At 45.7% G+C, this 144,179-nt stretch overlaps 1 protein-coding gene across 1 annotated transcript; it reads right to left on the bottom strand.

Moving 5' to 3' along the window:
* Nucleotides 1-44,952: 44,952 nt before the first annotated feature.
* On the bottom strand, nucleotides 44,953-94,628 carry HS6ST1 (heparan sulfate 6-O-sulfotransferase 1). The gene is made up of 2 exons (XM_090278852.1): nucleotides 93,751-94,628; nucleotides 44,953-48,100 (listed from the first exon to the last, which is right to left on the bottom strand). Exons 1-2 carry the CDS (start codon nucleotides 94,278-94,280, stop codon nucleotides 47,392-47,394), a joined length of 1,239 nt encoding a protein of 412 aa, XP_090134978.1. The 5' UTR covers nucleotides 94,281-94,628; the 3' UTR covers nucleotides 44,953-47,391.
* Between the last annotated feature and the right edge of the window lie 49,551 nt (nucleotides 94,629-144,179).

Genomic DNA, 144,179 nt, shown 5'->3' with positions numbered 1-144,179 from the left:
ACAAGAACCAGGAAGAAATGAAGAATAGAATCTCTGAACTGAAAAACACAGTAGAACCAATCAATAGCAGGCTAAATGAAGCAAAAGATCGGATCAGTGAGTTAGAGGACAATGTAGAAAAAATTCTGAGACAATACAACAAAATGAAAAAAGGTTGAACAAGTACGCAGAAGAAGTAAGGGAGTTACAGGATAGCATAAGGAAAAACAATATCAGAAGCATTGGAATTAAAGAGGGATCAGAAAAACAAGGAATAGAAAAACTGATAGGAGAAATAGTGACAGAAAATTTTCCGAACCTGATGAGAGAAAAAGTTATGCAAATTCAGGAAGCATAGAGAGTTCCAATGAAGAGGAACCCAAAAAAAACCCATTCCGAGGCACATCATAGTTAAAATGGCAACATTCAAAGACAAAGAGAGAATCCTAAAAGCAGCAAGAGAAAAACAACAAATAACATAAAAGGGAGCTCCGATAAGGCTTTCAACCGATTTCTCAACAGAAACACTACAAGCCAGAAGGGAATGGTCCAAAATACTTCAAGCAATGAAAAACAGAGGCCTACAACCAAGAATACTCTACCCAGCAGGGCTCTCATTCAAAATGGAGGGTGAAATAAGGAGTTTCTCAGACAAAGGAAGACTAAAAGAATACATCTCCACCAAACCAGCATTGCAAGAGATGCTAAAGGGAATATTCTAAGAAAAAGGAAGAGAAAAAACAAAAAAAGAGTAGAGGAACAGAGATACAAAGGGAAATGAATAAATACATGTCTATAATAACCTTAAATGTAGATGGATTAAATGCTCCAATTAAAAGACATAGGGTAACGGAATGGATAAGAAAACAGGACCCACATATTTGCTGTCTACAAGAAACACACCTCAAAACAAAAGATTTACATAGACTGAAAGTAAAGGGATATAAAAAAATATTCCAAGCAAACGGGCCTGAAAAAAGAGCTGGGGTAGCAGTCCTCATATCAGACAAAACGGATGTTAAAGCAAGGGCAATAAAAAGAGACAAAGGAGGACATTTCATAATACTTAAAGGAACAATCCATCAAGAAGATATAACACTGATAAACATATATGCACCCAATATAGGAGCACCCAAATACATAAAAGAAATACTAGAAGACCACAAGAAGGATATCAACAACAACACACTCATAGTAGGGGACTTCAACACTTCATTATCAACAATAGACAGATCATCGAAGCAAAGAAACACCAAGGATATATAGGAGTTGAACAACACACTAAACCACATGGACTTAACTGATATATATAGAACTTTTCACCCCAAAGAAGCAAAATATACATTCTTTTCAAAGGCACATGGGACATTTTCAAAGATAGACCATATGATAGGACACAAAACAAGCCTCAACAAAAGGAAGAAAATTGAAATCATATCAAGCATCTTTTCAGACCACAGTGCCTTGAAAATAAAAATCAACCTCAGAGAAAAAAATCAAAGACACCCAAACTCATGGAGAATGAATAACACGCTATTAAATAATGAATGGGTTAACAATGACATCAAAGAAGAAATCAAGAAATTTCTAGAAACTAATGACAATGAACACACAACAGCCCAAAACCTATGGGACACAGCAAAAGCAGTCCAAAGAGGGAAGTTCATAGCAATACAGGCATATCTGAAAAGACTAGAAGAATCTCAAATAAAAAATCTAACCCTAAAGCTACAAGTACTAGAACAACAGCAACAAAGCCTAGGGCAAGAAGAAGGAAGGAAATCATTAAGATCAAAGCAGAATTAAATGACATAGAGACTAAACAAACAATCCAAAAGATCAATGAAACTAGGAGCTCGTTCTTCAAAGAAATAAAATTGACAAGCCTCTACCTGGCTCATCAAGAAAAAAAGAGAGAAGACCCAAATAAACAAAATCAGAAATGAAAGAGGAGAATTCACGACTGATACCACAGAAATTACTACAAACAACTGTATGGCAAGAAATTTGACAACCCAGAAGAAATGGACAAATTTCTAGAAACATATAATTTTCCAAAACTGAATCAAGAAGAAGTAGAAAGTCTCAACAGACCAATAACAAAGAAGGAAATTGAAACAGTAATCAAAAATCTCCCTGCACACAAAAGCCCTGGACAGGATGGCTTCACAGGCGAATTTTACAAAACATTTAGGGAAGAACTAACTCCAACCCTCCTCAAACTATTCCAAAAAAATCCAAGAAGAGGGAAAAATCCCAAACTCTTTCTGTGAAGCCAGTATTGCCCTAATCCCAAAACCAGGTCAAGACACAACAGAGAAAGAACACTACAGGCCAATATCACTGATGAACATACATGCTAAAATCCTCAATAAAATATTGGCAGACAGGATCCAGCAATACATCAAAAAGATCATACACCACGATCAAGTGGGATTCATCCCAGGGATGCAAGGATGGTTTAATATTCGCAAATCAATAAATATAGTACATCACCTAAACAAAATGAAAGACAAAAATCACAGGATCACATCAATAGATGAAGAAAAAGCATTTGATAAAGTACAACACCCATTTATAATGAAAACACTCAGCAAAATGAGAATAGAGGGAGCATACCTTAACATAATTATGGCTATATATGAGAAGCCTGAAGCCAACATCATACTGAAAGCATTCCCCCTGAAATGAGGAACAAGGCAAGGCTGTTCACTCTCTCCACTCCTATTCAACATAGTGTTGGAAGTCCTAGCCACAGCAATCAGACAAGAAAAAGAAATAAAAGGCATCCAAATTGGGAAGGAAGAAGTAAAACTATCATTATATACAGATGACATGATAGTATACATAGAAAACCCGATATACTCCACTAAAAGATTACTCAATATAATAAGTGAATTTGACAAAATAGCAGGGTACAAAATAAATATACAGAAATCTAAGGCATTCCTGTACACCAACAATAAAATATGAGAGACAGAGACAAAAAAGTAAATACCATTTACTATAGCAACAAGAAAAATAAAGTGCCTAGGAGTAAACTTAACCAAAGAGATGAAAGACCTGTACTCTGAAAATTACGTAACATTGAAGAAAGAAATTAAGGAAGATACAAATAAATAGAAGCAAATACCATGTTCTTGGATGGGAAGAATCAACATCATCAAAATTGCCATGCTACCCAAAGCAATTTACAGATTCAATGCAATCCCTATTAAAATACCAATGACATATTTCACAGACCTAGAACAAATTCTCCAAAAATTCATATGGAACCAAAAAAGACTCTGAATAGCAAAAGCAATCTTGAAACAGAAGAACACAGCAGGAGGAATCATGATACCAGATATAAAACAATACCGTAAAGCCACTGTGATCAAAACAGTCTGGTACTGGCATAAGAACAGACATATAGATCAGTGGAACAGAATAGAGAACCCAGAAATAAACCCAGGCCTCTATGGTCAACTAATATTTGATAAAGGAGGAAGGAACATAAAATGGAGTGAGAAGAGCCTCTTTAACAAATGGTGCTGGTAAAACTGGACAGGGACTTTTAAAAAATGAAACTAGACCACCAACTTCCAACACATACAAGAATAAACTCAAGATGGATCAAAGACTTAAATGTAAGCCATGACACCATAAAAGTCCTAGAGGAAAACATAGGCAGGAAAATTTCAGATATCCCACATAACAATATCTTCACAGATACATCTCCTAAGGCAAGAGAAATAAAGGAAAAAATAAACAAATGGGACTACATCAAACTAAAGAGTTTCTGCTCAGCAAAAGTAAACATCAGCAAGATGAAAAGAAAACCAATCATATGGGAAAATATATTTGCCAATGATACCTCAGACAGGGGACTGATCTCCAATATATATAAAGAGCTTATACGACTCAACATCAAGAAAATAAACAACCCAATTTAAAAATGGGCAAAGGACCTGAACAAACACTTCTCCGAAGAGGACGTACAGAAGGTCCATAGGCACATGAAAAAATGCTCAACATCATTAGCCATCAGGGAGATGCAAATAAAAACCACAGTGAGATACCACTTTACACCTGTCAGAATGGCCATCATCAACAAATCAACAAACAACAAGTGCTGGCGAGGATGTGGAGAAAATGGAACCCTACTGCACTGTTGGTGCGAATGCAGACTGGTGCAGTCACTATGGAAAACAGTATGGAATTATCTCAAAAAACTAAAATGGAACTGCCTTTTGAACCAGCGACTCCACTACTTGGATTATACCTGAATAATCCTAAAACCCTAATTCAAAAGAACTTATGCAACCCTATGTTCATAGCAGTACTGTTTACAATAGCTAAGTGCTGGAAATAGCCTAGGTGCCCATTGTAGGTGAGTGGATCAAAAAACTGTGGTACATTTACACAATGGAATACTATGCAGCAGAAAGAAAGAAGGAACTCCTGCCATTTGCAACAACATGGATGGAACTAGAGAGAATTATGCTTAGTGAAATAAGCCAGGCAAAGAAAGCAAAATACCATATGATATCACCTAATACAGGAAACTGAAGAACGACACAAACAAACGAACTAAATAGGACAAAGAGCAGAATAGCAGTCAATAGGGGGGAGGGGGGAGGGAGAGAAGGGGGATAAGAAAGGGAAGGGTTTAGTCAAGGAACATGTATAAATGACTCATGGACATGGACAATGGGAAGGGATATGATTTTGGGAGAAGTGGTGGGCTGGGTGGGGGAGAGCAATGGGGGGAAAATGGAACAACTGTAATTTAAAATTCAAAAAATAAAAATAAATTAAAATTTTAAATGGAGTTAATTTAAATAAAAGGGTTCCTGGCACATCAAAAAAAAAGTCTCACCACCCCTCCAGCTGTTCCTTTCTGGATGGTAAAAACAAACTAACAAACAAGCAAACAAAAAGAAACACATTGCTTTATGCCTCTTAGAGCCAGACCCCTCCAGCGTTACTCTCAGCTCTGCCAGTGGGCCCATCCTGAGTTTCAGTCCCCAGACCTCTCAGGGAAAACCTTCTGGGCACTCTAAAATCTCTCTGTGCTCAGAGCTGTGGTCCGCATGCGCCAAGTCAGCAAGGCGTCTTTTCCGCTGGTTTTGAATTTTATAAATGTCTTTTTCTGCATTTTTTATGATCATGTACATTTTATTTCCTGGCTAATTAATATTGTGGATTATACTGATTGGTTTTAAAATATTGAAGCAGTCTTTCACCATTAAAATAAATCCTACTTGATTACAGTCACAATTACTTATAAATATTGCTCAATTCATTTTACCAATATTTTGTTGAGGAACTTTGGATCTAAGTTTATGAGAGATGTTAGTCTCGTTTTCTTTATTTTGTATGGTCTTGCCTAGTTTTGGTTTCAGGCATCTCATGTAGTGAGTTGGGAAGTGTTCCCTCTGTTTCACTTTTTTGGGAGAAGATTGTATAGAATTGGTATTAATTTTTTAAGTGTTCAATGAACTTCTCCAGAGAAACTATTAAGGCATGAAGATTTCTTTTTTGGAAACTTTTAAATTTCTTTATAGATATATGATTTATTCAGGTTATCTATTTCCTTTTGGGTGTATTTTCAGTTTCTGAATCTTGCGGAATTGGTGCATTTCATCTAAGTTGTTGATTTTATGTGCATAATGTTTTCATAACACTATATGCCCTTTGTATCTTTTTAATGGCTGCAGTATCTGTGCTGAGAGCCACTCTTTCATTTCTAATATTGGAAACATGTCTTTTCTCATTTTATTTTATTTTATTTTTATTGATTTTCTATAGTTATCCTGTTTCTTCCCCCATTGCTCTTCTCTACTCTGCCCACCTCCTTACTCTCCCACATCAACCCCACCCTGTTGTCCGTGTCCATGGATCATTCATACTAGTTCCTTGACTCAACCCTTCCCTCTTTTCCTCCCTTTTCCTCCCCCCTTCTCCCCCTGGTCACTGTCAGTTTGTTCCCTCTTTACATGCCTCTGGTTCTGTTTTGCTCATTGGTTTGTTTTGTTCATTAGTTCCCTGCATTAGGTGAGATAATATGGTATTTGTCTTTTGCTGCCTGGCTTATTTCACTGAGCATAATGTTCTCTAGTTCCATCCATGTTGTCACAAAAGGAGTTTCTTCTTTCTTCTGCTGCATAGTATTCCATTGTGTAAATGTACCACAGTTTTTTGATCCACTCATCTACTGATGGGCACTTAGGCTGTTTCCAGCACTTGGCTATTGTAATTAGCACTGCTATGAACATAAAGATGCATAGGTTCTTTTGAATTGGTGTTTCAGGATTCTTCGGGTATAAACCTAGTAATTGAATCGCTGGTTCAAAAGGCAGTTCCATTTTTAATCTTTTGAGGTAATTCCATACTGTTTTCCATAGTGGCTGCACCAGTCTGCATTCGCACCAACAGTGCACTAGGGTTCCATTTTCTCCACATCCTCACCAGCACTTGTTGTCTGTTGATTTGTTGATGGTGGATATTCTGACCAGTGTGAGATGGTACCTCACTGTGGTTTTAATTTGCATTTCTCTGATGGTTAGTGACGTTGAGCATCCTTTCATATGTCTATGGGACCTCTGTATGTTCTCCTGAGAGAAGTGTTTGTTTAGGTCCTTTGCCCATTTTTTTAATTGTCTGTCTCTCTTCTTGGCATTGAGTCATATAAGTTCTTTGTACATTTTGGAAATCAAACCCATGTCTGAGGTATCATTGGCAAATATGTCTTCCCACATGGTTGGTTCCCTTTTCACCTTGCTGATGTTTTCTCTTAATGAACAGAAATTCTTTAGTTTGATGTACAGTAGCCCCATTTATTTATTTTCTCCTTTATTTTGCTCTCCATAGTAGATATATCAGGAAAAATATTGCTACATGAGATATTTGAGATTTTACAGCCTATGTTTTTGTCTATGACTTTTATGGTGTCATGGCTTACATTTAAGTCTTTTATCCAACTTGAGTTTATTCTGGTGTATGGTGTAAGTTGGTATTCTAGTTTCATATTTTACATGACCTTGTCCAGATCTTCCAACATCATTTGTTGAAGAGGCTATTTTCAATCATTTTATGCCACTTCCTCTTTTGTCAAATATTAACTTATTACAGAGACCTGGGTTTATTTCTGGACTCTCTATCTGTTTCATTGATCTATGTCTGTTCTTATGCCAGTACCAGACTCTTTTGATTAGGGTGGCCTTATAGTATACTTTGATATTAGGTATTGTGAGTCCTCCTACTTTGTTCTTCTTTCTCAATATTGCTGAGGCTATTCAGGGTTGTTTTGTATTCCGTATAAATTTTTGAAGCATTTGTTCTTGGTCTGTGAAATATGCCATTGGTACTTTAGTAGGGATTGAGTTGAATCTAAAAATTGCTTTGGGTAGTATGGACATTTTAATGATGATTCTTTCCATCCATGATCATGGTATATGCTTTCATTTATTTATATCTCCCTTAATTTCTTCTTAAGAGTTATGTAGTTTTCCAAGTACAGGTCTTTTACCTCCTTGGTTAAGTTTATTCCTAAGTACTTTATTTTTCTTGTTACTATAGTAAATGGGATTTTCTTCTAGTTTCTATCTCTGATATTTTATTGTTGGTGTATATAAATGCCTTTGATTTCTGAATATTAATTTGTACCCTGATATTTTGCCAAATTCATTTATTAGGTTGAATAGTTTTTTCGGTGCTGTCTATAGGATTTTCTACATACATTGTCATGTCATCTGCAAATAATGACAGTTTTACTTCCTCTTTTCCTGTTTAGATACATTTTGGTTCTTTTTTCTGTCTGATTGCTGTGGCTAAAACTTCCAAAACTATGTTGAATAGGAGTGCAGAGAGTGGACATCATTGTCTTGTTCCTGATCTTAGGGGGAAAACTTTCAGTTTTTGCCCATTGAGAATGATGTTGGCTGCAGGTTTTTCTTATATGGCCTTTATTATGTTGAGTTATGCTTCTTCTTTTCCCACTTTGTTGAGTGTTTTCATCATAAATGGGTGTTGTACTTTATTAAATGTTTTTTCAGCATCTATTGACATGATCATGTGGTTTTTTCTTTGATTTTGTTTATGTGATGTATTACATTTATTGATTTGTAAATATTAAACCATGCTTGCATTGCTGGGATGGATCTCATTTGATTGTGGTGTATGATCTTTTTAATGTATTGCTGGATCTGGTCTGCCAATATTTTGTTGAGGATTTTAGCATCTATTTTCATCAGCAATATTGGCCTATAGTGTTCTTTCTTTGTTGTGTCTTGAACTTGTTTTGGAATTAGGGTAATACTGGCCTCAGAAAGAGTTTGGGAGTCTTCCCTCTTCTTGGAATTTTTGGAATAGTTTGAGAAGTGTAGGCATTAGTTCTTCCTAAATGTTTTGTAAAATACCCCTGGGACACCATCTGGTCTAGGGCTTTTGTATGCCGGGAGCTTTTTTTTTTTTTTATTACTGCTTCACTTTCACTCTTTGTTATTGGTCTATTGAGGGTTTCTGCTGCTTCTTGATTCAGTTTTGGAAGATTATAAGTTTCTAGAAATTTGCCCATTTCATCTAGGTTGTCAAGTTTCTTGCCACACAGTTATTTGTAGTAATTTCTGACAATCCTTTGTGTTTCTGTGATATGGATTGTGATTTCTCCTCTTTCATTTCTGATTTTGTTTATTTGGGTCATCTCTCTTTTTTTCTTGATAAGCTTAGCTAAAGGCTTGTCAATTTTGTTTATCTTTTCAAAAAACCAGCTTCTAGTTTTATTGATCTTTTGAATTGTTTGTTTAGTCTCTATGTTATTTCATTCTGCTCTGATTTTGATATTTTCATTTCTTCTACTCGCTCGGGGCTTTGTTTGTTGTTGTTGTTCTAGTCTTGTAGCTGTAGGGTTAGATTTTTTTATTTGAGATTCTTCTATCCTTTTTAGGTAGGCCTGTATTGCTATGAACTTTCCTCTCAGGGCTGCTTTTGCTGTGTCCCATGGGTTTGGGGCTGTTGTGTGTTCATTATCATTTGTTTCCAGAAACTTCTTGATTTCCTCCTTGATGTCATTGTTAATGCATTCATTATTTAATAGCATGTTTTTCATTCTCCATGAGTTTGAATGTCTTTGAGTTTTTTTCTTGAGGTTGATTTCCAGTTTCAAGCCATTGTAATCTGAGAAGGTGCTTGATATAATTCCAATTTCTTGAATTTGTCGAGGCTTGTTTTGTGTTCTATCATGTGATCTATCTTTGAAAATGTGCACTTGAAAAGTATGTATATTTTGCTTCTTTGGGGTGAGAAGTTCTATATATATATCAACTAAGTTCTATATATATCAACTAACCTAGAGTGTTGTTCAATGCCTCAATATCCTTGGTGTTTCTTTGCTTGAAAGATTAGTCCATTGTCAACAGTGGGGTGTTAGAGTCCCCCACTATGTGTGTGTTGCTGTTGATATCCTTCTTGAAGTCATTGAAGATTTTCCTATATACTTGGGTGCTCCTATGTTAGGTGCATATTGTTTACCAGGGTTATATTTTCTTGATTGATTGTTCCCTTAAGTATTATGAAATGTCATTCTTTGTCTCTTTTTATGACCTTTGTTTGTAAAATCTATTATGTCTGATATAAGTATTCCTACCCCAGCTTTTTTTTCATGTTTGTTTGCTGAAAATACTTTTTTTCCATTCCTTCACTTTCATTCTGTTTAGATGTTTTGTTCTGAGGTGTAGTAGTAGAGAGCATATACATTGGTCATGTTTTCTTACCCATTCAGCTACCTATGTCTTTTGAATGGAGCATTTAACCCATTTACATTTGAGGTTATTATTGATAGGTACTTATTCATTGTGATCTTTTCCCTTTGTACCTGTGTTCCTCTCTCTCTCTCTCTCTCTCTCTCTCTCTCTCTCTCTCTCTCTCTCTCTCTCTCTGTTTTTCTTCTTATTCTTAATGTGGTCCCTTTAGCATCTTTTGCAATGCTGCCTTGGTGGAGATGTATTCTTTAGCCTTCCTTTGTCCGGGAAACTCCTTATTTCACCTTGCATTTTGAAAGAGATTGTTGTTGGGTAGAATATTCTTGGTTGTAGGCCTTTGTTTTTCATTGTTTGAAATATTTTTTTTTCCATTCCCTTCTCGCTTGTAGTGTTTCTGTTGAGGAAATAGCTGATAGCCTTATCAGAGCTTCCTTGTATGTTATTTTCTGTTTCTCTCCTGCTGCCTTTAGTGTTCGCTCTTTGTCTTTAAATGTTGTCAATCTATGGGAAGATGGGGTGCTTGGTTGTGGCAAATGTAGCTCAGCCCTTTGCTACCTTGGCTATTTTTCTGGTTGCCTGAATCAAGACTGAACCTGCACTGTCTAGAATGGTTCCACAATTGGTGTCGGCAGGATTCACAGCAACCCAGTATGGAGCTCGCATCTGTGGGAGGTGTGGAGGGGTGGCCTGCTACCAGTGCATAGCACTAGGTGGTAGGTCTCCTTGCAGCTTGGGCTTCCCCATAGGACTGGCCCAAGGTCAGTAGCACTCCAGAAATGGTGGAGAAAGCCCTACGGGCAGTGGAAGAAGCCCTAGGAAAGCTGAGCGCAAGGGCAATGGTGGCCACTGTGGGCTCAGTTTTCCTTGAAGCCCTGCAAGCCAGAGTCGGGACCTGAACCTGGACCAGGATGGAGACAGAGAGCCATTCCAAAGGAAGCTATGTTCTGGGAGTTCCGGGAGAGAGGCGAAGCTTTGGGTGCTCAAATTCGAGCACTTGAAGATGACATTGCTTAAGCAACGACTCGGCAATTCACCTCGCTGATCATGGTGGTCGATTTGGTGAAGGAGGAGCCAATTCCTCTGTGCACAACACCCTGTTGTGATGCAGAAAATGAAGTCGCAGCAACCTATGGCACCAGGAGGGGGTCTGGGAGGCCCTTCCCAGATGGTGGAACACACTACGTATCACCTTTATACCCAGGCTGAGCTAGTCGATCTGGGGAAGCAGTTTTGCCAGGAGGCCGGAGAACTGCTGGCAGCATAGCTTCTCCGCTTATGGGATGAAGGAGTAGATAGCATAATGTGTGCAGACAATGAGATGGAGGAACTGGCGTCTATCACGACACACCCTTCCCTATACCAGCGGCTGCAGAATTGCTGCCAGCAGGGACTGGTATAGGGATCCCATTCTCTTTTAGACTGGGTGATGACCGCAGTCCAGACAGTTTGGGCTGATGCAGGAGATGAGCTGGACACTGTAAGTAGCTGGCAGTCCTATGCAGACCTGGTACAAATCTTGCAGGAGTTGGGCATGCACCAGGCCATGTTCAACATGAACACTCACAGCCGGGACAATGAACGGTTCACTGCAGGGATAAGGGATACTCTGTTTCAGCACGCCCCATCAGCCTCCTTTGGGTTACTCATAGCTATTTTATCCCCATATGTTGGGTGCCACATTAATGAAATCACCGTGATGGTGGTGAGCCTGGGCGAGGTGAAGAGCTGGTGCACCCAGAAGGGGTTAGAGCTCTGTTGCAGGCTCCCTCCCCTCAGGCAAAAGGCAAGCCAGTCTGGGTGACCCGAACACAAATGTAGGCAGATCTCTTAGGAGCTGGAGTTGACAGGGCAAGATTGACAGGTGAAGGCCCATCTCTTGGAGCTGTGGAAGCAACTGTGGGCCAATCAGCATTTCCAGTGATTCCAGAAGAAGAAAGCGAATTAGTCCGAGGCTGTCTCCAAGGAGGTTTGCTCCAAACATCTTGAAGACCACTTGGCAGCACCAGCTGCCTCCTAAGAAGAGAGCAATATCCTTTGGAAATTCAAATAGGGGAGAGGCTGAGGGACTCGTCCACAGGGGATGGATGAGGACTGGAAGCCATATGTGAAACTGGTAATCCACTGGTCCCCCACAAATGTCCAGAGGATCCTAGCCCTAGTAGATACGGGAGCGAAATGGGCCCTCCTGCATAGGAACCCTGAGAAGTTCCCAGGGCCTGAGGCCCATTATGGGGGTGCAGCATGAAAGTGAAGGCTGTGCAACTTTCACTAGGCATTGGGCACCTGCCCCCACCTGAGTATACTGTTTATATGTCTCCCATCCCTGAGTACATTTTGGGCATAGGTGTACTCCAGGGGAAGCAGACCAAGACCACTGTAGGAGTTTCACTTGCATGTGTGAGTGGTAAAAACAGTAGTAAAGGGACATGCTAAGCACCCCCCAGTGAAGCTGCCGGCCTCAAGATGGGTGACAGCTACCAAGCGGTACTAATTGCCTGGAGGGCATGAGGAAATCACAGCCACTATAGGGGAGCTGGAGAAGGTGGGAATTGTCAGAGTGGCTCACAGCCCCTTTAATTACCCTGTATGGCTGGTGTGCGAGCCTGATGGCACATGGACAATGACCGGATTATCTGGAGCTGAGTAAGATTATTTCCCCCAATACATGCAGTGGTCCCCTCAGTGATGGACTTGATGGACCAGTTAACCAATGAGTTAAGAACTTATCATTTTGTAACTGACTTGGAAAAAAATTTTTTTCTCTATTGATATTGCTCCAGAGAGCCAAGATCAGTTTGCTTTTACATGGGAAGGCCGGCAATGGACTTTTGTAGTGCTTCCATGTGGGAGATAGGCAGGCATGGTTCAAAAGACTTTGATGACCACTGTGTGGAGCCTGGTCCAAAAACAGAAACCTGGGTCTTAACCAGCTGATTTTTGTCTTTCATGCTTGCTATGAATCCCACCTTCTGGGGGGTTTTAAAGGTAGAATAGAAATGCAAAGTGGCTTATAAGGAAAAGGGAACCTGATCTGTTTTTCTCTGAATAGCCCCAAATTCTTGTCAGTAGAATATGAAAAACAGAACGATTAAGTAAGAGGAAATGTTTTTGAGCTTGTGTAAAATACCTGGGCGTTTCAACCCTGTATTGATTTGCATTTCCTTTTGTTATTACTCCCAACCATTTGATGAAGGGCTGCATCTTTTTCTTATGTATCTCCCCATGTAGAAAGTAGATAAAAACCCTGGCTAATAAAGAAACGGGGGCAATTTTCCTCAGAAAAAAAACCCTCCCTTCCTTCCTCAGATGATGAGTGTCTGAGTAGTTTCTTCATCCATTCCAACGGACCGAGTCTTTCTCACTTCCACAAGGGTATCTGCATAGCCCAACAATTTGTCATGGGCTTGTGTCAGAGGACCTGGCCAAATGGTCACGGCCTACTGAAGTGCACTTCTTTCACTATATTGATGACATTCTGTTAACCAATAATTCTCTTGCAAAACTAGAGAAAGCAGTACCACAAGTTCTGTCGCATCTGAAGAAATGTGGCTGGGCAATCAACGAAGCCAAGCTACAAGGGCCCGAATTATGTCAAATTCTTGGGGGTTTGTCTGGTCAAGTAAGACAAAATTTTTCCCTGACGCGGTGGTAGATAAAATTTAGATGTACCCTGCCCCCACCACAGTGAAGCAACTCCAAGTATTTCCAGGTTTGCTTGGGTACTGAAGAGTCTTTGTACCACACCTAGCTCAGGCAATTTGTTCCCTCTGTGCACTAGTAAGGAAAGGGGCAAAGTGGGACTGGACCCCAACTGTAGAACAAGTGTTCCAGGGAGCAAAGCACATTATAAAGTATGCTCAAGCTTTGCGTACTCTAGACCCTAATAGGCCCTGTGAACTGAATGTGCATGTGACACAGAAGGGCTTTGGATGGGGCCTCTGGCAGCATTCTGAATGGCTGCGGCAACCCTTAGGGTTTTGGTCCCAGTTGTGGAAAGGAGCTCAAGTCTGGTACTTCTTAACGGAGAAGCAACTGGCAGCAGTGTATGCTGCTCTGATAGCCACTGAGGCTATAACTGGAACTTCCCCTGTAACAGTGAAGACCACCTATCCTATCATGGGATGGGTTTGAGATTAGATGGATAAGCTATGCAGTGAGACAGCTCAGACTCCAACACCCACTCTTGCCAAGTGGGGGACTAATCTGCAGCAAAGGAGCATTCTCTCCACTAGCCCTTCATGGGCTGAGTTGAAGGAAGTAATAGGCCCTGTTACTTTTATAGCTAGAAGGGCTACTGCTCCTGTCACAGTGGAAGAAGTGGAACCCAGTCTTTTCCATAAAGGAAAGGCACCCATCCCTGCAGATGCTTGGTACATGGATGGGTCTAGCAGAGGCCAGCCCACTGTGTGGACTTCTGCGGCAATCCAGCTAGAGACAGACAATATCTGGTTTGACACTAGAGTTGGCCAGATTAGCCAATGAGCAGAACTAAGAGCCATGTGGCTCATGGCTGCTAATGAGGCACCGCCTCTGACTGTTTGTACAGATAGTTGGGGAGTGTATCAAGACCTGCCTCTGTGGATCTCCACATGGCATGCTAACAAATGCATAGTTATGCACAGGCCTTTGTGGGGACAGGCCTTGTGGCAAGACCTATGGGAACTAGGTTACCAGAAACATGTCACTGTGTACCATGTGACTGGGCATGTACCGCTAGCTTCCCCCAGAAATGATGAAGCTGATACTCTAGCCAAAGTATGGTGGCTGGAGACAGTGCCTCGTGGCCTGTCAGGGAGGGAAGTTGCCCAATGGTTGCATCAATACCTTTTGCATGCTAAGCAAAAGACTATGTGGTCAACTGTGAAATCATGGGGACCTCCTGTGACCTTAGTAGAGGTGCAGGAAGCTTGTGGGACTTGTGTTGTCTGTTCCCAAGAGCAGCCCCAGGGACCTGCAGGAACTCTAGCCAGGTGGTATGAAGACAAGTGCCACTGACTTCATGGCAAATTGATGTGATTGGACCCTTGCCCAGCTCAGAAGGGTATAAGTATGCAATCACATGTGTGGACATGGCCACCAGACTGCTGGCTGCATACCCAGCACACCACCCAGAAAACAGTACTTGCTGTGCTTGAACACTTTGCTGCTTATGGGCAGCCCCTGATTATTGAAAGTGATCAGGGAATGAATTTCACTGGGACCCAGGTACAACAGTGGGCTCGTGACATACAGATAGCCTGGAAATTTCATGTGGTCTATCACCCCCAGGCTGTGGGGATAATTAAATGGTATAATGGCTTGTTAAAACAAGGCCTACAAATCACAGCTGCCTCTCCCACTTTGAGGGACTGGACAAAATGCCTGTGGACTGTTCTTTGGACTCTGAACTAGAAGAGCCAGAGGGGAGGGCCAACTCTGATGGAAGCACTGCTTCACTGGACCGCTGTTCCTATCCAGATGCAAGCGCAGACCAAGGACACCCTTCTGAAGCCGGGCATAGGAAGACAAGAGAACATTTTGTTGCTTGTACCGGAGGCCCTGGAGCAAGGTCAGATGGCTACTTGGACCTGGCCTTGGGAGATAAAGGCTCCTCACATGTGTTGGCTGGCACTTGCTGCTCCTTGGAGATAGAGAATAGAAAAAGACTTGAAAATAGTGCCATGGGTAATCGGGCTATGGCCTCCAGTGTTATGAGTAATTTATCCAGGGCCAGCTGGGCATGAGACATTCCTCCGTGGTTCCTTTGTAATTTCCCTGTGGCCTATTATGAGTTCCCCCCTCTAACTGCAAGTAGGTGGAGAGCTGCTGGTTGAAGCAAGAAAGGTGTGGTAGTAGTGCCCCGGGAGGCCCCCTCTGCCTGCCACTATGTTGTCAGCAGATCAGAAAATTACATGTATATTGCCTGAAGGGAGGAATTGGCCAATGTTGGTTCCAGTAATTGCTTTGTCTTTTCTCCCCTAGGGTAGAATCTAACAGCCTAGTTGAATGGGTGCATATTTATGCTGCAGTAGCCAACTAGTCACCCTGTTGGATTAGCACTGAGATTCCTCTAAGCCTGTATGCTGGTCTCCCCTGGAGCATATCTCCTGCTTCCACAGTAAACTGGACTTGGTTGCAAGACCAAAGGAACAGTGTACACTCCTTGTGGAATGTGACTTGGGCTAACATTTATGCTGGGGCTGAGTGGCGTTATAACCAGTCCTGACCAAGAATTGGATATACTATGTGGGATGAGTCAGTATAGCTTACGGCTGAAGCCATGGAGTTGGTTGGACCAGCTCCCCTCTGTATTGAGAATCCTATGGGGAGAGCCTATGTAGGCTGGACTCCTGTAGGTTTGTGTCAAAACCACACCACTGAGCATTATTGGAAACCAAGGTATAATGCATGGGCCGCAGTGCCCACTGGAGCCCTTTGGGTATGTGGCTCAAGCAGGTGGCCTTACTTGCCTGGAAATTGGACCAGCCGCTGTACATGGGACTGGCCCTACCTGTCTGCCTGAGTCCAGAAGACTTGTAACTCAGCCAACCAGTTGGGAAGCATTCAAGGCACAGCACTAGGTGAAGCGCACCTCCTAGTGGTATTACCCATTTTTTCCCCTCAAGCTGCATCCATAGTAATGGAAGCTGAGGTGATAGTACTGGCATTGCACACTGCTCAGGCGCTGAATGCAACACATGATGCCTTGAACCTCTTGAATTAAGACATGTACCAGTTATAGAAAGTAGCTTCACAGAATAGCATGGCTCTAGGTATGCTTACTGCCTCCCAGGGTAGGGTGTATGCCCTGGTAGGAGCTGAATATTGTATGTATGTCCCTGATGTTCACCACAATGTTAGCCAAGCCTTGCAGGCTTTGGCCTCTGAAGTGCACACCATTAAACACCTGACTGGTGATCCATTGCAGGAATAGTAGGCCTCCCTGACCTCCAGATGGCGTAAGCTTCTTATAATAGGGGCATTGCTTGTTTCTTATTTGCTTGTTATTGTAGACTTTATTGCTGTTGTGGTTTATGGGTGCAGGGCTCTGCGCTCCTCGCCAAGGTAACTTCACGGAAGATGAATCTCACGTAGATTGTAAGGTGAGGAAGCCTAAAGTGGTGGAGTGTGAGGACAATAGAGTCTGTCAGGCTCCCTCGCCTTGGATGCTTGGGCGTGGGCTGCTTAGAGATAATAATTAGATTGCATGTGCAGTGCACTCACAGTTATATAAGCATTGATGTCATATTTTGGCTAGTAGCCAACTTTGTCTATGCATAGTATATAAGGGGTGGAATCCCCTTGGAAATGTGGTCTGTGTGCAGGCCATTCAGTGCATGCACGCAGCGGGGAGCAAGTATGAATGCTGTAATATCTGCAATAAAGTAACATAAAAAATCCCTTCCCTACCTCATTTATTTTTCCAGTTGCCCGAATCAAGACTGAACCTGCACTGTCTAGAACGGTTCCACAACAAGTGTCTTTGGTATGCTTTCCATATTGATGCATGGAGATTTTCACACCCTCCAAGTGTCTTCACCATCCCCTCAGCCCTGATAACAATGGCTCTGTGAGGTTGGACCACTGGCTTCATTGTGTGGGTGAAACAGATGGGGGGCAGCCCACTTGCAGCTCAAGTGAGGGGAGGGACGGGTCATGGCCATTAAGCTCAATCACTGCCCGCGAGAGCCAGTGGGAAGGAGCAGGCGGCAGGCAGCAGGTAGCAGGTGGCAGGTGGCGGTGGGCACGTGGTGTGTGGTGTCCATGCCCCTTGCTCTGGCGCGGTGTGCCAGGCCTGTGCCTCCAACCCAGTGTTCTGCACCTGCTTTTAACTGTGCTGTCTTGGATTCTGCCTCCCCTGGTCCTGTCTGCAACCTGCCAGCAGGACTTATGTGATGATGATGGATTATCAAGGTCAAGGTGAGAGTAAGGAGGGGATGCTGGCCCTAGAGGAGTGGTTCTCCACAGTTCACAGCACTCTCTTGCCCGGAGCCAGCTCACTTTCACTTACTGTACTCGGCAGGCACCTGGCAGCATTTGCGGTTGAGATCGATGCTCTTTTCAGGTCTGAGTTCTATTAGATGGAGAGCTGTGCCAGGCTTCAGGATTCTACCACTGCTTTTAGTTCTGGTGATTACCTAAATAGTCTAGAATCTGAAAGGTGCAAGAAAATGAGAAAACTAACCTATGCTATCACTTCAGAAATAAGTACCGTGTATATTGTTTATGTAATTTATATCCTTCCTGTGATCTACTGTCCCCAGCCATGTTCCAGTAGGGGCTCGGGCCTGGAGGGCTCTGGACAGGGTTGCCTGCTATCCCTGGCCTATTAAGATATGCTGAGGCAGTGGCCCAGGACAGTAAAGTTCAAGAATATGGCCAGCCATCCCGGGACCCTTCCTCCGGACGCTGATGCCTGGCTCTCCTTTGGTATGCCAGCAGAATCAGCATTGGAGAACATTGCCATGCACACATGGGGTCCTGGGGTAGGAATCCCCCACTGCAGTGGGGTCAACTTCAGGGCCCGGCTCCTGCCCCGGTAGCAGAACCACCAGTTTGGGCTGTATCTGCTCAAAGACCTTTCTAGATTCTTACAGACTCTGGGATTGGGTGACAGGGCCTGCAGGGCAGCAGTAGCAGAAGGAGGAGCTGCTGGACGCTTGTTGCCAAGTTCCCAGGGGATACAGAGCCCTCTGCTGGACATGGTGGTCATAATGGTCTCTGTGCCAGAAAACATAACAGTACTTGGTGACTCTACCTTCCAAAGGTGGGTTTTAGTACCACGCGGAAATCTCTCTGGGTCAGGCGGCGTCCAGCCTGTGAGATTTGAGAAGATGGGTGGTGCCCAACAAGCCCACATATCCCATTAGTAATAATGGCAGTTATTTAAGAATGAAATACAAATAGTTCTCTTTCAATTTATGTAAATTGCTTTAGAATGTCTACTGATTATTAGCATATACATACTTATTAAATGGTTTGGACCTAACTGCTTAACAAATAGACCCATTACATATTTCTGAGACATGAGAGAATTTAGGAATTTCTGGTTTAGATGACTCCACTTCTAAAATTAACATCTGTGGGAATGGACACAGGTGTGTGTGGTTTGGTAGTTCCTTTAGGACAAGGAGGAGACCAAAGGGTCCTGGATATTAGGGAGAAAGGGCAAGTGGAGGCCCAAATTCCCCTTGTCCCCTGGACCAATGACAGGCATGTTTCTTCTGTGAAAGCAAAACTCTATAGGGGACTTCAGGTGTGAGTTTTATTTACATATGTGCTGCTGATCAGCTGATAAAGTTTAGCTGGGCCTGAGTAAAGTGAGAAATGGTGAGTCATGAACTAGTGAGTGATTCATGTAGAGCTTTGTGGAGCACGTGGAGAGCCTAAGCATCCTAGTTCCTGTGCTGCCAGTGACAGCTCTGAACACTCGGGGCCCTGTGTTCACAGCAAGAAAAATTATAGGTCTTCCCAGGGTTGGACATCAGGCTACCTGGAAAGCAATTGGGCAACATCTGGTAAAATGAAAAATCCATTTGTTTCCTGGCACAGCAGCCTGAGTCATCATTATAGAAATGAAGTGCAGTGCCTGGAGCTGTGTGCACAAGGGGAGGTAGCACTGCCCTGAAGTGGGAGCAAAGTGACTGCTCACCCCTAAGGATGGTGGAGTAGATCACAGCCATCCACATATGGAACAGTAGGCAGACAAAAAAAGAAAAGAAAAGACTCAGGGAACACTTCAATAGAAAGTTTCATGGGGATTGCTATGAGATATCATTGGATGAGAAAATCAAGATGCAGAAAAGTGTGAAATAGGATCCCACTTTGTAAAGCAAATGAGCCAAACCTGCTACCCACACATATATATAGATGTACATAAGTATTAATATGCATATGTGTGCTGAATTATTATTATATGTGAGTATGGAAGAAAAATATGAAGAATCTATGGAATACAAATTAGATTATTAATATAGAGTGTGTGGGAGACAAGATGTAGATGAGAAAGGAGTGGATGTGAAACCAAGCTAAGAAGGAAAAGAAAGAGGAATAAAATAAATTAAAACAACCCCATTCTTATGCATTTTATATAGTGTTACATGCATATATACATTTATATACACATATGCATACAGATGTTTTTAGATAACTAAAGGTGTATTTACTATATGAACAAGGCAGAATGGGATTACAAGAAGTTCTGTTGTAAACATAGTGGCAGAAAACAAGCATATGTTTATGCTCACAGACTGTGAGGCACTTTCAGAAAAGCTCCATTGGGCATTGGGTGTCAACTATCGGTTGGGCCACAGCCATCGGAAAGCTCAGAGCTGGAAGACCTCCATTCTAACATAGTGCACTCATGGCTGGCAGTATAGTGCTGGCTCTCCCTGGAGTTACTTGAATACCTTCATGGCAACATCTAGGATAGCCGCACATGAACTGCTGTAGCAGAAAATCAGCCCTAAATGGTAGTGAACAGATATGTGTGGCTATTTTCCAATAAACCATATTTATAAAAATACACTGTGGGCCAGATATTGCCTGTGGCCTGTAATTTGCTGACCCCTGACATTCATGCTTAATACTTTGACTTTTCCTCTGAGAGACATAAAGAGCCACTAGAGGATCCTGAGCAGAGAAATAATTGTTCAGGGTTTTGTTTGTTTTTGTTTTTAATTTATTTTTCCTGTTTTTCTATTACAGTTGTCCCACTTTTCCCCCATTGCTTCCCCCCTATCCACCCCACCCCTTCTCCCACAGTCAACTGCCACCCCATTGTCCATGTCCCTGGGTTATTTATACTAGTTCCTTTACTAAAACCTTCTCCAACTTACGCCCTTCTCTCCCTTCCCCCGAACCCCTGATAACTGTTATTCTGTTCCTTGTTTACATGTCTCTGGTTCAATTTTGTTCATTTGCTCGTGTTGTTCATTAGTCTTCTGTATCAGGTGATATTATACGGTATTTTTCTTTCATTGCCTGTCTTATTTCGCTAAGCATAATTCTCTCTAGTTCCATCCATGTTATCGCAAATAGCAGGAGTTCCTTCTTTCCTTCTGCTGTGTAGTATTCCACTGTGTAAATGTACCACAGTTTTCTAATCCACTCATTTACAGATGGCTACTTGGGTTGTTTCCAGCACTTGGCTATTGTGAACAGTGTTGCTATGAACATAAATAGGAGTGCAGAAGTCTTTTGGATTTGGGCTTTCAGGATTCTTTGGGTATAATCCTAGCAGTGGAATTGCTGGTTCAAAAGGTAGTTCCATTTTTAGATTTTTGGGGAAATTCCATACCGTTTTCCATAGTGGTTGCACCAGTCTGCATTCCCACCAACAGTGCACTGGGTTCCTGTTTCTCCACATCCTCGCCAGCACTTGTTATTTGTTGATTTGTTGATGATGGCCATTCTGACAGGTGTAAAGTGGTATCTCACTGTGGTTTTTATTTGCATCTCTCTGATGGCTAGTGATGTTGAGCATTCTTTCATGTGTCTATGAACCTTCTGTATGTCCTCTTTGGAGAAGTGTTTGTTCAGGTCCTTTGCCCATTTTTTAATTGGGTTGTTTTCTTGATGTTGAGTCGTATAAGCTCTTCATATATTTTGGAGATCAGTCCCCTGTCTGTGATATCATTGGCAAATATGTTTTCCCATATGGTTGGTTTCCTTTTCAGCTTGCTGTTTTCTTTTGCTGAGCAGAAACTTTTTAGTTTGACGTAGTCCCATTTGTTTATTTTTTCCTTTATTTCTCTTGCCTTAGGAGATGTATCCGTGAAGAAATTGTTACGTGGGATATCTGAAATTTTCCTGCCTATGTTTTCCTCTAGGACTTTTATGGTGTCACAGCTTACATTTAAGTCTTTAATCCATCTCGAGTTTATTCTTGTGTGTGGTGTAAGTTGGTGATCTAGTTTCATTTTTTTGCACGTCCCTGTCCAGTTCTCCCGGCACCATTTGTTAAAGAGGCTCTTCTCACTCCATTTTATGTTCCTTCCTCCTTTATCAAAGATTAGTTGACCACAGAGGCCTGGGTTTATTTCTGGACTCTCTATTCTGTTCCACTGATCTATATGTCTGTTCTTATGCCACTACCAGACTGTTTTGATCACAGTGGCTTTGTGGTATTGTTTGATGTCTGGTATCGTGATTCCTCCTGCTGTGTTCTTCTGTTTCAAGATTGCTTTTGCTATTCAGAGTCTTTTTTGGTTCCATATGGATTTTTGGAATATTTGTTCTAGGTCTGTGAAATATGTCATTGGTATTTTAATAGGGATTGCATTGAATCTGTAAATTGTTTGGGTAGTATGGCCATTTTGATGATGTTGATTCTTCCCATCCAAGAACATGGCATTTGCTTCTATTTATTTGTATCTTCCTTAATTTCTTTCTTCAATGTTGCATAATTTTCAGAGTACAGGTCTTTTATCTCTTTGGTTAAGTTTATTCCTAGGTACTTTATTTTTCTTGTTGCTATAGTAAGTGGTATTTACTTTTTTGCCTCTGTCTCTGATATTTTATTGTTGGTGTACAGAAATGCCTTAGATTTCTGTATATTTATTTTGTTCCCTGCTATTTTGCCAAATTCACTCATTATATCGAGTAGTCTTTTAGTGGAGTTTATAGGGTTTTCTAGGTATACTATCATGTCGTCTGCAAATAGTGATAGTTTTACTTCTTCTTTCCCAATTTGGATGCCTTTTATTTCTTTGTCTTGTCTGATTGCTGTGGCTAGGACTTCCAACACTATGTTGAATAGAAGTGGGGAGAGTGCACAACCTTGTCTAGTTCCTGATTTCAGGGGAAATGCTTTCAGTTTTTATCCATTGAGTATGATGTTGGCTTCGGGCTTCTCATATATAGCCTTAATTATGTTAATGTATGCTCCCTTTATTTCCATTTTGCTGAGTGTTTTCATCATAAATGGGTGTTGTACTTTACCAAATGCTTTTTCTGCATCTATAGATATGATCATGTGATTTTTGTCTTTCATTTTGTTTAGGTGATGTATTATATTTATTGATTTGTGAATATTAAACCATCCTTGCATCCCTGGGATGAATCCCACTTGATCATGGTGTATGATCTTTTTGATGTATTGCTGGATCCCGTTCGCCAAAATTTTATTGAGGATTTTAGCATCTATGTTCATCAGTGATATTAGCCTGTAGTTTTCTTTTTTTGCTGTGTCTTGACCTGGTTTTGGAATTAGGGTAATACTGGCTTCATAGAAAGACTTTGGGACCTTTCTCTCTTCTTGGATTTTTTGGAATAGTTTGAGGAGGATAGGAGTTAGTTCTTCCCTGAATGTTTTGTAGAATTCACCTGTGAAGCCATCCTGTCCAGGGCTTTTGTGTGCCGGGAGATTTTGGATTACTGTTTCAATTTCCTTCTTTGTTATTGGTCTGTTGAGACTTTCTACTTCTTCTTGATTCAGTTTTGGAAGGTTATATGTTTCTAGAAATCTGTCCATTTCTTCTAGGTTGTCAAATTTCTTGCCATATAGTTGTTTGTAGTAATTTCTTATAATTGTTTGTATTTCTGAGGTATCAGTCGTGATTTCTCCTCTTTCATTTCTGATTTTGTTTATTTGGGTCTTCTCTCTTCTTTTGTTGATGAGCCTGGCTAGAGGCCTGTCGATTTTGTTTATTTTTTCAAAGAACCAGCTCCTAGTTTTGTTCATTTTTTGGATTGTTCGTTTAGTTTGTATGTCGTTTAATTCTGCTTTGATCTTGATGATTTCCTTTCTTCTTCTTGCCCTAGGTTTTGTTTGTTGTTGTTGTTCTAGTTCTTGTAGCTTTAGGATTAGATTTTTTATTTGAGATTCTTCTAGCCTTTTCAGATATGCCTGTATTGCTATGAACTTCCCTCTTAGGACTGCTTTTGCTGTGTCCCATAGGTTTTGGGCTGTTGTGTGTTCATTGTCGTTAGTTTCTAGAAATTTCTTGATTTCCTCTTTGATGTCATTGTTAACCCATTCATTATTTAAGAGCGTGTTATTCATTCTCCATGAGTTTGGGTGTTTTTGATTTTTTTCCCTGAGGTTGATTTTTAGTTTCAAGGCATTGTGGTCTGAAAAGATGCTTGATATGATTTCAATTTTCTTGAATTTTTTGAGACTTGTTTTGTGTCCTATTATGTGGTCTAGGTTTGAAAATGTCCCATGTGCCTTTGAAAAGAATGTATATTTTGCTTCTTTGGGGTGAAAAGTTCTATATATATCAGTTAAGTCCATGTGGTTTAGTGTGTTGTTCAACTCCTATATATCCTTGGTGTTTCTTTGCTTCGATGATCTGTCTATTGTTGATAATGGAGTGTTGAAGTCCCCTACTATGAGTGTATTGTTGTTAATATCCTTCTTGTGGTCTTCTAGTATTTGCTTTATGTATTTGGGTGCTCCTATGTTGGGTGCGTATATGTTTATCAGTGTTATATCTTCTTGATGGATTGTTCCTTTAAGTATTATGAAATGTCCTCCTTTGTCTCTTTTTATTGCCCTTGCTTTGAAATCCATTTTGTCTGATATGAGGACTGCTACCCCAGCTTTTTATTCAGGTCCATTTTGCTTGGAATATTTTTTTATATCCCTTTACTTTCAGTCTATGTAAATCTTTTGTTTTGAGGTGTGTTTCTTGTAGACAGCAAATATGTGGGTCCTGTTTTCTTATCCATTCCGTTACCCTATGTCTTTTAATGGGAGCATTTAATCCATTTACATTTAAGGTTATTATAGACATGTATTTATTCATTTCCCTTTGTATCTCTGTTCCTCTACTCTTTTTTTGTTTTTTCTCTTCCTTTTTCTTAGAATATTCCCTTTAGCATCTCTTGCAATGCTGGTTTGGTGGAGATGTATTCTTTTAGTCTTCCTTTGTCTGAGAAACTCCTTATTTCGCCTTCCATTTTGAATGAGAGCCTTGCTGGGTAGAGTATTCTTGGTTGTAGGCCTCTGTTGTTCATTGCTTGAAATATTTTTGACCATTCCCTTCTGGCTTGTAGTGTTTCTGTTGAGAAATCGGTTGATAGCCTTATCGGAGCTCCCTTTTATGTTATTTGATGTTTTTCTCTTGCTGCTTTTAGGATTCTCTCTTTGTCTTTGAATGTTGCCATTTTAACTATGATGTGCCTTGGAGTGGGTTTTGGGGGGTTCCTCTTTATTGGAACTCTCTGTGCTTCCTGGACTTGCATAACTTTTTCTCTTATCAGGTTGGGAAATTTTTCTGTCACTATTTCTCCTATCAGTTTTTCAATTCCATGCTCCTTTTCTTCTCCCTCCCTTATTCCGATGATCCTGATATTATTTCTTCTCATGCTATCCTGTAATTCCCTTACATCTTGTTCATATTTTTTCAGACTTTTTTCATTTTGCTGTATCATTTGAGAATTATTTCCTACATTATCCTCTAATTCACTAATACAATACTCTGCTTCGTTTAGTCTGATTTTGACTGACTCTACTGTGTTTTTCAGTTCAGAGATTGCATTGTTCATTTCTTCCTGGTTCTTGTTGATAGTTTCTATGTCTTTTTTATGCTGGTGTAGTTCTCTGCAAGTTCCCTGTAATTTTCTTGGAGCTGTTGGTAACTTCCTTGGAGGTTGTCATAGTTGTTTTTGAGGTTTTCGAGCATATTGAGCTTCTTCACGACCATTGTTTTGAATTCCATGTCTGACATTTGGGCTATGTCCATTCCATCTACCTCTCTTTCTGGGGATTCCTCTTTTCTTTTCATTGAGAGGTTGTTTCTGCGTCTTACCATGTTGGATTCTTCTTGTTTGTTTTTGTTATTTGGATTTGTCTGCTTTGCCTTCGCACCTTTGTGGTATGAGATTCTTTATGGTAGATCTGGGGGTTTCAGTGGTGCAGTCTCTTTGATCTCCTGAGCCTGATGTTCTTGGGGTACCTTTTATGTCATTTGTTTATGCTTTCTGGTGATATTTCAGATGCTTTTTGTTAGGATCTTCCTTCTAGCTAGTTGATTGAGAGTCACTCTATCCACTTTATCTTGAATTCTTTTGTGGAGATGTCGGTTCAGCCTTTGTGTGTTGTCTTGTTTTTCTGTATCCACAGTTGGTCTAATGAGGTGGGTCAGAGGTTCCTGTTCCTTGCAGCAGTGGGCCCTGCACTGCGCGTTCCTTAGGTGTCTGTTGGAGCTAGCCAAGGTGTCTTTGCAGGCACGCCTGTGAGCCAGAAAGGTGGCCCGAGAGCCCGCCTCAGGCCTGTCGCTTAGCGCTCCAGGAGTTTCCCAAGCTGGCCAGGGAGCTAGCCTCAGGCCTGCCCTGCAGCGCTCTGGGAGTTGGTCTCTTGCCTGCCAGTGCTTGGCCCCAGACACTCGTGTACAGTGGAAGTGAGCAATTGGTGCCTATTGATGTCGGCGAGGTATTTTTGTACTCGCGTGCCCCTGCTCGCCCAAGGCAGCCGGGGAGCTAGCCTCTGCGCAGCACTCCGGGTGAGTGTCTGTGAGTCGCTGCTGACTGCTGTTCCCAAGCCGCAGCCGCCCACTGTTCCCGCACCCGCCTGGGCAGCACAAGCAGAGCCTGAGCGAATGCTTTGCGCTCCGGCCTGGCACTCCGGCCTGGCACTTGGGCCTAGCGCCCACTGGAGCTAGCCAGGGGTGACAGCGCACAGTCTTCTGTGTATCCAGAGGTCCCTCCCTGCACCCGTTTGGGCACTGATCTTATGTTTGTTGGGGTGTGTCCGAGGGGCCCCTGGACTCTCGGCCCTGCGCACCTGGGCCAGTGAATGAGGGCACTTCCCTATGCGCGCCCGCGACCCAAGGGGAGGGTTGGGGGGTGAGTGCGTGCACTTCTGCGCCTGCGCTCCTCAAGAATGTACTTTCACCCCCAAACTTTCCCCGCCTCTCCGCAGTTCACAAGAGAAAAATACAAAGAAAAAATTACGATTTCACTTGCTCAGCAGCACGCTGTCTCCTGTCTTCCAGCACCTATGCCACCTGGTTGAGTCCTGTCCCTGCCAGCCAGTAGAGATCCGCTTTCCTCCTGACTTCCCTCTGGGGAAGCCTGTGGTCGCCAAAAAGTCTTTGTGTCCTTTCAGCCGCAGCTCGGGCAGCCACCCCAGTCAGGAATCCCATTTCATCCCTTCTTCCTCCGCTATCCTCACTAAACAGGTTGTTCCCAGATGGTTTTTCTCTAATTCAGCTGTGCCAAGGCTCGACTCCTGCCAGTGTCCAGCTGCTCACTGAGATGTTCTGTCTGCAATTAGTCCAAACTACAGATGGGTCTCGGGAGCCTGAGAGTGCAGCCTCCCCTCACTCCTCCACCATCTTCCTTCTCCCTCTAGGACTTCTATTGTGTCACAGTTTACATTTAAGTTTTTGGTCCATCTTGAGTTTATTCTGGTGTGTGGTGTAAATTGGTGATCTAGTTTCATCTTTTGGCACATCCTTGCCCAGTTCTCCCAACATCATTTGTTGAAGAGGCTCTTCTCACTCAATTTTATGCTCCTACTCCCTTTTTCAAATATTAGTTGACCATACAGAACTGTGTTTATTTCTGGGCTTTCTATTCTGTTCCATTAATGTATATGTCTGTTCTTATGCCAGTACCAGGTTGTTTGGATTACAGTGGCTTTGTTGTATAGTTTGATGTCAGGTATTTTGATTCCTCCTACTGCGTTCTTCTGGCTCAAGATTGCTGTGGCTATTCGGGGTCCTTTTTGGTTCCATATAAATTTTTGAAGTATTTGTTCTAGGTATGTGAAATATGTCACTGGTATTTTAATAGGGATTGCGTTGAATCTATAAATTGCTTTGGGTAGTTTAAACATTTTAATGATATTGATTCTTTTCATCCATGAACATGGTATATGCTTCCATTTATTTGTATCTTCCTTAATTTCTTTCTTCAATGTTATGTAGTTTTTCAAGTACAGGTCTTTTATGTCTTTGTTTAAGTTTATTCCTAAGTAATTTATTTTTCTTGTTGCTATACTAAATTTTTTTTTTCTAGTTTCTATCTCTGATATTTTATTGTTGGTGTACAGAAATGCCTTTGACTTCTGAATATTGAATTTTTACCCTGCTATTTTACTAGATTCACTTATTATGTCGAGTAGTTTTTAGTGGAATCTATAGGGTTTTCTATGTACACTATCATGTCATCTACAAATAATGACAGTTTTACTTCCTCTTTTACAATTCAGATGCATTTTATTTCTTTTTCTTGTCTGATTGCTGTGGCTAGAATTTACAACACTATGTTGAATAGGAGTGGAGAGAGTGAACATCTTTGTCTTGTTTCTAATCTCAGGGGAAATGCTTTCCGTTTTTATCCATAGAGTATGTTGTTGGCTTCATATATGGCCTTATAATGTTGAGGTATTCTCCCTTTATTCCCTTTTTGCTGAGTGTTTTCATCATAAATGAGCATTGTACTTTATCAAATGCTTTTTTAGCATCTATTGATATCATGAGATTTTGTCTTTCATTTTCATTATGTGGTGTATTACATTTATTGATTTGCGAATATTAAACCATCCTTGCATCCCTGGGATGAATCCCACTTGATTGTGGTGTATGATCTTTTAAAGGAGTTGCTTGATCTAGTGTGTCAATATTTTGTTGAGGATTTTAGCATCTATGTTCATCAGTGATATTGCGCTGTAGTTTTCTTTTTTTGTTGTGTCTTGACCTGGTTTTGGAAGTAGGGTCATACTGGCTTCATTGAAAGAGTTTGGGAGTCTTCCCTCTTCTTGGATTCTTTTGAATAGTGTGAGAAGAGTAGGCATCAGTTCTTCCCTAAATGTTTTGTAAAATTCAGCTGTGAAGCCATTCGGTCCAGGGCTTTTGTGTGCCAGGAATCTTTTGATTACTGCTTCAATTTCACTCTTTGTTATCAGTCTGTTCAGGCTTTCTTCTTCTTCTCAATTCAGTTTTGGAAGATTATATGTTTCTAGGAATTTGTCCATTTCATCTAAGTTGTCAGTTTCTTCCCATACAGTTGTTTGTAGTACTTTCTTACTATCCTTTGTATTTCTGTGATATTGGTCATAATTTCTCCTCCCTCATTTTTGATTTTGTTTATTTCAGTCCTCTCTGTTTTTTTCTTTATGAGCCTGACTAAAGGCTTGTCAGTTTTGTTTATTTTTTCAAAGAACCAGCTCTTACTTTTGTTGAACTTTTTTGAATTGTTTCTTTAGTCTCTATGTCATTTAATTCTGCTCTTGATGATTTTCTTCCTTCTACTCGCTCTGTGCTTTGTTTGTTGTTGTTGTTCTAGTTCTTGTAGCTGTAGGGTTAGATTTTTTATTTGAGATTTTTCTGTTCTTTTTTAGGTAGGCCTCTATTGCTATAAACTTTCCTCTCGGGACTGCTTTTGTTGTGTCCCACAGGTTTTGGGCTGTTGTGCATTCATTATCATTTGTTTCCAGTAATTTCTTGATTTCTTCCTAGATGCCGTTCTTAACACACTCATTATTTATAGCATGTCATTCGTTCTCCATGAGTTTGAATGTCTTTGAGTTTTTTCCTTGAGGTTGATTTCCAGTTTCAAGACATAGTGATCTGAGAAGATGCTTGATATAATTTCAATTTCTTGAATTTGTTGAGGCTTGTTTGGTGGCATACCATGTGGTCTATCTTTGAAAATGTTCCATGTGCATTTGAAAAGAATGCATATTTTGCTTCTTTGGGGTGAAAAGTTCTATATATATCAACTAAGTCCATTTGATTTAGAGTGGTTGTTCAATGCCTCAATATCTTTGATGTTTCTTTGCTTTGAAAAATCTGTCCATTGTTGACAGTGGGGTGTTAAAGTCCTCTACTATGAGTGTGTTGCTGTTGATATCCTTCTTGTATTCTTCCAAGATTTTCTTTATATATTTGGGTGCTTCTATGTTGGGTGAATATATGTTTACGAGGGTTATATCGTTTTTATTTTTAAGTACATTTTATAGATTATGTTGTTACAGTTTTTTCAATTTCTTTCCCCTTAGCTCCCCTCTGCCCAGTACCCCCCTTCCCTCCAGCAATCCAACTCCCCTTATTTCATGTCTATGGGTCATGCATATAAGTTCTTTGGCTTCACCCTTTCCTATATTTTTCTTAATTTCCCCCTGTTTATTTTGTACCAACCATTTATGCTTCTTAATCCCTGCACCCATATCTCCATTTATCCCCCTCCCCCCTCCTGGCTGATAACCCTCCAAATGATCCCCATACCTATTATTCTGTTCCTATCCTCATTTGCTTAGTTGGAATTTGTTTTTCTTTTTTTTGTTTAGATTCAGTTGTTGATAGTTGTGAGTTTGTTGTCATTTTAATGTTCATAGTCTTGATCTTCTTTTTCTAAGTAAGTCCCTTTGACATTTCATGTAATAATGGCTTGGTGATGATGAACTCTTTTAGCTTTACCTTGTCTGGAAAGCACTTTATCTGCCCTTCCATTCTAAATGATAGTTTGCTGGACAGAGTAATCTTGGTTGTTTAAGTCCTTGCTTTTCACCACATTGAATACTACTTGTCAGTACCATCTTGCCTGCAAAGTTTCTTTTGAGAAATCAGCTGATAGTCTTAAAGGCACCCCTTTGTAGGCAACACTCTGCTTCTCTCTTGTTGCCTTAGGATTCTCTCTTTATCTTTCAGCTTTGGCATTTAATCATGATGTGTCTTGGTGTGGTCCTCTCTGGGTCCAGCTCATCTAGGACTCTCTGTGCTTCCTGGACTTGTATGTCTATTTCCTTCGCAAAGTTGGTAAGATTTCCTCCATTATTTTTTCACATAGTGTTCAATTTCTTGCTCTTCCTCTTCTTCTTCTGGCACCCCCATGATTCGAATGTTGACACATTTAAAGTTGTTTTAGAGGTTCCCAAGCCTCTCCTCATTATTTTAAATTTGTGTTTCCTCATTATGTCCTTGGTTGACTCTTTTTTTCTTCCTTGTGTTCCAAATCATTGATTTGAACCTTGGTTTTCTTCTTTTAGCCATCGGATTTTTGTGGATTTTCCTTTGTTTCCCTTAGCATATCCTTCACTTCTCTTGTGTGTTTGCCATACTCAAGCATATCTGTTAACCCTTGAGCATCTTTATCACCAGTGTTTGGAATTCTCTGTCTGTTAGGTTGGCCATCTCCTCATGTTAGGTTGGCTATCTCCTCATTACTTAGTTCTCCCACTGGAACCTTGATCCGTTCCCTCTTTTGGGCCATACTTCTCTGTCTCCTCATTCTGACAGGCTCCTGTGTTTGTTTGTCTCTGTGTCTTAGGTAGAGCTGTTGCTCCTTTTACATTATAAGGGGCAGAACCTTAGGGAATTGTCAGTACAGGGCGACCCATTTCACCACGTTGTTGCGCTGTATGTGGGGAAGCGGTCTAAAAGGGAATAATGCCACTTGCCCAGCACTCGCCCCTTTTCCAGGCACTTTTCCCAGTTCCATATGGGACTGGCGCCCCTCTAGCTTTTGCCCTGGCCATCGTTCCCAGAGAGGGTGGGTCTGTGGATGTTCTAGGATGGTGGAGCCCTTTAAACAATTGGACTCTGCTGAGAGACCGGCGGTTTCTGCCTCCACCCCAACCCCCACTGGTATGCACAGTCAGTAGTAATGAGGCTTGATTTTCCCCAATGCTGAGACAGTGAGCTGCACGGTCTGGTGAGGAATTGCAAACACTCCTCAGGTGTCCCTCCTAACTTTTTAAAACGTTTAACTGTGCTTTCTGCCGTCCTGCCACCGCTGCCACTGCCACCACCACCACACTGCGTCCTCTCCACCCTGGCTCTGCCCCTCCTACCTGTCTGGATGAGTATTTCTCCTTTATATCTTTGTTTGTCGGATTTTCATGCAGTTTGATTTTCTAGAACTTCTGGTTGTTTCTAGTTTTGAGGTAGTTGTATTCCTTCTTAGTTGTGGAGGGAGATGCAGTGTGTCTGTCTATACTTCCTTCTTGGCCGGAAGTCGGATTATAACTTCTTGTTGAATCGTTCCCTTATGTATTATGAAATGTCCTCTTTGTCTCTTTTTTATGGCCTTTGTTGTGAATTCTGTATTCTCTGATATAAGTATTCCTACTCCAGCTATTTTTCATGTCCATTTACTTGGAACACTTTCCATCCCTTCACTTTCAGTCTGTGTAAATCTTTTGTTTTGAGGCATGTCTCTTGTAGACAGCAAATATGTGGGTCATGTTTTTGTATCCATTCTGCTACCCGATGTCTTTTTATTGGAGCATTTAATGCATTTACATTTAAGGTTATTATTGACAGGTGTTTATTAATTTCCCTTTGGACCTGTGTTCCTCTCCCTCTCTCCTTTTCTTCTTTTTCTTAAAGAATTCCCTTTAGCTTCTCTTACAATGCTGGTTTGGTGTAGATGTATTCTTTTAGTCTTCCTTTGTCTGTGAAACTCATTTCACCTTCCATTTTGAAAGGGAGCCTTGTTGGGTAGAGTAGTCTTTGTTGTAGGCCTTTGTTCTTCACTGCTTTCAATATTTTTTACCATTCCCTTCTGGCTTGTAGTGTTTCTGTTGAGGAATCAGTTGATAGTCTTATTTGAGTTCCCTTGTATGTTATTTGTTGTTTTTCTCTTGGTGCCTTTAAGATTCTCTCTTTGTCTTTGAATGTTGCCATTTAATTATGATGTGCCTTGGAGTGGGCCTTTTTGGGTTCATCTTCATTGGGACCCTCTGTACTTCCTGGACTTGCATGATTTTTTCTCTTATCAAGGGAAGAAAGTTTCCTGTCATTACTTTTTCAACCAGGTTGTCTATCCCATGCTCCTCTTCTTCTCTTTCTTGTATCCCTATGATATGGATATTGTTTTGTTTTATCTTGTCTTGCAGTTCTCTTAAGCTCTCTTCATTCTTTTTCAGTACTTTTTCATTTTGTTGCGTTGTCTGGAAATTTTTTTCTATGTTGTCCTCTAACTCACTGATCTGATCCTCTGCTTCATTTAGCCTGCTTTTGATGGCTTCTACTGTGTTCTTCAGTTCAGAAATTGTATTCTTCATTTCTTCCCGGTTCTTATTGATAGTTTATATGTATTTTTTTTATGCTGGTGTAGTTCTCTGTAACTTCCTTGTAGCTTCCCTGGAGTTCTTTGTAGTTCCCCTGGAGTTCTTTGTAGTTTTCTTTGAGTTCGTTGAGTTCATTGAGCTTTGTCATTACTATTGTTTTGAATTACATGTCTGATAGTTTGCTTGCCTCTATTTCATCTATCCCTCCTTCTGGAAATTTCTCCTTTCCTTTTGGTGGGGTATTGTTCCTGTTTGGTGGGGTGTTATTCCACCTCGCCATTTTGGGTGGCTGGTCTTGTTTGATTCTGCTTCTTAGGTTGATCTGCTCTTATTTTCTGCCTTTGTGGTGTGACCTTCATGTATATAGTTGTTGAGCTTCTGCCTCCAGGTGATGCTGCTCAGAGGGAAGTAGTTTGCTTAAGTCAGTGGTTCTCAACCTTCCTCATGCCGCGACCCTTTAATAAGTTCCTCATGTTGTGGTGATCCCCAACCATAACTAAAGCATAGTGATTAATCACAAAAACAATATGTAATTATATATGTGTTTTCTGATGGTCTTAGGCGACCCCTGTGAAAGGGTCATTTGACTCCCAAAGGGGTCATGACCCACAGGTTGAGAACTGCTGGCTTAAGTGATTTCTCCTGTAGCACTGGAGATGATTCTGTACTGGGATCTAGTCTGCTGCTCTCCCAGCTCTTTCTCCAGAGCCAGCGCCCAAAAGTTTTTACAAAGTTTCTCTAGTTCACTTCACCCTCCTTTGGCCTCAGTCTTAATAAAATGGAAATCACATATCACTTTTTTCTTTAAGTTGACTGATGATGCTTCTAATGAATGATGCTTCTAATAACTTCCTGTGTATTGGGGAATTAATCTGCGACTGTCTTGGGCATGCTTGCACAGCGTTCGTCTTCAACCCTAAAGGGCTCAGTTGACTATCCAGAAGAAGATGGCTACCACGCTCACTGTATGTCATACAGTTTTTCACCCAGACTGGGACCTAATGGCTCAGTTTTACAAGGCCTCTCTGGCTGCTGTGAGGAGGACATTTAAATGGTTCAGAGGGAGGCCAGACCCAGAGAAGAGGCTCTTGCCATGATTTAGGGAACAAGGGTACCTGGTGATAAGGGTGAGGAGGAATTAGTTGTGTCTTGAAGCTAGATATAGATTGGTTGATAGATTAATTCACTGAGAAATAAAAATGCAGACATCTTTTAAGTTCTTAGCCCGCGTAGCTATCCTAAGCTCAGGGCAAGTGTTGTGTTGGTCACTCTTGACTGTGACATGGTTGCTGTGCCAGGAGATGGAGTGAGTACTTCCTGAAAGAGTGAAGGCCAGGTTTACCCTGGAGGGAGGCTGAGTGGCTGTGTGGGAAGGGGCCTGGGGCCTGGAATCCTGAGCACAGGGACTGGCCTCCCGGGAAGCTGCCTGTGGCTTTCAGTTGCATGTGTGGAAATATGTCAGGTCTAAGAGGCAGGATGGTTACTCCTGCAGGGCTGAAGGGACCCTGTTATGCCAGACTAGTGGGCAGAAAGGACAGCCCAGCTGAGTGATGAGGCTGAACTCTGTGGACACTTCCCTCACCTGGCTCCCAGCCACACCCTAGCTGTGCAGAGGGAACCTCAGGCTACACAGGTAGTGTCTCACTCTGCTCAGACTGCCATAACAAAATGCCACAGACTGGGTGGCTTAAACGACAGAGATTTATTTCTCACAGTTCCAGAGGTGGAAAGTTGAAGGCCCTATGTCCAAATATGGTCACATTGGGGGTGTTAGGGTTTCAATATATGGATTTTGGAGGGACATCATTCTGTCTGTAACAGGCATCAAAGGTGGACAGCTGCCTCCTGTTAAAGGTGAGGATCCCAGACACAGGCCCCAAGGCCTCCATGAGTGGTCCCAGTTCAGAGGACTTATCACTTACTGGTTTATTCTCTGCCACACTCTAGTTAACAGGCTGTCACACTGCTTGGATTGACTGCTATCTGTGGTCCTGAATGGAGATGACACACTATGGAACAGACATGCCCACTTTAAGTTCATGGTGGGCTTCCTGGAGGCAGTGAACCCTGAGGTTGTGTGCATATTTTGTGTCTGTGCCTTCTCTTTATCCAGGGAGATCAATTGCTTTCACTTGATTCCCTGAGGCATCCAAATCCAAAAGACAATATAGATGGCTGCTACAGGGTTGGGGTAACCTGGGCCTTGCTCTGGTGGCTCAATGCAAATCTCTGAAGGTGGCAAGGCTGTACCCATGGCCCTTCAGAACTCTGCACAGTTGAACGGAATCTTTTAATACCTGTGTCACAGAGATATTGGAAACTTGCCGGCAAGACCCTTCAAAATCCATTATCTTATTTGTTCCTCAGTAATCCAGGGCAAGGCAGGTGCAATTTATAATAGACTCATATTTCAGAGGAGGAATGAAGCTCACAGAGGTTACAGCCCAGGATCATTCTTCCTGGACCTGAGACCTAGCTCCTGAGCCCAGGGGCTGCACATCTTTTACTGCACATACATCTAAAAAACTACTTAGTTTGCTTTTCTGGCTAGCAGGTTTGGCTTATATTTCAAGGCATGAGTTAGAATTCACGAGTTTAATTCTATTTGTATCTCACAAGTCTATTTCTGTTGGTCCATTCTCACCAGAGGGCAGAGCTCAGCCACCTAGTCATTATGCCTACAATTTCAGGCAAAGAATAAAATATTGATTTGAAGCACAAGTTTTCAACCTTGGCAGCTCATGGAGCATTCCCTGGGGAGACTGCATCCTATCTATAAAATGGACTTCCTGGGCCTCCCACTCAGGCCCAACCTAAATCATGGGTATTCCCACTTTCATAAAATAAGCTTACTAGTGACTCTGATGAATAATGAGAATTAAGACCTGCTGACTTAGAGAAATTTTGAAAGTGAAGTGAAAACAGCAGGGTAATTAGTGAGTTTGCTAACTGATCTTTCTTTGTGTATCAGCTGTGATTAGGTTCAGCTACGAGGAACATAGCTGAAAAAATAGAGGCTTATATAAGATAAATGTTTATTTCTGTCTGATATAAAAGAAGTCTGAAACTAGACAGTTTTAGGGCCAGTATGGTGTCCTCATTATGTCTCAGACTTTTTAAATTTTGTGGTTTCCATTTCCAAGATCACCTCATTGTCTGAAGTGGGTTTTGTGCTCTAGACAGCAGGACAGAGAAAAGTAAAGGGCATGGTCTATCCTTGTCAGGAGGCTTCCTGGAAGTCTTATGTAACTGTTATGGTTTCATTTATTTGTCCAAAACACATAAAAACTATCCACAAAACAAACGTAGATTTATAATTTAGACTTTAACAAAAGAGTTCATCAACTGAGTTAAGCCAAAGACTGGTAGGTAGTATTCAAAACACATGCATCTGACAAAGAGTTCCTATCAAGACTATATAAAGAATTCCTACAAATTAATAAGAGAAAGACAACCCAATTTTTAAAAAATTAAGCAAAGACACATTTCACAAAAGAAGATATCCAAATACCCATAAGCATACAAAAGGGTACTTTTAACATCATTACTTATCTGGGTAATAAAAATTTTAAACCACATGAGATACAGAAAGACGTCACTTAAGGTTGTTGATAGATTCTTGGAAACTGTGACTTTTAGCTAAACAAAGTCTAGCAAAGTCAATTTTACCACAGGCTAATTAATATAAATAAGCATTACATTTCTACAGCATATTTCTGATCACAGAAACCAAGCTTCTAAATAATGACCCAAGGCACCACTAATATTAAACCTCAAAATAAATATGTGCTATACATACATGTAAGACAAATTAATAAAAGCAAGAATGATTTTCCAGTTCAGGATCCCAGGTGGCTAGAGGCTGTCCTGGCAGCTCAGGCCACAAGGCACATATGTGTTCACACATTCTTACATACACATACACACTTGCTCACACACATTCACCTTATACACATACCCATACATATTCACACACATTTACAGACACTCCCAAACACAAATGCTCACATATATACACATGTGCATGTACACATGCCCACACATATGTGCTCACAACACGCATGCACTCACACACACTTATGAACACATATGCACATACATGCAATACACACTCACAGATATACACATACACAATCATACACACATAACACACACTCACATACATAAACACACACACATACACATAACTCACAGACATACAAACACACACACATACACACTTACACTCACACATAAACACTCACTCATCTGGGACAATGCAGACCCACCATTCCACTTCATATGCATGCCTTCGGGATGTGGGAGGAAACCAGAGTCCTTGGAGTAAATTAATACAGACATGGGGAAAACACGCATACTCTACACAGACAGTGGTCCTGGCCAAGAATCTATTTTCTCCTCATCAGTATTATAATAAATGAAATGATGTTATTCGATGAACTACTGTACTTCTATTCAACTATTGGAATGACTGAAATTGGTTGGCAAGGATGTGGAGCAATGGAAATGGTCATCTACTGCCTGTGGGGGTAGATTAGTTCAAATACTTTGAAAAAGTGCAAGTTTGTCATAAAGTTAAAAATAATTATGTATGGACCAGAAATTCTACTCTTTGGTACTTGCTCAAGAGAAATAAAAATACATGTCCACAAAATAATTTAATAGCAACTCTATTTATAAAAACTAAAAATTTGAAACAACTCAATGTCCAACAATGGAAGAATGGATAAAGAAATTATGGTACATTAATATGGCACAGATATAAAAAAGTACAAAGGTCCCTCACTGCAGGCCATGTACTCTTCGGGGCCAGCTAGCAGCACAGTCTGCCCTCCTAAAAGGCTCTGAGCCTGGCCTGGGATCTTGTAGCAGCACCCAGTTGAGAGTAAAGCGCGCTTAGAGCTGGAGAGGGCGCCTCCTCCTGGTAGACTCAACGGACCAGTGTCTGTAAGGAGCTGTAGGTAACACACATGGTGTATTTCATGTATAGAGAACATGCACAACATGTAACAGTGCAAATTATGCACATGTAATAGCCTATATACACATAGCATGTGTGTATAATATGAAACATAGTGTATAACATGCACGTGTATAGCACATAGCATAATTAACATTCACAGGATATGCATAGCATGTAACACATAATCTATATAGTTTAACACACATAGTACATGCTATAGGTACACACGGTGTGTAACATGCACAGCCTGTAACATACACATTAGCCACACATCTAATGACATATAACATATACGGCATCTAATGTGTATGGCATGTAACAGCACATAATGTGCATTGCATATGATATAAAGCATGAAACATGTAAATATATAGCATGTGCACATAATGCGAGGGCATGGCTGTTGTCTGGCCTTCCACAAGGCACATTTTCTTTGGATAGGCTGGCCTAAGGGAGAAATAGCTCTTTCTAGTGGGTATAACTGAGCTTGTTTTGCCTCACCCTTCACCCTCTACGTTTATTTTCCTCTTGAGGCCTGGCCTGAATAAGCTAGGTTACAGAAGGAGGGGCTTTTGTCATGTGGCTATGAGCTGAGAGAACAGAGAAGGCTCTTTTCTGTAGTAGCCCCTGGAGCCACTGTTGGCTGGTCATACTGACAGTGCCAGACCCCTGGCTGCCTTGCAGGCCTGACCCCCAAGCTGAGTGTATGAGGAAAGCTGCCTTCCCTCATACAGTCCTGCTGTGGTTCCATCAAGGGAGAAGCATCGTGGAAAGGAGACTTGCTGGTGGCTGCCCTGGAATCAGGGTCTCTAGGTTTGTGATCCCCCAGAAACAGATACAGAGCAAGGATTCAGGAAAGGATCTGGAAGATCCAGTATGTACATGAGGATACGAAGAAGGCCAAGGAAGGGCGGCTTATCTAGCAGGTCCCACTAGGCAACTGGGAGTCAACACCCCTGAGACCTCAGGAGACTTATCCTCTTCCATCCTGGAGACAGCTTCTGCAGCCACAGTCCCCATCTCATAGGGCAGCCCAGACAGTTACAACCTACCTGCATCTCAAGTCTCATCTAAACCCTCCTTCAGAGTAGAAACACACACTCAGGGAGAGTAAGCATTTTTGCCCCAAAGCTTGCCCGTGGAGGAACTGAAGGTAGAACATCACACCAGTTCCTAGGCCAGTAGGTTCAGGACCGGAGTGACGGTCAAGGGTAGTGTGAAAGATTATATGAGGAATGGCCTGAGGGCTATGGGGGCACCCCAGGAACCTCTTCTTTCCTGATCCATTAGAATGTGAGCAGTCAGGCCTGAGGCAGGAGCCTAGAGGACCCCACTTCCTGGCTCAGTGCCCTGCCCCCATCTTTGACTCCATCTGACAAGGGCCTGCAGTGGGCCCAGCTCTAAAGGAAAAACAAGCCCCATGCAGGAAAAGCCAGCCAAATACAGCTCATAATTGCCTTCAAGGAGTGAATACCCTAAACGAGCTAAAAGGGTCTGGCTTTTCACTTGGATCCTCAAACATATGCCACTGGGTCAGGGGTGTCTGTTTTCCCTCTTGCTGGGGAAACTCAGAAATATTCAGTCTCTGGAGGGTGCAGTCTATGCTGAGGTTTGTTGGCAGAAGGTGGGGGCATCAGGGACTTGTCCTCACATCAATTTTCTCAAGACACTGCCTGAGGTCCTTCAGCATGGAGCCTCCCTTAAGTTGATCAAAGGAAATGTTGGTGTCCTGCCTGGGTTAAGAATAATCATGTCCAAAAGCATCTTGGTTAAAATAAAATTCTTCTAGAGAGGTAACTTCTGCTTCTGGGAATGTGAAGTAGACATACTTTTCCCTATTCCTCCTGCTAACTACTACAAAAAAAATCTGGATATTTTATAGAGATAGAAATATAGATAGACAGATAGATAGAATATTCACTTATCTATAATATATGTAACATATATTATCTATCTATCTTCTATATGATAAGAGAAGATAGACGAGTGAGGGACCATGAAACCCAAAAAATGATATGATGTGAGTTCCTGGGTTTTCCTTTTGCCTCATATGTCCCAGAATTGGGGCAGAAGCAGCCAGCAACCTAGAAGTGCCAATGGGAATAAACAAAAAGCCCCAAGAAAGCCTGCTCTCTTAGCCAAAAGACCAAATAGAAAGCTCCTAGGCAATGACTGCTCTACTCCAGGCAGATACCACAGCTCCTGCCTCCCACTGGCAAAGGTCAAGTTTGGATCCTAGACTTCACAGACCCCAATGTCCTTGCTGAGTGGTGTCAGAAAAGGCTGCATAGGGAGGTAGAACTTTTATCCCCACTGCTTGGAATAAGCCTGGGACAACTGCCAGTCATGAGGTGCCCCTACTTCAGGTGGCAAGAGGGGCCAAATGAGGAATCTGTTGTTTCCGCCTACTCTTGGGGCTCTGGTGAAGGAGACAAGCAGATGTGTGGGGAGGCTGGGCTCACTCTGGGGGATGCAGGACTACTCTATGAGTCATCCAGCAAAATGACCAGAAACAACAAATGCTCAAAGCTTTTCCCTCAGCTCCACATCTCAGCCTGGGATTTCCTGGTCCTGTCTGGCTGGGTCCCTCTGTTTCAGTAGCCTGAAGCCTGAGTTGCAGATTGTGCTTCTGCACTGCCTCATGTGCAGTCTCTTTAGTAATAATTTTGAGAAACATAAAACCATAAAGAAATGTATAAATAACATGACAAACCACCATGGACCCACTACTAGAAAGTGACAGTTACTATTCTTTTATTTGTTTTCTAACTATAACATATAAAATGTTACAGATAAAGTTGAAGTTCCCTTATTTCTCCATCCCGAGTCCCACCCTCCCCCCATTCTTCAAATTCTGACAAATTCATTGTCATAAATTTAGCATTTATTTTCTATTTTGCTTTGTTTATTTTTAGCCATCTCTGTTTTGAATAGGTAATTCATTCACACGTTTCAAAACTCAAAATGTACAAAAGGGTATACATTCTGTATTGTAGAACACCCATGTGTATGGAGCCCGGAGCAACAGTTGGGCAATCTTGAAGCAGAACATCCCTAGCAGGATGAGAGAATAAAGGGCCCACTGCTCCTTGTTCAGGATTGTTTTCCAAAACTGCAGTTGTTACCTACTCTTGCACACTATTGGCTGGAGTTTAGTGGTGTAGCCACATCTCACTGTGAGGAGCTGGGAAGTGTATGGAGTCTTAATTGACTTTGGCTAGTTATGTTCCCATTGATAGGTGAAGGAAGGAGGGGAAACAAATACCAAGGGACAACCAGTAGGCCCTGCTGTGATGCCGAGTTTTAAATCTCTTGAAGTAAAAAATTACTTCCTCCGTGGAGGGAGTGCCAGCTGAGAATGAGCACTCTGTCATGCCCCATGCAGCATGTCTCAACATGTTCTGGGAGCACAAAGCAAAACAAGGTGTCATTTAAGCTGGAAGCGAATCATGCCAGAGCACAGGGACCCTTAGAGCAAGCACCCCCCATGTGGCTGTCATGTAACAGGTCTGTACCCCAAGATGGCTCTGTGCAAGCACTAAGCTCATAAGCTCAGGGGGCCCTGGATCCAGGCTCGAGGCTTCTGAGTAAGGGCAGCACCATCCAAAGCAAAGCAGCAATGCCAGCCAGCCAAGCCTGGATGAGCCGGGCTGGCTCTTCCACGAGTCCTGGAGAGTCCTCGTCATGAATGCTTGTTTTTTTAAATGTTTCCCACATTACTTAGGCTTCCTTTCACAGAGAAATCCCAGGGTTCTGATGAGCCTCAGAGCAGGGCAGGAGGATGGGATCAGTGAAAATGGGCCCATCAGAGAGGATGGTAGAAAGCTGGGGTTGAGAGGGGGAGTGCAGAGTCTCACTGCTGCATGTCCTTGGCCTTTGCCAGAGTCAGGCCTGAGACTGTGGATGGTCTAAGGGAAGAACAATGCCTGGCCCGGTCGCAGTGGCATGGAAGTAACTGTGTGGCAAATTAAACAGAGCCAGCCTCCAATGGCTAGTGGGCGGGGGACCTGTCTGGGGTAAGGTTAAGAACCCCATGCCTGAGGGGTAGAAGAGAGGGACCTGTGCAAGGGGCTGGAGAGAAGGGTATCAGGGCCAAGATAGCTGAAGTAGGGGCTCATCAGAGGGAACAGCCTGACCCCCAGAGGGCTATCTGTGCCTCACCGAAGCTGAAAGGGTGATACTGAGCTCTGACTATCCTGAATACTGCAGTGGAGTCAGTGAGAACAAAGGCTGATGGCCTTCTTGACAAGGTGGAAGATGAAGGGGGCCATGTGTGAGCACTCTGCCAGTCACCACTGTTGAAGAGTGTCTCCTGACGCCACCCATAGAATATAGGGGGACCCCTAACATTCTGGTTGTAACCAGAAGACTTAAATTGAATAGACAAATAAAGGAAAATCAATCACACTTCAGAGGGATTGGGAACAAAGGATATAAGCAGTTTCTTTAGAAGGGTCCTTTGTACAATATTTGTTTGATGGGAGAAAAGGCAGGGTGAGTAACCCACACTAACAAGATGGCACTAACCAGGTGGGGATGGATAGGGACTTTTGAAGGTTGCCATGGTCCTTTGAGGGGAAAAAATAAGAAGCTAGGGACTCAAAAGAAAGGCAAACTAAATAGGCAATGAGATTGGAAAAAGAACTATAGGTATGGGGAACATATTGGGGGGAGGTCAGCAGGGAGGGGGAAAGGGGAAAGGGAGGGAGATGGTACAGGAATTAAGAAGCATAGTAGGAGGGAGTAGAGTAGACAGGAAGAGGTTGAGAAGAACTATATGCAATGGACATGGACTAAATGGGGGGACAACTGGAGGGGGGGCACTGGGTGAAGGGGAGCAGAGGGAAAAGAAATTGGGACAACTGTAACAGCATAATCAATAAAACATATTTAAAAAAAAAGGAAAAAGAGTATAGCCCTTAGATGTGCTCATAGGAGAGGCTGGGCCCACATGGCCTCCCTATACCAGTGGGCAGTGAAATGGATGTGACTCAGTTGGTCTTGGGCAGGGTCAGGACTCTGCCTTTTTATTTTAAAATTTTTTTAGCATGACTTCTTTTAAGTTGTTTTTTTTTTTAAGATTTTATTTCTTTTTTAGAGAGGGGAAGAGAGGGAGGAACATCGATCATTTGCCTTTTGTACTTCCCCATCTGGAGACCTGGCCTGCAACCCAAGCATGTGCCCTGACTGGAAATTGAACCAGCAGCCTTTTGGTTCGCAGGCCGTCATTGAATTCACTGAGCCATACCAGCCAGGTCAGGACTCTGCTTTCAACAAGTCTCCTTGCTGCAGCCTGTCTTGTGTTCGGGGTGAGAGACCGAGATGAAGGCAGTATGAGGTATTCCATGCCAAGGCCTGTTCCTTCTCCAGATGAATCCTTACAGTCACCTTCCCATTTCACAGAGTGGGGCCAAAATCAGGTCAGTGGTCCAGTTGGAATCTAAACCCTGATCTGACAAAAAAAGCTGTACTCCTTGAAGATTTCTCTGTGCTGTGGTACAGAGGAGAGCCAAGGCCAGGCTCCCAACAGCAGGGTCTCCATGGAACATAAAGTAGACCTCCAAGCCAGGCCTTGTCAAAGGGGCTAGCTGCCTACCTTGGTTCACTAGGGGAGGATCATGTGAAGAAGGCAGTTGGTCAGCGAGAAAGGGTGCTGGGCAAAAGGTCCCCACAACATTGATGCATCCAGTGCCCTACAGGGGCGACGTAGTCTTGGAGGTCCCCGAGCCCAGGTGCATTTCCTGGAGGGGACTGCAAGCTTCTCTCCCTCAAGGTTGGCCAGGTGCCCTGAGTACTTTGAGCTGGGAGCATGAGGACGAGAGGATTGACTCTTTGTGCCACTGCAATGTGGACCGTGCCCAGGCAGGTCAGGTCAGTGTTACTTGCCCTAGGAAGAAAGAAGTAAAGCAGGCACAGAGCATCATGTGAGGACAAGCGTTTGCCTGAAGGTTTTTGGATGTAAGGATCCAGGGAAGCATGTAGGTAGTAGGACCACCCCAGGGAGTGGCAAATGCTGGTCATAGCTGAAATACTGGATGTGGAGAGGGACAGTAATGGAAGCAGGGATGGGGGGTGGGTGGGGCTGGGTGGCAGCTGAACACAAGATGAGGGAGAACTGTCCAAACTCAAGAGACCCAAGGAGCAAACAGGCTTGCCCAACAGTGCAAGAGGGCAGAGGGACACGGGTGCGTGGGCCGTGCCAACAGGATGGGCTGGCACAGGTGAGTGCAGGGATGGCGTGAGGGGCCAGGCAGGGACCTGGAGTTTCTTGGGTCTCAGAATCAGGCTTAATAGTAGTCTTACATTTTACTACAGGTAGGAGAATGAAATCCCCGCCTTGGGGGTAGGTGTTCTCAGGACTGATTTCACCTGTCTGACGACACACTGGACCCACAGAACTGAATGGAGCCTCCCTCCCCCAAGAGTAGATGGCAGTTCCATCATGGGTTCTTGGGGGAGGAGCAGGCTGAGTGCCACAATGAAGTGTCCCCAGAGGGGTCTCTATGCAGGTTCTCCATGCTGTGCTTTTCCCCTTGCAAGACTCTGTTTATTAAACAGGGATACTCCCTTAGGGACCAGATGGTCAAGAGCACTGTCTGTATTTGGATCTGAGGATGGGATTTAAGGGGCCGCCTTATCTGCCTCCCTCTGCCTCTCCCATGTACGAGAGTTCCAGTGACCAGGAAGTGGGACTCCATGTGTATCAGTTGTGACCAGGTCCTGGTTTCTGATCTGCTCTTTGTTCCCTTGGTGGGCCTGACCATTCCCGTCTGTAGATGGCATGGCCACCTGGCCCCTCCCTCCAATTCTTTCTCCCATGTGCATTCCAGACAGATTCCAGATAAGATTCTGTGAAGGGGAAGAGAAGGTGAACCCTTCAGGCCTTGAGGTATGAACCACTTAAAAGCACATGGTTGTCTGCATTTCTCTAACCCTAACACTCAGCGGGGTGCATCTTTTCAAGTACTGTGGTTAATGATCAATAACTTATTCTTTATGGCCATGATAATCACGCCTTTTACTTTCACAAAGCACTACTCAGTGAAACAGTGAAATAGTATTTAATTCCTCTCCCTAGGCCACCTGCACCTAAGGGAAGTCCTTCTGTTCCTTCATCAAGTCCTGTGCTCACAGACATGCATTCTGAAAATCATAATTGAAGATCCCTGCTACGCCACACTGGGTACTGCTGTCACCACTGACCACAGCATACCCAAGGCTACTTTTCAGGGTTTATTTCATCGGCTAACATTCACTCTTGCCCTAGAAAAAAAAATTAGATGATTATATCAACTCGTTTTTTGTATGAACAACCAAAACATCTCTTCTCAACACTTTTTTCTTTTTAATAAGAAGCTATTAATAAATAAAGCTTTAAATGCTCCTGGGTTCAAGTCAAACACTTCCAGTTCCCAAAAAGTTCACAGACCTGGACAATCCCGTCACCCCTGTTTCTTCCCCTGGGAAAGGACATTGTAGGATCATGTGGGGAGTGAGTGGTTCAAGCGTGAGTTTGCTTCTGTGCACTGAACTCTCTTAAGAGGCCCTGGGTGGGGCCACCCTGTGCCATCTGTAGAGCCCAGCCTGTGGCATTGGAGATGCTATAGGCACAAGGAACCTTCCCCCCAAAGCATGTGGCCTTCATGGGAAGTGCCAGGCTAGAGATCGAAGAGTCAGAGGGTAACTGCCAATTGACACGTCTCTGGGCATCTCAGCCTGGGTGCTGGCCAGAGACAGGACTGCTTTCCAGATGCAGCAAAGAGACTGAGGAGAAACCTATGTTTCCATGCAAACAGCAACAACAGGCTGTAAGTTAAACCATTCCAATACACACAGAACAGATCCTACGCTCAGACTCACACACCCAGAAAACCCACTGCAAGGCCTCAGGCAGACTCATACCCTGGAGTTGGCCACCTCTTGAGCTCTCGGGAACATGTCCTGCCTGGAGCATGCCTGCCCCAAATGCTGAGCAGCACAGAAGACACATACCCTCCCCCTCACCCCACCTTTAAAAGACCTATTAAATCATCTGGGAGCTTGCCTCTTCAGCATGACACACCTACTCCTAAGGATGGTCCTGAGTTGGACTGGCACAATACTCATCCTGACCTGCTGACTGCTCTGCCTTTGGACTACAAGATGAAGTGGTCAGTGTAGGAAGCTGAAAGCTACACAAGCAAAGACTAAAGCCACTTTCTCCTGAGCAGCCATCTCATTTGACATCAACTTAGCTTTTCCTGTGTTAGAGAAGGTTCCTTGTTCCCCCACTCCTCACTCCCTGGTGGGACAGCTGGGGCAGGGAACCACTGGTGAGATCTGCCTATGAGGCCTATGGCCCTTACTGCTTTGAGGCAGGCCTGTGGCTTCTGGGCATGTGCTCTTTCCTGGAGAGATGGGGTACCTGTCTACTTCAGTGTGGGGCTCACACTCAACTAGCCAGAGCACAGGATTTGGGCCTCATTTGGGGGCGGGGGCATGCTCAGATAAGATACTGGCCTGGACTTGGAACATGGCTTTTCCCATCTGCAGGGCTGCTGGAAACAGGGCCTGACCAGCTTTGGGGGGTAGGGGTGGGGCAGGAAAATGCAGGGAAAGCCCAGGGTGGGGAGAACTGTGAATGTGGGTATCAGAGAGCCAGTTACCTAGAGCCATTTCTTCTAACCCTAGCTGAGAATCTGAAAGCCTGATTTCCCCTTCCTCGGCATCCAGAACCACCACTGGCTTCAAGATATGGCTCATGGACAGCAGCTGTGGTCTACCATGTTCCTACCAACGGAGGCTTAACTGCACACTCATACATGGGATGGTGGGAGCAGAGGGAAGGGGCTCTGAGGAAATGAGCAAGAGATTGGCTTAGGGCAGGGGCAGTCTACTAACAAGTCCCAGGGGTCAGAAAGGAGAACAGGGTAGGGGGCCTGCACTTACGATCCCCCTTACTGTCTGAGCTGATCTGACTGAGTGGTCGCCCCAAAGGCCAGCTTGGATACAGCCTTCCCACTCCTGGATGCATTCTCCACAGCCTCCTCAGTCTGATGACTTTAGAAAAGGCGGTGGGGATCCAGGAGATGTGTCCTGATCTCCTGACGTAAAGCAGGAAGCCAGAGAAGGGAGGAAACTTCCCAGGGGCTGGACTAGTCTTCTTGGCTTCAGATGGGTGGCCCTGACATTGAAGATGGGCAAGTGTGGAGCTCTGTTCCTGACAGCATCTCAAATGGCTGCCGTGTTCCCAGGGAGGGGAGCTTCACACAGGCCTAGGCAATGGGGCCACTGGAGGCCGAGGGGCTGCTGGGACGGCTTTAGCCTGAGGAACCCCCGCTGGCCTGTGTGAGGAAAGTAGGTATGTACACGGTGGCTGTGGAACATACTCCTAGTCTGGCAGGGCCCCTCCTCACTCTCAGCTCCATTGTCTTTTTGTCTTTAAACTTTCAGCTGCTGTGACATAGAGGCGGGGGCCAGAACAGGGATGCCACTTGTACTTGGCCTGCGCAGGCATGACTGGAGAATCCTTCAAGAACACTTTCCTCTGAGCCAGTGGGCAATACAGGTTGGTTTCTGAGACCCCAGGCCTGGGGGAAACCACGAGAACCAGCCCCACTGGGCCAGCACTGCCCATCCCGGTCTTTGTTCAGGACATACCCACCCTCTGGGAATCGGGTCTGGGACTCTTCCTATCTGAGTACTAGGCAGTCCCTTCTGAGCACTCTGTCTGACTTCCCCTCCCTTCCCCTGACTGCCCCTGAGGGGCTCCCCTGGGGCTGCCACTACCACTTCTCAATGATGTGGCTCATGTAATCCTCTGTGGGCACCCGGCCCGGCTCCTCAGTGTCCTCCTGAGGCAGCGCCTCTTTGGCTCGGTGCAGTAGGCGCTCCTCGCGGCTTCGGAGGCGCTGCTCCCTACGCTCCAGCTGTCGCTTGTACTGGTAGCGTTGCTGGAAGAGGTCCTTGGCATAGTCATAGAGCTGCATGTCTAGGTCATTGAGCTCCTCAATGTGCTGGACAGTGTCCTCGTCCACCTCCACGCCGCCTGCCCTGGTACTGTTGTACTGCATGAAGGGCCGGATGAACTTAAGGTTGAACGTCCGCTCAAACAGGTACTGCGTCTTGCGCTGGAACTCTGTCAGGCCAAAGAAGGCCATACCGCGCAGGTTCTTCTTGGCGCTCTCCAGGAGCAGCTGGGCCCGTTTGCCCTCAGGGATGAAGGACAGGTTATAGCAGCCCACCAGGCTCAGGTCGGCCAGCATGCGCACCTGCCGGTTGTTGGCCAGGTTGTAAGGGCAGTCCATGAACTCCTGCAGTGTGCAGCCGGACCAGTCTGTGCCCTCGTAGCAAGATGGTAGCTCCTCGGGTGTGGGTGTGCGCCCATCACACATGTGCAGAGAGGTCTTCCACGTGGCCCCACGCTGCACGTGCCGCCACTCACTCAGGTAGCGGGAAACAGGGTCTCGCAGCAGGGTGATGTAGTAGAACTTCCTGCAATGAGATAGGGAAAGGGGTAAGGCGAGGATGCAGAACACAAAGAGATCATTGTGGGGTGAAAGGGAAAGAGGCTGGAACCCCAAGTCTGACTGTAGTGCCATGGTGTTCTGCAGGGCCCAGCCTTGGTGCCTTCCCAAAGGCCCAGGGTGTGGTCTCCTCTGGGGGCCTTCCCCCAGCCCTCAGGTGTGCCTGCTCACACCTGGGAAGAAGCAACTTTTACCTTGCTGGGGATGAAACAGGGTGACCCTAGAGCCCATGCTGCTTAGAACCAGTGGTTTAAAGAGCTGTACCCAGTAGCAGGCACAGTGCCATCCAAGGGCCCACTCGGCAGAAGTCACTCACTGTCCTCAGGCTGCAGGTGGCACAGACAGTCCTGGGTCAGGGCCTCTCAAAAGGCACACCCACCCTCAGGCTCCTGAGAAGCACCAGGAGATTCCCCAGACCAGGTCCCCTGGGTGAGCTATAAATTGTAATTTGTATTGTCTCCCAAGAACTGCTCTAGTCCCACAGAGCTGGGCAGCCCTCGTAAGTCACCTCCCCACTATACACAAGGAAGTGTCCATGTGATGGGAGAAAAGACTCAAGGGAGGCTTTGCACCCTACCCTTCCCCTGTGACAGGTGCCAGGCATGATCCCTGTTCCTGGAAAGTGTTAGAGGGTATTTTTCAGATGTCCAGCCAGTAGGGTAATTAGCTGGACTTGGGTCCCGGAAACCGGACCCCCGCGGTTGCTTGCTCCAACCAAGCAGAACAGGGAACTTAATCTGTTATTCCTTTGAGCAGTGACCTGTTCCTTTGAGCCATGACTTGGGGAATAGCAGTGACCTATTCCTTTGAGCAATGACCTGGGGAATAGTGGAAAATTTTTGTCTATACAAGCTGTATTTCTGTCCAAGTCCCTGCACCTGCAGGAAAAGGAATGCACCTGAAATGCTTTATAAGCCCCCCAGTCCCCAGGGTCGGGGGCTGTTCACCTAAGTCAGGCTTATGGACAGGTGGACAGTCGCTAGTCAGCTAAAATAAACACCACAATTTGAAAGTCAAATTGTCTCAGACTCTCCATTTTCGTGAATGCACCATAACACGAAGCATGTTATCACTGGCCCCACAGTGCCAGAACACCATGAGCTGTCGGGCCGCAGCCAGCTGTTCCTGTGACAGGCCTGGCGTGTGGTTCTGCAAGCTATCCTTAGAGGCTCCTCCTCTAGGGCCGGTTGAGCTGGCTAACTGTGCATGGCGTGGTGGGCCCCAGGACAAGGAGAATGAGGGCCTCGGATGGGCAGCCTGGAATTTCCTTGAAAGTGGGCAGCAGAAGCCCACTGGGCCCCACACACCACTCTTGGGGGAGAAGATCCAGGTTGGACTTCCCCGACCCCCAGCACTCCCCTGGACAGCAATATGAAAGTGCACCCACACTGCCCTTCCTCATTAAGGCTCAAAAGGAGCACCCAACTCATCCACCTTCACTCAACACTGCCTTCTGGAAGAGTCTTGGGAAACAAGGCACCTTGAGGGGTCTGATGGCATTGCCCTGACTTGACCCAGAGTTAAGGAGCCCTGCGGTGGGCATTTCATCGAAAAGGGCAAAGGTGGTGAGGTACCAATGGAGGTTACTTCAGCCTGAGGAGGTCGAATCCAGGAAACAACAGGGGTAGCAGTTCTGAGCACTTTCTTTAGGGGGCTTGCCTCCACCTCGCCACCTCCCACAGGGCCCATGCAGGAGATGCAGCTTGCTGATGGCTCCAAGGGGCAGATGGAAAGACTGGTTCTGCGATGTCAGAGGACAGTCCCCCGGCCTCCATGGGCTGGTGCTCACACTGGGGCTGGCAGGGCAAATCCGGGCACTACCACTGAGGGGCTCAGGCAGACAAGTGGAAACAGGGCCTGGACAGAGGGCGCCTGAGGACTTGAGGGTCCTTGGAAGGCTAGGGAAGGGAGTCAGAGCTTCTTTCTTAGTAGGGAGTAAAAACCAAGATGGGCATCTTGACTCCCGACCCCTCCCTGAACCTTGAGTTCTTACATCTGCTCTCTATTTCAGGTCATGGCTCCACATTTCCAGCTGCCACCTGGGCTAGGTTGAGGGGTGAGCCTGACAGACCCCCTCTGCTCTAGAGCACCTTCCCAATGTGCCAAGTCCTAGCCCAGCAGTGACCACTTGCTCCTGGCTTCTGTAGCAGCTTATGTTCCAACCTCTCCAGAGGGAATAGCTTATGGCCCCAGTCTGAACGCCCAGCTCCTGTGGAACACACTTCGGTAGCTCCTGCTGCCCTTGGGAGAACAAAGGCCCACCTGTACCCTCCTAGTCCCTCTTTAACTATTGGAACCTCCTCTCGGCCTTCTCCTGGCTCCTGGAGACACCTCTAGGTCTCTGCAAGGGTTGTGCCCTCTTCCCTCACTACTTCATCTGCTGACCCTGGCTTACCCTCTAGACCTCAGCCAGTGCTACCTCCCAGGGCAGCCTTGTTCTAGACATGGCTCCCTCTTGGGCCTCTGTCACAGCTGTGACTTTACACTGACCTCTGAGCCTACCCTGGGGTACAGAGTGGATGAGCAGCGACCTGGCTACTGTGTGTGCACTAAGTAGGGCCATGTTGCCTCCCTGGGGACAAGACTGAAAGGGGTGGGGGGGTGGTGCCAAGACAAAAGATGTCTCAGGGAAGTCTCCTCACACAGCACCTTCATGTGGAGGACACAAATCCCTGAGAAGTCAAACAGCTGCCTAGACGTCCCCTGTGGATTCAGCACTGCGGTGGGGGGTGTGGCCAGGCTCCTCTGCAGACCCTGGTTTGGTGACTTCTGGCCAGTGAGAAAGCCCTCAGATGTGGCCAGGACCAGGGAGGTCAATTCACCCAAGGGCCAATTTCCTAGGGACCAAGTGTACGATATTTATAAATCTTAACCAAGACAACTGCTTCTAAAGAGGCCAAGACAGACAGGTAGATAGAGAGCAACAGACAAGGACATGCCTAGAAACACATGCAGAAACAAACCCGGAGTGCAAGCTGTTGGTATACATCATGTCCAGCCTGGATGTGCCGTCGGGCCTCACAGGGATGCCGGACTACACAGAACCCCCACCTCGCCACAGGAAATAAGACAATTGTGGCAGTTTGTCTTGGACACAGAAAACCAGAGTGTGACATGTCAATTGACAGAGAGGTTTGTCCCCAGCTAAGGCCACAAGGGGCTCAACCTGGCCCCCAAAGTGACCTCTGAGGGCAAGCACACATCATGTACAGTGGAGTTCCTGTCCTAGGTCTGTGCCAGCAGTTGGCAGTCTCTCTGCAGTTATTTCAGCCTGAGGTCCTGAGTCAGTACTCGCCACCACCTCATCATAAGGGACATGCTTGGTGGAGCCCGTTTCCCCCAGACCCTCATGAATCCCTGCGCCTTGGAGGAAGAGTGCCAACCAGCATGGTGTCAGAAGGCCCTGGGGAGGCCAGAAGCCCTTGGTTGTAAGTCATTCCTGCTGTATGCATGCTAGCTCAGAGAGTTAAAAGGTCACCCAGTGACCTACAGCTATGATCTGGAGAGCCAGGACTGAGGGGAGCCTTGCTCGTGGAGGCAAGTCATCTGTTTTCCAGGTTCCTCTACTCACAAGCCAGAGACGGTCTATGGCAGTGGTTCTCAACCCTCCCAATGCTGCAGTGACCCTTTAATACAGTTCCTCATGTTGTGGCGACCCCCAACCATAACTAAAGCATAGTGATTAATCACAAAAACAATATGTAATTATGTATGTGCTTTCCAATGGTCTTAGGTGGACCTGTGAAAGGGTCATTCGACCCCCAAAGGGGTCACGACCCACAGGTTGAGAACCTCTGGTCTATGGGCCCCTGAGTCAGTTCTTCAAACATGGCCTGTAGTGGAGACAAAGGGCCCAGGTGGACTCTAGAAGCCACTTGTGGAGTCAGCAGTCCAGATCATGGCCTACTTCCTGCCCTACACTGCCTGAATGATTTGAGAGTCCTTGCTGGGCATGCATACCTATACTCTGATGGCCTCCTCAGGAGCTCATGTGCCCAACCCCCAACCTCCACTCACCGAGTCCACCCTGCCTTCCCCTCACTCTGCCGTCATGACACAGCAGACCCCAGCAGCCAGGCCTGTGCATTGGTCATCCTCTGCCCAGCAGCCCCCACTTCCATCTCCCTCCGTTGGCTTTTCTGCCTATTAGATACATCCCAGACACACAGCTGTTTATGTTCTGGTTTACTGTCTGCCAAAAGCGGGCGTGAGGGCACTGATCAAAGTGAGTAGAGCGCATGGTGTGGTGTGGGAAAGAAGGCCCTCAGATGACTGACCCCACACCCAGGCAGCTCCCTGCCGAGGATGCGACCTGATGTGCATTTTCTGGGGGTGCTTGCGACTCAGAGATCTGGGGAAGTGCGCAGGAAGTGAACACCTGTCTGCACATTCAAAGATCTCCCCAGCCCTTGCCACCAGGCTAATCTAATCCCTGCCCCATTCCTACCCACAGGAGACTGGGGGGTCTCTGCCCCAGAGCAGATTTCTTCCTACACTGACATCTGGTGTCCCCATAATACAGGGGTCTTTGTGCCTAACACTCTCCAACAGCATCTGTCCATCCAGGTGGTCCAATAATGTTTCCAGAAAGAGGGGAGAAAGGAATGGGGGGGATGATAAAAGAAACAACAAAAATTGCAGTACCTAATTCAATTAAAGTGAAAGAACTGACCAAGTACCTAGCACATGAATGTGGGATCAAGCCCATCAAGAGATGACCTATGAAGCACCTGGACAGTAAAGACAGAATACACAGAGGACTGGTTGTCAGAATGGGACTCAGCTTCTCTACAATATGCTAGAAAAATCAATGGGCAATGGCTTCAAAATGCTGAGGGAAAATGACCTAGATCTCATACCTAACCGAACTATCGATGAAGTATGTATGATGGGAGAGTAAAGGTACTTTCAGACATGCAAAGAATGGCTTAGGAAATTCATTCCCATAAGTCTTGCTTTAGGGAAATACTGGAGTATGTATCTCATTTAATAAACAAGAAAAAAAAAAAAAAAGTGAGAGGCATAAGCTGGCAGTTCCAACCCAGAGGAGAAATCCAGGATGCTAACTGTCAGGAGCAGAGGAACAGGGTTCCAACAAAAGGGGCATGGCCAGACTACCTCACACAGCAGAGCATTTGCGGGAAAGAATGAATGGCAGGTACACAGCAGATCTTTGGAATCACTTGAAAAAAATTAAGTCTATGAAGATAGAAAACAAAGCAAGTAAAAAAAAAATCAATCATTAATTCCAGGAAAAAGACATTACATTAAAAAATGAAGTAACCTTCTAGGCTCAGAAGTAAACAGTTTGGAGACATTACAATGCAAAGTGATTAATGACTTAGTAAAAACTTGAGCTTTCCCATTACTTGGCGGATGGATGGTGTATGGAGAAGGTGGGGTAAAGGCACTGGGGAGACTTCATCTACCAAAACAGAGTAAACAGATAATGTTTAAATCAATATATCAAAAAACAGCAATGTAAGTTATTTAGAAATATGGGGGTAAATGCATAAAGGATATTGAGAGGAGCAACAAGTGGATTCTTGGGTTGGTTGCAAAGCAGATCTGCTGGCTTTTATCATAAGCCTCTTAGAACTATTTCTTTGTCTTTAGGTATGTGTACAAATTATTTTAATTAAAAAAATTAAAAGCAAAACAACAAGAAAACTGGCTAAAAAACAAGGAGAGATGGTCCACTTTGTTAGTCATTGAGGAAATGGGCACAATGTGATACCCAAAACAGAAGAGGGTGATGCCAAATTTTGACAGCTGCTCATGGGGTGTGAATTGGAGACAGTCATTATGGGCGGCTTCCTGGGAAGTTGATGGCATGCATCCAGGGAACCTTGTCTGTGTGCAATGTGAGATGTGGAGAAGACTGTCTGCAGCTAGTATGGTGACTGCCCCAAGGCCTGCCACAGGGGCATGTGTGCACTAATGGTGGTACAGCCTTCCAACAGAATAGCACTCAGCAATAAAAATGAACAAACTAGGGGAAGGGTCTAGTCAAGGAACTAGTATAAATGACTGATGGACACGGACAACAGAGTGGGGACTGACTATGGGAGACGAGTGTGGTGGGTGGGACGACGAGAGCAACGGGGGAAAAATTGGACAACTGTAATAGAACAATATAAATAAATAAATAAATAAATAAATAAAAAAAAAGGCAGGGTCACTATTAAAAATATATATAACGAAAAAATGAAATTACAGCTACTGTACTGACAACAGTTTGATGACAAAAATGTTGCTGGGAAAAAAGCAAATTAAGAGAATTTAATAAAGTATAATTTCATCAAGTTTCCAAAAATAAAGAGAATACTATTTAGTGATATATATATATATATTGAAATTATTTTTTAAAAAGGTGATGAGGTGATAGACACTAACATTCAAGCCAGAGCTCAGACTGTCATGTTCTTGGGTGAGGGAGTTCACAGTGGCTTCCATAGCGCTGATCATGTCCTCATTCTTAAGACAGACAGTGAAGGCACAGGCATATGTTTACACTTTATTTCTTATGTACATTATACAAATTCTTTTATAGGTCCCAAACACTCTGTGGTAAGTGGTAAGGAGGACAGTTTTTAAAAGTCTTACAAACAAAACCAAGATTTTCTAGGGCAGCATGAGAGGCTCCAACAGTCTTTCAGGATGAACCAGCCTTTCTGCCAAACCAGGAGTCTTGGTCTCACAAATTGCAAGTGACCTCGCTACCTCTGCTCTGATGCTCACTCTGCCTATAATGCCACCTCTCACCTCTGGTGCCTGCAAGCTCCAGGTGTCTTCAGCCCTTCCTTTGTCCCCTTCTCTACCTTCGCATTATGCCTTGTTAAAATAGAGGGTCCACGCAGGGGTGGAGGACCACTATGGATGTTACCTTTGGGGACTGTGAAGGTGGCCAGTGTTCTGGGTCAGTCGGGGCTCCAGTGTGGCTTGTGAACCAGCCATCCACTACTTGAGCTGGCTGCTGGTTGGCTTCTCCAGGCAGAAACCGGTTCTTCCCAAGACAAAACATCAACTGGTTATTGCTTCCATCCCATCCAGGAGGGCCATGGGGGTGCCAACAGGGCCACCCCACCCCTGGTGCTCCCTCCACTGCTACCAATCCTAGTGCACAGGGCCAGAGACCTTGTTTAGTGACTTGGATGGCAAATTATACTTTCAGGATGCAAAACTTCTGCTAGTTTCTGTGAGCACAGCCCTAAACCCCATTCCAAATGCACCCACCCTTGACCCTCCTTCCAGGAGCCCAGGGCTCTGGCCAGAAACAAGACTTTAACCTGATTCTGGCCATGGGAGGTTCAGTGCTGAGTGGATGCACAACTCCATGGTAGGTGAGGAACTCGATCAGTAATTCCATTCCAGGAGGGACTTTGCTCTAAGAAGAAGGGATAAGATGTGGCCACCACAGGACGCTGGCTGAGTGTTAGGCTTCAGAAGTTGACATAGAAATAAAAACATAAAGCAGGAGGCAGATCACAGACACACCGCAGGCTGTCTGCAGCCAAGGGCAGACATGGACCCAAGACTGAAGGCATGAGAAGGGGCCGTGCCCTCCTGTGAGGTGACAGCTGCTCTGTGATCACCATCCAGGACATGAACATGCTATTAAATGGCTATCTTGGGATGGCAAGATTATAGATTTTCCCCAAATATTTTTTTACTATAAAAATTTTCAAACTTGGAGAAAAGTTGAGAGTTCAGTGAACACCATGTGCCCAAATGGGTGATTTTAACATTTTCTTCTTTAATATTTCCGTATGGTCTGTAATAAGCATATATTATTTTAATAACTGAAATAAAGTAAGAAAGGTTATAAAACATCCCTGTTGCCTGGAACGAGGCGTTGGATGCAAAGAGGCCATCAGACAGGGCCACATCACACATTTTACGTTCATTTATCCTCATGACCAAACACCAGCAGCTGGTACCTCACAGGGCTGCACTCCCACTAACCTCTTACCTCCTCTCCCAGGACCACCCAAACTCAGGTCCCATAACAAAGGTGAATTTTTCTACCAACAGGTGGGCAAGAACACTTGGTTTAGAATCAAAATTGCAAACTCTTTCTTCTTCTCAGAGAAAACAAATCCATCACAAAGCAGGCCTTGGGGGGCTGGCTTCGCAGCAGGAAAAGTGCAGGCTGCCTTTCCCCAGGATGAGTCCTTGAGGTCCCAGTGCGGCAAGGGAAACCCTGTGAAGGGTATTTGAGCCCCTTCTACCCAACTGTGTTCTTTGGTCTCTTAGGGCCAGGAATCCCTTCATGAGGACAAAGGCCACACTGTAATGCCAAGGTCCAGATGGTAGATCTTAACACTGCATGATGAGAGGCATCTGCAAATCCAGAGGGAAGATGCAAAAAACTCACCATAGGGTGTTCCAGTAAGCTAGAGCATGAGGGCTGGTGGGGCTGATGTTCTGGGCCCATCTCACAGGAAAGAAATGACAGCCTCAGTGGGTGGCCCAAGACAGGAGCCATGGCATGATCAAGCCTTGGTTAGGCTGCTGTGTGGGACCTTCATCAGTGCTGCCTGTTGCCCACCCAGAGCTCCTAGCCCCAGAAAGCACTGCATGTGCTCAGGCCAGTTCTGGGGGATGTGGTTCACATGGTGAAACAACCCAGCACAGTGTCCAGATGGGGATTCAGTGCTTAGAAGGCATGCAAACCCGATTTTAGCTCCAAGTCCCACTGTGAGGAGAAACAGTGAGCGGCCAGAGGCCTCCTCCTACTTCCTGTGATAGGAAGAAGCCTGTAGGCACAGATCCCCAGGGTAAGGGCCCTGCAGCAGTCAGCAGTGTCACCTGCCCTCCATGAACCAGGATCATCAAGTGTATCACTAAGAGAGCCAAGCAGAGGGGGTGGCACAGGCGAAGGGCGGGGCAGCAGGAGAGTGAGCACGCACCTGATGGGGGGAACGGACTCCTCACTGGTGCTGCCCACCGCACCTCCCTGCACCAGACACAATGCCGTGGGACTGCCCTGCTCAGGCCCAAAACATGATGCCTCCGCACTCCTTGCAGGAAAAACCAGATCATCAAGTGCCTGGAGAGCTTCTTCAAAAGCATTATTAACCCTTTGAATGCCAACATCTCTATGAGCGATGCTGACAAATTTTCCCCAAAAGTGTCAGCGTCGCTCCCAGCACCTCCTTTTTCGATGGCTGTAAATGTAAATAACAATGGAATAATTCGTGTTTTATGTTTTGTTCTCTTTTTTGTACCTCAGGTTATACTGATATAACTTTTTCTCATGTTGACCCAAATTTTGAATTATACATGACACTCAAAGGGTTAAAAAATGCTGGCCTAGTGCTGTCTCTTAGTGGGCAATGTGACAGCAGAGCAGCTGTGAATTCGGACATTATTTCTGTGGACTAACTGACTCTGCTTCCAAATGTGCCTGGGTTGGAAGAGCAGTCCTACAACACCAGTGATCAGACGCTGGGTGTTCAAAGGCATGGCCAGCTCCTGTCCCTCCTCCCAGAGTCTCCTATTCCTCAGCACCCCCAGAGAAGATAGAACCTAAAGGTGATACAACCCTTGGCAGAACACAGAATGGAAGCGGGGTGGGTGAACACTAAGCAAGCCCATGGTCCCTCATTGATCACAGAGTGAGTGTCCCAGATGGAGAAGCAAACAACTGGCTCAAGACCACCTGTGGGGCTGTGCTTTGAGCTGTGCTTTGACCCAGTGCCACTGAAGCCCATCCCAAGAACCACACCTCTGAAAGGGACAGAGCTGCAGGGCCACTGCAGATGGGCCCCGTCATCCTCCCTCCACAAGTGGCACACAGAGGAGGCACTGGGGCAGAGCTTGTGGCTGGTGCTTGGCTGACCTCACAACTTTGTTTGCTTCCCCGTGTACCTCCAGTGAAGTACAGAGGGGCTCCGTGCTTCACCCACTGAGCTGGACTCTCACTGACAACTGGGAGAATGCAGTTATCGGGGGAGCAAGGCTCATGTGAGCACAAAGGTAATGCCATAGGCTTAGGGATCAGCATGGAAGTGAGGAGAAGCCCAGGAGATACTTTGTAGCCAGGTGTGGCTGTGTGACTAAGTTTGGCCATCAGGATGTCCTTACAGACACCTCTTCCCCACTCTCCTCCTGCTGGCTAGGTTGTGGATGCAGCTGCAGAATGCCAAGAGTCATCTTGGACCACGAGCAGAAGCCCTGCTCTCTGGGGATGGTCAGGCAAGTGAAAGAGCCTGGATTCCTGGTGCTTCCTGTGGCTGCACCAACAGCCTGGCCCATTTATGTGGGGTCTCTTTCAAGGGAGAGAAGTAAACTGAATCTTATTTAAGTCCCTGAACTGAATCCATCTATTCAGGACCAACACACTGAGGAACTGGGCATGATCTGAGGGTGAGCTCCTGGTGTGGGCCAGCCAGGTCTGGGGTGGGGACTGAAGTATCAAGGGCTCAATAATAACTGAATTAATTAATTAATTTAGTGAACCCTCAGTGCTTTACCCTGGTCATCCTTGACACTTACAGATACTTTGTGGGAAGGAATATTCCCACTTACAGATGAAACCAACACACAGAACTGGCCACAGAGCTGGGGTTGAAGCCAGACCTGCCTGGACCCAGCCTATAACTGCCAGATGAGAACTGCTCACCTACTGAGCCTCAGCCCCTAAAAGGCACAGAAACACACTGCCTAGCAAAGTTGCCCCCGGCTACCTGTTGACTACTCACCAAACCACAGCAAATTATGAACACAAGTATCATTCCATTCCCTTTAAACCACAGTGAGTTAGAGGAGTCTGCACAAAGAAAACCATGTCCAGACTTGTAGTGAAGACACAGTAACACTGAGCTGAACCACTGTACCCTACAACTGTGACTGTCCTCCTGACACAGGTGTCAATAATGGGAGGAGCCCAGCCCAGGGGATGCTGGGCAAACCTCCTGCACAGGCCGGCGTGGCCCCAGCATGCAGGATACTCCTTGCCCTGGGAGCACAAGACCTAGGGACAGGGACTTCTAGCAAGCCCCCGATACCAGAAGGCCTCTCCTCAAGCATCCTCTGCCTGTATACCTCCCACCTAGCTAAGATTATGCCTTGAGGTTCATAATACTATGTTTATGCACACGAGCGGCTCTGGCTGCCAATTATTTCCCAGTGCTGGCTCAGCCTGGGCCTTTCTCCATAGGGAGGATGGCACTGGGAACTGAGAGCCCTGATTCCCTGCCCCAGGCCAGCACAGACACACAGAAGCTGTTTGCCCCCCAAAGAACTATCTGGGTGAGGAGGCTGAGAATATAAAGGAGACAGGAGGGGAGAAAGTGGAAGCTCTATGTGTCTTGTGATTTAACTTGAGAAGGAAAACTCTGACTCCAAAAAACCTCCGCTGCCTTGCGGCATACCTCTTCAGGGGAAAGGCTAAGGGAGTAAACCCCGACAGAAAATTCGGAGCCGGAGTCCCTAAGGCGGTTTGACGTTGTAGTCAACACTGGCAACTCCTGCGGCGCACCTGAAGCCAAGCTGTATTGACTCCGTCTTTCCCTTGGACCCTTCAGCTGCGAAGAGAGGGGGGGTCTGCTGCATGGGCAACAGCAGACCCTCCATATCACCCTGCCCAGGCTCTGTAGCTTCAGCTCCACTGGAGAGGACACTCCAGCGTCATCGCAAGATGTCGATTCAACACGGGAGGAGACAGATACCGTGTCACTCCCGAGTCGGACTGCACAGCCGTTCTCGGCGGTGCAGATAGACTCTTAAGAAGCTACACCATCGTCTCTCGAGACGGACGGCTGCCGACGACGAATCATCAGACTGTGCCAATGCTCCCCAACCCCGTGTGGCCTGAGGAGAGTCATGGGCCCCTCTGAGCCTCAACTACCATCTTCTGTACTTCCCAGGTTCCTGCATGGATTTGATAAAAAGCATTACGGCCTAGACTATCCACAAAGGTGAGGACCACAGCTGGTCAGAGGCAAGGAGTCCCAGGCAGGTACAAAAAGTGTGAACCAGTAACCTCACCTCTCTGCCTCAGGGCTCCGCACCTTGTCCTGGGCTTCACAGTCCCCTAGAGCTTCTTTCACTTACCCTTTCCTCCTTCACAGGAATGCTGGCTATACAGGAAGGTACAGCCCTGCCCTCCCACAGCATAGGGAAGGGCTGGAAATGTGGCCAGGAAACACCCAGATTAGCGCCAGGAGGAAAAGGTCAGGATTTAGAGTTAGGTAGGGCTTCTAGGTATGATATCTGAGCTGACATCTGAAGAAGAGGGAGAAGCGGGCCGGCAGAAAGCCATTTGGGAAGCACTCCTGACAAACCCCCCAAATGGAGGGGGAGGCAACAGAATAGAGACCGCACTTCATTCAAGTGCAGGGTGGGCAAGAGGGCAGGAACAAGGAGGTCCAGTGAGGAAAGGACATTGGTGTTAAAATGGTGGGGAAAAATGAACTTTCTGTCCTTGTTTCAAAATTCCAGGTTGTTAAAAAAATATAAAGAAAAACAAGTTTTATTAGTTTAGGCTTAGAATATACCTCAACAGTACTCCTCCTCCTCTGACAATTACCTACGGTACCGTGGGCAGATGAAAATCTTCCGTCGATTTACAAAAAAGTTACCCAAGTTTTAGAAAAACAGAGCAGGCTCCCTCGCCCTCTGGACTCATCACAGAGAATCCGGCGCACTGCCTTGGGCCCCTGGTTGTCCGGGGGATAGCAGAAGGGCAGGTGGTCCCTTTGAGTACACTCTAGGGGCCTGAAACACCTACCTTCCTCCTCAGGACAAGTGACCAGAAAGGGGGGGTGGGGGCCTGTCTGTGAGAAGTCTGAGGTTCCCCTTACCCCCAAGGCCCTAGACCTTCATGATCCTATCAGACCTTCATAAGGCCCCCAGGAGACCCATGGGGATGGGTCTGAGCAGACCACACTCCCTACAGAAGCACAGATGGGAATGAAGAGCCTACACTAGGGTTGGGTGCCATTAAGGGTAGAGCATTTGGACATGGCCACAGACTAGCCCTGGTGGGCCTCCTGCTAGGCCCCTCCTGGCTCCAGCCTGTAAGCCAGTTCCTCTCCATTCTTGACCAGGGGCAATCGTCCCCGGCAAGAGCATCTCAGTGGACATGTCTAGGACCTGGAGCTCAGGGTGTTCCATCCAGGAACACAGAGATACACTTTCCCAGATGCGTGCGCTGTGAGACGTGTCCTTTCCAATGAGCACAGGGCTTCTGATGGCTTTCTGGAAGCCTGCCTGCTATCCTCAAACTTACCATGGCTCAGGGTAGCCGAAGCGCTGAACTCCTGACAAAGCATCAGAAGTGGTGCTCGGCCAGGAACTTCCAAGAGCAGGAGAGGTGAGAAGCACCTCCTCACAAATCCCCCTCTGTCCTCTGACTACCAAGCCCCTGCGGTTGCTCTGGGCTAGCGGGCAGTGTCCCGGAGGTGAGCCCAGCCAGGCCCTGAGGGCCTTGTGGCACTGCTCGCCTGTGCGCAGTGGCTGCCCATTTATGTTTCATGCCCGCCTGACACTTTCTGGCTCCTGACACCTTGCAGGAGAGACTTCACTTCCACCTGAACACACACTGCCACCTCTGGGTAAAAGAAAGGCGCTGTGCCCTGCTGCTTCCCTGGGTGGGACCATGTGTTTGCTGACTTGGCAGAAACCAGAGTCCTGTCATCAGCCTGAATCCTGGTGAAGACCCCTCAGGCTCACTCTTGCTGCCAGGCCTTTGCTGAGGCTCTTCCCCCACGTCCTCACAGTTTGTAACTGCAGACCCACCACGGCCACCAGGGACCTGGGAGGGAGGGGAAGCCTACGAGTAAGGCCCCAGTCAGCTTCAGGTCTGCGGGGTGTGTAGCACCCACACAGTGCTCAAGCTGCTCCTGTCATCACCTCACAAAGCCAGCCTCCGGGTCTCTGTGCCAGAGACAGAGCCTGCACCAGCCAGGACTGAGCCAAAGGCCCACGCAGTGCAGGACTTGGTGGACTGTCCCAGCCAGCTTACCAGCCGTTCAGGGCACATGACTTGACACCCAAGTCCGGCAACTCCGTGACAACCAGAACACAGTTCTGCTGGGGATGCTGCAATGACATAGGAGCACACTTACGCAGGCAGTTAGCAAAAGCACCACATCAAAGCTTGTGGGAAGCACATGAACTGGGCACAGAGGAAAGATGCCTTCAAAGGGGGCTTTTCCCTGGGCCTGAAGTCCTGCTTTTAATTTTTTCTATTTTTCCAATTTCATATAACCAAGAATGTATTACAAAACAAATAAACAGACAAAAGAATCAAAAGCTCTTTATGAGCCTGATCAAATATGATTTTCTCATAGGAGGTGTAAAGTCAGAGCCTGGGAGGCTCTGAACCTCCCCAGAGGCCACTGAAATGTTTCCAAAGGCACAAGACCACCAGTTATCTGCCTTTCGGGGGGGGGGGGAGTGTGTGTGTGTGTGTGTGTGTGTGTGTGTGTGTGGAGGTGTGTGTGTGTGTGTAGGGGTATAGGTGTGTGTGTGTGTTTGGAGGGCTGTGTGTGTAGGGGTGTGTGTATGTGTGTAGGGGTGTGTGTGTATGTGTGTGTGGAGGCGTGTGTGTGTGTGTGGAGTGCAGTGTAGAGGGTCTGGTCTTAGGACCATTGGGGGCATTCCTGGTACTCTCCAAGCTCAACCTGCTGACCCCACAGTTAGTGGCTGGCTCCATGCCCCACAACACCCCTCCTCCCAAGATCCCAAGAGAATCCTACTCGCTCTCTCCCTCAAGGACCCAGGGAGCTTTTGGACCGAGAGGCGGGGGCAGACACCTGGCCCCTTTCCAGGGAATGATGGCCTTGCATGCTCTTCGAACATAAACTATTTTTCTGCAGAGAGAGAAATTTAGAGACTAAACAGTACATGGCACACAGAAGCCATTCGATGCCCAAATAACTGCAATGTTCACCCAGTTTCTCCTGTGGACCTTGCTGATCCAGCCAGCTCTCCCAGAGGCAGCCAACTCTGACTGGGAGAGCAGTCATCTCAGCAGTGACCATTTTCCTGTGAGCTGGAAGAAACAGACCTTTCCAGAACCAGAGATTCCCCAGGCCATTTTGAGGGTCCCTCCATCAAGTGCTTTTGTGACCAAAGGGTGCGATAAAAGGGGCTCAGGTTTGACGTGGGGAGTGGGGCCTAGCAGGCATTCACTTGCTTCATTCCTAAAATCTCTGAGATGGGTACCACTGTTAGACACCCTCTGCAGATGGGCAAACAGGCACAGAAGCTCCTTCCTTGGCCGAAACCTCCCAGTTACCAGGGGAATCCATGCCTGGTATTTGTCCACCACTGACGAATCCTAGACATGAGGTCTCTACCACTTAGTAAGTGCACGGCCCTGACAAGTAACCTGAGGAACGTCTAGCTGCTGTTCCTTCACCACACGATACATACAACCTGCCTCCTACATCTCACAGCACAGTACCCACACACAGGGGGCCATCCCAGGGACCCCTAACCCAGCCATGAGGGAAGGAGAGGAGGGCACTCAAGAAGGGAAACAGTCAGAATGGACTCTTCCCGATCACAGGCATCAGGAGAATGTGTGTGAGAGAGACATGCTGTCAAATATAAAATATAAGTATCCCTATAACCTTAAAAAAAGTCAAATTTCCCTCCAAGTTTTCAAGTATTGCGGAATGCCTGCAGACTAATTTCAAATAGTTCTGTGAAAAAGGAACAAAAAAGGCAAAAGTACACATATACCCAGATATACAGAGAACAAGAGCACAGAGCAAGAGCTAGCACACACACATAGGCATGTATGCCAAAATGGCAAAATGTTAATAAGCAGGGCGTCTAGGTGAGAGATCTAAGGTTTTACTACTATTTCAACTACTTTGTGGGTTTGACATTTTTCAAAACAAAAGTGTGGAAGGGTGGAATTCTTCCAAAGAAAATGCCAGGTTATTTCTATCAAATTTTAAAAGAAAAAATTAATCAACTTTTTGCAAACTCTTCTAGACAACAGTAAAGAAATACCCACCCTCCCAATTCATTCTATGAGGCTAACATAACTCCAATACCAAAATCAGACAAACATGTAAGAAAGGAAAATTACAAGCCTTTCATTCCCAATATAGGATAACAAAATCGGGTTAACCCAGGTATTCCAGGATGGCTTAATATGAGAAAATCCATCTAGTTGATTCTTCATGTCAATACACATTACCTAGTAGATCTCAACAGGTGAATAAGAAGCATTTGCTAAAATTAAATATCTAGTCATGATAAAATCTCTAAGTAGGAAGAGAAGAGAATTCCTTTAGCCTGATAAAAGTATCCACATAACCTCCTACCTGCACAGGAGCCCAGGCTTGTCTGGAGAGGAGAGCACTGGTTGGGGGAGGCTCTCTGGGCACTGGTGAGAGGAATGGACTGGGCAAGGAGAACAGGGCAGGTAGCCAGGGGGGTGGGACAGAGAAAACCCCAGGCCTGCCTGCTGTTACAGGGACCAGCTTGAGTGAAAGGGGTGGTATCTGAGTAGGACTGTCCTTGACTGCCCATGCCTGTCCTGTGGAGTCAGAGCCTGGCAAGACACTGGCTCGGACAAGCTCTTGAGATGGGTAGGTGCGTCTGAGGCTCCTGGCCCGTCTTCCCACCAGAGTCAGGTAACCACATCATGTGCAGAGGAGGAAGCAGTGGGCTCGGCCCCATATCAGCCTGAGTACAGAAACCAGGCTGGTGCTTAAGCCCTATACTAGGGGAAAAGCGTGTTCTGTGTCCAGGGGCTTAGGGACCTTGATTCACAGGAGAATTAGGCAGAGTGTACATTAGGAGGGCTTGCCAGGCCTTAATGAGGCATGTTAATAGGGGAGCATGATGGAGGGTCTGCGTCTACGACCCTGTTCTAGGGACACTGACAGGAGAATGAGGAACCACTGGGCATGGGATGGGAGACACCTGCATGGGTGGGCAGTGGTGACACAGAGGAGTCAGAGCGCTCCTGGCTATGGGTGCCCAGCAGAGTCTGGGCTGATGACAGGGAACGGGGCCATCACTTGCGTGGGACAGTGGTGTTCTAAAGCAGAGGAAGCAGCATATGAGAAAGTAAGCAGGGCCTCAAATTCAGGGTATTCTGAAAGCTGCAGGCCAGGGTACCTGGTACAAGGAGAGGGGCAGTGACTCCGTGGGCACACGTGATGGTGGTGGTGGGCTATCTCAGGAGGAGGATAAGGTCCCATCAGCTGATAGGCTCCAGATGGAAAGGAGGACTTTGACTCACACAGGAGGGTGCCTGAGATGCAGATTTTTAAAAAGGCAGCTTGAGGGAGGAGTTCTGTGGCTCGGTCTCTCTGCCTGTCCATAGCCACTCCCCTAGTCACTAGTGCTCCTCTTCTGTCAGAGGACATACTCCAGCACAGAGACAGGGTGGGCAGCCAGTGTGCAGAAGCCTTGAAGGAGGAGGTCTGAAGCCTGGGTCTAGAGGGCAGGGCACCATGGGCTCTGACTGGAATGTCAAACACCTCAGGATGCCCACAGGCAAGTCAAAGGAACAGCACAGGGTCACTGCCCCCCCGGGGGATGGCCCCTCCACCAGCCACACAATCATGTCAAGGTTCCCACCTGTACATGTCTGTCTGCCCAAGCTTCAGGTGGGCAAAGTCCATGGCCAAGGCCGCCTTAGGCTACTGGCGGCCCAGACTCCTGGGAGCTCGGGTCCCCCGGCACAGCTGGGCTGGTCCCATTCTTCTGAGGGGCTCAGGGAGGTCCTGCGAGTTATCCGACAATACATGTCTCTTTCAGGACCAAGGTCCCAGACTATGCCACAGGTGTCCACCAGGGGTGGCTAATGGTGCTGTATGCAAGCCAGACCTCCAAGAAGGGGGCTCCTCATGGCTCCAGTTCAAACTGGCCTCCCTCTTGTCTGGCCCTGTGCTCTCCACTTCTCTCCCAGCTGCGTTTCCACTCCTGGTGCCAATGGACCCTGGAGACTAACCTGGTACTTGCCCAGCCCCATGTCTGGGGTCCTCTGTGTGGCTACAGGCCCCTAAACTGTGCACAGCCTATGGGTTTCTGTCCCCACAGGTCCTGCTCAGTTCCCTTCCAGGCTGCACTTTCCTTCCCCAATGGCTGAGCCCTGCTGTGTACTGACAGGTAGCCCAGTGCCCACTCACACTCTGCCTCCTTGTCCAAGAAGGATGATGTGCTGCTCTTCCCAGTCCTGTTTCGGAGAATCTTTTCCCATATTTTTCCTCTAGGACCCTCCACATTCTGGCCCACCTCGGCCATGAGCATGCCACACAAAAGTGCTTTCCTCCTTTTCTGGCCTGCCTCCCACTATCATCTGCCCAAGTCCCCAGGGCCAGCATGGCACCCAGGCAGGGCGACGACTCAGAGAATGGCTAAAGCTTTGAGGCTTGGAATGAAACTGACCAAGGACCACAGCGTTTGCTTCATGAAACCAGGAGCAAAAGCAGTCAGTGGCAGTAACTTCAGTGGCCATCACCTACCTACTGAAAAATTTCCTTACACAGAGCCAGCGAAGACTTCCAAGAAACCATGCTCCTCCAATCCCTTGAGAGAAGGGGGACTCTCCAGGTTGTAGGAGCAGCAGCAGAAGACCACCAAGGGAGTGGCAAGGTAGGGTGGGCTTGGGCCTAGATGGCACCTATGGGGCCCAAAGAAGGCACTATAACATGGGGTATGAGACTCTGTCCTGGAGGGTAACGCAGAGGCCCCACTGCACATCCTCCTGGAGCCCACGCCTGTACTCTACGACCAATCCTACCTGGGGCTCCGGGGTGAGGTACAGTGTAGGGGTGGTCCCCAAGGGGTGGAGCTCACTGTACGGCTCGCCAAGCACCAGGAGGACTCATAGTAGGGACACTTACATACATACACTTTCAAACCTCACAAGGGGGAATAAAAATGTGGCCCAAACTATCTGGGGGGTTTTCTAGGACCACGGCCTCCAGCCCTTCAGGGTACTGCTGTGGCTCTTCTTGCCAGAAAAGGCTTCGCCTACGTACCCGGGGCCTCTGCTGCTGAGCAGGGCCTTAGAAGCAAAGGCTCCTGCATTGACCTCAGGATGACACCAATCTTGGTGGGAATCAGGAAACACAGGAATGTGGAGGCTCCAGGCTTGCAGGCAGCAGGTCAGAAATACCTTGCCTGTGGCTAGAACACTCCCGCTCCCCCCAGTGGAGGGGCACTAAGTTCATTCTAGCTCAATACTAGGGAGCCTCCACAGCCACAAAAGACCCTATGCAGGAATCCCTCATAAATTCAGGGTCCTGGAAGCCTCAAGAGCTTCACACGTACTCCCAGCCTCCTCCAGCCTGAGCTGCTTGGGGTTCAGAGGAACAGACAGGCAAAGAGGGGGCCTTGACTGGGGAAATTAAGAGTTGGAAAATTTTAGTTTTAGGTAATAGTTAATATGCTTATTAGTTGAAGTATGTAAAAAGGTATTGTTTCAGAACTGAGGGTACAGCCCATACTGACTCCAGGAGACCACAAGCAAGTCAACCTTTGTGCTCCAAAAGAGACCATAAGCAATCAAGATGGTATCTAAGCCACTGTGTTCCAGGGAGAGGCATCACTCTGCCCAGGACACAGATAAAGAAAACCACACAGGACACAAACAGAAAATCACCTGTCAACAGGATGAAGAAATGTTAGGGAAATTGATGGACTGCAGCTTTTACCTGATTAACCTCTTTCCTTAATTCCAAATCCCTTACCTGTACTTTTTCCTCCTCATAAAAAGGCTGGCTTGAAAGGAAATGTAAGACTGTCTGTTAGGGAACATAACCCACCATCTTCTCAGATGGCTGGCCATCAGAATAAAGCGCCCAATCACTGTCTCTGCTTATTGGTTCTGGTAGTAACAGGCAGCACAAATGCCAACTTTTCAGTTTTCAGCCTGGCACATGGTGCCTATACATGCACAGACTCAGGCTATCAGTGCAGGAAAGCAAGTCATATACATCATGCTGAGCCCGGCAGGAGCTGAAGTGGCCAGGAGAGAAATCCCAGAGGTGGGGCCTGGCCCCAATTTGGGGTCTGCAGGGACAAGCACACGGTGAAGGTGCTGTGCCAGTGGTTTGCACTCAGGCCTGTCTACACCAGTCTTCAAGAACAAAACCACAGCAGTGCTCTCAGGAAAGAAGGTCCTTCTTAGGATATTGCCACCCTAATGAATGCTCAGTGACAGGGTAATAAATAAAGTTCACCCAGTCTTAATGTGTACTCACATGCATGCGCAGGAACCCTCTTTAGCTCTCTCAGGGAATGATGGAACCAATGAGAAGACTGAGGGCAGCAGACATGGCCCAGGACTCAGGGGTGACCTTCAAGAGAGCCCTATTTTCTGTTACTCTCTTGAACAGAACAAGGGCTCAGCCTGTATCCCCCTTGCACCATACCTCACCCCATGCCAATTTGGTGACCCCAATGCCACGGAGGAGACCTTATACCTCCAATAGCGCATTAAGTGATGCTCTGCCCTCCACTTCCCAAATGAACAAACTGGGGCTGCAAGAGGTTCCAGTCTCACCCTAGGCCACAGGACAGCCAGTGGGAGAAAGCCCCTGGCTCTTGGCTGGGCCCTCCTGCTGCTCTCAACTAATGGCAAGAAGTCAACATGACACAAACTGTGAATTCACTCTAGAGTAACAGGAAAATGACTGGCTCCACTGATCTAAAACTTGTGACACAAGGGTGGGCAGGACAGACGGGGCAGTGCTCTCTTCACCAGAATCCCTCAGGTTGGCACTAGCCAGTCCAGCAGGCTGTATTTCCCACCCCAGGTGAGTTGGAGAGACCAACACCAGCCCCATTTAACACAGAAGGAAACTAAAGCAAATAGGTCACATTCGCCCAAGGTCACACTGGTGAGGAGTACAGTGGGGCTTGAGCTGGACTGTGTCTCTGAAAGTCATGATCACTCAGCAGAGCTAGGACCCACAGGTGAATCATGGCGGCCCAAGCCTGTCTCATAAGCTCCTAGTGGGTCAGAGGCCACCAGCAGGGTGGGGGCTGTGGTAGAGAGAAGCTCATGGCCCCTCACCCACTCCTGGCCCTACACACACTGCCCATCTGCAGGCAGAGGCTAGCGGCTCCAAGGTAGTGGAGGAACGAAGTACCTCTCCAGCAGCATGAACACCAGCACCTGGTCCCTTCCTACCCATACCTGACACCCAAATTCCTCTGACAGGTCCAGCCCCTGCCTGCAGGAGCCATGCCAGCTCTTCTAGCTTCACCAGGCAAAGAACTCGTAGGCTCTCTCCTTCATACCTTCTACAAAATTTTGCAAAAAATAAAAATAAAGAAAATAAAAGAAAAAAAAATCCACCCCTAGATCTTGACTCCTTAGGTTCCCACAGTCAGAATCATAACCTATCTCTAACACCCAGTATGTGCTCATGGCAGGGCTGGTGTGGGCCAAGTGGCACTAAAGGGCTCCTGGGTAAAGAGCCTGGGGTCCCAGTCACTGAGTAGCCTTGGAGGATCCTAAAGTTGCTCAGCTTCCTGGGTGGCAGCTGGGTCTACAAAATGGAGACGGCCATTGAGAGTGCCTGCAGCCCCAGGACCCAGGCTACCACCAACACCAGTTGGGGGGGGAAGGTGTGGAAACAGAACAGCTGCATTAGACAAAGGACCTATCACATCCCCCAGTCAAATCCATACAGTGCTTTTCCTATTACAACAAGCCATGCCCAGGAGTGGTGTCCACAGGTGTGCCTGTCCTCTTGCTCTTGTACTTCTGGTCTACTCAAGGGGGCCAAGTGTATGTGTGTTGTCAACCCAGAGAAAGAATGGACCTCTGTGTGTGTGTGTGTGTGTTGTCAACCCAGAGAAAGAATGGACCTCTGTGTGTGTGTGTGTGTGTGTGTGTGTGTGTGTTGTCAACCCAGAGAAAGAATGGACCTGCCAAGGATGCCCTGTGGTTAATCAGGCCCAAATTCATAACCAGAAGTCTCTTACACACTCTGCACATCAAGGAAAAGCTGCAGGTTGAGCCAACCCTGATAAGAAAGCTCCTAGCATTGAAATATGACCTGTCTCATTCACTGGGATCTGTGCAACTTCATCCTCACATTTGCATCTTTGCTGACTAATCAGAACATATGGAGCCCACCAATCAGAACAGTGCCATCAAACTGTGAATATGGATTCCTCATTTGCATGAAAATGGACCAATCAGGAACCGGGGTTCCTGACCACCTCTCTATATAAGCCAGCCTCCCCTCTGTATCCATGGAGCTTTCCTGGTCTTGAGACTGTAACACCTGAACTGCTATCCCTGAGCCCTCGGGCCTGAGCTGTCTGTCTCACAGTCAAGCTGTCTCACAACTGAGCTGCTTTTCTAAGTATCCCCTATACCACACTTCCAATGAGGGATTCCTGTGAGTATTGAAATTGCTGGCAACAACCTTCAGGGTGTGTGCATATATCTACCTGGGTGTCTTGTCTACCGGTGGTGGTGGTGGTGGGGTGTCTACTAGGGGTTGTGTGTCATGGGAGTGGTATATGTGTCTACCTGGGAGGGTCACGTCTGTGGGGCAGTGTTTGTCAGGGGAGGTGCTGTGCTCACTGGGGTGGTCTCAGCTGCTGAGCAGTTCCTGTGGCTGCAGATCTCTGCCCCTCCTCCAGTGGGAAAGGGAGGGACAGCTGGGCCTCCAGATCCAGCAATCTGTCAGTGGCCCACTTGTAACTAACTTCTTCAGGCTGGCCTGACATGCAACTGGGAAAGGAAAGCGGGGGGGGGGGGGGGGGGGGGACGACATGCATGCCACACACCACAGCCACATGCATGCTCCCAGGCTACACAGGGCCCCCTCGGTGCCAGGTGTCCCCACAGTCATCTTGTGAGGCCATCCCAAGAATGAGCCTGAGGTGGCCACTACCACCTGACCCTGCCAGAGCTGAGGTCCTCCCTTTCTGTGGGAGACCTACCTTCACGTCTCGGTGTGGTAAAGACAGACATGATGGCAGACATAGGGAGCACCCAGCACACCCCACCACCAGGCCTGATTAAGAAAACAAGAGCTGCTGTCTTTGTTATTAGCTAGGTCTCTTCCCCTGGGAGGACAGAAGGCAGGAGGAAGCCCTGAGGTCCAACTGTCTGGAGTCTGGTTTTTCAGACCTGTGACAGCCTCCTGCAAAGCCCAGCACCAGTGCTTCCAGCTTCTGTGCAGGCAGGGGCCTCGAGCCAACAGGATGGCCCCAGGCTACCCCCTCTCTGATTCTGCAGCAACAGAAAATCTTCCTGGAAAACACATTTCCCTTTATACCCTGGCTAGTCCTGAGGGGGCAGGAACAGAGCGGGTGGCCCAGCCATTGCATGAAAAATTGCTCAGCTCTTAAAGGAGGCAAACTGGAAGGAATGTCAAATGGGAGGTAATGTTCCAAGGTGTGAGAAACGCTCACAATAAAAGGTGGGACACAGGACTTGAGCAGTAAAACGAGGCCTTTATTCACGAGTCTGCAGAGTCGGGCGCACCCTCACAGCCAGGAGAATGTGCACACGAAGTAGACAAAGGAAACTGGTTTTATAGTCTTAGCTTCCCCACCCTGAAATTGCCACCCTAAAGTGATTATCTTTTCCACCCTGAAATTGCCACCCTAAAGTGATTATCTTCTCCACCCTAAAATTGCCACCCTAAAGTGATTATCTTCCTTGCCCTAAAGTGACAGCGATTAGCTTCCCCGCCCTAACGCAATTAGCTCCCCCTCCCCTCTCCTTCTTCCCCGTTTCTCCATTACTGGTTACTTTGGAGTTACAATCTAACATGGTTATCTAAATGCCCCTCCTGTGGTTTGTAGATATGCCAGATATCTCAGAGATCCTCTAATTACATTTGCCCTTAAGACCTTTTAATTACATTTGCCCTTTGTTACTAATGACTTTTTACTGGTTTGGGAGTCACTATGTCCTTATTTCTAACAATTCCCCCCTGTCTCTTTTGGAAAATTGACTACTCAAACCATTCTATTTATCCCTTCAAATTTAAGGAGGATTTCTTGACTTTCTTCCTTATAGTTAGGATTCCCTTTGGTCTCTTGGAGGAGGAGATTATGAAAAGTTGCTGGCATTTGTTTAGTTAGTACAGTCTCAATTAGCCTTTGAACCAAACCTCTGACGCATGGAATAATACAGCAGCCTAAAGCTGTGAGGACACCTGCTACCACTATGAGGGATACCAGAGCTGATGAGATCATTCCTTTCCAGTTGCCAAACCAGTTTTCTAACCATCCTGTTATGGGATTGTCAGTCAATACCTGAGTTTTCTGCCAGCTTATTTGCTAAGGTAGTTAGTCCCTGCAGAGCCTTAGTGATAGATTCATTAGGGGCAGTATTATTAGGGATAAAGGTGCAATACTGCCTCCGAGCATTACACATAAACCTCCCTTTTCTGCCAATATCATATCCAGTGCCATCCTGTTCTTCCAAGCCACTCAACTGGTGGCATCTAATTGTTGAGTGATTCCTTCTATAGTATTCCTAGTATAATTGATAAACCTCTGTTGGTTATAATAAATATAGTCCATCAATCTCAACACATGGGAAGTTCAAGCAGACGACCGCCTAGCCTGGAGGCTCGCGGTCAGGCAAGGTATGTCAGGCGCAGAGGCTGCGCGCAACGAGGAGGCGGTTCAGAAAAGATCGAGGCGGAAGCAGCGTCAACAGCAGCAACAACAGCCATCTGCCTTCACCTGTAACAAGTGCGGCAGGGATTGTCACTCCCGAGTCGAACTGCACAGCCATTCTCGGCGGTGCAGATAGACTCTCAAGAAGCTACGCCATCGTCTCTCAAGACGGACGGCTGCCGACGACGAATCAACAGAAGAGCATTGACTTAAACCCTGCTGCTATCTGATTTTAGCTTTAAACTCATCTGGAACTCCTCTGGGGACTTCAATGGTGTCACTATAGATATGAGGATTATAGGATTCACCAGGCGCCACTGACCTTTTTTTTTCTAACAGGGGCAGTCTGGATCGGTTTTGGAAATGCTAGGGTAAATGGGATAGCCAATTGAACCAGGGCACAGGTTCCACTCCACCTGTTAGGTAGGATTTTCCAGAGACTCCTCTGCCCACAATACCACCAGACATTTGTTCTGGGGATTCAGAGGGGAATATAGTTGCCGGCCCCACTGTATAGGTGGCTCGCATTTCTGGTATGAGTGCATATTAGGAGTTCTTCCGCAGGGGTACCCGAATTCGCTTCCCACCTAGAGAGGCAAGAAGAGTAATTCATGGGCCCCACTGAGTATGAAGGGAGGGATTGAGTCCCATTACTCCTTATAGAGGGAAAGAGGAGAGACAAGCTTCTGCAAGTCTCGTTTCCCCATGCATTCTCATCCTGGTAGAGAGCGAGCATACAGGCCATTCCCGAGGGGTCAGAGTCCCAGCCTAGTGGAAATGGTACGACCTGTGCCTGGGGTCTCCCTGTGGTGCAAGCATAACAGTTGCTTTTATTCAAGGATTTAACAGTAAATTTGACCCATTCTACCCAAGCATTTGCGTCTCCGTACCCAGTCTCTATCTTTAAGGTTTGTCTGAGATTTAATACCTTAAAAACTTTTACCTTGGCTGGATTATTCTGGGGTCTTTTCTGAGGTGTTTCTGAGGTCTAGCTGAGAGAAGTTAGATTTTCTAGGGAAGGAGGAGTTGTCACTAAGTGAAGACCTAGCCACCCTACTGGATTTATGCCAGATGCATCAGCTTCTAGGCCATAAACTTTGGCAGCCACATAGGGTTCCTGACTTAAGGTTTGTGGCTGGTTCAGTGTCAGAAGAAGAGAGTTGCACTGGAGAGGCTGGCAGTTTGGGGGAGGAGCTTCTTTGCTTAAAGTTATTTTAGGCAAAAGAGACCAGTTTTAAAATAAAGCCCATTGACCAACCCATACTTCGCCAACTCAACCACTTAGTTCAGCCAAACTGTTGAGTCTCAGGGGGCGGCAATGCAGATGGGCTTCTTAAGTGCAGCTTCTATGTACAGACAATTACTCAGGTAATGAGATTATAGGCTTATACCCTATGAAAACAGAAAGAACACACACATGTTAATTCACAGAACACAATTCACAAACCAATTTCTAAATTTGCAAGACTGTCTTATTGGGAAGACATTCAGTTGCAAGGCATTTGACATTCTTTTTGCCTGTAAATTAAGCATTGTTGATGTCACAGACCTGGTTTAACTTTTGAATGAAAACAAACTTTGAATTAAAATAAACTTTATAGACACAGTTAGCTGAACTAGTTTATAGTCTACCACTGAGCATTGTGATTTTCCTCAAATCGCGATTTTTCTCAAGATTACCCTCCTTGTTATTAAAGGGACTGCATTAAGTCCAGTTTTAACTTAGCCTGTTCATTTGCATAAACACGATAAGAGCAGCAGTTGATCACATATAATCTTTTAGGTCTGTTTTGCTGGAACTCATACAAAGAACCGTCAGGTTGACTTTCAGTCTGCCTCTGGGCACAGAAGCTGAGCCACACACCTGCCATCTGGCCTTGCCTGTAAAGTCCTTCAAGCTTTCCATTGTGCCTTAAGTTTCCTCCTATCCATTTATCAGGGAAGCAACCTTTGTTTCTTCCCTAGAAAGACTGCCATGAACCGCACAACCAACCAAGGTGCTAGGCCTTTCCCTTATGGGCTTTCATTAGCCTAGGCATGCCTCCTTCAGGTATGATATTCCAGTCAAAGCCTCGGCTGACAAAACCACCATTAGCAACTGGTCTTATTCGTTTTATGCAAAGGAACCTTATGTCACTTCTTACCTCTTTGGGATGCCAAATACTGAGGGTTCCGGTAGGGAGAAAAATATAAAGGCACGAAGGAGAATCCTTGTCCTTCAAAACTGCATTTCCATGCAGTATACCTTCCATTACTAAAACCATACAATTTCTTTTCAAAACCTTTATAAACGTCTAACAAACCTTTTCATTTACATGCCTTATACTTTCCCTGGTTCCCTTTCTTTCATGTGAAGTTTTAAATTTCCCTGGGAAACCTCAATTTTTCCTTTCAGAGCATAAACAGAACACAAGCAGCTGAGGTTTTCTTTTCCCAAGTTTAAAGCTTCCATAACTTTCCTTTTTATTATTACAACTTTTCTTAGACCTTCTGCAGCATTTACAAACTTTCTAAATTCCCTTTACTGCTTTAGATTTAACCATAACATGCTTCCAATCCTTGTTCTTTTCCACACTATGAAGGACTGTACTCAAACTCAGTATCTGGCAGCTAAAAGTTCCTAGATTTGCAGATATTCTGCAGCTTTTTGAAGTTCCTGCTTCTCCTCCTCTCTTCTAACATACACTTTCTGAGCTTTCCTGAGGAGTTTTTCAGTTGCTTTATTTGGCCCATTCATTTACTTTTTGCAATTTCTTACAAATATTTGGCCAGTTTCTGTTACAATGGTGACTTTTAAGAGTCCTACAGCATTCTCTGGATTTAGACCAGAATACTTCCTCATTTGGTCCCCGAGCTTCTGTAGGAATCTGATGGAGCTATATTTCGAATGCCTTGGAGACATTCTGTGCTTGGGGAAAGGACTCCTTGATTCCCCTGATGACGAGGCTCCTAAGGTCTCTCATCTGAGCCCTAGCCTCCGGCCTGTTATCCCAATCAGGGTCTATACTGGGAAACTTCTGTTAGGCTGGGACAATTCCCTGACCGGGGGGATGTTCCCTTTCCCATATTCTTATAGCAGCCTGTCTGATCACTCCCTTCTCTTCCCCACTGAAGATGTCTAGTATAGACATTAATTCTGTCCACATGTATATGCTGGGTCTGGGGAACTGATCTAATTATTCTGCCAGTCCAAGGGGGTCCTTTACCAAGCGCTTCATATTGCGCTTGAAGTTTCTAACTTCAGTGCTTGTTGAAGGAGCATTTGACATATCTAATATGTCCTGGACCCATGGAGACCTCCCTAAGGGGTAACCGGCTGCTCTGAGGGAATGGGGAAGTTCTTTAGGTCTTGCTTACATTGTTTCAATTCCTTTCTTAATTTAGATAAGTTGCCACCAGCGCCGTAGGTATCATGGGGGAGGATACTGGTGGGGTATCTCCTAGGTGTTCCTGGCCTCTTCCATCTGTACTGTCTGTCTGTGGTGCCTCCGCCCAGTTGGCCGCTGGCTGGCCAGGGCTATAAGGCACTGGGAGACAGGACAGAGGGTCCCAGGCCTTATCTTTTTCTTTTTTACAGGGAAGAGGCCTGCGGATCTGCTGGTAGGTGGTGATCAGCAGAGAGGATATTCCCTCTCTTCCTTAAAGGCTGATGCCTGGCCCTGGCTGTTGTGGCCCAGTGGACCGAGCACCAGCCCGCGAACCAAGTGTCACTGGTTCAACTCCCAGTCAGGGCACATGACCAGACCACACGCCAGGTCCCTAACTGGGGCACAAGCGAGAGGCAACCACACAGTGATGCCCCTCTCTTCTCTCTCCAAAAACAAACAAATAAACAATCCAAAAAAGCTGAACACACATATAAGACCAGGACTTAACAAACCCAACATTCATCAGACCCAAATCAGGGCTAGAAGACAGATTTCCCCTAAATGGGTTCCTTTGGCCAAAGGAAACAACAATAATTTGCCATTGTCTGTTTTTTCTTATTTTTGGTCCGGGGATCCTTTCCCCAGTGCTCTAACATTCTCCCTAATGGACTGTTGGGTGGAATGTTTGTGGGGTCTTTCTTGGCCCCACCCCTAGGCCAAGAATTTCTATTTTCCATCCTCAGCTGATTCCCGTGGCTGAATCCGGTTGTGTTCTCAACCTAATGGACCCAGCGGAGGGGCACTCCACACTCGCTTACTTGCACACAGACTGAGATGCTTCGTTCATCTCCGGCCGCTTCCCTCACAGGACAATGGACCCAGCGGAAGGGCACTCCAGCCGTTTCCCTCACAGTACAACGGACCCAGCAGAGGGGCACTCCGGCCGCTTCCTTCACGGGACAGCGGACCCAGCGGAGAGGCACTCCAGCCGTTTCCTTCACGGGACAAGGGACCCAGCGGAGGGGCACTCTGGCCGCTTCCTTCACGGGACAGCGGACCCAGCGGAGGGGCACTCCGGCCGCTTCCTTCATGGGACAGTGGACCCAGCGGAGGGGCACTCTGGCCGTTTCCCTCACAGGACAACGGACCCAGCGGAGGGGCACTCTGGCCGTTTCCCTCACGGGAGAACGGACCCAGCGGAGTGGCACTCCGGCCGCTTCCTTCACGGGACAATGGACCCAGCGGAGGTGCGCTCCGGCCGTTTCCTTCACAGGACAACGGACCCAGCGGAGGTGCACTCCGGCCGTTTCCTCACAGGACAGCAGACCCAGCGGAGGAGCACGCCGGCTGTCTGCCTCAGGGGACAATGGACCCAGCGGAGGTGCACTCTGGCCGTCTCCCTCACGGGACAACGGACCCAGCGGAGAGGCACTCCACACTCGTACCAGCCACACACACAACTCGTACCAGCCACATGCACAATCAGCTTCCCGAGGATGCCCAACCACCAAGGCAGTACTTAAGTCCAATTTTCCTACCTTGGCCCGTGCACGAGGTTGCCTGGTTGCCGCGGTGTTTGCTTTTGTTTCCCCCTGCGTCGATCCACTGCTGTCCCAACAAGAAGTCTAGGGTCATTTCCGGACACCGAGGCGGGTGGGCCCTGGGTCAAGCAGACCACCCAAAAGCGGGTAGGACGCGTCTCCCCGCCTTGGCTCAGAGCCCCTTCCCGCACACAGGCGGAGAATCCCGGACGAGCCCCCAAATTGTGAGAAATGCTCACAACAAAAACTGGGACACAGGACGAGCAGTAAAGCGAGGCCTTTATTCACGAGTCTGCAGAGCCGGGCGCACCCTCACAGCCAGGAGAATGTGCGCGTCAAGTAGACAAAGGAAACTGGTTTTATAGTCTTAGCTTCCCCACCATGAAATTGCCACCCTAAAGTGATTATCTTCTCCACCCTAAAACTGCCACCCTAAAGTGATTATGTTCCTTGCCCTAAAGTGAGAGTGATTAGCTTCCCCGCCCTAACACAATTAGCTCCCCCTCCCCTCTCCTTCTTCCCCGTTTCTCCATTACTGGTTACTCCGGAGTTACAATCTAACACGGTTATCTAATTGCCCCTTCTGTGGTTTGTAGATATGCCAGTGCTGTCAGCTCCCTTCTCAGAGACCCTCTAATTACATTTGCCCTTAAGACCTTTTAATTACATTTGCTCTTTGTTACTGACTTTTTATTGGTTTGGGAGTCACTATGTCCTTATTTCTAACAAAGGTGCCAACCAGTTGTAAAGAAAAAAGGTACCACTGACTTCACAGCATAAGCTGCTGGGGAGAGTGTGGGGGGGTGCATCTGTGTTTGTGGGAAGGGATGGGTGCTTATATAGACTTTGGTCAGCCCATGGAGCTCCCAGCCCTCACCCTGCAGGAGGAGGGGCCCATGTTCCTGAGGTCCTCACAAAGTCCACTCCGGGCCCAAGGCCACTCTTGGCAGTGACGGGGAGCACAGATCACAAACTGGACAAGAGGCTGTGCCACGTGGTCAGCACAGGAGAGGCGGTGGCCACTCCCCCGGCAGCTACTGCCTTTCCCTCTGACCCAGGTAGTTAGTGTGCACAGCCGGGGGCGCGGGGGGGCGGGGGACAGAGGTGGGAGCCCCTTAGTTATTAGATGTGTGCACAGGATCGAGGTGGAGGTACTTGTCCCAACCTTGAGTCTTGTGGCTCTACCCACTGGAGCCTGGCCCCCATGGGATCCCCAGTACCTGTGTAAACCATGGCTGTGTTCATCCTCAGGGCTGACCCAAATGGCCTGTTCTTCCACCAGCCCACATGGCTGGGGAGCCAATGAGCAGTTGGAGATAGAATGTTGTTCTGTGCCTCCCCTGCCAGAACCACTCAGGGGTGCCAGCTCAGATAGAGGGCAGAGGGTCAGGCCTTCCATGGTGCCCCCCATCCTCTCCCTGAATACAGTCAAGTACCCATCAGAGAACATTCCCACTTTAGCCATCAAGCCAGTCCTGTTACTTAGGAACACATGCCAGCAACTGGGAATCACTTGGGCGTTAGGAGCACCCTATGGGCTGTCGCCTGCCTGATCCCTTACCATGCATAGTGTGGCCACAGTGAGCAGGCTTTCAGCCAAGCCTTGGAGAGATGCAGCAACGGGAGGGAGGCTGTCTGGTTCCCATTTCCTCCAGGACTCCCTGGCTGGCTCCTGAGCAGGTACTACTCATATAGGAAAAACTGAAGATAAGTATTTAAAAAATAGTGTTCAGGTCTAGCTCTGAATTTTCCATGGCTCTGAGCTTCCCCTTTGCCACACGTAGGACAGACTGGGTGACTCTGGGTGAAATGACCTGGCCCGCGATGCTGGATGCTTTCCTGAGACTGCCTTCTCTCAATAAGTTACTGCTCCTTAGGGCAGGACCAGGGGCCATATGAGCATTGCCCCCTCAGAGGACTGGTTCCAGACAGAAAACTGCCAAGTAGCCCCAGCAAAGGGTACGGGTAGGGTACAAACAGGGGTCCAAATGCCAGGGTTCAAGTCCCAGGTCTGCTGACTAAGCCATGTGACCTTTGGCAAGTCACCCAACCTCTCTGAGACAGAAGAGCAGGGGAGCTCCCTCACAGTGCACCTGCCTGTACCCAGGCCCCACAGGTCCTTGTAGGCCAGGGCTGTCCCCAGCAGAGGTCAGCTGAGTAGGTGTACGGGGTGCCTCCAGACTGAGACTGATGCTAGAGCAAGTTGTGTGTGAACGGACTCTGATCTGATGTTGCATGGAGAAAACCAGTGTTTAGCCTGGTAGATGGACAGCAGAAATGCCACCAGAGGGTGTCAGGTCCCTCATATTGCCTCTGTAAACTGAAGGAGGCCCACAGGGAGATGCTAGGACCTCTGGGCCCAAACCCGAGTTGTTCATCAGACACGGCTGGGGAGCCCTGACAGGGAGGGTGGGGCTGCATCCCATGTCAGTGTTCCTCTCAAGACTGAATGGAGCGAGGGCTCAGTGAAAACCTACTAAACAAATTAAAGAAACAAGACTCCATGGAGAGCCCATGCTGGTGTTTCTGTGTTACCCCAGCAGACAACACTGAATGGCCCACAGAGTTAGGCTCCGATGCCAGCTGACTGTGTGGCCTGACCCACAGCGACCAATGCCCACACACAGCTGCAGGCATCACTCCCAGGCTCCAGGGTAACCCATTTCCTCCAGAGGAAGTGACCTGGGGCAGTGCACACGATGGGCTGAAGAGACAGAGCCACTGTCCAGCAGGAGGTGGCTGGGCAGGAATGCCACCCCACCCTGCTTTCCATCTGAGGCACTCTTTGCGGCCTGTGCTAAGTCAAGCCCATCCACAGTGCTGGGGCTATCCCCACCCCCATGCTAGGCACCACCTCAGGCCACCCCGGGCCTGGCCAGCAGAGGGACATAGTGACCAGACAGCTGAGCTCAGGCCAGTGGGTGGGGAGTGGGCAAGAGGAACTGGAAGAGCTTGCTCAGCCTGCTATGCCAAGCAAGGCCCATCTTCCCAGCCACGGGGCTCCTTGGTCCAAGCAGAGTCCCTGCCAACTCCAAAGGGCCTCGTGGAAGTGCTGGCTGTCCAGGCGGGTGCTGTGGCCTCTGCTTCTCAAGCCTGATGTGCATTCTGTGAGCCCTGCATGACACCCCTGGGTCCCCTTTCGACCCAACTGCTTGAGGATAGGTTCTGCTCCCACTCTGGAAGAGCTGCACACCAATCCCATCACCCACCTTTCACCCATGTGCCTAAAACCTGACTGCCTTCTACTTGATGAAAACGTTTTCCGCTGGGCACACTGCCAGGTCAGCTTGCACAGAAGCAAAGAAACAAGCCTGTCCGTACAGAAACGGGCTTCCTGGCTGCCTGTGCCTGACGGTGTTAAAGCCAGACTCAGTAGGCCTCGCGCTTTCACAGGGTTCAGACAGAGAGCCGCCCGGGCTTGTGTGAGTAAGACCAACTGCCAGGCCTGCCTGCTCACCACCAGGGAACAGAGAGGAGGAGCGGCCTGCACCTGCAGCTTCGATCTCCCTTCTTTGGGATGGGGAGCTGTGGGCTGCTGCAGTTCGCTGGGTAAGGAGGGCGGCTATGGCAAGGGTTTGAGGCTGGACAGTGAAGGCACTGGGCTCTCATGGTATGGATGGCCCATTTGTTCCTTGGACCTCTCCTTACAGGTGACATCAGAAGCCTCCAAATCCCCCTGGGAGACCATCTGCTCTGCCTTCCCCCTTTCTTCCTGTCCTGATCCTCTTGGAGGAGCAACTTAGACCTAAAAACTCAGCTGCTGCCAGCAAGCGGCCATTCATTCAGCTGGGGCTTGGTGGGCATTTGGGGACCTCCCTCCAGGAACTCTGGGACAGCTCATCAAAGCAGCCATGCTGCTTTCTACCACAGGCAGGCAGTGTTGGCACCTGGCTCTCCCCTCTTAGGTGAGGATCCTGCCTGCTCCTTGTTACTAGAGAGGGGTTCACGGGAAACCCTGAGGCCACAGGCCTGCGCGTGAATCCCAACTTTGCTACACGTTGACCATGGGTGACAAGTTATTTAGGCTCTCTGAGCTTCAGTTTCCTCATCTGTGCTGTGGGGCCTTTAATAAACCAGGCACTCAGGGAGCATGCCAGTCATTCCAGCTACTCTTCGCTCCCAGACTGTACTCTTGGAGCCAGCACACCTGCTCACCAGCACAGTACAGGCCTTGTAAGTGGGGAGCATGGGAAATAGCAATGTACTTCACATGACAGCAACTTCCCCAAGTGCGTCCTCAGTCAGCAGTGCTCTGGCTAGAGTACTTCCTCCTGCTGTTGCCAAGGTTTCCCTGAGAGGACATGACCCAGGATTGCAGAGGAAATGCCATACTATACCCCAAACACTGGCCTCCCTGCTTGCTCCAGGATGACACCCCATCCTGCCCCTTGCTGTGGTGATGTAACTATAAAACTTCAATGTCAGTATGTCTTCAATTCCTGAGTACACTGATGCTCCATAGAGGTATTTATTTACACACGAGTCTTTGAAGCTCATCACTCAAAGGGATCTGCTCACCCACCATGCTCAGACTGCAAACACTGCCCATTGCCCACGTTTGTCTCTGAGGCCCTGTAAGCCATCTAATTCCCCACGGACAGTGATTTATGGCCCACCGCTCCCAGGCCAGTGGGTAGAGATGGTCTAGGAACAAATGCTGCAAACACGGGAGTGCGGCTGAGTCGGGCTGGGTGAAGGTGCGTTCTGCTTCTCCCCAGGAGGGGGCAGGACGCTGTCCAGAGGAGGGCCATGCAGAGGCAGCTCCAGGGTGTAGCTGTACAGACAGGGACAGAGGACTGGGGGCTGGGTACCAGGCTTGAAGCACAGGGACACAGGTAGGACTCACTCTGGGAGAGACCTGCCCAGATTCCCATTGGGCTAACCAGCCTCAAAGGGACCAACAAATCGGGGTTGATGGGCGTGAAATGCCAGGCAGTAAGCCCATCCACTTCTCCAGCCTTCTGGGCTTGGCTTTGGCAGCAGCTATCCTGCACACTGCTGAAAGCTTCCAAGGAAAAGTACTGAGGACATCCCTGCTGTAGGCAGAGGCAGACTTAACGGCAGGTGCACTGAGCCCCGACTTCTGAAGGGCCCCGCAAAACCCCAACTTTACAGTTTTTTCTAATGACGCCAAGTATGGTTTCATATGTGCAATTTTAATTATGTACAAGTTTACAATCGGTGGTAAAACCTGATAGTATGTTTATATTCACTTATTTTCACTCTTTCATTACTACACTGCATACTATACACATACTACACTGCATAGGCCCTGAGCGGCGCTGCACTACCACTCATCGGAGCAATAGAATTGTATTTGCTACTTTGTACTTACAAAGGTTCTCCTGCAAGAGCAGACTTATCATATATGCAAATACACAGGGATGTAAATTAGTTTGTGGATATGTACTTGTTTCATTTATGGTTTTAAAAAGTTTTCTGTGCGTATAAATAAATATTCAGGTACGTTGAAATTATATTAAAATAAAATCAATTCTTAGTGTTGAAATTATATTAAGATAAAATTAATTCCTGTTTTTACATCAGCGCCTGGATTTTCATAGTTTATGAATAATTTTTGAATTTTAATTAATCATTAATTTATTGCACTATAACGAAAAATCTCTTCTTTAATATTCTAATCATTCAGACTACTAAATTTTATATTTTTATTTTCATTGGTAGCTAGAAAAATGAAATATCAAAACTGTGATTATTATTAAGCTATTATTAATTATACTATACATATATTCAAATTTTACTGGAAATAAAACATTAATAGTACATGTTTTATTTATTTAAAAATATGGTTAACATGTACTTTTATTTTCCCTGTCTCTTTCTTTTTAAGGGGCCCAATATTTTCTTCTGTGCCCAGGGCCTCAACTGACCTTAATCCGCCTCTGACTGTAGGGAATATAGCTGGTCAGACGGCCACCTGTCTACCCACTGAGCCTTCTGAGACTCTAGCTGAGCCCCCACTATAAAGGGGTCTTAGAGGTCAGCAGGTCTACTCCCCTCCATCTGTTGCATGTGCACTTGGTGTCACTGGCTGGAAGAGAGGGGTGTGCAGGCCCGCCCATCCCTACAGGTGTAAACATCCAGACCACGTGCAGTGTGGAAGGATAGTCGGGAAGTGTCTGGCAAGTATCATCATCTGCACTAGGGCACATAGTGGGACAAACCACCCCTCGGGGGAGAGAGCAGCCTAGAGACACCAACAGTGAGTGGTAGGGAAAAAACCTCAGTAGCCAGTAATCCAACAGGATGCCTAATCTACCCTATCACGGGAAAAATGTGTTACGACCATGGCTACTGGCCCGGCAAAAATGACATTGTCTAACAGTCCAAATGGTGGGGAACCTTCAGCATGGCATGAGGGCATTGGAAGAACCAATCTGGAAGGCACTGTTCCTGTCCAGTAGAGCCAAGGATGGACCACTGCTAGAGAGGAGGGGGGCAAGCCCAGTCACTGTCACCTGGTCTGTAAAATACTCCTCCCATCTACTCTCAAAACAAAGCTCAGGGAAAAAAAGAGATGTGTCTAGACAAATTTGAGTTAAATCTGACATAAATTAAATATGCATGTCATGGACCAACATGGATAAATCTCAACAAGGCTGAGTGAAGAGAGCAAGGTACAGAAGGTCAAGCAGTGTGATGCCGGTTCTAGAAGGTTCATAACATCCAAACAGTGCTGTGTATTGTTTAAGGGGGCACACATATCTGCAGTGAAAGTGTAAAACACAGTACAGACAGTGGGGATGGGCTGAGGACAAGAGGAGGCCACAGGGGGCTTTCTCTGTGCCCAATGCTGAGTTCTGTGTCTGCTGTTGAGGTAAAAGTATTGGCAACAGTGATCATGGTGATCACCAAGTGAAAACACAAGCCTTCCACCTAATACCTGTCGATGCCAGTGAGTGGGTGACCACAGCCCAGGCTGAAGGCAGGCGGGGGTTGAGGAAGGGGAAAAATCACCACATCCCTAGGTATCTGCAAGTTCCTGGGACTCAGCCAAGCAGCCCTCTCTGTTCCACAGCCAGAGTTACCTACACTTTCACTCTTCCTTCCGTCACCATTAAGCTCCTCCTGGTTGGGTCTTGAGGATTCTCAGAGGCAGGTGGGCAAGCTGCTGATACAGGCCACAGACACCAGGAAGGACTTATATATCCTCCACCAGCCATGATTACAGTGCCCTGTTCATCTGGCCAGAGACTGAGGGCTTTCCAGACATCTGGGGTGCAAACACGGCAAAGTCCTTATGTTGAGTGGGCATGGACAGGAAGGAATAGGGTGGTTTCCAAAGTCACAGCTGGGATAAGCAGGAGACCCCACAGCTGAAGCATGGCACATCCCAAGTTGTTATGCTGGAAGGCAAGTGATGCTAGTAGACGTTGCAGATAACAGGGCCTAGCTACCCAGATGGTAGCTGCTGTAAGGGAAGTGCTGTGCTGGCTGAGCTGACCGATTCAGAGCGGGGTCAGGAGCCAAACTCTCATCTGGCTCTGAAGGGCCCTTCTGTGTCTCTAGAGAGGGAATTTGCAGCCTCTTGTAAAAAAGAGTCCTCGGTACTAGGCAAAATTCCATGTACCTACCTAAGAGGCAGGCACTATCAGTATGCCCATTTTACACATGGGCAACTGAAGCACATAAGTCACAGAGCTTGTGAGTGGCAGAACTGGGATCCCATCCAGCCTGTCTGGCTCTAAGCCTGGGCCCCCACCCTTCCTCTGCTGCTCCACCCCACCCCCCACCCCCCAACCCTCCATGGTCACAGGCTTCTGGGCTCTGAGAAAGGCCCTTGCTCTCCAGTCTGCTGTGGCCTGTTTTCTCCCCCATGGCTTCCTTGCTGCCGGACTGCACCTGGACCACCTCTGTCCTTACTCATTGTGGAGTGTGGACAGAAGTTCCAGGAGCTGACTGAGTCCTCACAGTCCTCCCACCACCAGCCGCACTGCAGACATGCAGCCCTTAGGCCATGCTTAGCCATCGGAGAGCCACCTGCTCTCACTGAGGCCCCCTGTGCACCAGACGGCTAGCCTCCTGCAGTGACGTGAGAAGTCACTGATGGTCTGTTTTACAGATGAGGCCCTGGGTACCACTGCTAGCAGCAAGGCCTGTCCTCCACCTCTGACTATAGAACTCTAAGGGGTTACAAGGGGCCACGGCTCCAACAACACATGAATGCAAGCTGGGTTAGAGGGGCCATGAGGTCACAGGTCCTCTATAGAACCAAATGACAAACTGCATAGCCCCATTTCAGAGTTGGGGACTGAGATTCAAAGAGACGGTTTCCCTGTGCCCATGAGACCTCTGACTCCATACACAAGGTGAGAGAGGCTGTTCTGGGGGTTCTCTGTCCTCCTCCAGCTTCCAGCTAGGCTGGCTGAGGCCCTGAAAGAACTCTGGGGCTGAGTCCCCACATACCTCAACTTCCCCTGGAGCCCTACAGAGGACTCAAGACCATGAAGTGGTTTTGTGAAATTCAGGGCATGTCTGCCCCATAGGCAGACCTTGGTGAGCTGGGGCCCCAGGCCCAGGGTGCTTGGCTGAGTGAACACACACCAACAGCCAGGTGGGGGTGGAGCCTCCAAACATTGCGGCCACCCAAGAGTGCCTCAAGAAAGGTCCAAGCAGGCTGCACGCCCCAAGCTGGCCAGCACTCTGGCTGGGTGCAGTTGATGGCAGTGGAAGAAAAAGGATGCCCAGACAGGTTTCTGTTCTTGCATCAAGGAACACAGGCCCCAGGCCCCAGCTGAGGCTGGGGTCTCCAGCAGCTGGGAGGCCTCCTCGCTTAACCTGCTCAGCTGACCCTAACATCTAACAGTGTCCACCATAGGTCTGGCATCTGGGAACCAGCATTTTAACTCTCTTCGGTGTCTGGGCATGTGCACCTCACACTATTCCAAAATAACTGGCCCTGTAAGCTGGGGATTTGGGACAATACCACACCAGAAGGGGCACTGTTACCAGGGAGGAACACAGATTATGCCACAAGTCCCACAGCCAGAAAGTGACAGGCCTGCATTCAGGGGCAGACTGGACCCCAACGCCTAGGCCTCTGTCTGCCCCTCTGGGACAGCCCTTCCCTACTCACGCTGTCTTCCCGCCCCCACTGTCCTCTTTTGCTCCCATTTGTCCCTGTGTGTGTCAGAAAATGTGTCTGGAAACTTAACAGTGGTTCCAAGAGCACAACTTTCTATCTACACTTCTATTCAACCTGCAAAACCTTTCTACAAACCAGTCAGATGTTACAGATTTTGCCTCCTGCCATCACCACTCACATACCAACCTATTTTTGTGGCTGGGGCAGCATCTCATCCCCTGTGCCCCAGTCAAGCTTGAGACATTTTTCTGCATAACATCCCCATCTCTGCAAAGAAAGAAAAACACAAATTGACAGCAAAAACTTAATGGGAAGAGAAAGAGCTAACTAAGTTCTGGAACAGGCAAGAACAGAAGTCCTGAGAGATGAAAACCTTACGAACATGCCTTTTTACCTGTGAGTTCTGGAGAATGAGGCCAAGATATGGGCCTCAAGGAAATGGACAGTAGGGGTGCCAATGAGAAGCATTCATGTGGTTATAGGTAATCACTAAGTAGAAATGCTCAGAAATCGTGTTGTCAGGAGGGGGCTGAACCCCAGCCAGTTTTGTGTCCCTGGTCTGAATTACACAACCCTTCCAACAGGGCCAGGTGACAGGGAGCACGACCCTATCCACTGGAGAGGTGGCAGGAGGCACCAGCTACAGATGTTCTAAGCTGCCTGCAGTGCTGATGCCATCAGCAAATCTTACCTGTACCTGGCCAGAACTAAGAAAATGTGACCTGATTAGGGTCTTGACTCCAGTGAAGGCTGCCAGATGTTTTCCAGTAAATTGAACAACACAGTCAGCCTGTTAAATTTCCCATGTCTGCCCAGGGTCTTAGAAGCCCACACATGCTGAGCCAGGCTGATCTGTCCCAATGGCTGGCTACTGCTCTCACCCACTGACAATCTCCCAGCTGCAGCCAAGTACTGGGCAGGCACACAGGCTTCAGGACCGCCAAATATCTGGATGCCAGCTCTTGGCTCTCCAGGCTGAGGGACTCCAAAAGTTCCCCAACTTTTCTGGGCCCTGTCTGACTTTCTTGTGCAGAAAATTGGGACAATCATCACATACCTGCCTTGTTGGGGTGGGGGGCCAAATAAGAAGACCTACGCCAAGTACCTACTGAGTGCTCAGGAAACAAGGCCCAGCCTCACACAATATTCAGTCCCAAAGAGGGTGCTGCTGAGATAGGCATTCAAATATCACAGGTGGCAACATCACCAATGCAGACTTTCTGAAAAGTAATTTAGCATGTATACGGAGAGCATTTAAACATTCAGACCATTCAATTCAGAAATTTCACGTCTAGGAATTTCCAGAGGAAATTGGGGCTATGCAAAATATTTACACACAAGGACATCCAGTCTACTACAGGAGTCAGAGGTGAGCATCTGCATCAACATAGAATCAACAACGGCCTGGCTGCTGTGGCTCAGTGGATTGAGTGTCGGCCTGCGAGCCAAGTGTCACTGGTTCGATTCCCAGTCAGGGCACATGACTAGGTTGCACGTCAGGTCCCCAGTTGGGGGCGCGAGTGAGAGGCAAACACATAGAGATGTTTCTCTCTCTCTCTTTCCCCTCTCTCTAAAAATAAAGTAAGCAAACAAACAAATAAATAATTATTAAAAAAAAAAAAATCAACGACGGGGTGCTACAGGGCACTTGCAGCCCCTCAAGTTTTACATTTTTAATGACATGGAATGATGTTTATGGGGAATTTATATTATGTTTTCAGTTATAGAAAGAAAAGTATGTATGAAGAATAGGATGACTTTTCTCTTATACCTTAGTCCCAATTATGTATCACAATCCTTACTTTACAACAACAATAAAAACGAAGAGGGATATGAAACACATAATCAGGGCCCCTTAAGGACAAATGCCCCATCAACCACCCACCACTCCCCAAGTGTAGCCACCAAACTTCTCAAACCTCCCACTAAGAAGGAAATCCCTGTTGATGGGGCTTTACCGGTCCCTGGGCCCCACACCAGAGCCAGTGCCACAGCACAGTGGTCCAATCCATCTTCACAGTCCCAGATCTCACCAGTGCGTACAAGTACAGGAAGCGCTGGTCTTGCAAGTTCTACGGTGCATTAGGACAACAGGCATTCTGGAGCATGGTAATCTCACAAGCCAAAGCACCATTTAAAAAAATTGTCAGTAAGCCATTTGAAAGTTTGCCTAAAAATGAAGTTCTCATGTATTTACTTAGAGGTTTTTCTTTCTTTTTTTAAAAAGTGAAAACCCAATTCTGAACATTTTGACCTCAGACTCCTTTTGTCTAAACCTGTCCTCTCTAAGTGATTCAGCCATGATGACATCCCAACAAGGTCCTTTATATGGCCAGGCCATGTTCACTGGTCCCAGTCCTGTGACCTAGGTGACATCTGCCCCCCTGTAGTCAAATGCTGGTTTGGTCCCTTGATGGCACAGAAGAAAACAACTCTGTAGGTAAGGTAGGAACTTACTGTGTGCCACAGAAAAAGTCACAAAACCACTCTAATCTAACTCTGCACAACCAGGTTGGCCCCCCAAGGAGCCCTGACTTCTTGAACCTAACTTGTCTAGGGAAAGCCAGTTGAGCACAGCTCCTAGGGAGGCTGCAGGTCTAGGAGGAGAATGTTCTTACTGGTGCCATATGTGGGCAGTACACACTTAGCATCTGCCCAGAACCAAACAACACACTATGGACATGACAGAAAGAAGGGAGGCCAAGGGCATGTAAGGCAACAGAGGACTGCCAGGGAAGGCTTTCTGGAGTAAGAGGCAGCAGAACAAATGTTGAAGGGAAGAGATGTAGCCTGCAGAGCTGTGGGAGGAGATGAGGGTAAGCTGGACAGAGGGCAGCAAGGCATATTTTTGGAACCAGAGAGGACTTTAGGATGGTGGAGGGAAGGCACGTGACCAGAGATGAGGCTACAGAACTGACAGAGCACACTACTTTGATGCTACAGCTTCTTGGCTCTGTGTGTCCTGCAAGGAAGCACAGTCTCTGCGGGGCAATGTGGGCAACCGCTCCTCGTGGTTTAGGGAATTGTAGCCCCGGTCTGAGCATGACTGCCACTGGCATCCCGGCCGTGCTTGTCTTTAAGTCTCAACATAAGGCTGTGCGGGAGACATAACCGATAGCCACTCAGAGGGTTTCCGTGGGAATTGGGTTTAAAGAATGCTTATTATGCTTTAGAACTTGCTCTGCTTATCTTTTAATATAACATAAACAATCTCTAGCAAGAAATGTATGAAACCTTGCACCTACTGCCAGTGTGGCCTCAAGATGTTTGACAGACCCCGACACAGACTGGTCACTGTACCCTCTGTACTAGTACATGTAATCTGTTACTGTCAACTGTAATCCTAATGCCTCCAAACTATTGATGATTCATGAATCTTGACCTTGTATCTCTCATGTGTATCCTCCTCAATAAAAGGCATGAGGGAAGAAGGTCTAATTGCTGTTCTCCACTAGAGAGGCAGCCACCTTCCTTCCCCCAGACATAATGAAATGTCCTGGATAAAAGTCTGTTCATCAGACATAATGAAATGTCCTGGGTAAAAGTTTGTTCCGCTGTGGTCACGAAGACTCTGCTGGACAGAGCAGCTTCCAACCGAGCCTAGGGTGTGTGAGTATCCTCCGCCTTAGGGCAACATCACAGATGCTGGGAACCCACAAGGGGTTCCTGGGGACTCGGGGGAGGGGCTGCTGCAGAGAGGATGTGGCTAAACGTAGGCCAGGATCCCACAAGTTCTCATGCATTTACTCAAACAAAGGTGGCCCAGAAGCCACATTCAGGCCCCAAATGCCCTTGTTAGTTCCAAATGAAGCCTACATGATTTCAGGGACATTTCCAGGGCAACCCAGGCAAGACTAACTGTTTTCTGTCCCATTCAGTCAGATGAAAAGAGGAAGGAGGGTTCTAGCCCTAAGGAGTACCACTCCAACCCTACAAGTTAATACAAGAACGTGGGGTTTGGAGACACTCTAACCAAAGTAGATCTTGGCAACAGGCAACCACACCTCTTCAAAGCCAGTCATTCCTAAGGGGCCTTGTAAGCACTCCTGGTTGATGCCAGCAAGTACAGCAGCCTTCTCAATGGACCCAGGACTAAAAAGGGACATGTCCATGCTTCATTCATACACCTGTTCATCTCTGCCAAGTCAGGAAGCACTAAAAGCTACTAGAAGTTCTACACCATATTCCAGGGAGGCACTGAAAACCTGCCCATCTTCATGTCACCTCAACACAGACCCCAGCTCAGCAGGCCACAACCTGTGACGAGCAGCAGCTGTGAACACCCTCATTTCCTGCATAAGGCCCACCTCTCCTAGGTCTCAAATTACCATAAACACTGCCCTGGTCGGGTGCCTCCATTGGCTGGAGAATCTTCCCATACACCAAAAGGTTGTGGACTGATCCCCAGCTGGGGCATGCACATGAGGCAACCAACCAATGTTTCTCTCCTTCCTCCTCTTCCTCTCTCTCTAAAAGCAATAAACACATTAAAAAATAATAATACTGCAGACACTGGCCCCAGAAGCTGAGAGAGGATCAGCGGAAGTGCCCCTCACAACAGAAAGGCACCATTCAAGCCCTGCAATGTGCTTGGCCCTGAGAGGAGAAAGAAAAGGTCCTCACCCCAGGCCCAGGCCCCAAAGAGCACTGTCAAGATAACTCTCATAGCCAAGCCACCCCTCCTCAGTTCACCAGCTGGGGGGGTTGCTCCAACACCCACAGGGAGGATGGGACCTACCTGGCCCTACTGGAAGGAGGGTGAGGGTGACATCTGAGACTCATGAAACTAGAAACCACCAACTCCAGGCAACAAAATGAGGACAAGGTTGGCCACCATCCCAAGAGGTACAAATGGGAGAATTGCATCCGACCTCCACAGACTAGGGGAACACTAGACAGGTGAACTTCAGTGCAGGCAGGCTTGTAAATTCATAAAGCCAAGACTACCTTGGCCTCTTGATGAAGCTCATTAAAAAAGCAATCTATCTAGCACCTGGAACAGAAATGAAAGGAAGAGGGGAAGAAGAGCAAAGATGAAACTCTGTCACTTGCCTAGTAGACAGACAGCTTCCAGAGTGGACAACAAAGGCCTCCAGAACACCCTGGAAGTCCCTCCCCCACGAGGCCTGCTGCTGCTGAGCTCAGCAACTTCCAGGCCAGGAGGGGGCGCAGCTGGCAGCCCATCGCAGCAAGAAGCATCTGGCGGACCAGGCGCAGCATATGGCATTTATTTTCCTTTCTTGTTACACACACACACCTTAAGGTGGGTCACTGGGAGTCACTTGATGCAGCACAGGGGTGGGGTGGGGAGTGTAGCAAATAAGCTTTACCTGATCCTCCCACTTCTGTCTATGAGGGAGGCTGATCTCCTGTTCTGACAAACTCCAGCTTAATCCAAGCCTCATGGCAGCCTCCAGGGCAGATTCTGCACATTCTCCCTAAAGGGGCACTCTGAGGCCAATTCCCTCTGGTAAACAGGATGAAGTCTGTCCCCATAGCCCCCTTTCTGCAAGCAAGGGTCGGGCAGTGCCCAGTTCCAGGGGCCTACGGCTCCTGTGGGTGAGTAGCTTCAAGCCCCCAGGCCAAGTTCAGTCTAGAACAGCTAGGCTGAATCATGGGGAGCCCGGATGGAAACATGGGTGTTATGCCAGGGAAGTGCATCTGTGCAGAGCAGGCCAAGTGTGGCCAAGAAATAATATATACTTCAGGAGCCCTGAATAGGCAGATCTGTAAGCCCTGCGGCTTTTGGAGAGTGGGAATATTATCTCTCTGGTTGAGAACTGCTTTTTTGGGGGTGGGTGGCAACACACAGCCAAGGGGAAGTGGGAAGAACCCCCCCCACACACACACACAAAAAAAACACTGTCAGCTCTAGGGTCCCAAATTCCTGACAGTTGGGAAAGGCCACAGGAAAAGGACTGAAGGGCTGAGCAGAGAGAGAGCAATGTATGGACACTGCTCAGCTCTGCACTGGTCAGATGCCTAACTTTCATCTCCCAAATTCACCAGAGACCCTGCACCTTCCTGACACAGACTGTGAACGAACAAGACTACACTAGCCACACAGCTCCGCCATGCCACCCTTGCTGGTCTGGGTATGCAGTCCTAAAGCAAGTATAAACTGCAAACAAAAAAATGAGACAAAAAGCAAGCATCTTGAGAAGAAGGCCCCACAGAGCACCAGCAGGAACAGGAGGAAAAAAATCCCAACTTTAACCACCGGCAACCCGGCACTGCCGGGGGTTTCTGGCTACAAAGTGCTTCCCAGGAGAGCTGCCCCCCACCCCCACAGGTCAGCACTGTTTCCCCAACCTCCACAGAAACGGGGGGCTCCCAGGGAAGGTGTCTGGCTACAGTGTCCCAGATCAGCTCAGCTCTCCCAACCTGGCTGTTGGCCCGCTTTTGTCCCTCTTACAGAGCAAGTTCACACCTAGTTCTGGCCAAGTGGCACTGCCTCCTACCCTCCCTCAGCTCCAGGTGACACTCGGGCCTTTGTTTTACCTGCACACGAAGGTAGAGCCAACACCCTTCCCTGGCAGCGACTCCCCAGACCCCTCAAGGCAGGATGGGGCCCCAAAGGTGCAGGGAAAAAGGCACACCACTTCCCACTTCCACTTTGGCTTTGGGTACTAGATCCGTGAAAGAAGCAAACACCAGGGGAGCTACACACTCACAGGAACCCACTTTCTTGCCCGACGTTTCAAGGCCAGCCTGAGCCTATAACTGGGGCCCGTCCCATTTCACACCGGCCCGCGATGAACCGGTGGAAGTCCAGGTACTGCACAGGCCGGCTGGAAACAGGGAAAAATCGGAGGTAGGAGAGCCAGGTTGGCGGCTTGGGTCCTCAGGCACCTGGCACGCGGGAGGAGATGGTCCTGCGGGACTGGGACGAACGGGGTCACCAGAAGGCACGAGAGGGCACGGAGGCAGAGCGGGCCCAGGAGAGCCCCCGAAGCCGCCACAAGCTGGGCCATGCGCTCAGTTCCCGACCGCGTGCGCAGCTGGCGGGACTCACCTGGGCGTGCGCAGCTCGGCGGCGTCGCGGCGGTCCAGCACGCCGGGCACGCAGTTGGTGAGCTCCGTCCAGTCGGCGTGCAGCCCACAGCTCCAACCGGTAGAGAAGCGGGAGAAGAGCCAGGTCTCACGGCGGTTGGGCCGATAGCAGGTGCACTTCTTCTGGCCCGGCCGGCAATCGCAGGGCACCTCCAAGCGCACGTTCTGCACGAGGTGGCGGCCAAAGGTGGTGCCGCCAGTCTTCTGGATGTGCAGGAAGACGATCACGTCATCGCCCTTCATGTCGAAGCGCAGCGAGCGCTCCAGCTCGCGCACGGGGAAGTAGTACTTCTTTTCGTAGTGCGGGTCGGGCGTGGGGAAAAGGTCCAGGTCGTCGGGCGGCACGCGGCCACCGGGCGCGCCCAGGCTCAGCCCCGGGCCCGCGTACTGGTACAGGATGAGCATGAAGCACACGGAGCCCGCCACCACCAGCACGAACTTGCTAGCACGCTCAACCATGGTCCTGCCGCCGGCGCGCCGCCGCCGCTGCATGTGTCACCATCGCCAGCGGCCGCTTCGCGGAGCCTGGGAAGGCGCGGGGAGCGGAAGCAACTACCTCCGCCGCGGCGGGCGCTCTGGCCCAGCCTGGCTATTCGGCGCCCAGGTCGCTCGCAGAGGCGCGGGCCCCGGTCCTGTGCGGCGCCATGACTGTTTTCCGCTCGTCTAGGCTCCCCAGGCCCTGTGGGTCAGACCCAGGACACCGCTCCGGTTCGACTCCCGCCAGGCCTCAGCCCGCACCCCAGGGGGCCGCCGTTTCTCGCAGAGCGGAGAAGACTGCGCAACCCCGCGCACCCCGGTGTCTCCGCAGTCGGCCCTCCCCGCCCCACCCTCAGCTGGCCCTCCCGGCGTCTCTTGTCATTTCCGCCCGCGCTGGTCCTTAGCTCCGCCCCCAGAGCTCAAGGAGGAGCAGGCCCAAGCTCTGCTCCTGGATCTACGCTGGCCGCGGGGAGACCTTTCCAAGACAGGATGCTACCGACTGGGAACAGATTTCCGTGCGCAGAGGCGTGGGGAGAGACTAGGGGATGTGGAGCGGGGGGAGCGGCGGCCCTTCCAGGCGGGAGGGTGCCTCTGGGCCTGGGTCCTCCTCCCCCAAGGGTCTCGGTTAGGGGTTTGAGACCTTCCCCACTTATCGGGAGCGGAGGCACTGACCCTGCACGCAGGGTGCTCTTAAAGATGCAAACGCCAGAAGGCCGGTCGAACTTGGAGGGACCTAGGGGAGGTGAGGGTCAGAAGCACCGCGCTAGATGGGCGGCGGACAAGGGCTGGGGGAGAAAGGGAGGGTTGGGCTTGCGTTCTCGAGGGGACCACTCCCAACCCAACTCTGTCTTTGGGACAAAAAGCCTCAGCCCCTCGTGGAGAGATGCTGAAGTGTCCGCATATGTCTTCCGGCCAGCCCTACGCATTTTTTTCTCCATGATTATTTTAGCTCCAAGAAAAAAGTTGTAGAAAGTTGAGCTGATATTTAAAACTTGCAAGAGTGCCCCTCCAAAATTCCATCTTCCAGCTGGGGCTCTGCGCAGGGCTTCTCCTCAGGAGCCTTGACTACTGGCAACTAGAGTGGCACCTCCACGGAGGAGGTGGCTCGGTTGTAAAATGTCCTAAGCGGAATTTCAGCGTGGTGTTCTGACTCAGACCAGAGTGGCCTCTAGAGGGAGTCCAGCTGCCAGGCCTGGTTTCAACCATTCCCTCCCGGGGGTCCTTGGTGTCCTTCTATTGGGTTTCCTGAAAGCATGAGGAGAGGGTTTGCGAGAGTTTATTGTGTCAATAATAAACAGTTTAAACAGTAAAACTTAAAAATATACTAAATCACACCAGAAAGTCCTCCTGGAAGCAAACCCAGAAAACTGAAAAAGTCACCTCGACACCCCAAAACCCACTAAGATGGGAGCATTTGATTGCCAAAGGGGGCTGAAGGAACAGCCAATCCCGACAGAAAGGTGCAGTGTCCTGAACACAATTCAGAATGACTTAGAGATGCTGGGGGTGGGGTGTCCTGGTGTGACCTAGGGTCCCAAAGCTCCGGTCCACGCTTAGCTGCTTTAAAAGTGCCCCTGGCCCAGGGAAGCCTGTGTCAGCCTGATCAGACTTCCTTTTGATGATTTCCTCTTGCCAAGAGTGGGGCTGGCACAGGTAGGGGTGTACCAGGAAAGAGATGCCTACCTCTGCCTTTAGTCACTTGACCCCTCTTCAGGCTGAGTCCTAGGGAGTCTTCCTTCATAGATCTGGAGGAAGACGCCCAGGCCTGGAGGGCAGAGCTGTCCTGGGTCAACCACAAGGCATCCTTACCCAGATGACAGTTCTCTACCAAGTGGTAAATCACAGTTGAGGCTGCTCTTCATTAAGAACTACTGTAGATTATCCCTAATTCATTTCCTGAAAAACTGGCAAAAACTTGCATAGTAAAAGGCAGTCGTGGATTTGAAGCAAGGTCGCAGAGCACAACCAACCAACCACCTGGCACTCAGTAGGTTTTTTTCACCTGCTGTAAAGCTGCCCTTTGTCCTAAGATTGTATATGAATATAAGGAGGTCTAATTGTTTGCCGGAGGCAGCACCCAGCCCTGACTCTTCAGAGTTCAGGCAAAAGCAATTTCAGCACTTCCGCTCTGTGACTTTGTCTTGTGAATATGCACTTCATACATGAGAAAGAAAACATGGCCAGTGGTAGGAAGTCATAATTAAACAAAAGCAAGTCATTGTACTTCTTCTCCAGAAAAGTGCAAGCACTTTTGGCTTTAGGAATGAAAGGTAATTATTTTAAATCTGAAAGCCTCAGAACCCAAATGCAAGTTTTCCCTCCCTCATGTTGCCTCAAAGTCTGAGAACCAGAAGATCAACCCAGGAGTGTCTCCCTCGTGGGCTGCAGTCTCACAGAAAGGCATGCGGGGGCAGCACCATAGCCCAAGCCGGCCGGCGAGCTTGGCGCTAGACTTTCCAAGGTGGGGGTTTTCCACAGTGGGTACCCTCCTTCTCTTTCGGCCCGTCGCCCGTTGTGGTTTCCGAAGGGGAGGAGGGCGGCTGAGTCTGTCCTCAGAACCTCCTCCAAGTGCGACCCTGCTTTCCACGCGGGGCGAAGGGGTTGATTTGGGGACAGAGTTTTCTAGGGGAGTCTGGATAGCGGCGGTATCCACCTCACCTCCGAGCAGACCAACCCTAGGGACCGGTCCTGGGGCGGTGAACAGCGGCCCAGATTCCGGAGGCTGGTTCCGCAGGGCCGGGGGCGGGGCAAGGGGCGGTGGGGAGCCGGAGGCTGAGCGGGTGACTGGTGGCCACTCTGGTTTTCCCCAGCGTCTTCCCGTCTGTGGAAGCCCACTTAGGGTCTCCATGGTCGCCTCCTAGCTCGTCCTTCTTGTGCCCTCACAGTACCCTCTGCCCTGTCTCCTGAAGTGGCCTGCCCACCTGCGTAAGGCCTCCTCCGGGAAGCTGTCACCCGCTCCTTCCTGCCGCAGCACAGCCGCCTGGCCGGGTGCCCTTCCCGCAGGGCTGCACAGGCTCTGTGAGGTAGCCCGTCCTTCCCGCTGCAGCCCGGCACGGAGGCCCTGCCCATTGCCTTCCCACCGTTGCTGTTTTGTGGGTGGAACATCTCAGGCTTTCAGAAGCTACTGGGGTCACTGGGGCGCCTGCTGCCCCACCTGATTTGAACTTTGAAGGGCCGAGCATGGCAGAAAAGGGGGAGGGGAGCTCAGAGCAGCGCTCTCGCGTTCTTCCGCTAGGGCTTTCTCTGTACGTTCTGACCGCTAGTGGGCAGTGGGCAGTGGGCAGTGGGCAGTGAGGGGCTGGGGGTCTAGCTTAGCCTTCTGAGCAGCACTCGGCACAGCCTTTCTGAGTGGGCTGAGCCTCCGTTTCATCTCCTCTTCCTCCTCACTTTTCTTTGCGTGCTCTTCTGCTGGATTTTAAAGTATACTTAAATTCTTTGGGGAAGAAGGTGGGAGTATAAATAAATTAATGAGAACCAGAGCAATATAGATGAAAACAACATGGCCCTTATCTTCCACCCACCACCAAGAGCTGAGGTTTGTGACTTAGTTGTGGCCCACAGGGGAAACTGGTGTGGCCCTTCCACTGCCCTGGTCCTGCAGAGCCTAGCTGACTGTCTACCCTGGCTGACCCCTGACACCTCCGAGCTTGGCCCTGCCCTGTCTGTGGATGGTTGGACAGGGACCCACTTGGTTTGCTGCCTGGCCTGGACTCCTTGTCTTGCAGTGGAAGCTTTGTTCTGGATCTCCTTCCCCATCTGGACCGCAGAGCAGGCAGCGAAGCCCACCCTCCACAACCCTGTGAGCATCCTGCTGGCAGGGTTGTTGACAGGGCAGGGGCAGGTTCTGCCAGTTTGGTGAGGCATGAGCAGGCATAATGTTATCCTGAATTCATTTCTTTCTTATATTGCCCTTGGGACCTCTCATAAAGGAACACACCTTTAGAAATTCCTGAGGCTCACAAAGCTTGTGTGGGTAAGGTTTAGGTGAGAGGTAAGAGATATGGGTGTGGAGGGTCTAGCTCCCAGCAGGACCTCATCTCAGATTTATATTATTGTTTTTCCTTCCAGAAAGGGCCCCAACCCAGCTGGGTTGGAGGCACGAGGGAGGGTAGTGAGGCACTTTGGAAATATGTTACTGATGGGAATATCCCTTAGAGGGGCATAGTGACCCCTTAAGGGTTAAAAGGAATAGACAGAGATGAGCTCCCAGGACTGTGATGCTTGTTACCATTTCCCCCACCCCAGCTCCATGAAGCCAGCTGGTCCAGGAGCCCTGATGCTTTTGCAGTGATGGGGGTTGGTGAGTACCTTCCTGTTAGCCTCAACTCTTGATTTGGGTTTGTGACCAGCTTACATCTCTTTACACCAGCGGTTCTCAACCTGTGGGTCGCGACCCCTTTGGGGGTGGAATGACCCTTTCACAGGGGTCGCCTAAGACTGTCGGAGAACACATATAATTACATATTGTTTTTGCGATTAATCACTATGCTTTAGTTATGGTTGGGGGTCACCACAACATGAGGAACTGTATTAAAGGGTTGAGGCATTAGGAAGGTTGAGAACCACTGCTTTACACTCAGGTGGTCACCTCTCACTAAGGTGGTTTGCCCCTTATATGTACTCCTCTGTGGAACTCAGTGGGGAGGTGCATTTCCCTCTCTTGCCAGCTCTTCTTCCTGGACATAAGGCTCTGTCCCCTCTTATCTGGCCTAGCTCTTTTTAACTCCATTCATCTTAAATGTTATTAAAGAGTCATCCTCCTCATAGATTAAGGTCAGTGTGACAAGTCAGCTGAATTTTCTGATGGAGACTCCTTTCCTGCTCAGGGCCACAGGGCCTACTCGAACAGGGTCTGACCCATGAACGGGCACATAAAGTAGGTGATACTGATGGCTCCATGGAGAGGACTGGGTTTCAAAGAAACTGTCCTGTGTGGCCTGCCTGCACTAGCATCACTCTGGGGAAGGGACTCATCTGCCCCAGGGACCAGGCCCTAGCAAGCATCGACCCTGTTCCATAGTACCAGCAGCTGGGAACCTGGCTGGCTGTGGCACTTTCTTCAAGCTTTGCAGTGACCTTTCTTTTGCTCCAAATGAGCATGTTTATTACTCTCCCTTCCCATCTTTTTTACCACCCTCCTTAAAAAGAGCCTTTTATGGTAATGAGGCACAGCCTGGCCCAGGTGTTCTGAGTAGTCAATGAAAGGGCATGCAGGGAGACTGGCCTACAACCGTAGTATCTATAGACCTGATCTTATTGCATTTCACTTTATTTTGCATTGTAGATGTTTTTTGTAGCAACCCTGGAGCAAGTCTATCAGCACCATTTTTTCAAGAGCATTTGCTCACTTTGTGTCTCTGTGCCACATTTTGTTGATTCTTTTTATTTACTTATTTATTTTTAGTTTCTCTTTTTTATTAATTTATTTTTAAAATTATTGTTCTATTACAGTTGTACCAGTTGTCCCCCCGTTGCTCTCACCTGGCCCCTGCCCGCCTACCCCAGCTCCCACAGTCAATCCCCACCCAATTGTCCATGTCCAAGGGTCATTTATACATGTTCCTTGACTAGACCCTTCCACTTCTTTCTCCTGTTCTCCCATCTCACCTCCTCTCTGGTCACTGTCAATCTAATACTTATTTCCATGTCTCTGGTTCTATTTTGCTCATTTGTTAGTTTTGTTCAATAGGTTCCTGTTATAGGTAAGATCATATGGTATTTGTCTTTCGCCACCTGGCTTATTTCACTTAGCATAATACTCTGAGGTTCCATCCATGCTGTCGCAAAAGGTAGGCTTTCCTTCTTTCTTTCTGCTGTGTAGTATTCAGTTGTATAAATATACCACAGTTTTTTGATCCATTCATCTACTGATGGGCACTTAAACTGTTTCCAGCACTTAGCTATTGTAAATAATGCTGCTATGAACATTGGGGTCCATAGGTTCTTTTGAATTGCTGTTTCGGGATTCTTTAAGGTATAATCCTAGCAGTAGGATTGCTGGATCAAAAGGCAGTTCCATTTTTAGTTTTTTGAGGAAATTATATACCATTTTCCATAGTGGCTGCACCAGTCTGCATTTCCACCAACATTACACTAGGGTTCCCTTGTTTCCACATCCTTGCTGGCACTTGTTTGTTGATTTGTTAATGATGGACATTCTGACCTGTGTGAGGTGGTATCTCATTGTGGTTTTAATTTGTATTTCTCTGATGGCGAGTAATGTTAAGCATCCTTTCATATGCCTATGGGCCCTCTGTATATCTTCTTTGGAGAAGTGTCTATTCAGGTCCTTTGCACATTTTTTAATTGAATTGTTTGCCTTCCTGGTGTTGAGTCGTATAAGTTCTTTATATATTTTGGAGATTGAACCCTTGTCCAAAGTATCATTGGCAAATATGTTTTCCCATATGGTTGCTTCCCTTTTCATTTTGCTGATGTTTTCTTTTGCTCAGCAGAAATGTTTTAGTTTGATGTAGTCCCAATTGTTTATTCTTTCTTTTATTTCCCTCACCTTAGGAGATATGTTGAGGAAGATATTGGTACATATGGGATATCTGATTTTACTGCCTATGTTTTCTTCTAGGACTTTTGTGGAATCATGGTTTACATTTAAGTCTTTGATCCATCTTGAGTTTATTGTAGTGCATGGTGTAAGTTGATGGTCTAGTTTCATTTTTTTTTCTTTTTGCATGTATTTGTTCAGAGCTCCCAAAACCATTTGTTGAAGAGTCTATTTTTACTCCATTTTATGCTCCTGTCCACTTTGTCAAACATTAATTGACCATAGAGACCTGGGTTTACTTCTGGGCTCTCCACTTTGTTCCATTGATCAGCATGTCTGTCCTTTTATTTTTTTAATATGTTTTATTGATTATGCTGTCCCAGTTTCTTTTCCTTCTGCTCCCCTCCACCCAGTGGCCCCCCTCCCTCCAGTTGTCCCCCCCCCTTTTAGTCCACGTCCATTGGTTGTGCATATAGTTCTTCTCAACATCTTCCTGTCTACTCCATTCTCTCCTACTATGCTTCTTAATTCCTGTACCATCTCCCTCCCTCTCCCCCTTCCCCCTCCCTGCTGACCTCCCCCCAATATGTTCCCCATACCTATAGTCCTTTTCCCACTCTCGTTGCCTACTTAGTTTGCCTTTGTTTCGATTCCCTAGCTTCTGTTGTTGGTTGTTGTGATGCAGTTTTCATTTTAATGTTCATAGTTTTGATCCTCTTTTCCTAAAGCAGTCCCTTTAACATCTCATATAATAGTGGTTTGGATCTGATGAACTCCTTCAGTTTTACTTTGTCCAGGAAGCACTTTCTCTGCCCTTCTATTCTGAATGACAGCTTCGCTGGATAGAGTATTCGTGGCTGTAGGTTTTTGATTTTCATTACTTTGAATACTTCTTGCCAGTCCTTTCTTGCCTGCAGGGTCTCCCTTGAGAAATCAGCTAATAGTCTAATTGGGACCCCTTTGTACATGATTCTTTTCTTCTCTCTTGCTGCTTTTAAGATTCTCTCTTTATCTTTAATTTTTGAAAATTTGATTATAATGTGTCTTGGAGTGGTTCTCCCTGGGTCCAGTTTTTCCGGAACTCTCTGTGCTTCCTGGACCTGTAAGTCTATTTCCTTCCCCAAGTTCGGAAAATTTTGCTTCATTACTTTTTTTCCACATAATTTTTCAATTTCTAGTTCTTCTTCTTCGCCCTCTGGCAATCCTGTTATCCAAATGTTCAATTGCTTATAGCTGTCCCAGAGGTTTCTGGCGTTCTCCTCACTTTCCTTACTTTTTGTTTCCTCTTTCTGCACTGGTTGTCTGTTTGTTCCTTCCCTATGTTCTGGTTTGTTGATTTGATCTTTGGATCATATGTGCTTTCGTTCATTTCAGTATGAATGGCTTTCAATCCTTCCCGGTCTTGTTCCAAATCTTTTGTTAATTATGTAAGCCACCTAATAACTATAGCTCTGAACTGAGCCTTCGAAAGGTTTTTTATTTGTTCCTCTGTCAGGTCTCTCATCTGCTGCCTGGTGAGCTGCGTCACCAGGATTTCAATCGTTCGATCGTTGTCTGCTTCATTCTAACACATTTGTGTTCAGCTCTCTTCCTGGACAGGCTATAGGGGGGCGGAGCCCCATGCACTTGTCACTGCCCGGCGACCTTTTTCGCCGCTCTGCAGCGCTTTATGTGGGGGCGGGGGTCCACGATGGGTTCCTGCCATTACTGTCCGCCGAGAGACTGGGAGGCTCCTTCCCCACAGCCTCACCGTTGTTCAAGGCAGTGGGGGGTCTACCTTCCCCAGCGTTGGAATCGCGAGCTGCCAGGTCTCAACTGCAGCCAGGATTGCTCCCCTGGCATTTCTCGCAGTCCCGCCGCTATTCCCGAGGCTACCGCGGACAGCTCAGCCCGACCCTTCCATCCCAATTCTGATCTCGCCCCTCCTACCCATCCAGACGAGCACCACTGGTTTATAACTTTATACGTTGGGCTTCCATGTAGTTTTATTTTCTGGAATTTCTAGTTATCTTTTGTTTTGAGGTAGTTGTATTCCTTTCTAGTTGTAAAGGGAGACCGAGTGTGTCAGTCTAAGCCTCCATCTTGGCTGGAAGTCCAGTATGTCTGTTCTTATGACAGTAACAGACTATTTCGATTACAATACTGTCAGAACATGGCGGTGGCTGGACCACCCATGGACTTTGGACATATGCAAATGAGCTGTATGCAAATTAACCTAGGTCCCAGCTTCCCCCATAAGAAATGAAAATGGACTTTGTTTCCAGAAGAAATGTTGATGCACCTAGTACAACATATTGGCTGGGGAAAAGCAGGGAGATGTAAATAACCTGTTGAAAGTGTTGCTGTGTAAACTTACCCTAATGGTAATGTATGTCTGAAAAAGTGTGGAGTCAGGGCCTGTAGGCACATTGGTAGGAGACAATTCCTATAGTCCTTTCTGGACAACTGGGAGGTTCCACTCCCTTTTTCCCTGTCTCACCTATTTTCCCTACTCTCTTTAGTCCCCCCCTTCCCCTTTCCCTTGCTCCTATGAGCCCTTAAGTTGGACCAAGAATTTCCCTTTTACCTCTAACTCCTATTTCTCCCTTCTCTCAATAAACCTGGTGTAAAAACCTAGACTGTTCTTTGGGTAATTTTTCAGAGCAAAGGCAGCCTGACACTTTGGTGCCAAAACTGGGGTGGGGTGGGGTGGGGTGCGGTGGGGCCCGGGAGGTCCGAGGGATTTGGCGATGCAGAGGAAATGTAGGCAGAGGTCAGTTGAAGGAAAATAAGTTGGAGAGGGGAGCAGGAGGAGAAAAGGGTTGGTCTGCTGCAAAGAATAAAAAAGGTCTCCATGTATGGAACTTCCGGCCATTTGCCATTACATCTAAGGTAGTTGCCGAGATCAGTAAGAATTTGGGGGTTAGGTAACAGTGGAGAGAGAAATTAGCTTTTTTAGCTTTACTTCGGAGCCCATTTGAAGGATCCGGAGGTTCAAACAGAGAACCCAAAGGGGAGTCCTTCAGAGGTAGGGATTGATGTGCTCCTTTGGTGCTGAGAGTAATGACCCAGAGGGTAAGCCTGAGATTAAATGAATCAGGAGGGTTAAGGGTTGTCGCTGCTTAAGCTGCTGATTCTACAAGGTGCAAAGGCCCTAAGCAAACTGTCCGGGGGAGGGCATCCCCAGCCCCCTCTGGAAGTCCAACCAAGCACAAAGTCTCCGAGGTGCAAAGGCCCCAAAGGAGCTGTTCATGGGGTGGGCATCCCCAACCGCTGGTGGAAATTCAACAAGGCACAAGGCCCCAAGGAAGACTGACCTGGGCTTAGGATTTTCAAGCAGAGCCACAGTAGGCTCAGAAATGAGATGGTCAATCTGACAAGAGACTCACCTAATGAGGCAAAACTTGACTAGTTGGTGTCCGGTGTGGATGAAGGGCAGGCCACGACAAAGGGTCCAAAGATGGAGGTCGTTAGATGCACAGATCTCTAGAGCGGGGGGTAGGGGGGGCAAGAGGATACCAACAGACAGGATCAGGGGATAAGCCTGGGACATGCTACCACAGCCCACTGCTCCATGGCTGCAGACCCTCACTGGAACTATCAGTCCGGGTCCCCTGATTTGGCTAAGATGTTTCATTTTCTCACACACCTAGTTGAAGGCATGCATAAGGCTGCCCTTAAGGCCATCAATTATGAGAAAATCCTAGAAATTATGCAGGAGGCCTCTGAGAACCCAGCCTCATTCATGAGCTGCCTTACAGAGGCCATTCTCAAATACACTGACCTGGACCCCAATTTGGAAGAGGGCAAGCTCTATCTTAATACCCATTTTATTACACACCACTCCTGATAGAAGAAAGTTATGGAAGCTGGAGGATGGACCCAAAACTCCCCAAAGGGACCTAATTTGAATTGCCTTCTGAGGCTTTAATAACAGAAAGGAGGAGGAAAAACAACAAAAACTAAAAAGGGACCAGCAGAAATACCTTATGCTAGCTACCACTATATTAGGGATCAGCCCATGAAAGGTCAAGGGAACCAAGGCTTGCCTAAGCCTCCACCAGGACTGTGTCAGGTGTAAGCAAACAGGTCACTGGGCACGACAATGCCCCAACTGCGAACACTGCTGGATCCCTGTCCATCCTGTGGACAGAAGGGACATTGGAGGGTCAACTGTCCTCTGGTCTCTAACCAGGGGGCCAGCAGTCCAGTTCGGATCAACCTCAAAAGGACAAAGACTTCAGCATCCCTAATCTGTTGGGGCTAGCCACTGATAACTCACGGAGCCTGGGCTCGGAGCCCCTGTCTCTGACCATCTCGACAGCTGAACCCAGGGTAATCATGGTGGTGGCAGGTGTGTTGGTCTTCTTTCTTGTAGACACAGGGGCGACCTATTCCATCCTTATTGAATATGCGGGTGTTTTACACCCATCCCCCATCTCTGTTGTTGGAGTTAACAGGGTCTGTACTAAAACCTTAGCTACCAAATCCCTCATATGTACATTAGGGTCCTTAACCTTCTTACATTCTTACATTCTTACATTCTTTCCTGGTTATGCCTGAATGCCCAATTTCCCTCTTGGCCAAACTAGGGGCATTGACGTCTCTTAATTTAGACAGAGGGGCTAAGGCAGACTCCATTTTCCTTTTGGCTTTAGTGCAAGAAACTTCCCAGGGGGATACTCCTCATCAGCTGTGCCATTATAGTGTGAATGTTAACCCCCTTGTTTGGGACACTGAGAACCCAGCAGCAGCCGGACACCACCAGCCACTATGGGTCACCCTCAAGCCTGGAGCTTCATACCCCAGTCAGTCTCGGTATCCTCTCAGTACACAAGCTATGCAGGGTTCACAGGCAGTCATTCACCACTTGCTCAAAGCTGGACTCATATAGCCAGCAAACTCTCCTGGCAACACTCCCATTCTAGCTCTAAAGAAACCCAATGGGTCCTTTCACCTAGTCCAAGATCTTCGGGCCATCAATGAAGTTACTATCCCGATCACTCACATCATCCCGGATATGGGAAGTGGAAAAAAAATAAGAAGGAAAAATAAGTATATGGTTAAATCTGAAAGAGTAAAAGGTATTTAGAAAGTTTGTGAATGTTGCAGAAGGTCTGTGGAAAGTTGTAAAGCTAAGTGGAAAGTGAACAAGGGAGGGTGTAAAGCATGGAAATGAAGAATGTTTGTGAAAAATTTGAAAAGAAATTGTATGGCTTTAGCAATGGAAAGCATAGGGCACAGATATGCAATTTTAGTGAGGACAAGAATTTTTCTTCCTGATTTTTCTTTGCATGAAACTAATAAGACTGCTGGATCTAAGGCTCTCACTAATCTATTGGCACCCACCCTACATAACACCCAACTTCTTAGCACCCTCACCAAGATCACTCATTAATGCTCATTGTGCCAAAAAGAGACAGCTCAAGAGTGAGTTAGCCCTCCACTATTCCCTACTCACCAGGCCAGGGGACAAATTCCAAGTCAAGATTGGCAAATTGACTTCATCCACATGCTACCAGTTAAGAAGGTCAAGTATATACTAGTGCTAGTAGACACCTTTTCTGGTTGGGTCGACGCTTTTCACACTACATTGGAAGGAGCAAATAAGGTTGTTCGCATTTTGCTAACAGAAATTATTCCTAGGTTTGGACTGCCTCAATCCCTACAATCCAACAATGGCCTGGCTTTTATTTCTAAAATTACATCACAAGTCAGCACAACTTTGGGCATTACTTGGAAACTGCATGTTCCCTACTGGCCTCAGTCCTCAGGGAAGGCAGAATGTATGCATCGGCTTCTTAAAAGCCACTTAACTCAGCTTGCTTTACAGGTATGGAAATCCTGCTGCCTGTGGCTCTCCTTCACACTCACACAGCCCCCATGAATTGATTGACTCAACTACCTCTCTGAAGTCCATCCTTCTACCCCTTCTTACACCTTTAATAACACAATTTTAGCTCTCATTCTAGGACCTTGCCTCCTGCGACTCCTTGTCAACTTCACCAAAAGAACTGTCAATACAGCTGCAGTGCAGACAGCTTACACCGTCATGCTCCTGTCTACCCCTTGGCACCAACCCCTGCAAGCACAAGAAACATCGGAGATAAAGACACGGAGGGAAATATACACTCTAACTGTGCCCCCATGTCAGCGGGAAATAGCCAGAATGATTGCGACACCCCTTTTCCCTTAAAACCCTCCATTCTTGACACTGGACCTCAGCATCATTCTTTTTATTACAAACAAAAGACTGGAAATGTCAGAACATGCCGGTGGCTGGACTGTCCGCCTGACTTTTGGCATATGCAAATTAGTCTTATGCAAATTAACCTATGTCCCAGCTTCCCCCATAAGAAATGAAAATGGACTTTGCTTGTTCCCAAAAGAAATGTTGATGGACCTAGCACAACATATTGCCTGGGGAAAAGCAGGGAGATGTAAATAACCTGTTGAATGTGTTGATGTATAGACTCACCCTAACCAAAATGTATGTCTGGAAAAGTGTGGAGTCAGAGCCTGCAGGAACATAAACAGGAGGCAATTTTTAGAGGTTCTTCTGGGCAACTGGGAGTTTTCACTCCCCTTTCTCCTTTCCCCCTCCCTCCTTCTCTTGCTCCTATGGGCTTTCAAATTGGACTGGGAGTTTTCCCTCTTACCTCTAACCCCTTTCCCTTTTTGCTTCCATTTATTTGTGTCTTCATTAATTACTTCCTTCAATGTTATGTAGTTATGTAGTTATGTAGTTTTCCCAGTACAGGCCTTTTACCTCCTCAGTAAAGTTTATTTCTAGGTATTTTATTTTTCTTGTTGCTATAGTAAATGAGATTTTTCCCTAGTTTCTATTTCTAATATTTCTTTATTTCTTTTTTTGATATGTTTTATTGATTATGCTGTTACAACTGCTCCCCTCCACCCAGAAACCCCTTCCCTCTAGCAGTCTCCCCTTAGTCCACGTCCATGGGTCATGCATAAAGCTCTTCTCAACATCCCCCTGTCCATTCCCCACCCTTCTACTATGCTTCTTAATTCCTGCACCTTTTCCCTTCCTCTGCTTTCTTCCCCCTCCCAGCTGACCTCCCCCCACATGCTTTCCACACCTATGATTCTATTCCCACTCTAGTTGTCTGCTTAGTTTACCTTTGTTTCCATTCCCTAGCTTCTGTTGTTGACAGTTGTGATGCTGTTTTCATTTTAATGTTCATATTTTTTATCTTTTTCATAAATAAGTCCCTTTAACATTTCATATATTAATGGCCTGGTGATAATGAACTCTTTCAGCTTTATCTTGTTTGGGAAGCACTTTTTCTGCCCTTCCATTCTAAATGATAATTTGCTGGATAGAGCAGTATTAGGCGTAGGTCCTTGCTTTTCATCACTTTGAATATTTCCTGTCAGTCCCTTCTTTTTTATTTATTTATTTATTTATTTTATTTTTGTTCTTTTTTCTTTTATTTTTTTAATGTTTTTTATTGATTATATTGTTACAACAGTTCCAATTTTCTCCCCCTTGTTCCCCTCCCCCCAGCACCCCTCTCCCCCCAGCAATCCCCCCCAAGTCCATACCCCTGGTTCATAAAAATTAACTATCCCCCCCCTCTCAAATATTAGGACCCTTTGTAATCTTGTAAAGGACAATGGGCGAAGGTCTCAAGCTCCTCTAGCTGCTTCAAGCTGGACATGGTCGTCATCCTACCTACCCTTGGGTCCAGAAAACCCTAATAAGAGTGGGGGTGTGGAGGGGAGGGTGGCCTTCCCACATGGGGAAGGATCGTGCAGACTCCAGGTCAGTTGGCTGCCTCCGGTCAACGGCGTGCTTGGTTCAACAGGCTGGTGTCCTTGTTGTGTTCTGAGGGCAACAGATTTGGCGAAAAGGGTTAAAAGACATCATTCAATCCATAACTACTAGATGACAAAAGGTGGAACATTGAAAAATTAATCCCTGTCAGTCCCTTCTTGCCTGCAAGCTTTCTTTTAAGAAATCGGCTGACAGTCTTATAGGTACCCCTTTGTAGGTAATTCTCCTCTCTTGCTGCTTTTAAGAGCCTCTCTTTATCCATAACCTTTGGCATTTTGATTATGATGTGTCTTGATGTGGTCCTCCCTGGATCTAGTTCATTTGGGACTCTCTGTGCTTCCTGGACCCATATGTTTATTTTCTTCCCCAAATTAGGGAATTTTCCTTCACTATTTTTTCGCACAATTTTTCAATTTCTTGCTCTCCCTCTTCACTTTCTAGCAACCCTATGATTCAGATGTTGGGATGTTTACAGCTGTCCCAGAGGTTTCTAAGCCTCTTCTCATTTTTTTTCAATTCTCATTTTCTTCTTCTGTACTCGTTGACTGTTTGTTTCTTCCTATGTTCCAATTTGTTGATTTGAACCCGGTTTGCTTTCCTTCACCATTTGTTTCATATGGGTTTTCCTTCATTTCAGCCATGATAGCCTTCATTCGTTCCCCATCCTGTTTAATCTTTGCTGTCAAATCTATGAGCATCTTAATCACCAATGCCTTAAACTGTGCATCTGTTAAGTTGTCTATCTCCTGATCTGTTAGGTGTGCTGTCTGCTGTTTGCTTAGTTGTGTCACTGGGAATTGATCTGCCCTGTTCTTTGTCTCCTCATCATGAGTTTTCTGTGTTTGCCTCTGTGATCTGGGTGGGGCTGTTGCACCTCTTAAGTTATAGGGGGCAAAGCCTTAAGTATTCATTAGTGCTGGTGACCATTTCACCACATTTTGGCGCTGTATGTGTGGGAGGGGTGTCAGAGCAAACAGTGCCAGCTGCCACTGCTTTTCCAGGCACTTCTCCCCCTTCGAGTACCAAGCAAGCTGCCTCCTTTTTGAGACTGGTAGCTTCTTCCTCCGCCCCAGCCCCCACCTGCTCTCTTCTGGTTGCACTGTGTAGGGACAGCTGTGAATTGGCTCATTAGCCATGAGCTATCAGGGTGGAGAGAGAAGGCTGGGGCAGTGCAGGCCCTAGAAAATGGGCTCTCACTGCAGGATAAAGATCTCTGGAGCAAGCAGTCAGCACTCCGTCACTGCCCAGTGTTATTGTATCACTGCAGGGGCCCTTCTCAGTGCCATCCGGGAAGGATCCAGTGAGAAACTGTGTATGAAATTGTCAGAGGTGCTGGAAGACAGAGGACTACCCCGACCATGAGAGGCTGTGAGTTTTGGAAAGGGGGAAAGCACAGAGAATGGGACCCCCAGGGACTAGTGCTGCAGCATGGGGGCCACACAGAAACTCTTATAGAAAGAGAGCTGAGATAAGACCCGAGACTCAGCAGGTACACTAGGCGTGCACGCCTGTGTGCAGGCACAGAGACTCTGCTAAAAGAAAATCAGAGGGCTAGAGTGCACTGCAGGACCAGTGGGAGGAACCTGACACAGCGTGGCTCAGAGTGGAGGGCTGTTATAAGAGGAGAGTTCAGCAGAGTCGCCAGCCAGAAAGCAGCAACCTCAGTATCCAGCTAGATCTCCTCACAGATAGACAGGCAGAAAGACAGAAAGGGAGTTATGAAAGCCATGGAATTTTGACCAGGGGTGGATCCAGAAACAGAAGAAAGTGGTAAAAACCAGATACTACTGAGATGAATTCCACCGCGGTCTTCCTCATGAGTTATTTTCTCTCCTGCATGGCTGTTTAACATTCATTTCTTGTCCACCCAGTTTGTGTATTTTAAATCACTAGTTTTTATATTATAATTTATTTTAAATCTCACATTTTTGTCTATCCATCTCTTACTCCATTTTACCATTTTATTTTCTCTCCTTATTTTCATTTCAAATTGTATCTTCTCTCTTGCTATGACTTGTTTCTATTCTGCACCTTTACTATTTCTCCCCTCACCAGCCTCTCAAAACCATTTTGCTTGTTACGAGTCATTTCACATTCTTTTCCCCATTTATAAAATACACTTATTCTCTCTCCACCTCAATCCATGTTCACTCATTGGTTTTGGATATGGTAGTAGTTGTGGCATTTCTACAATTTTATTCATAGATCTTCATTATTTCAGTATTTCAAATGCCAAATCTTATCGTCCCCATCCCCTACTCTATCTGTACCTTTCTATGGTCCTTTTTTCTTTCATTTTAAGTTGAAAATTTTCCCAGTCATAGCCTGGTTTTCATTCCTCACTCTTAGTATTCCTTCTCCCTCTATCATCTCAAAATCACTTCCCATTCCTCTAGACATCTCTTAAGCTTCTCTTTCCTTTTTTTCTGCTCTTATTTTCATCCCATCTATATTGGCCTTAGCTCATTGGTTGTCAATGGTGCTGTGGTGAAACATTTTTCTAATTTGGTTCTTCCTCTTCTTCTTCTTTTTCTTCTTCATTTGTTTTTGTTTTTGTTCTCTCTCCCACTATATAAATATTTTATAACTTATGGATAAACCTAATATTTTATGTTTCCTCTATCTTACTTCATTCTGCCTTCTTCCCTCTATTTTTTATATATGATGTAAATTTTACTTTTTTTCTCTCATTGGCTATCCCATACTCGGTACTCTTATTGTCCACCCTCTCCCATCTCAAAAATCATTTTTCTTTTAGTTGCTCAACTCTTATTTGTTTTTCCTTTCTTATAATAGTCTTAATCTTTTTACATCTATATTAATATTGGCTCATTTGTGTTTGATAGTGTGATTGTGGGTAGAGGTTAATTTTGTGGAGTGCGTTTCTTGCCTGGATTTTGTGGTTTCATTTTGGCAGCACCTTTACAACAGTATACAAGACGTGGTGGGTGGGTTGACTCTCAGTCAGCTAGCTGAAGGGAAGGACCCACCAAAGAGCAACACAACAACAGTGTTGGAGGAAATCAGGCCTCTGAGGAGGGACATGTTCTCATACCTTCCAGCCTGGGTGTCCTGTGTCTCAGATAAGCAAGCTGGCCTTGTTGATGCCTGCAGCTGCAAGCTGTATCAGGCCGCTGAGCTGTGGTATCCTGAGAGCAAAGAGACCTTGCTGAGTACTCCGTCTCCTTGCCTTATAGATAATGTCTTGTTTGAAACCAGACCTAAGGACAAAATTATAAATCTTTAGGAAGTTAAAGCCTCATCATATGTTATCCTGCTTAACCTTTATAGATAATGATTCTGTTCTCTAAAATTTTTAAAATTCTTTACCTTGAGCCTGTTCTCATTAATCTATTTTTAGTATCATGTTAAACTCAATAAAATGATGGACTTCTGCGCTGCTCTTGGCTGACTTGCCTGAGCGTGCGGCAGCCCCCCATTTGTCCAAGAATTCTGTCTGTTGGAATTACCTCAGTGTCACTTGATTATATACAACACTACACCTACAAACAGCCAAAACCCAAACACAACCAGAGATCCCAAATAAACAGCATTAAGGACATCCCAAGAGCATCAAGTTCAGGAGACCAAAGAGACTGCACCACTAAATCCCACAGGTCTCCTGCAACTGAAAGTCACACCACCAAGACAGGAAATCAAAGCATCCAATCTAAGAAGCAGAAACAAGAAAGAAGGGTCACCTAATATGGGGAGAAAAAGAAAAAATTCCCATCAAAAGGAAAGGAAGAATCCCCTGAAAGAGTGCTAAATAAGGCAAGCAAACTATCAGATATGGAATTCAAAATAATGATTGTAAGAAAGCTCAATGAGCTCAGAGAAAACTACAACAAACACCAGGGGGAACTACAAAGAACCAAAATTTGATGAGAGAAAAGTCATACAAGTCCAGGAAGCACAGAATGTCCCAATGAAGATGAAGATGAACCCAAAGAGGTCAACTCAAGAAACATCATAATTAAAATGGCAACATTCAAAGACAAAGAGAGAATCTTAAAGGCAGCAGGAGAGAAACAGCGAATAACATACAAGGAAGGTCTTATAAGGCTATTAGCTGAATTATCAACAGAAACACTACAAGCCAGAAGGGAATGGCAAAAAATATTCCAAGCAAGAAAAAGTAAAGGCCTGCAACCAAGATTACTGTAGCCAGCAAGGCAGCAAGGCTCTCATTCAAAATAGAAGGTGAAATAAGGAGTTTCCCAGACAAAAGAAGGCTAAAAGAACATATTTCCACAAACCCAACATTGCAAGAGATGCTAAAGAGATTGCTTTAAGAGGATGGAGAGAGAGAGAGAGAGAGAGAGAGAGAGAGAGAGAGAGAGAGAGAGAGAGAGAGAGAGAGAGAGAGAGAGAGAGAGAGGAACACAAGTACAAAAGGAAAAATGGAAATAAATAAGTACCTATCAATAATAATCTTAAATGTAAGTGGATTAAATGCTCCAATCAAAAGACATAGGGAAGCTGAATGGATAAGAAAATATGACCCACATATATGCTGTCTACAAGAGACACACCTCAGAACAAAAGATCTACACAGCCTGAAAGTGAAGGAATAGAAAAAAATATTTCAAGCAAACAGAGAGAAAAAAAACCCGAGGTAGTAATACTTATATCAGGCAAAATAGATTTCACAACAAAGGACATAAAAAGAGACAAAGAAGGAAATTTCATAATACTTAAGGGGACAATCCAACAATAAGATATAACCTTTATAAACATATATGCACGCAAATTAGGAGCACCCAAATATATAAGGAAAATCTTAGAGGACTTCAAGAAGGATACCAACAGCAACAATATCATAGTAGGGGACTTTAACACCCCATTGTCAACAATGGACAGATCTTTGAAACAAAGAAACACCAAGGATATTGAGGAATTGAACAACACTCTAGATCAAATGGACTTAATATATACAGAACTTTTCACCCCAAAGAAGCAAAATATACATTCTTCTCAAGTGCACATGGCACATTTTCAAAGATAGACCACATGGTAGGACACAAAACAAGCCTCAACAAATTCAAGAAAATTGAAATTATATGAAGCATCTTCTCAGATCACAGTGGCTTGACACTGGAAATCAACCCCAAGGGAAAAACTCAAAAACATTCAAACTCATGGAGAGTGAATAACATGCTATTAAATAATGAATGGGTTAACAATGAAATCAAGAAAGAAGTGAATAAGTTTCTGGAAACAAGTGATGATAAACACACAACACTCCAAAACCTATGGGAGAGAACAAAGGCTATCCTGAGAGGGGAGTTCATAGCAGTACAAGCCTACCAAAAAGGATGGAAGAATCTCAAGTAAAAAAACTAACCTTACAGCTACAAGAACTAGAAGAACAATAATAAAAAAGCCCAGAGGGAGTAAAAGAAAGGAAATCATTAAGATCAGAGTAGAATTAAATGACGTAGAGACTAAACAAACAACTCAAAAGATCAATAAAACCAGGAGCTGATTCTTTGAAAAGATAAACAATAATTGAAAAGCCTTTAACCAGGCTCATTAAGAAAAAAAAGAGAGAGAGAGAGAGAGAGAAGACCCAAATAAACAAAATCAGAAATGAAAGAAGAGAAATCACAACTGATATCACAGAAATACAAAGGATTGTAAGAAATTACTATGACAAGAAATTTGACAACCTGGATGAAATGGACAAATTTATGAAAACATATGATCTTCCAAACTGAATCAAGAATAGCAGAAAGCCTGAATAGACTGATAACAACTAGTGAAATTGAAACAGTAATAAAAGAAACTCCCAGCACACAAAAGACCTGGACCATATGGCTTCACAGGTGAACTTTACAAAACATTTAGGGAAGAAGTAACGCCTATCCTTCTCAAACTATTTCAAAAAATCCAAAAAGAGAAAAGACTCCCATACTCTTTCTATGAGGACAGTATTACCCTAGTTCTACAACAAAGAAAGAAAACTACAGGCTAATATCACTGATGAACATAGATGCTAAAATTCTCAACAAAATATTGGCAAACCAGATTCAGCAAAACATTAAAAAGACCATACACCACAATCAAGTGGGATTCATCCCAAGGATGCAAGGATGGTTTAATATTTGCAAATCAAGGACTTCCGGCCAAGATAGAGGCATAAATACACATGCTGCATCTCTTCACAACTAAAAAGGAATTTATAACCACTTCAAAACTAAAAACAAAAACAAACAAATAAACAAACAAAAACAGAAAATCCAGAAAATTGAAACTAGGGAAGTTCAGCAAGGAAATAAAAAACAAATAATCAGCCAGAAAGGTAGGAAGGGCAGAGATGGAATGGAGTGGAGTGCCTTGGCAGGCAGCACAGCTAGAGGTGGCGTGGCCAGCGGGAGCACAGTGGGCAGGCACAGCTAGCAGTAGCCATGGAGAAAAACACAGTCATATAGTTTAAACCCGAAAAGCAATCCCAGCCTAAAACCAGAGAGACCCCAGCCCCAGATCAGATGGTATAGCTTGCAGTCCCAGCGCTGGGGAAAATAGAGTGCATTGCTTCTGACTGAAAGCCACTGGGGATTGGGGGGCAGAGAAAGAAGATACCAGTGTCAAAAAGGAGGCAGCTTGCTTAGTATGGGAGGAGGAGAAGTACCTGGAAAAGTGGCGGCAACTGGCACTGTTCCCTCTCGGCCACCTCCTTCACATACAGCACCAAAACACAGTGAAACAGGTGCCAGCACAGACAAATACTTAAGTCTCCTCCCTCTATAATGTAACACATGTGAAAGTCATCCTCAAATCACAGAGACAAATACAGATAGCTGTCAAGATGAGGAGACATAGAAGTAAGACCCATAAGGGGGTGCAGATCAAGGTCCCAGTGACACAACCAAGCAACCAGCAGATAGCACACACAACATATGAGGAGATAGAGAACTTAAAAGTTGCACAGTTTAAGGCATTGGTGATTAAGATGCTCACAGACTTGACAGAAAAAGTTAAACAGGACAGGGAAAGAATGAAGGATATTCTGGCTGAAATGAAGGAAAATCCACATGAAACAAGTGGAGAAAGAAAGCAAACCAGGGTAAAAATTAACAAATTGGAACATAAGGAAGAAACAGTCAACCAGTACAGAAGGAGGAAATGAGAATTGAAAAAATTGAGGAGAGGCTTTGAAACCTCTGGGATAGCTGCAAACATGCCAACATCTGAATCATAGGGTTGCCAGAAAGTGAAGAGGGAGAGCAAGGAACTGAAAAATTATGCGAAAAAAATAATGAAGGAAAATTCCCTAATTTGGGGAAGAAAATGGACATATGGGTCCAGGAAGCACAGAGAATCCCAAACAAACTAGACCCAGGGAGGACCACACCAATACACATCATAATCAAACTGCCAAAGATTAAGGATAAAGAGAAACTTAAAAGTAGCAAGAGAGAAGAATTATCTACAAAGGGGTACCTATAAGATTGTTAGCTGATTTCTCAAAAGAAACTTTGCAGGCAAGAAGGGACTGGCAGGAAATATTTAAAGTGATGAAAAGCAAGGACCTACAACCAAGATTACTCTATCCAGCAAATTATCATTTAGAATGGAAGGGCAGATAAAGTGCTTCCCAGACAAGGTAAAGCTGAAGGAGTTCATAATCACCAAGCCAATATTATATTAAATGTTAAAGGGGCTTATTTAAGAAAAAGATAAAAACTATGAACATTAAAGTGAAAACAGTATCACAACTGTCAACAACAGAAGCTAGGGAGTGGAAACAAAGGTAAACTAAGCAGACAATCAGAGCAGGAACAAATTCATAGGTATGGGGAGCATGTGGGTGGAGGTCAGCTGGGAAGGGGAGAGGGGGAGAGGAAGGGAAATGGTGCAGGAATTAAGAAGCATAATAAGAGGGTGCAAAATGGACCGGAGGATGTTGAGAAGAGCTTTATGCATGACCTAGGGACATGGACTAAGTAGGGAGAGACTGCTGGAGGAAGGGAGGTTGCTAGGTGGAGGGAGCAAATGGAAAAGAAATTGGGAAAACTGTAACAGCATAATCAATAGAACATAAAAATATATTTGCAAATCAATAAAGTGAACACCACATAAAACAATGAAAGACAAAAATCATATGATCATATCAATAGATGCTGAAGAAGAATTTGATAAAGTACAACACCCATTTATGGCGAAGACACTCAGCAAAATTGGAATAGAGGGAGCATACCTCCACATAATGAAGGCCATATATGAGAAACCTAAAGCCAACATCATACTCAATGGACAAAAACTGAAAGCATTCCCCTTAAGATCAGGAACAAGACAAGAATGTCCCCTCTCTCCACTCCTATTCAACATAGATTTGGAAGTTCTAGCCACAGAAATCAGACAAGAAAAAGAAATAAAAGGCATCCAAATTGGAAAAGAGGAAGTAAAACTGTCATTATTTGCAGATGACATGGTAGTGTACATAGAAAACCCTATAGACTCCCCTAAAAAACTACTCGACCTAATAAGTGAATTTGGAAAAATAGGAGGCTACAAAGTCAATATTCAGAAATTGAAGGCATTCTGTACACCAACAATAAAATATCAGAGATAAAAACTACAAAAAAATCTCATTTACTATAGCAACAAGAAAAATGAAGTACTTAGAAATAAACTTAACCAAGGAGGAAAAACACCCGTACTCAGAAAACCACAGAACACTGAAGAAAGAAATTGAGGAAGATACAGATAAAGGGAAGCATATACCATGTTCACAGATGGGAGGAATAAACATCATTAAAATATCCATACTACCCAAAGCAATTTGTAGATTTAATGCAATCCCTGTTAAAAAAACTAATAACATATTTCACAGACCTAGAATAACTATTTCAAACATTTATACAGAACCAAAATAGACCCCGAATAGCCACAGCAATATTGAGAATAAAGAACACAGTAGGAGGAATCACAATACCTGATATCAAACTATACTACAAAGCCATTGCAACCCAAACAGTCTGGTACTGTCATAAGAAGAGACATATAGCTCATTGGAACAGAATAGAGAGCCCAGAAATGAACCCAGGTCTGTATGGTCAACTAATATTTGACAAAGGGGGAAGGAACATAAAATGGAGTGCAAATAGCCTCTTCAACAAATGGTGCTGGGAGAACTGGACAGGGACATGCAAAAAAATAAAACTAGACCACCAACTTACACCACAGAGCAGAATAAACTCAAGATGTATAAAAGGCTTAAATGTAAGCAGTGACACCATGAAAGTCCTAGAGGAAAACATAGGCAGGAAATTTTCAAATATTGCACGTAGCAGTATTTTTGCCAATTTATCTCCTAAGGCAAGGGAAATAAAGGAAAGAATAAACAAATTGGACTACATCAAACTAAAGAGTTTCTGCTCAGCAAAAGAAAACATCGGCAAGATAAAAAGGATACCAACCATATGGGAAAACATACTTTCCAATGATACCTCAGACAAGGGATTGATCTCCAAAATATATAAAGAACTTATACAACTCAACACCAAGAAGACAGACAACCCAGTTAAAAAACGGGCAAAGGACCTGAACAAACACTTCTCCAAAGAGAACATACAGAGGCTCCATAGGCATATGAAAGAATGCTCAACATCACCAGCCGTGAGAGAGATGCAAATTAAAACCACAATGAGATACAACCTCACACTGGTCAGAAAAGCTATCATCAACAAATCAACAAAAACAAGTGCTGGTGAGGATGTGGAAACAAGGGAACCCTACTGCACTGTTAGTGGGAATGCAGACTAGTGCAGCCACTATGGAAAACAGTATGAAATTTCCTCAAAAAACTAAAAATGAAATTGCCTTTTGATCCAGCGACTCCACTGCTAGGATTGTACCCAAATAATCTTGAAACACCAATTCAAAAGACCCTATGCACCCCTGTGTTCATAGCAGCACTATTTGCAATAGCCTAGTGCTGGAAACAGCCTAAATGCCCATCTGTAGATGAGTGGATCAAAAAACTGTACACAATGGAATACTATGCAGCAGAAAGAAAGAACTCCTACCATTTGTGACAACATGGATGGAACTGGAGAGAATTATGCTTAGTGAATTAAGCCAGGCAGTGAAAGACAAATACCATACAATCTCATTTAATATGGGAAACTAATGAACAACACAAACAAATAAGCAAAATAGATCCAAAGGTATGTAAACAAGAAACAGACTGACAGTGACCAGCGGGGATGGGGAAGGGGAGGAGTGGAAAGAAGGGGAAAGGTCTAGTCAAGAAACTAGTGTAAATGATCCATATAACAACAGGGTGGGGATTGAATGTGGGAGGGGTGTGGGCGGTGTAGTGGGGAGCATTGGGGGAAAATGTGGGATATCTGTAATAGAAAGAAATAAAATATAAAATTAAAAAAAGAAAGGGGAAAGTTTGTAGTTTTTTATAATGTTAGTGTTAGATTTTTGTATATAGCTTTCATTATGTTGAGGTAAACCCCCTCTATTCCCACTTTACCAAGTATTTTTATCATAAATTGGTGCTGGATTTTATTACATGCCTCTTTAGTATCTATTGATGCAATCATGTGATTTTTGTCCTTCATTTTTGTGGTGTAATACATTTATTGATTTGTGAATATTGTTCCATCCTTCCATTCTTAGGATGAATCCCACCTGATGATGGTGTAAGATCTTTTTAATGTATTTCTGAATCCAGATAGCCAATATTTTGTTGAGGATTTCAGCACCTTTTTCATCAGAAATATTGGCTTGTAGTTTTCTTTTTTTGTTGTGTCTTGACCTGGTTTTGGAGTTAGGATGATACTGGCCTAGTACAAAGAGTTTGGGAGTCTTCCCTCTTCTTGAAAATTTTGGAATAATTTGAGTATAGTAGTTAGTTCTTCTTTCACCTGTGAAGCTGCCAGGTCCAGGGCTTTTGTGTGCCAGGAGTTTTTTAATTACTGCTTCTATTTCAGTAGTAGTTATCAGTCTATCCAGGCTTTCTGTTTCTTCATGGTTTAGTTTTGGAAGTCTGCTTTTTTCTAGAAATTTGTCCATTTTGCCCAGGTTGTCCAATTTCTTGGCATATTGCTGTTCATAGTAATTTCTTTCAATCCTTTTATTTCTCTGGTATCAGCTGCAACTTCTCCTTCATTCCTGATTTATTTATTTGGGTCCTCTCTCTTTTTTTTCTTGATAAGTCTGGGTAACAATTTGTGACTTTTGTTTATCTTTTCAAAGAACCAGCTCTTGGATTTATTGATCCTTTGAATTGTTTTTTAGTCTCTCTGTTATTTAATTCTACCCTGATCTTGATTATTTCCTTCCTTCTACTCTCTTCGGACTTTATTTTTTGTTGTTCCTCTAGTTCTTATAGATTTAAGATTAGGTTGTTTATTTGAGAATTTTCTATGTTCTTTAGGCAGGCCTGTATTGTGCTGAACTTCCCTCTCAGGACTGCCTTCACTGTGTCCCATAGGTTTTGGGTTGTTGTGTGCTCATTTTCATTTGTTTCCAGATACTTTTTTATTTCTTCCTTGATCTCAAGTGGAATGCAAGGGTAGGAAAATCAATGTCATATATCACATATATAGAGTGAAGAAAAAAACCACATACATCTCAACAGATACAGAGAAGGCCGTTAAAAAAATTTAGCTCCTTTTCATTATAAAAAACACTCAGCAAAGTGGAGTAGAGGATAATCTACTTCACACAATAAAAGGCATTTGAAAAAAATCCACAGTGAACATCAATGATGAAAGAGTAAAATCTTTTGCTCTAAGATCAGGAGCAAGAGAAGAATGACTGTTATCAATTGTATTGAAAGCCAGAGCATTTAGAGAAGATAAGGAAATAAAAGCATCGAAATTAGAAAAGGAAGAAGATAAACTACCTCTATTTACAGATGACATAACTCTATATATAGAAAGTCCCAAAGAATCCATGAATAACTAGTAGAAGTAGTAAACATATTCTGAAAAGTTTCAGGGTACAAGGTCAACACACACAAGAAAATCAGTTGTGATTTTATATATCAGCAGTGAACAATCTGAAAAATATTAAGAAAACTTATAAAAGCATCCAACTGAGTAAAGCGCCTAGAAATAAATTCAACCAAGTAAGTGAAAGACTTGCACAGTGAAACCGCAAAAACATTGCTGGAAGAAATTAAAGAACGTCTAATCAAATCTTTCATATCCATGGATTGGAAGAAAATATTCTGAGATGGCAATGCTCACCAAAGCAATCTATAATCTCAGGGAAATCTCTATCAATCCTCAAATTCATATGGAATTGCAAGGAACTGCAAGTTGTCAAAACAACATTTAAAAAAAAAGAAAGTGGGAGGACTCACACTTTCTGATTTCAAAACCTACTTGAAAGCTGCAACAATCAAAACAATCCAAAGGGCACCCTAGTTCTAAACACTGAGGATCTTCTCCCTGCTACACCTTCTGATGGCCCATCAGTTGGAGATTCCCTTGTGCAGGCAAAACACTTTTGGGCTTATTCTCTCATGCTCAGACATTGCTTCCCAAAGATTTTCCACTGGACCATAGCAGCTTTTGGAATGAGGTGCAGGTTGGACCTCAAACAGTGCTCCCTTGGGCCTCCTCCACATTCACTGACTTTAGGTCACCAGTAGAGATGGGCCTTTTTCCAGGGTGATAGAGTTAAGAAATTTAATAAGTGTCCCTCATTTTCTATTTCAGGAAACAGAGGTGGGTGTCTAGTTCCACCATCACCCCAAGACCTGGGGCTGTGTGCAGATTGATCCATTACCAGTCTGTAAACTGGGGGTTCCAAAAGGGTCTCCAATGTGTCACTTATGCCTCCATGACCCACTGCTCTGCATTGCAAAAAAAAAAATGATGCTGCTTTGAAGGACAGAAAACAAACATAAAAACAACCTGCCTATGTATTTCTGTCCATCTATACACATAGGAAAACACCAAAATACCAACAGTGAAGTAAAATTATGGACACTTTTTTCCTCTTTGTGTTTTCCTGTATTTTCTAATTTTTCAGAATTGAGACCTATCCTCTTGGGAAAATATGTTATGCAAATGCTGGTGAGAATCTTTCCCTCTCACAGCACTCAACACCATACTGGGAGTGTGCTGAGGGCCTATGGATGCACTTTAGATTAAATCCATGAAGCATTGCAGGATCATTTCCAGGCTTAGACACCAGATGGGGAGAGATCTTACCAAAGGCGAACCAAACCCTAGAGAGACCCTACCCCTTCAGCCCATCCCCACTGGCTACTACCAGTCCAATAGGTCCAAGTAGCTTTTGGTGGTGGGGTGAGGGGTGGATATGGGTAAATGCATGAAAATGGCAGTTCTAGCATCCCTCCAGAAATGTGGTGGTGGCTCAGCTCTGCTTTCCTGGTTGGAAGGGGTCAGATGGGCCTCAGGCCTATGCTGAAGCAAGTGAACAGGTTTGGGCTCCTTTACCTGCCCCTGTCTCTCCCACCGATCTCCCTCCCATCCACCCTGGCCTCAGGACACTTCTTGAGCCACCAAGCCTTTGCCATGCTGGTTCCTCTGCCCAGGGCACCTGTCCCACACACAGTGAAGTGACATGGGTTATGCTTTCATGCCCTCAAACCTCTGCTCACTCAAATTTTCTCTAAGAAATCACTCATGGTCACTCCATCCAAAATAGTACCTTCCCCAGGGTGTGTATAAAATTAGTCTGCTGACTTTGTTACTGTCTATTGGTCCACGAGGGCAGAAGACCTCATCTGTCCTTTTGCCCTCTGAATCCTGCTGGGTTCTCAGTAGTTGTGGATGAAAAGAGGCCTAGAGATGAATCCTCACCTGTGCTTCACTCAATGTGTCTTGTGGGGATGGTCCTATCTGTTCCATTTTCAATGTAGCTCTAATAATGTCTATGTCACCCTCTACTTTCAGGACCCAGGGCACACCAATGGCAGGACTTCCAGTACTTCTGCGTGCTGGCCTCTGGCTCCTCAACTCCTATGCCATGACTGTGACCACATCCAATATCCCAGAAACTGCTCCGTGTTCCTTGCCTTCTCACAATTGGTGTTTTCTGCCTGTAATGTCCTCCTCCTTTTGCTCATCTGACAAACTCTTAGTCAGGCTTCAGGTCAGGCTTCACTGTCTCCTATCCTGGGAAGACTTCCCAGCTTGCTCAGCCAGCTTTCATATTTACTGAAAGCTCTTGCAGCATCTGGTGCTCACTGCATGGAGATGTCCATAACCTGAACTGCTGGTGTCTCCCACTGGCCAGAGGATCTCTGATGGTACATGGCACTTATCCCAGGGAGGGCCTGGCTCCCAGAAGGTGGGCCACCGGCACTGGAGCAGTGAGAACCTCTGCCGAGTGAGTTCATTCCTGGGATAGAACTGCTTACCAACTGGTTTCCATTTTGTCTCTCCTATTTGCAGAGTTAATCTAATGAAAAACAAGTTGTCATCTTAGTGGTTTTTGTACTTCATTCCCCCAACAGCTGCTGTTTCCAGATGTTCATTACTGCTGTATTAGCAGGCTGAGGGAATAAAAATTCATTTTCAAAAGTTATGCTGATGGCTTAGGCATGTTTCTCATGTCAGCTAAGCAAAATGGGGGAAAAAACCCATGCCACATGGCACATATGATCTTTAATCCAAGTGGTTTGGACACATGTAAACCAAATGCTAAAGACATTACACTGACTGGAGGTAAGGAGAGAAATAGGTTTCCAGGGAAACTTAAGTGAAATAAAACCACAGGGAGACAACACCTGGAGATAGTGCAACCCTGAGATGCTTTGTATTTTCTAGCTCCTACTGTAGGAAGAGCAAGGCAGGAATATAGGCCCTGGTGTCAGACAGGCCTGGTTTGAATTCTTAGTTTTGCTACTTATTTGGGGTGTGTGTCTTTGGAAAAGTCATTAATCCCTGAACACCATGCCCTCATCATCAAAATTCAGACAACATGATGGGTATGTGCCTCCCATGTACGTATGAGCATTGAACAAGATGGTGCTTCCAAAACTGGAATGGCCCCTCACCAGCTTGGTAGAAATAGGGAGATGTGATTACATGACAATGTACTAGAGTCTTCACTAGCCTTCATCACTAGATTCTCCCTGGTCCTGCTTCCAATTATCAGGGTAGAGTGGAAGATCAATGAAGTCAGAGGCCCTGTTGTTTCTGTTGCTGCAGATGGTGTCTTGTTGTACATAAGCCCTGTACAGTCAGTGAATGCTGTTCAGCTACTGAGGTGAGGGCCTTGTTCCAGGTTCTCACCAAGTCTGTGCTGCAGCCACCCCTGGGCTGCAGGGTTGTGATACTATTCCTTTACCTCCAAGAAGGCCCTGGGAAACTTTGCTGAAGATTGTACAGCACAGAAAATTAAAAGGTCCTTCATAGCCTTTTGTGGAGCAAAGATGCTTCACTGATGTCATAACTGAAGAAGGGCCATGCTTGTGATTTCCCCTGAAAACAAAAATGAGCTGCAAGATGACTTGTTTCTACTTCTAGACACAGAATAAGTGTCTTGGTTTTTATAATTTCAGCTCATCAGCACCACTCATGTGTGTAGATCACCAGGATCAAGAGATTGGTACATGGTGATCCATCAAGTAACAGGAGACTACTCCCTTTTCTTTCTACCCAGGTGAGTTGGCAGGTCACAGGTTGTGCCAGGCCTTGGCAGGATATCTCACTGTATAAGATGTTTATTTATTGACCATCCTGCTGCCTTTCCTCCTGTGAGTGTGTAGGGGTAGCAGAAGGAGGAGACCAGGTCTGGATACGATCTCTGTTTCCCCTCTGCTGGGAGCATACCCTATTCAGCCAAGACATAAAGGGTCAGGGAGCTGAACACAAAACACAGGAGGCTGTCTGTGACCTGGTGTGGGGAAAATCAACTTGGCATGAGCAGAGCCCTGAGATCCTTTCTAACCATATACTGGGTAAATGGGATAGTGGTCCTAGAGCATGAATGCATACCAGAATCCTAGTCCTGCCACAGGTTAGCTGGAGGATCTTTGGCAAGTCACTGTCTCTGTGATTGTGGGGATGGTGTCTGAGGCTCTGAAGTAGGAGGAACCCACAACACACGTGGTGACAGGATTGGGAGAGGCTGGGATCCTAGAGCAGGGCAGGACCTGAAATGTTGCGTGATAAGAACAGACAAGAGAGTGGAACTACATAAGCCTTGGGCTGGGGAAAGCAATGACTGTACTGTGCACAGAGGGCAAAAATGTGATCAGCTGGTTTGGATGAAGAAATTGCTTAGAGTAAGAGAAAGAAAAGATAAGAAGGGGGTGGGGATGGGAAGGAGAGAGGGAGGGACCCTCTTTCTAGGAACTCTGCCCATTTTTTTGTCTGGCTAACACTGATAGCTTAAATGTCACCTCCTTAGGAAGTTCTCCTCATTACCCAGTCTCAGGCAAAGTTAGATCCCCTGATTATAAGGTCTTTCAGCCCTACATGCATGGTGTTTTGCCCACAGATAATACGTACTAGATATTTGCACGTGCCTCTGAGTGGAGAATTAGAGTTCTGACTAATTCTAAATTAGAAGGTGCTGGGCAAGGGATCAGAATTCCCATCCCAGGGTTATCAATACGTGAAGCAGGAAGGTCAACTCCCCCTTTAGTCTATTTTCTCTGAGAAAAGAGAACACATTATTGAAGCAAACTCTCTCTGAATTTTTTTCCAGCTCCAAGCTTCTGTACAACACAGAAGAGCAGCATTTGTGAGAGTGGACAAAGCCTCTTGGTTTTTGCTGGATTGCTTCTTTCTCTGTCCTCTCTGTCCTCTGCTTCCCTCAGTCCCTACATGTAGAGATGCCCAATGAACTCAAAATAAAGCCTGCACTGCGTGGCAAGGCCCTGTTCCCCTGACCAGGGACTGTGTTGGAAAGCTTCTGTGATCTCATGGGGAGATCTGTCAGCTTCTGTGCATGTGATTTTTCAGTTGAGCTGACTTTGAGATGTTAGATTGCTTTCTGATTTGTGCTCCTCCCCACCCATTTTCTTTTTTATGTGGCTGCCCCTGGGCACCCTGGTTCCTCTCTCTGTGGAGGGATATGGTTAGGAAGACCAGTAAATGGGCAGTCACATTGTGCATAGACATGCTCTCCTGTCTCCAGACTGATAAGAGAGATTAATGATGTGGTGCTAGAAGATGGAAAGAAATGTCTTTCTTGATTGTGCACCATACAGATGACACATTACTGGTTTCCTGAAAACAGAGTTGATGATTTCCACTGATATTTATGTTAGTGAAGCTCAACCAGATTTTGCAGACTGTTTTATTTGTCCATGTGCAATGCTTTATTTGTCATGCCCATGCTGGCAAACTTCTGCCCCCAAGACATCTCCTTTGCCAGGGAGAAAAGAGTACTGGTGACCCAGGAGAAGGTCATGCATATTCACAGGGGCTTGTTTGGGATTGGGCAGCAGGTATATGTTATCAGTGTGGTGATCCCTACACTTAAAAAAAAGGCAGGAGTGGGATTATGAGGGGAACAGGGCCTTGCCTAGTAGTGCAGACTTTATTCTGAGTTCATTGGGCATCTCTGAAGGATTTGGACAATTCTCTTGGTAGGTCTGGTACAGACCAAGGAGGGTGATACATTAACTCAGGCTAGAGAACTCTCTGAATGCTCCCCACAAGGGACCCTCTCTGACCCTCTCTCTGGATCTTTGTTGACACTACCATGCCAAGATTGCCCGACCCTTTTCCTGGACTTAGTTCCCGGTGGCCTCCCAGCTACACCTAGCGGAACTAAGAAACTGGTGGCTGCAGAGAGATCTCTTCTGGAGTCCTCTGTGCATGTATTGTCTCCCTAAGAGCTTATCTCCCCCAGTCTCCCATCAGTATCCCAGCATCCTGGTGAGCACGGAGCCCAGCCTCCATCTTCAGTGCTTCTTTTCTTTGGCCCTCCATGTGGCATTTTCTGACCCATACTGTTAACCTAGCCTCTAGCAGTGCTCCTGGCACATAGCTGGCACCATTTTAAAAACACATCAGTAAGTTCATTGAAAGAACAAGAGTTCTACCAGCCACTTGGACAGGGAAAGGAAGAAGGGATGGATGTTGTGCTGGCAAGCAGTGAAGCCTTAGAACATCCACAGCCACTTCCATCATTCAGCAGTGGAGATTTGTCCAACTCTCAATATGAGAGCTGCATCCTCTACTCCACGCCCCACCCCCACAGGTTTCAATTCTCTGCTCTTGGATTGTGATAAGATTCCTTTCTTGGGGCTGAGGTGTCCAGTTCAGACTCCTCACCCGGGTCCTCTATGTGCTCTTGTTACTGAGCAAGGGCTCTATGCCTATGCACATAGAAGTCAATACTGTGGCATTGGGTTTTTTTTGTTTGTTTGTTTTGTTTTTAAGTATATTTTATTGATTACATTGTTACAATAGTTCCAATTTTTTCCCCTTTACTCCCCTCCACCCAGCACCCCCCTCCCCCAGCAATCCCCCCCCCAAGTCCGTGCCCATGGTTCATATATAAAAGCTCTCCCAATTCACCCTTTCATATATTCTTCTCCTTTTTTTATAAATAAATGATTAATTATTTTAACAATAAAAAATAACAATCCCTCTCTCTCAGATATTAAGACCCTTTATAAGATTATAAAGGGCAATGGGTGAAGGGCTCAAGCTTCTCTAGCTGCTTCAAGCTGGACATGGTCGTTGTCCTACCTACCCTTGGATACAGAAATCCCTAATAAGAATGGGGGTGTGGGGGGGAGGGTGGCCTTCCCTCATGGGGAAGGATCGTGCAGACTCCAGGTCAGTTGGCTGTCCCCGGACAACGGCATGCTTGGTTTAACAGGCTGGCACACTTATTGTATTCTGGGGGCAACAGATTTGGCAACAGGGTTAAAAGACATCATTCAATCCATAACCACTAGATGACAAAAGGCAGGGATTAATTTTTCAATGTTCCACATTAGGGGAAAAAAGGGGCTTCTTTGGAGGAAGGTGTGCCAGGCACATCTCACCTGTCCAAAACCCTTTTGCCCATTATACTTAGTTTGGGACGAGGGAAATAGTTTAGGGTTCCCCCCTCTCAGACCTCTGGGCCCTTTCTGTCCAAGCCATTAGGATATAAAAGAGAAACCAGTTTTAAAGTGAAGCCCACAGACTACCCTATTCTTCACCAACCCAGCCACTTAGTTCAGCCAAACCATTGAGTCTCAGGAGGCAGCAATGCAGACAGGATTAAGTGAGGCCTATATGTACAGACAATCACTCAGGTAATGAGATCATAGGCTTATGCCCTTTGAAAACAGAAAACACGTTAATTTATGTAGCATAACCCACGAACAAGTCTCTAAATCTGTAAGACTGTCTTATTGGAAAGACATCCAGTTGCAAGGCATTTGACATTCTTCTTGCCTGTAACTTAAATATCTTTGATGATACCACAGACATAGTTTAACTTTCAAGTGAAAACATATTTTAAATGAAAAGAAACTTTAAATACGGTTAGCTGCACTACTTTATAGTCTACCACTGATCATTGTGATTTTCCTTGAATAATGATTTTTCTCCCTAAGATTACCCTCCTTGTCATTAAAGGGACTGCATTAAGTCCATTTTTAATTTATCCTGTTCACTTGCATAAACACAACAAGAGCAAAAAATGATCACTTATGATCTTCAGTTCTGCTTTGCTGGAACTTACGCAAGGAACATTTAGGGTGACCTTCAGTCTGCCCTTCAGGGCACAGGAGCTGAGCCACATACCTGCCATTCAGCCTTGCCTGTACAGACCTGTCTTTTCCAAGTCCTTCTGGTTTTCCATTGTGGCTTAAGGTCCCTTCTAGCCATCTTTCAGGAAAACAACCTTTATTCCTTCCCTGGAAAGATTGCTGTGGACCGCACAACCAACCATCGTACCAGGCCTTTTATTTCGTGGGCTTTTATTACCTTCGAAAGTCATTCCCAGTTCCTCAGGGCTTTTTGGTAACAACCAGAGCCCAAGCATGTCTCCTTTAGGCATGACATTCCGGTCAACATCTTGGCTCTATTAACAACTGGTCTTATTAGTTTTATGCAAATAAACTTATGTCATTACTTACTTCTTTAGAATGCCAAACTCTGGAGGGATCAGGTAGGGAGAAAAATATACAGTGTGAAGGAAAATCCTTGTCCTTCTAATATTCACTGAACTGGCATTTCCATTCTTCATATTTTCATTTTTCCCCCACTAAAAATTTTTTTGTTTGTTTTTCCTTTACAGTTGTCTCACCTTTTTCCCCCTCTTGCTTCCCTGACCCTGTCTGTCCCCTCCTTCTCTAACATTTAGTCCCCACTCAGTTGTCCATGTCTGTGGGTCATTTATACATGTTCTCTGACTTGACACTTCCCCTTCTTACCCCCTTCTCTCCCTCCCCCCTCCCCCCTTGTTACTGTTAGTTTACTTCTTGTTTACATAGCTCTAGTTCAATTTTGCTCATTTGTTTGTGTTGTTCATTAGTTTCCTGTAATAGGTGACAGCATAAGGTATTTTTCTTTCATTGCCTGGCTTATTTCGCTAAGCATAATTCTCTCTAGTTCCATCCACGTTGTTGCAAATGGTAGAAGTTCCTTCTTTCTTTCTGCTACATAGTACTCCATTGTGTAAATGTACCACAGTTTTTTGACCCACTCATCTACAGATGGGCATTTAGGTTGTTTCCAGCACTTGGCTATTGTAAATAGTGCTGCTATGAACATTGGAGTGCATAGGTTCTTTTGAATTGGTGTTTCAGGATTTTTCAGATATAATCCTAGCAATGGAATTGCTGGTTCAAAAGGCAGTTCCATTTTTAGTTTTTTGAAGAAATTCCAAACTGTTTTCCATAGTGGCTGCACCAGTCTGCATTCCCACCAGCAATGCACCAGGGTTCCCGTTTCTCCACATCCTCTCCAGCACAAGTTGTTTGTTGATTTATTGATGATGGCCATTCTGACCGGTGTGAGGTGGTATCTCATTGTGGTTTTTATTTGCATCTCTCTGATGGCTAGTGATGTTGAGCATTCTTTCATATGTCTATGGGCCCTCTGTATGTCCTCTTTGGAGAAGTATTTGTTCAGGTCCTTTGACCATTTTCTAATTGGGTTGTCTGTCTTCTTGGTGTTGAGTCGTATGAGTTCTTTATATATTTTGGAGATCGATCCCTTGTCTGAGATTTCATTGGCAAATATATTTTCCCATACGGTTGGTTCCCTTTTCATCTTGCTGGTGTTTTCTTTAGCTGAGCAGAAACTTTTTAGTTTGGCGTAGTCCCATTTGTTTATTCTTTCCTTTATTTCCCTTGCCTTAGGAGCTATATCAGTGAAAATATTGCTACGTGGGATATCTGAAATTTTCCTGCCTGTTTTTTCCTCTAGGACTTTCATGGTATCATGGCTTACATTTAAGTCTTTGATCCATTTTGAGTTTATTCTGGTGTATGGTGTAAGTTGATAGTCTAGTTTCATTTTTTTGCATGTCCCTGTCCAGTTCTCCCAACACTATTTATTGAAGAGGCTCTTTTCACTCCATTTTATGTTTCTTCCCACTTTGTCAAATATTAGTTGACCATATAGACCTGGGTTTATTTCTGGGCTCTCTATTCTGTTCCATTGATCTACATGTCTGTTCTTATGCCAGTACTGTTTTGATTACCGTGGCCTTGTAGTATAGTTTGATATCAGGTATGGTGATTCCTTCTACTGTGTTCTTCTTCCTCAAAATTGCTGTGGCTATTCGGGCTCTTTTTTGGTTCCATATAAATTTTTGAAGTATTTGTTCTAGGTCTGTGAAAAATGTCATTGGTATTTTAATAGGCGTTGCATTGAATCTATAAATTGCTTTGGTTAGGATGGACATTTTAATGATGTTGATTCTTCCCATCCATGAGCATGGTATATGCTTCCATTTATTTGTATCTTCCTTAATTTCTTTCTTCAGTGTTATGTAGTTTTCTTAGTACAGGTCTTTTACTTCCTTGGTTAAGTTTATTCCTAGGTACTTTATTTTTCTTGTTACTATGGTAAATGGGATTTTTCTTTCAGTTTCTATCTCTGAGATTTTATTGTTGCTGTACAGAAATGCCTTCAATTTCTGAATATTGACTTTGTACCCTGCTATTTTGCTGAATTCACTTATTAGGTTGAGTAGTTTTTTTGTGGAGTCTATAGGGTTTTCTATGTACACTATCATGTCATCTGCAAATAATGACAGTTTCACTTCCTCTTTCCCAATTTGGATGCCTTTTATTTCTCTTTCTGGTCTGATTACTGTGGTTAGAACTTCCAAGACTATGTTGAATAGGAGTGGAGAGAGTGGACATCCTTGTCTTGTTCCTGACCTCAGGGGGAATGCTTTCAGCTTTTGCCCATTAAATATGATGTTGGCTTCAGGTTTCTCATATATGGCCTTTATTATGTTGAGGTATGCTCTCTCTATTCCCATTTTGCTGAGAGTTTTCATCATACATGGGTGTTGTACTTTATCAAATGCTTTTTCTGCATCTATTGATATGATCATGTGGTTTTTGTCTTTCGTTTTGTTTATGTGGTGTATTACATTTATTGATTTGCGAATATTAAACCATCCTTGTATCCCTAGGATGAATCCCACTTGATCGTGGTGTATGATCTTTCTAATGTGTTGCTGGATCCGGTTTCCCAATATTTTGTTGAGGATTTTAGCAATATTGACCCGTAGTTTTCTCTCTTTGTTGTGTCTTGACCTGGTTTTGGAATTAGGGTAATACTGGCTCCATAGAACGAGTTTGGGAGTCTTCCCTCTTCTTGGATCTTTCGGAATAGTCTGAGGAGGATAGGAGTTAGTTCTTTCCTAAATGTTTTATAGAATTCACTTGTGAAGCCATCCGGCCCAGGGCTTTTGTGTGCTGGGAGTTTTTTGATTACTGCTTCAAGTTCACTCGTTGTTATTGGCCTATTCAGGCTTTCTGCTTCTTCTTGATTCAGTTTGGGAAGACTATAGGTTTCCAGGAATTTGTCCATTTCCTCTAGGTAGTCAAATTTCTTGCCATACAGTTGTTCGTAATAATTTCTTAGAATCCTTTGTATTTCTATGGTATCAGTTGTGATTTCTCCTCTTTCATTTCTGATTTTATTTATTTGGGTCCTCTCTTTTTATTGATGAGCCTGGTTAAAGGCTTGTCAATTTTGTTTATCTTTTCAAAGAACCAGCTTCTACTTATATTGATCATTTGAATTGTTAGTTTAGTCTCTATGTCATTTAATTGTGCTCTGAGCTTGATGATTTTCTTCTTTCTAGTTGATCTGGGCTTTGCTTGTTGTTATTCCTCTAGTTCTTGTAGCTGTAGGGTTAAATTTTTTATTAGAGATTCTTCTAGCTTTTTTAGATAGGCCTGTATTGCTATGAACTTTTCTCTCAGGACTGCTTTCACTGTATCCCATAGGTTTTGGGGTGTTGTGTGTTCATTATCATTAGTTTCCAGAAACTTTTTGATTTCTTCTTTGATGTCATTGTTAACCCATTTATTATTTAATAGCATGTTATTCATTCTCCATGAGTTTGTATGTTTTTGAGTTTTTTCCTAGTGATTGATTTCCAATTTTAAGCCATTGTGATCTGAGAAGATGCTTGATATAATTTCAATTTTCTTGAATTTGTTGAGGCTTGTTTTGTGTCTTACCATGTGGTCTATCTTTGAAAATGTTCCATGTGCACTTGAGAAGAATGGATATTTTGCTTATTTGGGGTGAAAAGTTCTATATATATCGACTAAGTCCATTTGATCTAGAGTGTTGTTCAGTGCCTCAATATCTTTAGTGTTTCTTTGCTTCGAAGATCTGTCCATTGTTGACAATGGGGTGTTAAAATCCCCTGCTATGAGTATGTTGCTGTCTATATCATTCTTGAAGTCTTTCAAATTTTTCCTTAAATATTTGGGTGCTCCTAAGTTGGGTGCATATATATTGATAAGGGTTATATCTTCTTGATGGACTTTCCCTTAAGTATTATGAAATGTTCTTCTTTGTCTCTTTTTAGGGCCTTTGTTGTGAAATCTGTTTTGTCTGATATAAGTATTGCTACCCCACCTTTTTTTTCATGTCCATTTGCTTGAAATACTTTTTTCCATCCCTTCACTTTCAGGCTGTGTAGATCTTTTGTTCTGAGGTGTGTCTCTTGTAGACAGCATATATGAGGGTCATTCTTTCTAATCCATTCAGCTACCGTGTGTCTTTTGATTGGAGCATTTAATCCATTTACATTTAAGGTTATTACCAATAAGTACTTATTCATTGTCATTTTCCCCCTTTGTACTCGTGTTCCTCTCTGTCTCTCTCTGTTTCTTCATCTTCTTTTTTTTTAATGTTTTTTATTGATTATATTGTTACAACAGTTCCAATTTTCTCCCCCTTGCTCCCCTCCACCCAGCACCCCCATCCCCAAGCAATCCCCCCCAAGTCCATACCCCTGGTTCGTAAAAATTAACTATCCCCCCGCCTCAAATATTAGGACCCTTTGTAATCTTGTAAAGGACAATGGGCGAAGGTCTCAAGCTCCTCTAGCTGCTTCAAGCTGGACATGGTCGTCGTCCTACCTACCCTTGGGTCCAGAAAACCCTAATAAGAGTGGGGGTGTGGAGGGGAGGGTGGCCTTCCCACATGGGGAAGGATCGTGCAGACTCCAGGTCAGTTGGCTGTCTCCGGTCAACGGCGTGCTTGGTTTAACAGGCTGGTGTCCTTGTTGTGTTCTGGGGGCAACAGATTTGGCGAAAAGGGTTAAAAGACATTCTACCCTGTGTCTTTTGATTGGAGCATTTAATCCACTTACATTTAAGGTTATTACCGATAAGTACTTATTCATTGTCATTTTCCCCCTTTGTACTCGTGTTCCTCTCCAACTCTCTCTGTTTCTTCATCTTCTTAAAGCAGACCCTTTAGCATCTCTTGCAATGCTGGTTTGGTGGAGGTGTAGTCTTTTAGCCTTCTTTTGTCTTGGAAACTCCTTATTTCACCTTCCATTTTGAATGAGAGCCTTGCTGGGTAGAGTATTCTTGGTTGTAGGCCTTTGTTTTCATTGCTTGGAATATTTTTTGCCATTTCCTTCTGGTTTGTAGTGTTTCTGCTGAGAAATCTGATGATAGCCTTATTGGAGTGCCCTTGTATGTTATTAGTTGTTTCTCTCTTGCTGCTTTTATGATTCTCTCTTTGTCTTTGAATGTTGCCATTTTAATTATGATGTGTCCTGAAGTGGTTCTGTTGGGGTTCATCTTCATTGGGACCCTCTGTGCTTCCTGGACTTGCGTGACTCTATCTCTCCTCATGTTAGGGAAGTTTTCTGTCATTATTTTTTCAAAGAGGTTTTTTATTTCTTGCTCTTCTTCTTCTCTTTCTGGAATTCCTATGGTATGGATATTATTACATTTCATATTGTCCTGCAGCTGTCTTAGAACCTCTTCAGTCTTGTTCAGTCTTTTTTCCTTTTGTTGCACTGTCTGGGAATTTTTGTCTATGTTGTCCTCCAGCTCGCTGATCCGATATTCTGCTTCTTCTCCCCTGCTTTTAATTCCTTCTACTGTGTTCTTCAATTCAGAGATCATATTCTTCATTTCCTCCTGGCTCTTATTGATAGCTTCTATGTCCTTTTTCATGCTGGTGCAATTCTCAGTAAGTTCCTTGTAGTTTTTCTGGAGTTCTTTGTAGTTTCCGCTGAGCTCATTCAGCTTCTCCATAATCCATGTTTTGGATTCCATGTCTGATAGTTTGCTCCCCTCTATTTCATTTAGCACTCTTTCTGGGGATTCTACCTTTCCTTTTGATGGGGGGGTTGTTTCTCTGTCTCCCCATTTTTGTGACTCCTATTGTTTGTTGGTGCTTCTTAGAATGATCTGCACTTCCTGGATCTGCCTCTGGTAGTGTCAGATCATGTACCAATCTGGCCCTAGGCAGCCTGTTGGAGACTTCCAGGGATCTACTGCCTTTGTCTGTCTTCTTTAGTTGTTAATCTATTCAATCTGTGATTAGCCATGGGGCTTAAGGACCGTGGGTGTGGCAGCTTAATTCCTGTAGGCAGGGCTTTTGCTTCCCCTCAGGCTGATGCCACTTGGAGGGGAATGGTCTGCCTGCCGTACTGGGGATGAGTCAGCACTGTGACCCGGTTGGCTGCTCCCCCAGTTCTCCCTTCAAAGTCACCGCCCAAGTTCTCCCCAAGTGTCTTCAGTCCTCTCTGCCTTCCCCCTGATTGAGCCCAGGGTAAGAGGGGGCTAAAATATTTTCATATGTGATCCACTTAAGAGCTCTTTTTCTCCGGCTGTTTCTCTCCAGCTAGTAAGAAACCCTGTGGCTTTTCACTTTTCACAGCTGGATACTATTTTACTTTCCACTCTGTTGCTGTAGGTTGGGAAGCCCAGCTGGGGGTTTAGCCCTGCCCTTCTCTGGGGGAACCCACAGATGCTGGGCTGTTTCTCAGTCCCTTCAGCTGCCACCCGTGGGAGCCCAGCCAGCCCTTCCGTGTCTCCGCACTCCCTACCGGTCACGTTGTGATGTAGCGGCCTTTTCTGTCTCTTCGTGGCTGTAAGACTTCTTTCCAGCTAGTGTTCATTTGGTTATTCCAAATATTTCTCCAAAATTAAGTTGTAAATCCAGACTGGTCCTGGGAGGAGGTTAGTGTAGCTTCCACTTACTCCTCCGCCATCTTGGATCTCTGTCTGTGTTGCCCTTTATGTTGTTTGTTTAATCTGTCTGGTTGTATTTCAGCTACCCTTTGGTGGGTCTTTTCCTCTGGTTAGTTGATTGAGAGTCACTCTCCCCACCTTGTCTTGAGATTTTTTGTGGAGGTGCTGTTAAAGCATAATCACACAACCCAGGCAAGAAACCCACACCCTCCAATATCTCCCCCAACTACAACCTCACTATAGGTTGCAAATGAGCCCGTGTTAATATACTTGTGGAGATACTGAGACTCATTTCATAGGAGAAACAGATAGGAGTTGTTTTAAATGAAGGAAGGGTAATTTTTGAGAGGTAAGGTGATAGAGTAATATTACATTAGCAATTGGGATCAAGGCTATGTAAGACAGCAATTAACATTTACACTGTATGTTTGAAAAGGAGGAGAGGGTTGCAGTATGAAGTGAGAAAGTGGAAGTGTATAGTATTAAGATTATATAATAGGCATATGCTATATGTTTAATGTGGAAGGGGGGATAGACAAAACAGACATCCAAGCAGAAAGACAGGCAAAAATTGAAGCAGAGGGCTGAGGGAGTTAGAAGGTAGGAAACAGATTAGAGAAAGAATTTTCAAGAATAAAAACACAGAGTAGAAAATAGTAAGACAGGAGGGGAGAGAGGAAAGAGAGAGAGAAAGTAGAAAAGAGGAAGGTAGGAAAGAGAAAGAAAGAAGAAGGGGAGGGAGAAGAGGGGGAATCAATTAAAATTTAAAAAAATAATTAAAAGATTAAAACATGATATAAAATAGTGAGATAGAAAGAAAGAGAGTGGAATGGGAAAGGGAAGAAAAAATAAATGAATGGAGAGGGAGAGGGGGGCAAAATAAAGAAAAATATTAATAAAATTAAAAGTACTTAGAAAGAAAGAAGAAGATGAGGAAGGGAAAGAATAAGGGGGAGGGAAGGAAATAGAAAGGAAGAGGAGAGATTAGGGAGGGAAAAAATTGAAATTGAAGAGTTTGCAAAGGATAGAATGAAGGAGAGAAGTACAAGAGAGAGAGAAAGAAGAGAAGGGATGGGGAGGGAGAAGAGGGAGGGGAATAGATTAAAATTAACATTTGAAAATTAAAAGATTAGAAAATAAAGTGGAATAGGGAGAAAGAAAGAAAGAAAGAATATATATAGGGAGCAAAGGAAAATAAGGGTAAGAGAAGAAAAAAATGAATGGAGATGGAAGGGGGATGAAATAGAGAAAGAAATTTAATAAAATTGAAAGCGCGGAATAAGGAGAGAGAAAGGAAACGGAGGGAGGACGATGATAAGGAGGAGGGAAGAAAATAAGAAGGGAATAGGAAGGAAAGGGGAAGAAGTTAAAATTTAAAAATTAACGAAGAATAGGATGAAGGAGAGACATGCTAAAGGAGGAGGAGGGGAGAAAAGAAGAGGGAATAAGAAAGGACAGGAGGGGCAGTAAGAAAGGGAGTAAGAAATAAAAGAATGAGAGGATTTTAACTCAATTCAACTTTTGGGCACAGTCTCTGTTTTATTTTGTTTGTTTGCCTGTTTGTTTGTTTTTTGTTTTTTCTTCCTTCCTTCCTGGGTCTGCCCCTATTCAAAATTCCATGGGTTTCAAATCTTTTCTCGTTGGTTGGCTGATTCTGGGGTTGCTAGTCTTTTATTCGTGGGCCTACTGCCGCTCTGCTGTGAGCTGCGTTCAGTTGTCCCCTCCTGAGGCAGCCTCAGCCCTCCTCAGGCTTGTCCAGCTACTCCTTCCTACTGTTGGTCCAGCCTGCGCCTGCCAGCAATCCCTGCCCTGCCTCCAGTTGTGTCTCTATTCCCAGGCTACAGCTTCTGCTCGCTTCCATCTATATGCCTGCGCGCACTATCTTTCTCCCTGTTCCAAGACCGTCCTTTTGTTCTGCAGGACTCTGGCACAGTCGGTCAAAGCGCCGAGCCCAGTGGCGCTCTCCTGTCCAGGACCTCTCCACCAGTCTGGAGCTCCGAGGTGGCCTTTCCCTGCGGGCCCTTCTCCCCGCCCCCAAACCATCTCCACTCCCGAGCCATAGCCTCTGCTCACTTCCCTGCTTACACGCCCTGCATGCCCTACCTCTCTCCTTGCCCTAAACCCGACCCTTTTGTTCTGTGGGACTTTAGCGCGATTGCTCAAAGTGCCAGGGGCATGCAGTGCTCTCCTGCTCAGGAACTCTCCCCCGGTCTGGAGATCTGCAGTGGCTTTTCCACGCTGGCCTGTCTCCTTGCCCCAAAACTGTCCCTTTGTTCTGTAGGACCCTAGTGTGTGTGCTGCGCGCACCCCGAATGCCAAGCTTTCGGTCAGAGGTTGCAGCTGAGAAGGTTTCCCTCTAGACTCAGATCACACAGTTTCTCCCAGTCCTGGTTGTTCACCGTTCTCCCACGCCTCTGGCTTTTTCAGTCGAATCCTCTTCCTAACTCCCTACAAGACTTCACTTGTTGGTGCACCCCTAGCAGGGGGAGCCTCCAAGCAGCTCTCGGCTAATGAGCCCTCAGGCATGGTACCACAGACACACCGGATCCTGGAATGACTCAGCCTGTAGTGCATGGTAAACCCCTCCACCCCCCTCCACGCTGCTCCCACGCTCCCCTCTCTGTTCACGATATCGGAGATCCACACTCACTCAGTCACTCCTCTCTGCATTTGCTCCTGAAGTCTCTCCATAACAGGAGCAAGCAGAGAACACTGCCCTAGTCCGCCGCCATCTTCCCTCTAGGCACTGGGTTTTGAGGGGGGAAAAAAAAGCTTTATTGTGAGGTCAACTGGCAAGAACACAGGAGGTAAACCTCAAATATGTTGCCTTGATTCAGAGTCTGGGGAACATTTAAGGGACTTCAGCACCAGATCTTCCTGGACAATGAATCCTTCACTTCTGAAAAGGTCCCTGTCCTTTAGTTCCATGGAAGGTAATAGACAAGGGTTGTTAACTGATATTCATTGGCACCAATTCAATTCCAACAGGAATCTCCAGTTTGGGATGTGGTAAAGAAAGAAATTTTACTTAGTGCAAAACAGCTCAATTGTGAAACAGCATGGCTATGAGGCAGCTCTGGAGCCAGGTCCCTCTCCAGCTAGACAGCTCTGCTTGGCTCAGTTGTTTGCTCTGCTCTGTCTGCTCTGCTTTGTGCTGTGCTGGTTTGCTCTGCTCTGCTCTGCTCTGGGAAGACATCTTTGGTCTTTCAGCTCAGTCAAGGAGACTCAACCTTTAGTCTTTCTTCAGTGGTGAGGGAAACTGAGCTCCCCCAGCCAGAGGGGAGCTGGCTTATGTAGACAGATGTCCCTACTCCTAATCCCTGATTGGTCTGTTCTCATGCAAGTGAGGATCCCAAATCCTTTTAGTTTGAATGATCAAAAGGCATTGCTGTGACTGGTTAGAATAGAGCCACTCTAATTAGTTGGAGCTGTGTGCTTCAATTGGTGGGAGAAAGCTTTAGGCCTATTGGCTGAAATAGAATTCCAGAAATTCCTTGATAAGAGCTGGCTCAGATACGAGAAATACAGTGCAGGCAGTCCAGTGCAGTGTGTGAGTGGTCCTGTGAAGAGCATAACCTCGAGCCATATTTAGAGCATGTGCAGTAGAGCAATGTACTCAGGGGGATGATGCCACCCCTCAGCATGCACACTACAATGCCACAGACCACATGTGCTTATCTGAAGGGTAACACTATCCTCTCAGAGAGTAGTGTAAAATGTTCACCTATCAGAGCTAATGTATACGATGTGTGCTTATCAGGACTGAGGAAAACAACATGTGCTTATCCAAATTAAGGAAAACATGTATATGAGAAATTGTATAAAATCAACATGACTTTGCAGCCAAAGAAGCATTAAAGCAGAAGACTTCAGACTATAGATGACACATCTGGAGAGTGAGTCACTTTGAGACATTCTGCACATTCCACCTCAGGAGAGAAAGACCTCTGCTGCATATCTGTCCCTCTGACTCTGCCTTGCAAGACACTGACTGCCCTGTTGCCTCCTGGTCCTGGACCTGATCTGGACTCTTGGGGATTGGGTTCATTATTTCCCCATTCTCTTATGTGATGTTATTACTGATGATTTCTGAGTGATTATTATTGTTATTAGGTTAGTATGGATATGGATTGAATCTGCATTGATAAAAGCTGAGTCAATAGTCACATTTGTTGATGCACTGTTATTCCTTAGTACCAGTGTCACCTACAGGACTGGTAGTCATATAGGCAGCCCAGTGCTTTTAGTTCTAGATGCCTGGGTCAGACAACCTGAGTGGAGACTGAGAGCTGACTATAGGAAAGACTATATCACAAAACATTGGCTCATGACAGACCCCTGTGAAGAAATGGCTGCTAGGCTCTGTTTTTTTAACATTTGAGCCCAGTTAGCCACCAGCAGCCCATCTTAGTAGGTGTCTTTTTTCCTCGGGATTAACAGGGTTCACAAGTGTTACTTGTAAGTCATATAAACTTCAGTTGTTCAGGGTCTTACTAGAAACAGGATAGAATCAGTTGGGCTGGTTCTGACCTGGTAAGCTGGACTGGACCATAGATGATGATCTCAGGGTGCCCCAATTATCCCATGAAAACCCTGGTGACTCCATCCCCTACCCCGTATTTCTACCTCTCAGGCTTCCTTGGTCAAGGCCCCACTTCAATGTTTCAGATTCCTATCCATGTAGAAGGGAGGATGTTTATTATTGCTTCCCTACATCCACCCAAGGCCTTGTCAGGGGGAGGGTGGGAGCAGGGAGATGTTGGCACTGGGCACAGAAGCCTTGGCATGCTTGTCCCTTCCTTCTGTCTTGGAGTTACTGCTACGGCTCTTTCTGAATGTCCCCAGTATGTTTCAGTATGGAGTATCCATGAGCATGAGCTTTGGTGTGAGTTCAATTATGAAATCTTCACTTAGTAATCTTAAGCAAGTTAGTTAACTTCCATATACTTTGTTCTTTAAATAATTTTTTTTCAATATGGGAGTACTAATGGTATTTAACTGTTAGGGTGCTCTGAGTATTTAGTATTAAGGTTAGGGCCTCAGTTCAGGCTGGAGTGTGTCAGCTGCTGTCCCCATAATGCTCCCTGCTACAATGCCTCTTCTTTTGGGGATGCTGAGATCAGGGAAAGGACTTACTGGTCATTGAGTAGGGTCCTGGGAGAGGTTGCAACTGCCTTCACTGGGCTGTGTCCTAAAACTCCATTTCTTCCATTATGATAGTATCCTCTGGTTAAGAGAGTGAATTGCAAATATTTTCGGAAACTGTTTTTCAACTCGTCCTAAGCTTCGATGAAGATATTGCAGGGACTGCCTTGGGGGTGAGAGGAAGGCAGTAGAGTGGGCACCATAACCCTGTCCTTAATTGGGGTCATTTTGCATATTAAATGCTTTTAAATATTAGGTTCCACATAAGATTTCTTTAAAATACATGGCACTGTGAAATGGCACTGGCCAGGTAGCTCAGCTGGTTAGAGTGTCATCCACATATGCCAAGTTGTGATTTGATCCCCCATCAGTCAGGGCACATACAAGAAGCAACCCATGAGTGCATAAATAAGGAGAAAAAAATTGATGTCTCCTCTCTTTCTCTCTTTCTCTCCTCCTTCCTCTCTCTCAAATCAATATACAAAAATTAAAAAATCAAACAAATGTTTGAATATGAACATTTACATAATAGATATTTCTATTTTTAAATTTTGCCATTTTAGTTATTGTGTATCTTGGAATGGGCCTCTTTGGGTTCATCTTGATTGGGACTCTCTGTGGTTACTGAACTTGTGTGACATTTTCTTTCACCAAGTTAAGAAAGGTTTCTGTCATTTTTTTTTCAAACAGGTTTTCTATTCCTTGTTCCTTTCTTTTTCCTCCTGGTATCCTTATGATGCAAATGTTGTAATGTTTCATGTTGTCCTGAAGCTCCCTTAAACTCTCTTAACTCTGAGTCTTTTTCATTTTGTTGCTCTGGCTGTTTTTTCTACCTTGTCTTCCAGCTCGCTGATGCAATCCTCTGCTTCAGTTGCCTGCTTTTAATTCCTTCTAGTGTATTTTTCATTTCAGATATTGTATTCTTCATTTCCTCCTGGCTCTTATTCATAGTTTCTATGTCCTTTTTCATGTTGATATAGTTCCCACTAGGTTCCTTATAGCTTCCATAAAGTCCCTTGTAGTTCTCACTGAGTTCCCTAAGCATCCTTATAACCATTACTTTGAACTCTATGTCTGATAAATTGCTTGCCTCAATTTCACTTAGCACTTTTTTGGGGATTCCTCCTTTCTTTTTGATTGGGGGTTGTTTCTTTGTCTCCCCATTTTAGGTGACTTTTTTGTTTGTTTCTGCATATGAGATTGATCTGTTTTGACTCCCTGTCTTCATGGGGTGGCCTTCTGTGGTAGGAGACCTGTGGGACTCAATGGTGCAATCTCCTTGATCTCCTGAGATGGATGTTCAAGGGATGCCCTTTATGTTGTTTATGTGGGCTCTCTTGTTATAATTGGATTTTGGTTATTATTGGCTTGTTTCATTTTTTTATATTTAAAATAATTTATTTATTTATGTTTATTTATTGTTAGAGAGAGGGGAAAGGAAAGAGGGAGAGAAACATCATTGTGTGGTTGCCTCTCACTCACGCTCCCAACGGGGGACCTGATGTGCAACCTAGTCATGTGCCCTGACTGGGAATCAAACCAGCGACACTTGGCTCGCAGGCTGACACTCAATCCACTGAGCCACAGCAGCCAGGGCTTATTGTTGGCTTGTTTGTTGGTGGATATTTCCTCCAGCTGGCTGACTGAGAGTCACACCCCCCCAACACATCTTGTATGCTGTTGTACAGGTGCTGCTGGACTGTACAACGCATCCTCTGTACTCACTGGCTTCAAAAATTTATATCAACTGAGATCTGTTAATTGTTCAGGTCACTTGTTGGAAGATCAGGTGAAAATTCATGCTGGGGCATGAGAAGTGGGCTCAGCTTCCACCTACTCGGCTGCCAATAACAAAGGGGAACAATTTTTAACATAATTCCTGTTGAGTTCAATTTTTCAGCTGTTTTAGACTTAAATATGTATGCTGATTTCAAAACTTCAGTTAGTTTTCTTCTATCACATCAAGTTTTTCTCTACAGCTTATCTTAATGCAACCACTCTAGGCTGGATCGAGCCTGGATCAAGCCTGGATGGAGGGAAGCACTAGTACTCTCCTATTGGCTGAGAGCAAACCTCCCTCAAGTGGGGAGTGGTGGGGAATGACCTTGGAGACCAGCGACAGGTTCATACTTGTCTAGGCTATTCAGTTACACATGAGACAGTGTGGTGAGAGGTTGTGTGCTGCTTTATATAGTGAATCGCATTCTGAAGTGTAGTCTGAGTTCTTGTCTGTATACAAGGACTCAGCAGAATTTATTTTTTTTATTGACATATGTACTTATTCCTTTCCTTCAGATCAGGTCTGCCTTTGGTATTTCTTGTCATTAAGTGCCTAAACAACGCTAATTCGTTTTGTTATATCTGTGGCAGTTTCACCATTCAGCACATTTGTCAGGCAACCCTATTTTGCATATTTTAAAGTAAAACTTGGTTATCAAGATAAGTCTTGGGCCCCTCACAAGGTGTGCAAGCAGCATGTCAAGAGTTTACAGATGTGGACGAAGGAAAAATGTAATAAATGCCATTTGGTATACCTGTGGTTTTTGAGAGCCCAGAGATCATTCAGTTACTGTTACTTTTGTATAGTGAAAATGTCAGGATATAACAAGAAAAATAAATGTAAAATAGAGTGTCCTAGTCTACCATCAGCTATACACCCAGTGTCTCATTCAGCTGAAGACCCAGTGAAAAACAGGAGTACGGTGAAGAACTAAGTGACAGCAACGATGAAGATTTTGAAAGTGAAGATGACTCAGTTCATAAGGGATTTGATCAGCATGAGTTGAATGATTTGGCACGAGGTTTGGGACTATCCAAAAAGGCTTCAGAACTCCTAGCATCAAGACTGCACGAGAAAAACTTGCTTGAAAAAGGAGCGAAGGTATCCTACTTTCGATCAAGAGAAAGTGCATTTATGCAGTACTTTCGAAGTGACAGTGGCTCTGTGTATTGCCATAACATATATGGTTTAATGAAGAATTGGGAATTCCCATCTAGAATGCAACTGAATGGTGACTGTTCACCGATAGCTCAAAGTGGAGCTTGAAGGATGCCCTCCTCCACAATGGCAATTTATTTGGTGCAGTCCCAATTGGCCATTCAGTTTGTTTTTGTGAAGAATATGAAGACATAAAGAGAGTCATTGATCTGTTGTAATATCGCAAGCACAATTGGGTCAGCTGTGTTGACCTTCAAATGGTCTGCTTCCTTCTTGGTCAGCAATGTGGATGCACCAAGTATCCCTGTTTCTGTGTATGTGGGACAGCAGAGCTCATGAGATGCATTGGGTGGGGTTAAATCGGCCTCCAAGATCTGACCTCAAACCTGGTGATTCAAACATTCTACATGAGCCACTTGTTGACAGAAAGAACATTATATTCCCACCCCTGCACATAAAACTGGGTCTCATGAAGCAATTTGTTAAAGCTTTGCCAAATCAAGGAGACTGTTTCAAGTGTGTCATTTTGGCATTTCCTAGCCTGTGGTTTGAAAAGATAAAATATCTTAATATGTATATTTGGTAGCAGAACTTTACTACTTGAGCAGAATTTGACTTACAGTAACAATATATAGCCTTTATATGAATAAAATAATCCTAAATAAGCAGTATATTCAGATAATTTTTTTCTTTATTTTCCTTTGCATGTACATTTTGTATGATTTTTGGGACAATGGGAGGGTATCCTGTATGTTAAAAACTTCACATGATAGAGAAAAACTGGGGTCATTTTTGGATTCAGATGCCAAAAGTTAGTCAAAAACAAGTGTCAGATCTAATTCAATAAAAATTGTGTTTCCCAGTGTAATAGATATATATATTTTTTTAATTTGGACACTGTTGTTTTAAAATGATATCATCATCATCACCACTTAAAAAATCATATA

This window comes from Furipterus horrens, unplaced genomic scaffold (genome assembly GCF_987537825.1).
Source record: "Furipterus horrens unplaced genomic scaffold, mFurHor1.1.pri manual_scaffold_1, whole genome shotgun sequence".
NCBI classification, from domain to species: domain Eukaryota; kingdom Metazoa; phylum Chordata; class Mammalia; order Chiroptera; family Furipteridae; genus Furipterus; species Furipterus horrens.
This window is presented reverse-complemented; position numbering and strand designations above follow the sequence as displayed.

Coding starts and splice junctions, on each gene's coding strand:
- HS6ST1 (XM_090278852.1), bottom strand. CDS start 94,280: ATGCAGCGGCGGCGGCGCGCCGGCGGCAGGACCATGGTTGAGCGTGCT. Junction 48,101..93,750: donor GCCGAGCTGCGCACGCCCAG/GTGAGTCCCGCC, acceptor ATCTCATTGCAG/GAAGTTCTACTACATCACCC.